The following is a 114,694-nucleotide window of genomic DNA, read 5'->3' on the forward strand; positions in this document are numbered from 1 at the left end:
TAATCTCTGGGAAATTCCTCTCCAGAAAGATGAACACGGGCCAGGGGACCATAGCAACTGGGAGACACATCGCCCGACTGACCCACCTGCCTCCCAAACAGTCTCCTGATCATCTGTTTTAATCGAGGGATAAATATCGGCTCTGGGACCCCGGGGAGAACTTCCCCCCCCCCCCCCCTCTCTGCTCTTCTTCCAATAGCGGCCGTGGGATCTTTGACGTCCCACCCGAGAGGGGCAGACGGGGGGGGCCTCGGTTTAACGTCTCATCCCGGAAGACGGCCCCTCCGACAGGGCTGCGGCTCCTGATCGCCACCCCGGCGACCACCTGGCCCACAAGGCTGGGCATCGAGCGAGGAGAGGGTCGGGCTGGCGAGGCCTGCCACAGTCGAATATCCTGCCCATTCAACACGCGTAGAAAGGTGGCGGGAGGGGTCATTTGGTTGGGGTAGTGGGGTCTCCCCTTCCTCCGCACAGTTCTGGTCTCCATATTCGACGTAAGGAGCTGCCCGAGAGAATTAAACTCGAGTATTCTCCACCAAAACTAATGCATTGGTTTCCGGCCAGCCATTATCGTCTGGGTTCGGGGTCAAGCTGTGAGAAAGGGGTCACGACCTTTCACCTCTGAATCGCTGAGCAGGAACGGCGGATTAAAAGCTGACCCGGTGAATTTTTCTCTGCTGCTCATCCTTTCAAAGTTCCTGACTCATGTCGAAGGAACGTTTTTTGACAGCAGGGGCTGGGCTAACAGCTCGAATGGGTGGCGGTGGCTGCCAGCTCCCTCGACGACTCCCACCAGAACCCAAATCAGAGACAGGCGGGAAAAAAAACCCAGGAACGCCAAGTCCTCATTCCACTGCTGGAGGAAAATACCGTCCGGGAGGATCGGAGAGAGTCGGAATCGGAGAGAGTAATCTCCCGCTGCAGGCCCCTCTCCATCCCGCTCCCCCACTCTCCATCCCGCTCCCCCCTCTCCATCCCACTCCGCCCCCTCCATCCCACTCCCCCCTCTCCATCCCGCTCCCCCCTCTCCATCCCGCTCCCCCCTCTCCATCCCGCTCCCCCCCTCTCCATCCCGCTCCCCCCCTCTCCATCCCGCTCCCCCCACTCTCCATCCCGCTCCCCCCCTCTCCATCCCGCTCCCCCCTCTCCATCCCTCTCCCCCCCTCTCCATCCCGCTCCCCCCCTCTCCATCCCGCTCCCCCCTCTCCATCCCGCTCCCCCACTCTCCATCCCTCTCCCCCCCTCTCCATCCCGCTCCCCCCTCTCCATCCCGCTTCCCCCCCTCTCCATCCCGCCCCCCACTCTCCATCCCGCTCCCCCCCTCTCCATCCCGCTCCCCCCTCTCCATCCCTCTCCCCCCCTCTCCATCCCGCTCCCCCACTCTCCATCCCGCTCCCCCCCTCTCCATCCCGCTCCCCCCTCTCCATCCCTCTCCCCCCCTCTCCATCCCGCTCCCCCCCTCTCCATCCCTCTCCCCCCCTCTCCATCCCGCCCCCCACTCTCCATCCCTCTCCCCCCCTCTCCATCCCTCTCCCCCCCTCTCCGCCCCTCTCCGCCCCTCTCCGCCCCTCTCCATCCCGCTCCCCCCCTCTCCATCCCGCCCCCCACTCTCCATCCCTCTCCCCCCCTCTCCATCCCTCTCCCCCCCTCTCCGTCCCTCTCCGCCCCTCTCCATCCCGCTCCCCCCCTCTCCATCCCGCTCCCCCCCTCTCCATCCCGCTCCCCCCCTCTCCATCCCGCTCCCCCCTCTCCATCCCTCTCCCCCCCTCTCCATCCCGCCCCCCACTCTCCATCCCTCTCCCCCCCTCTCCATCCCTCTCCGTCCCTCTCCGTCCCTCTCCGTCCCTCTCCGCCCCTCTCCATCCCTCTCCCCCCCTCTCCGTCCCTCTCCCCCCCTCTCCATCCCTCTCCCCCCCTCTCCATCCCGCTCCCCCCCTCTCCATCCCTCTCCCCCCCTCTCCATCCCACTCCCCCTCTCCATCCCTCTCCCCCCTCTCCATCCCGCTCCCCCCCTCTCCGTCCCTCTCCCCTCTCTCCATCCCGCTCCCCCCCTCTCCATCCCTCTCCCCCCCTCTCCATCCCTCTCCCCCCCTCTCCATCCCGCTCCCCCCTCTCCATCCCTCTCCCCTCTCTCCATCCCGCTCCCCCCCTCTCCATCCCGCTCCCCCCTCTCCATCCCGCTCCCCCCCTCTCCGTCCCTCTCCCCTCTCTCCATCCCGCTCCCCCCCTCTCCATCCCGCTCCCACCCCCTCCATCCCACTCCGCCCCCTCCGTCCCTCTCCCCCCTCTCCATCTCACTCCCCCCTCTCTCCATCCCGCTCCCCCCTCTCCATCCCGCTCCCACCCCCTCCATCCCACTCCGCCCCCTCCGTCCCTCTCCCCCCTCTCCATCTCACTCCCCCCTCTCTCCATCCCTCTCCCCCCCCTCCATCCCTCTCCCCTCTCTCCATCCCGCTCCCCCCTCTCCATCCCGCTCCCCCCTCTCTCCATCCCACTCCCCCGTCTCCATCCCGCTCCCCCCCTCTCCATCCCGCTCCCCCTCTCTCCATCCCGCTCCCCCCCCTCCATCCCTCTCCTCTCTCTCCATCCCTCTCCCCCCCCTCCATCCCTCTCCTCTCTCTCCATCCCTCTCCCCCCCCTCCATCCCTCTCCTCTCTCTCCATCCCTCTCCCCTCCCTCCATCCCTCTCCCCCCCTCTCCATCCCTCTCCTCTCTCTCCATCCCTCTCCCCCCCCTCCATCCCTCTCCCCCCGTCTCCATCCCTCTCCTCTCTCTCCATCCCTCTCCCCCCCTCCATCCCTCTCCCCCCCCTCCATCCCTCTCCTCTCTCTCCATCCCTCTCCCCTCCCTCCATCCCTCTCCCCCCCCTCTCCATCCCTCTCCTCTCTCTCCATCCCTCTCCCCCCCCTCCATCCCTCTCCCCCCCCTCCATCCCTCTCCTCTCTCTCCATCCCTCTCCCCTCCCTCCATCCCTCTCCCCCCCTCTCCATCCCTCTCCTCTCTCTCCATCCCTCTCCCCTCCCTCCATCCCTCTCCCCCCCTCTCCATCCCTCTCCTCTCTCTCCATCCCTCTCCCCTCTCTCCATCCCGCTCCCCCCCCTCCATCCCTCTCCCCCCGTCTCCATCCCTCTCCCCTCTCTCCATCCCGCTCCCCCCCCTCCATCCCTCTCCCCTCTCTCCATCCCGCTCCCCCCCCTCCATCCCTCTCCCCCCGTCTCCATCCCTCTCCCCTCTCTCCATCCCGCTCCCCCCCTCTCCATCCCTCTCCGCCCCTCTCCATCCCGCTCCCCCCCTCTCCATCCCTCTCCGCCCCCTCCATCCCTCTCCCCTCTCTCCATCCCGCTCCCCCCTCTCCATCCCTCTCCCCCCGTCTCCATCCCTCTCCTCTCTCCTCCCTCCATCCCTCTCCCCCCCTCCATCCCTCTCCCCCCCCTCCATCCCTCTCCTCTCTCTCCATCCCTCTCCCCCCCCCTCCATCCCTCTCCTCTCTCTCCATCCCTCTCCCCTCCCTCCATCCCTCTCCCCCCCTCTCCATCCCTCTCCTCTCTCTCCATCCCTCTCCCCTCTCTCCATCCCGCTCCCCCCCTCTCCATCCCTCTCCCCCCCTCTCCATCCCTCTCCGCCACCTCCATCCCTCTCCGCCCCTCTCCATCCCGCTCCCCCTCTCCATCCCTCTCCCCCCCCTCCATCCCTCTCCCCCCGTCTCCATCCCTCTCCCCTCTCTCCATCCCGCTCCCCCCCCTCCATCCCTCTCCCCTCTCTCCATCCCTCTCCGCCCCTCTCCATCCCGCTCCCCCCCTCTCCATCCCTCTCCGCCCCCTCCATCCCTCTACCCTCTCTCCATCCCGCTCCCCCCCCTCCATCCCTCTCCTCTCTCTCCATCCCTCTCCCCCCCCTCCATCCCTCTCCTCTCTCTCCATCCCTCTCCCCTCCCTCCATCCCTCTCCCCCCCCTCCATCCCTCTCCTCTCTCTCCATCCCTCTCCCCCCCTCCATCCCTCTCTCACCCTCTCTCCATCCCTCTCCCCTCCCTCCATCCCTCTCCCCCCCTCTCCATTCCTCTCCCCTCCCTCCATCCCTCTCCCCCCGTCTCCATCCCTCTCCCCTCTCTCCATCCCGCTCCCCCCCCTCCATCCCTCTCCCCCCGTCTCCATTCCTCTCCCCTCTCTCCATCCCGCTCCCCCCCCTCCATCCCTCTCCCCTCTCTCCATCCCGCTCCCCCCCTCTCCATCCCTCTCCCCCCCTCTCCATCCCTCTCCCCCCCCTCCATCCCTCTCCCCCCGTCTCCATCCCTCTCCGCCCCTCTCCATCCCTCTCCCCTCTCTCCATCCCGCTCCCCCCCTCTCCATCCCTCTCCGCCCCCTCCATCCCTCTCCCCACTCTCCATCCCTCTCCGCCCCCTCCATCCCTCTCCCCACTCTCCATCCCTCTCCGCCCCCTCCATCCCTCTCCCCCCTCTCCATCCCGCTCCCCCCCTCTCCATCCCGCTCCCCCCATCTCCATCCCTCTCCCCCCCTCTCCATCCCTCTCCGCCCCCTCCATCCCGCTCCCCCCTCTCCGTCCTGCTCCCCCACACCGCCCCCACTCCTGCCTCTCCATCCCGCTCCCCCACTCCACCCCCACTCTCCCACTACTCCCCCACTCCCCCCACTCCAACCCCCTCCCACTCCCCCACTCCCCCCTCTTCATCCCCCTCTCCCAATTTCCCCCACTCCCCCTCTCCATCCTGCTCCCTCACTCCACCCCCACTCCACCCCTACTCCCCCTACTCCCCCACTCCCCCCTCTCCAACCCCCTCTCCCAATTCCCCCCACTCTCCCACTCCCCCCAAGTCCCCCACTCCCCCACCACTCCGCCACTCCCTGCCTATTCTGCCACTCCCTCCCCCACTCCTCACTCCCCCCACTCCCCCACTTCCTCCCCCATTCCCTCCCCCCCCACACCGCCACTCCCTCCCCCACACCCCCCTCCATCCCGCTCCCACTCCACCCCACTCTGCCACTCCATCCCCACCCCTCCCCACTCCCCCCCCATTCCCCCTCTCCATCCCGCTTCCACGACTGCCCCACTCCTCCACTCCCTCCCACCCGCTTACCCCCCTACTCCCTCCCACTCCTCCCCACTCCGCCACTCCCTCTCCAATCCCTCCCAACTTTCCCACTCCATCGTGCTCCCACTACCGCCCCCACTCCACTTCCCCCTACTCCCTCCCTCACTCCTCCCAGTCCCTGATAAAAGGGGTCCCTGATGGTGAGACTCCCTCGATAAAAGGGGTCCCTGATGGTGAGACTCCCTCGATAAAAGGGGTCTCTGATGGTGAGACTCCCTCTATAAAAGGGGTCTCTGATGGTGAGACTCCCTCTATAAAAGGGGTCTCTGATGGTGAGACTCCCTCTATAAAAGGGGTCCCTGATGGTGAGACTCCCTCTATAAAAGGGGTCCCTGATGGTGAGACTCCCTCTATAAAAGGGGTCCCTGATGGTGAGACTCTCTCTATAAAAGGGGTCCCTGATGGTGAGACTCCCTCTATAAAAGGGGTCCCTGATGGTGAGACTCCCTCTATAAAAGGGGTCCCTGATGGTGAGACTCCCTCTATAAAAGGGGTCCCTGATGGTGAGACTCCCTCTATAAAAGGGGTCCCTGATGGTGAGACTCTCTCGATAAAAGGGGTCCCTGATGGTGAGACTCCCTCTATAAAAGGGGTCCCTGATGGTGAGACTCTCTCTATAAAAGGGGTCCCTGATGGTGAGACTCTCTCTATAAAAGGGGTCCCTGATGGTGAGACTCTATAAAAGGGGTCCCTGATGGTGAGACTCTCTCTATAAAAGGAGTCCCTGATGGTGAGACTCCCTCTATAAAAGGGGTCCCTGATGGTGAGACTCTCTCTATAAAAGGGGTCCCTGATGGTGAGACTCTCTCTATAAAAGGGGTCCCTGATGGTGAGACTCTCTCTATAAAAGGGGTCCCTGATGGTGAGACTCTCTCTATAAAAGGGGTCCCTGATGGTGAGACTCTCTCTATAAAAGGGGTCCCTGATGGTGAGACTCCCTCTATAAAAGGGGTCCCTGATGGTGAGACTCTATAAAAGGGGTCCCTGATGGTGAGACTCCCTCTATAAAAGGGGTCCCTGATGGTGAGACTCCCTCTATAAAAGGGGTCCCTGATGGTGAGACTCTCTCTATAAAAGGGGTCCCTGATGGTTAGACTCTATAAAAGGGGTCCCTGATGGTGAGACTCCCTCTATAAAAGGGGTCCCTGATGGTGAGACTCCCTCTATAAAAGGGGTCTCTGATGGTGAGACTCCCTCTATAAAAGGGGTCTCTGATGGTGAGACTCCCTCTATAAAAGGGGTCCCTGATGGTGAGACTCTCTCTATAAAAGGGGTCCCTGATGGTGAGACTCCCTCTATAAAAGGGGTCCCTGATGGTGAGACTCTCTCTATAAAAGGGGTCCCTGATGGTGAGACTCTCTCGATAAAAGGGGTCCCTGATGGTGAGACTCTCTCTATAAAAGGGGTCCCTGATGGTGAGACTCTATAAAAGGGGTCCCTGATGGTGAGACTCTATAAAAGGGGTCCCTGATGGTGAGACTCCCTCTATAAAAGGGGTCCCTGATGGTGAGACTCTCTCTATAAAAGGGGTCCCTGATGGTGAGACTCCCTCTATAAAAGGGGTCCCTGATGGTGAGACTCTCTCTATAAAAGGGGTCCCTGATGGTGAGACTCCCTCTATAAAAGGGGTCCCTGATGGTGAGACTCTCTCTATAAAAGGGGTCCCTGATGGTGAGACTCCCTCTATAAAAGGGGTCCCTGATGGTGAGACTCCCTCTATAAAAGGGGTCCCTGATGGTGAGACTCTCTCTATAAAAGGGGTCCCTGATGGTGAGACTCTCTCTATAAAAGGGGTCCCTGATGGTGAGACTCTATAAAAGGGGTCCCTGATGGTGAGACTCCCTCTATAAAAGGGGTCCCTGATGGTGAGACTCCCTCTATAAAAGGGGTCCCTGATGGTGAGACTCTCTCTATAAAAGGGGTCCCTGATGGTGAGACTCCCTCTATAAAAGGGGTCCCTGATGGTGAGACTCTCTCTATAAAAGGGGTCCCTGATGGTGAGACTCTCTCTATAAAAGGGGTCCCTGATGGTGAGACTCTCTCTATAAAAGGGGTCCCTGATGGTGAGACTCTCTCTATAAAAGGGGTCCCTGATGGTGAGACTCCCTCTATAAAAGGGGTCCCTGATGGTGAGACTCCCTCTATAAAAGGGGTCCCTGATGGTGAGACTCTCTCTATAAAAGGGGTCCCTGATGGTGAGACTCCCTCTATAAAAGGGGTCCCTGATGGTGATACTCCCTCTATAAAAGGGGTCCCTGATGGTGAGACTCTCTCTATAAAAGGGGTCCCTGATGGTGAGACTCCCTCTATAAAAGGGGTCCCTGATGGTGAGACTCTCTCTATAAAAGGGGTCCCTGATGGTGAGACTCCCTCTATAAAAGGGGTCCCTGATGGTGAGACTCCCTCTATAAAAGGGGTCCCTGATGGTGAGACTCCCTCTATAAAAGGGGTCCCTGATGGTGAGACTCCCTCTATAAAAGGGGTCCCTGATGGTGAGACTCCCTCTATAAAATGGGTCCCTGATGGTGAGACTCTCTCTATAAAAGGGGTCCCTGATGGTGAGACTCCCTCTATAAAAGGGGTCCCTGATGGTGAGACTCTCTCTATAAAAGGGGTCCCTGATGGTGAGACTCCCTCTATAAAAGGGGTCCCTGATGGTGAGACTCTCTCTATAAAAGGGGTCCCTGATGGTGAGACTCTCTCTATAAAAGGGGTCCCTGATGGTGAGACTCTCTCTATAAAAGGGGTCCCTGATGGTGAGACTCCCTCTATAAAAGGGGTCCCTGATGGTGAGACTCCCTCTATAAAAGGGGTCCCTGATGGTGAGACTCCCTCTATAAAAGGGGTCCCTGATGGTGAGACTCTCTCTATAAAAGGGGTCCCTGATGGTGAGACTCTCTCTATAAAAGGGGTCCCTGACGGTGAGACTCCCTCTATAAAAGGGGTCCCTGACGGTGAGACTCTCTCTATAAAAGGGGTCCCTGACGGTGAGACTCCCTCTATAAAAGGGGTCCCTGACGGTGAGACTCCCTCTATAAAAGGAGTCCCTGATGGTGAGAATCCCTCTATAAAAGGGGTCCCTGATGGTGAGACTCCCTCTATAAAAGGGGTCCCTGATGGTGAGACTCTCTCTATAAAAGGGGTCCCTGATGGTGAGACTCCCTCTATAAAAGGGGTCCCTGATGGTGATACTCCCTCTATAAAAGGGGTCCCTGATGGTGAGACTCTCTCTATAAAAGGGGTCCCTGATGGTGAGACTCCCTCTATAAAAGGGGTCCCTGATGGTGAGACTCTCTCTATAAAAGGGGTCCCTGATGGTGAGACTCCCTCTATAAAAGGGGTCCCTGATGGTGAGACTCCCTCTATAAAAGGGGTCCCTGATGGTGAGACTCCCTCTATAAAAGGGGTCCCTGATGGTGAGACTCCCTCTATAAAAGGGGTCCCTGATGGTGAGACTCCCTCTATAAAATGGGTCCCTGATGGTGAGACTCTCTCTATAAAAGGGGTCCCTGATGGTGAGACTCCCTCTATAAAAGGGGTCCCTGATGGTGAGACTCTCTCTATAAAAGGGGTCCCTGATGGTGAGACTCCCTCTATAAAAGGGGTCCCTGATGGTGAGACTCTCTCTATAAAAGGGGTCCCTGATGGTGAGACTCTCTCTATAAAAGGGGTCCCTGATGGTGAGACTCTCTCTATAAAAGGGGTCCCTGATGGTGAGACTCCCTCTATAAAAGGGGTCCCTGATGGTGAGACTCCCTCTATAAAAGGGGTCCCTGATGGTGAGACTCCCTCTATAAAAGGGGTCCCTGATGGTGAGACTCTCTCTATAAAAGGGGTCCCTGATGGTGAGACTCTCTCTATAAAAGGGGTCCCTGACGGTGAGACTCCCTCTATAAAAGGGGTCCCTGACGGTGAGACTCTCTCTATAAAAGGGGTCCCTGACGGTGAGACTCCCTCTATAAAAGGGGTCCCTGACGGTGAGACTCCCTCTATAAAAGGAGTCCCTGATGGTGAGACTCCCTCTATAAAAGGGGTCCCTGATGGTGAGACTCTCTCTATAAAAGGGGTCCCTGATGGTGAGACTCCCTCTATAAAAGGGGTCTCTGATGGTGTTTTCCAGTCATGTATTGAATGGTATTGTCACTGTATCTTGCAGTTCTAACTCTGTATCAATAAGTTAGATTAAATCTCCGTCAGGCTCCAGTAGGTCTGGTTTAAAATGCCCGTGTCTCTCTGTAACCCACGTGCTGTATTGATTGGTAATGGAGGTGGGCAGGAATTGTGCAGGGAGTGTGAGATTGTCTTACCCGTTCCTAGTCCTGGCGAGGATGGGACAGGCAGTTGTTAAAACATTAATGTTCATCCTGAGCAGGGCAAAGGCTAATGGACCATATAAATCAGTGGTTTAGGAGAGAATAGAGTGAGATAGAGAGAGAGAGAGAGAGTGAGATAGAGAGAGGGAGAGAAAGAGACACAGAGACTCACCCAGTCCGATATTACACTCACCCAGACCCATATCACACTCACCCGGTCCGATACCGAACTCACCCGGTCCGATACCGAACTCACCCGGTCCGATACCGAACTCACCCGGTCCGATACCGAACTCACCCGGTCCGATTCTGAACTCACCCGGTCCGATACTGAACTCACCCGGTCCGATACCGAACTCACCCGGTCCGATTCTGAAGTCACCCTGTCCGATACCGATACCAAACTCACCCGGTCCGACACCGAACTCACCCGGTCCGATACCGAACTAACCCAGTCCGATTCTGAACTCACCCGGTCCGATACCGAACTCACCCGGTCCGATACCGAACTCACCCGGTCCGATACCGAACTCACCCGGTCCGATACTCAACTCACCCGGTCTGATATTGAATTCACCCGGTCCGATATTGAACTCACCCAGTCCGATACCAAACTCACCCGGTCTGATATTGAATTCCCCCGGTCCGATATTGAACTCACCCGGACCGATACCGAACTCAGCCAGTCCGATATTGAACTCTCCCGGTCTGATATTGAACTCACCCGGTCCGATATTGAACTCACCCAGTCCGATACTTAACTCACCCGGTCTGATATTGAATTCACCCGGTCCGATATTGAACTCACCCAGTCCGATACCGAACTCACCTGGTCTGATATTGAATTCACCCAGTCCAATATTGAACTCACCCGGTCCGATACTGAACTCACCCAGTCCGATACTGAACTCACCCAGTCCGATATTGAACTCTCCCAGTCTGATATTGAACTCACCCGGTCCGATACTGAACTCACCCGGTCCGATACTGAACTCACCCAGTCCGATATTGAACTCTCCCAGTCTGATATTGAATTCACCCGGTCCGATACTGAACTCACCCGGTCCGATACTGAACTCACCCAGTCCGATATTGAACTCTCCCAGTCTGATATTGAACTCACCCGGTCCGATACTGAACTCACCCGGTCCGATACCGAACTCACCCAGTCCGATATTGAACTCACCCGGTCCGATACTGAACTCACCCAGTCCGATATTGAACTCTCCCAGTCTGATACCGAACTCACCCGGTCCGATACCGAACTCACCCGGTCCGATACGGAACTCACCCGGTCCGATACCGAACTCACCCGGTCCGATATTGAATTCACCCGGTCTGATACCGAACTCACCCGGTCTGATATTGAATTCACCCTGTCTGATACCGAACTCACCCGGTCTGATACCAAACTCACCCGGTCTGATACCGAACTCACCCGGTCCGATACCAAACTCACCCGGTCTGATACCGAACTCACCCGGTCCGATACCAAACTCACCCGGTCCGATACCGAACTCACCCGGTTCGATACCGAACTCACCCGGTCCGATACCGAACTCACCCGGTCCGATACCGAACTCACCCGGTCCGATACCGAACTCACCCGGTCCGAGACCGAACTCACCCTGTCCGATACCGAACTCACCCGGTCCGATACCGAACTCACCCTGTCCGATACCGAACTCACCCGGTCCGATACCGAACTCACCCGGTCCGATACTGAACTCACCCAATCCGATACCGAACTCACCCGGTCCGATACCGAACTCACCCGGTCCGATACTGAACTCACCCAATCCGATACCGAACTCACCCGGTCCGATACCGAACTCACCCGGTCCGATACCGAACTCACCCGGTCCGATACCGAACTCACCCTGTCCGATACCGAACTCACCCTGTCCGATACTGAACTCACCCGGTCCGATACTGAACTCACCCGGTCCGATACGGAACTCACCCGGTCCGATACCGAACTCACCAGGTCCGATACCGAACTCACCCGGTCCGATACCGAACTCACCCGGTCCGATACCGAACTCACCCGGTCCGATACCGAACTCACCCGGTCCGATACCGAACTCACCCGGTCCGATACCGAACTCACCGGGCCCTAGCCGACCTTAAAGCAATTTTCTGGCTGCCCCTTAACTCTCCCGGTCCATATTTTACATCCCTCGCTGCCGCACAGCAAGATCCCAGAATCAGCCCCGTGATAATGGCCTGGGCCTCTGTTTTTGGTGAAGTTGGTTGAGGGATAATAATCGGCCCCTGGACACCGGGGAGAACTTGGAGACATGAATAAAGGAGCAAAGTACACAAGCAGGAAATAACGTCGTTCGATTTTATTACTGAAAGTTAGCAAATATACAATATAAAGGCAAACTCGGTTTACAGAAAAGCAGTTCTGTGGAGTAACTTCATTTCATGGCCGCCAGCTCGGTGCTGTCACAAAATGGCTTCTCTCCAGCAACGTTCTTAACATCCCTCTCCGTAAATTACAGAAAGGAGCCAACAATATTTGAGGTCAGCGAATCAGTGGATGGATGATAGATATCAGACAATGGGGCGGAGCAGACTCCAGCCCCTCGGCAGTTTTGGCCAATGGCATCTCGCCTTACTAGATGACGACGTCCAACAGCGATGGCCAAGATGAAGCAATGGCGGACACTTCCATTGGACGGCCAATGGTGGGGCTGCGTCCTCATGACAACACGACATCACCAAACAGCGCCAATGACCGCAACGGCCCAGCGTAACAGGCCTCGCGCCAAGTGTCGAGATCGCGAGGGTCAGGGGTTTCACACCGTTCTGGGGGCCGGGAGAATGACATGTAGCTCAGTGTCTCCTGCTCGTTCATCGCTGCCCGTGTTCGTCGGAGTTAAGCTTTACCCCAGCAATCCAATGGGGATCGCAGCAAAGGGGAGTCACTGCGGAGTTACGGTCACACTTTGAACTGGAACTGGGGCAGTCTCACCATCAGGGACCCCTTTTATAGAGGGAGTCTCACGATCAGGGACCCCTTTTATAGAGAGAGTCTCACCATCAGGGACCCCTTTTATAGAGGGAGTCTCACCATCAGGGACCCCTTTTATAGAGGGAGTCTCACCATCAGGGACCCCTTTTATAGAGGGAGTCTCACCATCAGGGACCCCTTTTATAGAGAGAGTCTCACCATCAGGGACCCCTTTTATAGAGGGAGTCTCACCATCAGGGACCCCTTTTATAGAGGGAGTCTCACCATCAGGGACCCCTTTTATAGAGAGAGTCTCACCATCAGGGACCCCTTTTATAGAGGGAGTCTCACCATCAGAGACCCCTTTTATAGAGGGAGTCTCACCATCAGGGACCCCTTTTATAGAGGGAGTCTCACCATCAGGGACCCCTTTTATAGAGAGAGTCTCACCATTAGGGACCCCCTTTTATAGAGGGAGTCTCACCATCAGGGACCCCTTTTATAGAGGGAGTCTCACCATCAGGGACCCCTTTTATAGAGAGAGTCTCACCATCAGGGACCCCTTTATAGAGAGAGTCTCACCATCAGGGACCCCCTTTTATAGAGGGAGTCTCACCATCAGGGACCCCTTTTATAGAGGGAGTCTCACCATCAGGGACCCCTTTTATTGAGGCCAAACACTCCCAGGGCAGGTACAGGGTTAGATACAGAGTAAAGCTCCCTCCACACTGTCCCGTCAAACACTCCCAGGGCAGGTACAGGGTTAGATACAGAGTAAAGCTCCCTCTACACTGTCCCATCAAACACTCCCAGAGCAGGTACAGGGTTAGATACAGAGTAAAGCTCCCTCTACACTGTCCCATCAAACACTCCCAGGGCAGGTACAGGGTTAGATACAGAGTAAAGCTCCCTCTACACTGTCCCATCAAACACTCCCAGGGCAGGTACAGGGTTAGATACAGAGTAAAGCTCCCTCTACACTGTCCCCATCACACACTCCCAGGGCAGGTACAGGGTTAGATACAGAGTAAAGCTCCTCTACACTGTCCCATCAAACACTCCCAGGGCAGGTACAGGGTTAGATACAGAGTAAAGCTCCCTCTACACTGTCCCATCACACACTCCCAGGGCAGGATGGGAGTCGCTCAACCTGGGAACGGTTCAAATTGTCTGGGCCCTCCTGCAATGCATTGTGGGAACCATCCCTTCTGCCCGCGGGTTGAAACGGGCAGAGGGAGAGGCCACCAGGTGGCCTCAGCACCAATATAATTTTGCAAGATTATTTATTCTTCGGGATGCGGGCGTCGCTGGCAAGGCTGGCATTTACTGGCCTTCCCCTAGTTGCCCCTTGAGAAGGCGACAGTGGGCCCCCTTCTTGACCCCGCTGGCTAGCAGGTTTGATCCAATCGCCTGGCTTGCTCGTCCACTTTGGAGGGAGCCGCGCAGCACCCGCCCTTAGAGGGCAGTCAAGGCTGGCAGAGGGCAAGGTTCCACATGAAAGACTTTTACTGCAACTCAGAGCTGTGGGGGTTCAGGGGTGAAGCCCGGGAATGAACGAGAAGCTGATTGAAAAGGGCGGGAACGAACGAGTACTCATTTGGGGAGTTTACGTCAGAGCGGACATGGCGCACAGAGTGTGGCGAACTGGGCAGGGATCGCCAATCGTTCCTCATTCAAATCTTAGAGTGGATCTGGGAGTGGACCAGTAACCCAGAGCACCTGAGTCGTCCCCTTATGGTTCTTCCCCGGGGGGTGGGCATCGCTGGCAAGGCCGGCCTCTATTACCCGTCCCCTAGTTGCCCTGCGAAGGTGGTGCTGGGCCCGCTTCAGAGGGCAGTTAAGAGTCAACCACCTTGGCGTGGGACTGGAGTCACATATAGGCCGAGGCCAGGTTAGGACGGCAGGTTTGGGTGGATGGGGGAGGGGAGGTTCGGGTGGATGGGGGACGGGAGGTTCGGGTGGATGGGGGAGGGGAGGTTCGGGTAGGTGGGGGAGGGGAGGTTCGGGTGGATGGGGGAGGGGAGGTTCGGGTGGGTGGGGGAGGGGAGGTTGGGGTGGATGGGGGAGGGGAGGTTCGGGTGGGTGGGGGAGGGGAGGTTGGGGTGGATGGGGGAGGGGAGGTTCGGGTGGGTGGGGGAGGGGAGGTTGGGGTGGATGGGGGAGGGGAGGTTCGGGTGGGTGGGGGAGGGGAGGTTCGGGTGGATGGGGGAGGGGAGGTTCGGGTGGGTGGGGGAGGGGAGGTTCGGGTGGATGGGGGAGGGGAGGTTCGGGTGGGTGGGGGAGGGGAGGTTGGGGTGGATGGGGGAGGGGAGGTTCGGGTGGGTGGGGGAGGGGAGGTTCGGGTGGATGGGGGAGGGGAGGTTCGGGTGGATGGGGGAGGGGTGGGTGAATGGGGGATGGGTGGGTTGGGTGGATGGGGGAGGGGTGGGTTGGGTGGATGGGGGAGGGGTGGGTGAATGGGGGATGGGTGGGTGGATGGGGGGGTGGGTTGGGTGGATGGGGGAGGGGAGGTTCGGGTGGATGGGGGATGGGTGACACACTGTTCCCCCCCCGCCCCGCCTCCACCCTCACTGACGCCCCCTCAGGCTGGGAAGCAGATGGAGCAGCACTCCAGGCAGATCTCCAGGCAGTCGGCCGACTCGCAGCAGTCGCTCAGCACACCGCAGTCCAGGCTACAGGGGGAGCCCTCCTCAACCCCACTGCAGGCCTCTCCGACCCCCCAGCAGCAGCAGGCCTCACCCTCGGCTCCACATGAGGCACAATCCAACAGGAGGTCGCAGAAAGTGAGGAACTCGCAAAACAGGCAGGCAAGAATACAGTGGACACAGCAATCTACAGGAGGGGAGGGATATGGGGGGAGAGATACAGGAGGAGATACAGGGGAAGATATAGGAGGAGATACAGGGGGAGATACAGGGGGAGAAACAGTGGGAGATACAGCGGGAGATATAGGAGGAGATACAGGGGGAGATACAGAGGGAGCGGTACATGGGGAGAGATACATTGGGAGAAGCAGGGAGAGATACAGTGGGAGATACAGGGGAAGATATAGGGGGCGATACAGCAGGAGATACAGGGGGAGAAACAGGGGGAGATACAGCGGGAGATATAGGAGGAGATACAGGGGGAGATACAGAGGGAGCGGTAAATGGGGAGAGATACATTGGGAGAAACAGGGAGAGATACAGTGGGAGATACAGGGGAAGATATAGGGGGCGATACAGCAGGAGATACAGGGGGAGATACAGCGGGAGATATAGGAGGAGATACAGGGGGAGATACAGGGGGAGATACAGCAGGAGATACAGGGGAGATACAGCGGAAGATACAGGGGAGATACAGGGATAGATACAGGGGGAGAGGTACAGGGGGAGATACAAGGGGGAGATACAGGGGGAGAGGTACAGGGGGAGATACAAGGGGTGATAAAGAGGGAGAGGTACAGGGGGAGATAGAGAGGGAGAGATACATGGGCAGTGATACATGAGGCGATACAAGGGGAAATACAGTGGAAAAAACAGAAGGAGATAGATGGGGAGAGATACATGGGGAGATACAGGGGAAGATACACGGGGCAAGATACAGGGGGAGAGATACAAGGGAGAGATACAGGGGGAGACACAGGAGAGAGATACACGGGAAGTTACAGGGGAGATATAGGGGGAGATACATGGTGTGAGATACATGGGGAGATACAGTGGGGGAGATATAGAGGAGGATACAGGGGATGATAAATGGGGAGAGAAACAGAGGTAAGATGCAGGGGGAGAGATACAGGGGGAGAGATACAGGGGAGAGATAAAGGGGAGAGATACAGGAGGAAATACAGGGGGAGTTACAAGGGGACATACAGGGGGAGAAAGAGGGTGAGATAAAATGGGAGTAAGAGGGGAAGATACAGGGGAGATACAGGGGGAGATATATTGGAAGAGATACAGGAGGAGAAAGAGGGGGTGATTCAGAGGGAGAGATATGGGGAGAAGGAGGGGTGATACAGCGGGAGGGATACAGGGGGGAGAAATATAGGGAGAGAGATAAAGGGGGAGATGCAGGGGGAGATACAGGGTAAGAGATACAGCGGGAGAGATACAGGAGAGATAGACAGGGGGAGAGTGACAGGGGAGAGTGACAGGGGAGTGTGATGGGGAGAGAGAGATACACGGGAGGGAGAGAGAGGGACACAAGGGGAGGGAGAGTGAGATACAGGGGGATGGAAAGAGAGAGATACGGGGGGGGGGGAGAGAGAGAGATACAGGGGGAGAGGGAGAGGTATGGGTGGGAAAGAGAGATATGGGGGGAAAGAGACATGGGGGGGGTAGAGAGAAAGATACAGGAGGGGGAGAGAGAGATACGGGAGAGAGAGAGATACAGGACGGGGAGAGAGAGATACAGGAGGGGGAGAGAGAGATACGGGGGGAGAGAGAGATACAGGACGGGGAGAGAGATACAGAAGGGGGAGAGAGAAATACAGGAGGGGGAGAGAGAGAAAAGGGGGGAGAGATACAAGAGGGGGAGAGAGAGATACGGGGAGGGAGAGAGATACAGGAGGTGGAGAGAGAGATACAGGAGGGGGAGAGAGATACAGGAGGGGGAGAGAGATACAGGAGGGGGAGAGAGAGATACAGGAGGTGGAGAGAGAGATACAGGAGGGGGAGAGAGATACAGGAGGGGGAGAGAGAGATACGGGGGAGAGAGGGAGAGATACAGGAAGGGGAGAGAGAGAGATACAGGAGGGGGAGAGAGAGATACATGAGGGGAGAGAGAGATACAGGGGGGTGGGGGGTGGAGAGAGAGAGATACAGGAGGGGAGAGAGAGGAAAGAGGAGAGATAAAAACAGGTTAGATCATATTCACCCAAACTGAACAAAAACAACTGTGTGTCTCGGTGGGGAGATGCCCCTCTCTGTGTGTCTCGGTGGGGAGATGCCCCTCTCTGTGTGTCTCGGTGGGGAGATGCCCCTCTCTGTGTCTCGGTGGGGAGATGCCCCTCTCTGTGTGTCTCGGTGGGGAGATGCCCCTCTCTCTCTGTGTCTCGGTGGGGAGATGCCCCTCTCTGTGTGTCTCGGTGGGGAGATGCCCCTCTCTCTGTGTGTCTCGGTGGGGAGATGCCCCTCTCTCTGTGTGTCTCGGTGGGGAGATGCCCCTCTCTGTGTGTCTCGGTGGGGAGATGCCCCTCTCTGTGTGTCTCGGTGGGGAGATGCCCCTCTCAGTGTGTCTCGGTGGGGAGATGCCCCTCTCAGTGTGTCTCGGTGGGGAGATGCCCATCTCTTTGTGTCTCGGTGGGGAGATGCCCTGCTCTGTGTGTGTCTCGGTGGGGAGATGCCCCTCTCTGTGTGTCTCGGTGGGGAGATGCCCCTCTCTGTGTGTCTCGGTGGGGTGATGCCCCTCTCTGTGTCTCTCGGTGGGGAGATGCCCCTCTCTCTGTGTCTCGGTGGGGAGATGCCCCTCTCTCTGTGTGTCTCGGTGGGGAGATGCCCCTCTCTGTGTGTCTCGGTGGGGAGATGCCCCTCTCAGTGTGTCTCGGTGGGGAGATGCCCATCTCTTTGTGTCTCGGTGGGGAGATGCCCCTCTTTCTGTGTCTTGGTGGGGAGATGCCCCTCTCTGTGTGTCTCGGTGGGGAGATGCCCCTCTCTCTGTGTGTCTCGGTGGGGAGATGCCCCTCTCTGTGTGTCTCGGTGGGGAGATGACCCTCTCTGTGTGTCTCGGTGGGGAGATGCCCCTCTCTGTGTGTCTCGGTGGGGAGATGCCCCTCTCAGTGTGTCTCGGTGGGGAGATGCCCCTCTCTGTGTGTCTCGGTGGGGAGATGCCCCTCTCTCTGTGTGTCTCGGTGGGGAGATGCCCCTCTCTGTGTGTCTCGGTGGGGAGATGCCCCTCTCTGTGTGTCTCGGTGGGGAGATGCCCCTCTCTGTGTGTCTCGGTGGGGAGATGCCCCTCTCTCTGTGTGTCTCGGTGGGGAGATGCCCCTCTCTCTGTGTGTCTCGGTGGGGAGATGCCCCTCTCTGTGTGTCTCGGTGGGGAGATGCCCCTCTCTGTGTGTCTCGGTGGGGAGATGACCCTCTCTCTGTGTCTCGGTGGGGAGATGCCCCTCTCTCTGTGTGTCTCGGTGGGGAGATGCCCCTCTCTGTGTGTCTCGGTGGGGAGATGCCCCTCTCTGTGTGTCTCGGTGGGGAGATGCCCCTCTTTCTGTGTCTCGGTGGGGAGATGCCCCACTCTGTGTGTCTCGGTGGGGAGATGCCCCTCTCTGTGTGTCTCGGTGGGGAGATGCCCCACTCTGTGTGTCTCGGTGGGGAGATGCCCATCTCTCTGTGTGTCTCGGTGGGGAGATGCCCTGCTCTGTGTGTCTCGGTGGGGAGATGCCCCTCTCTGTGTGTCTCGGTGGGGAGATGCCCCTCTCTCTGTGTGTCTCGGTGGGGAGATGCCCCACTCTGTGTGTCTCGGTGGGGAGATGCCCCTCTCTCTGTGTGTCTCGGTGGGGAGATGCCCCTCTCTGTGTGTCTCGGTGGGGAGATGCCCCTCTCTGTGTGTCTCGGTGGGGAGATGCCCCTCTCTCTGTGTGTCTCGGTGGGGAGATGCCCCTCTCTGTGTGTCTCGGTGGGGAGATGCCCCTCTCTGTGTGTCTCGGTGGGGAGATGCCCCTCTCTGTATGTCTCGGTGGGGAGATGCCCCTCTCTCTGTGTGTCTCGGTGGGGAGATGCCCCTCTCTGTGTGTCTCGGTGGGGAGATGCCCCTCTCTGTGTGTCTCGGTGGGGAGATGCCCCTCTCTGTGTGTCTCGGTGGGGAGATGCCCCTCTCTGTGTGTCTCGGTGGGGAGATGCCCCTCTCTGTGTGTCTCGGTGGGGAGATGCCCCTCTCTGTGTGTCTCGGTGGGGAGATGCCCCTCTCTCTGTGTGTTTCGGTGGGGAGATGCCCCTCTCTGTGTGTCTCGGTGGGGAGATGCCCCTCTCTGTGTGTCTCGGTGGGGAGATGCCCCTCTCTGTGTGTCTCGGTGGGGAGATGCCCTGCTCTGTGTGTCTCGGTGGGGAGATGCCCCTCTCTGTGTGTCTCGGTGGGGAGATGCCCCTCTCTGTGTGTCTCGGTGGGGAGATGCCCCTCTCTGTGTGTCTCGGTGGGGAGATGCCCCTCTCTCTGTGTGTTTCGGTGGGGAGATGCCCCTCTCTGTGTGTCTCGGTGGGGAGATGCCCCTCTCTCTGTGTCTCGGTGGGGAGATGCCCCTCTCTGTATGTCTCGGTGGGGAGATGCCCCTCTCTGTGTGTCTCGGTGGGGAGATGCCCCTCTCTGTGTGTCTCGGTGGGGAGATGCCCCTCTCTGTGTGTCTCGGTGGGGAGATGCCCCTCTCTCTGTGTCTCGGTGGGGAGATGCCCCTCTCTGTGTGTCTCGGTGGGGAGATGCCCCTCTCTGTGTGTCTCGGTGGGGAGATGCCCCTCTCTCTGTGTGTCTCGGTGGGGAGATGCCCCTCTCTGTGTGTCTCCGTGGGGAGATGCCCCTCTCTCTGTGTGTCTCGGTGGGGAGATGCACCTCTCTGTGTGTCTCGGTGGGGAGATGCCCCTCTCTCTGTGTGTCTCGGTGGGGAGATGCCCCTCTCTGTGTGTCTCGGTGGGGAGATGCCCCTCTCTGTGTGTCTCGGTGGGGAGATGCCCCTCTCTCTGTGTGTCTCGGTGGGGAGATGCCCCTCTCTGTGTGTCTCGGTGGGGAGATGCCCCTCTCTCTGTGTGTCTCGGTGGGGAGATGCCCCTCTCTGTGTGTCTCGGTGGGGAGATGCCCCTCTCTGTGTGTCTCGGTGGGGAGATGCCCCTCTCTGTGTGTCTCGGTGGGGAGATGACCCTCTCTCTGTGTCTCGGTGGGGAGATGCCCCTCTCTGTGTGTCTCGGTGGGGAGATGCCCCTCTCTGTGTGTCTCGGTGGGGAGATGCCCCTCTCTCTGTGTGTCTCGGTGGGGAGATGCCCCTCTCTCTGTGTGTCTCGGTGGGGAGATGCCCCTCTCTGTGTGTCTCGGTGGGGAGATGCCCCTCTCTCTGTGTGTCTCGGTGGGGAGATGCCCCTCTCTGTGTGTCTCGGTGGGGAGATGCCCCTCTCTGTGTGTCTCGGTGGGGAGATGCCCCTCTCTGTGTGTCTCGGTGGGGAGATGACCCTCTCTCTGTGTCTCGGTGGGGAGATGCCCCTCTCTGTGTGTCTCGGTGGGGAGACGCCCCTCTCTGTGTGTCTCGGTGGGGAGATGCCCCTCTCTCTGTGTGTCTCGGTGGGGAGATGCCCCTCTCTGTGTGTCTCGGTGGGGAGATGCCCCTCTCTCTGTGTCTCGGTGGGGAGATGCCCCTCTCTCTCTGTGTCTCGGTGGGGAGATGCCCCTCTCTCTGTGTCTCGGTGGGGAGATGCCCCTCTCTCTGTGTGTCTCGGTGGGGAGATGCCCCTCTCTGTGTGTCTCGGTGGGGAGATGCCCCTCTCAGTGTGTCTCGGTGGGGAGACGCCCCTCTCTGTGTGTCTCGGTGGGGAGATGCCCCTCTCTGTGTGTCTCGGTGTGGAGATGCCCCTCTCTGTGTGTCTCGGTGGGGAGATGCCCCTCTCTGTGTGTCTCGGTGGGGAGATGCCCCTCTCTGTGTGTCTCGGTGTGGAGATGCCCCTCTCTGTGTGTCTCGGTGGGGAGATGCCCCTCTCTCTGTGTGTCTCGGTGGGGAGATGCCCCTCTCTGTGTGTCTCGGTGGGGAGATGCCCCTCTCTGTGTGTCTCGGTGTGGAGATGCCCCTCTCTGTGTGTCTCGGTGGGGAGATGCCCCTCTCTCTGTGTGTCTCGGTGGGGAGACGCCCCTCTCTGTGTGTCTCGGTGTCTCAGCCAATCCTTCTTCTCCTGGCCTCCGTCTCACTGAAAGTGGAGGGAGACAATGGTGTACATGTGTGTCCATGTATGGGCATGTACATGTGTGTGTGACTATATGTGTGCATGCATTAATGAACATGTATGTGTATGTATGAGTGTGCATGCATGTATGTGCAGGTATGTGTTACAGTGAGGGGTGTGGGATATATCAGAGTGTTACAGTGAGGGGTGTGGGATATATCAGAGTGTTACAGTGAGGGGTGTGGGATATATCAGAGTGTTACAGTGAGGGGTGTGGGATATATCAGAGTGTTACAGTGAGGGGTGTGGGATATATCAGAGTGTTACAGTGAGGGGTGTGGGATATATCAGAGTGTTACAGTGAGGGGTGTGGGATATATCAGAGTGTTACAGTGAGGGGTGTGGGATATATCAGAGTGTGACAGTGAGGGGTGTGGGATATATCAGAGTGTTACAGTGAGGGGTGTGGGATATATCAGAGTGTTACAGTGAGGGGTGTGGGATATATCAGAGTGTTACAGTGAGGGGTGTGGGATATATCAGAGTGTTCCAGTGAGGGGTGTCGGATATATCAGAGTGTTACAGTGAGGGGTGTGGGATATATCAGTGTGTTACAGTGAGGGGTGTGGGGTATATCAGAGTGTGACAGTGACGGGTGTGGGATATATCAGAGTGTTACAGTGAGGGGTGTGGGATATATCAGAGTGTTACAGTGAGGGGTGTGGGATATATCAGAGGGTTAAAGTGAGGGGTGTGGGATATATCAGAGTGTTACAGTGAGGGGTGTGAGATATATCAGAGTGTTAAATTGAGGGGTGTGGGATATATCAGAGTGTTACAGTGAGGGGTGTGAGATATATCAGAGTGTTACAGTGAGGGGTGTGGGATATATCAGAGTGTGACAGTGAGGGGTGTGGGATACATCAGAGTGTTACAGTGAGGGGTGTGGGGTATATCAGAGTGTTACAGTGAGGGGTGTGGGATATATCAGAGTGTTACAGTGAGGGGTGTGGGGTATATCAGAGTGTTACAGTGAGGGGTGTGGGGTATATCAGAGTGTTACAGTGAGGGGTGTGGGGTATATCGAGTGTTACAGTGAGGGGTGTGGGATACATCAGAGTGTGACAGTGAGGGGTGTGGGATATATCAGAGTGTTACAGTGAGGGGTGTGGGATATATCAGAGTGTTACAGTGAGGGGTGTGGGATATATCAGAGTGTTACAGTGAGGGGTGTGGGAGATATCAGAGTGTTACAGTGAGGGGTGTTGGGTATATCAGAGTGTTACAGTGAGGGGTGTGGGATATATCAGAGTGTTACAGTGAGGGGTGTGGGGTATATCAGAGTGTTACAGTGAGGGGTGTGGGATATATCAGAGTGTTACAGTGAGGGGTGTGGGGTATATCAGAGTGATACAGTGAGGGGTGTGGGATATATCAGAGTGTTAAAGTGAGGGGTGTGGGGTATAACAGAGTGTTACAGTGAGGGGTGTGGGATATATCAGAGTGTTACAGTGAGGGGTGTGGGGTATATCAGAGTGTTACAGTGAGGGGTGTGGGGTATATCAGAGTGTTACAGTGAGGGTTGTGGGATATATCAGAGTGTTACAGTGAGGGGTGTGGGTTATATCAGAGTGTTACAGTGAGGGGTGTGGGATATATCAGAGTGTTACAGTGAGGGGTGTGGGGTATATCAGAGTGTTACAGTGAGGGGTGTGGGATATATCAGAGTGTTACAGTGAGGGGTGTGGGGTATATCAGAGTGTTACAGTGAGGGGTGTGGGATATATCCGAGTGTTACAGTGAGGGGTGTGGGATATATCAGAGTGTTACAGTGAGGGGTGTGGGATATATCCGAGTGTTACAGTGAGGGGTGTGGGATATATCAGAGTGTTACAGTGAAGGGTGTGGGGTATATCAGAGTGTTACAGTGAGGGGTGTGGGGTATATCAGAGTGTTACAGTGAGGGGTGTGGGATATATCAGAGTGTTCCAGTGAGGGGTGTGAGATATATCAGAGTGTTACAGTGAGGGGTGTGGGGTATATCAGAGTGTTACAGTGAGGGGTGCGGGGTATATCAGAGTGTTACAGTGAGGGGTGTGGGGTATATCAGAGTGTTACAGTGAGGGGTGTGGGATATATCAGAGTGTTACAGTGAGGGGTGTGGGATATATCAGAGTGTTACAGTGAGGGGTGTGGGGTATATCAGAGTGTTGCAGTGAGGGGTGTGGGATATATCAGTGTGTTACAGTGAGGGGTGTGGGGTATATCAGAGTGTTACAGTGAGGGGTGTGGGATATATCAGAGTGTTACAGTGAGGGGTGTGGGATATATCAGAGTGTTACAGTGAGGGGTGTGGGATATATCAGAGTGTTACAGTGAGGGGTGTGGGGTATATCAGAGTGTTACAGTGAGGGGTGTGGGATAAATCAGAGTGTTACAGTGAGGGGTGTGGGGTATATCAGTGTGTCACAGTGAGGGGTGTGGGTTATATCAGTGTGTTACAGTGAGGGGTGTGGGATAAATCAGAGTGTTACAGTGAGGGGTGTGGGATATATCAGAGTGTTACAGTGAGGGGTGTGGGGTATATCAGAGTGTTACAGTGAGGGGTGTGGGATATATCAGAGTGTTACAGTGAGGGGTGTGGGATATATCAGAGTGTTACAGTGAGAGGTGTGGGGTATTTCAGAGTGTTACAGTGAGGGGTGTGGGGTATATCAGAGTGTTACAGTGAGGGGTGTGGGGTATATCAGAGTGTTACAGTGAGGGTTGTGGGATATATCAGAGTGTTACAGTGAGGGGTGTGGGGTATATCAGAGTGTTACAGTGAGGGTTGTGGGATATATCAGAGTGTTACAGTGAGGGGTGTGGGGTATATCAGAGTGTTACAGTGAGGGGTGTGGGATATATCAGAGTGTTACAGTGAGGGGTGTGGGATATATCAGAGTGTTACAGTGAGGGGTGTGGGATATATCAGAGTGTTACAGTGAGGGGTGTGGGATATATCAGAGTGTTACAGTGAGGGGTGTGGGATATATCAGAGTGTTACAGTGAGGGGTGTGGGATATATCAGAGTGTTACAGTGAGGGGTGTGGGGTATATCAGAGTGTTACAGTGAGGGGTGTGGGATATATCAGAGTGTTACAGTGAGGGGTGTGGGATATATCAGAGTGTTACAGTGAGGGGTGTGGGAAATATCAGAGTGTTACAGTGAGGGGTGTGGGATATATCAGAGTGTTACAGTGAGGGGTGTGGGAGAGATCAGAGTGTTGCAGTGAGGGGTGTGGGATATATCAGAGTGTTACAGTGAGGGGTGTGGGATTTTTCAGAGTGTTACAGTGAGGGGTGTGGGGTATATCAGTGTGTTACAGTGAGGGGTGTGGGATATATCAGGGTGTTACAGTGAGGGTTGTGGGATATATCAGAGTGTTACAGTGAGGGGTGTGGGGTATATCAGAGTGTTACAGTGAGGGGTGTGGGATATATCAGAGTGTTACAGTGAGGGGTGTGGGGTATATCAGAGTGTTACAGTGAGGGGTGTGGGATATATCAGAGTGTTACAGTGAGGGGTGTGGGGTATATCAGAGTGTTACAGTGAGGGGTGTGGGGTATATCAGACTGTTACAGTGAGGGGTGTGGGATATATCAGAGTGTTACAGTGAGGGGTGTGGGGTGTATCAGAGTGTTACAGTGAGGGGTGTGGGATATATCAGAGTGTTACAGTGAGGGGTGTGGGATATATCAGAGTGTTACAGTGAGGGGTGTGGGATATATCAGAGTGTTACAGTGAGGGGTGTGGGGTATATCAGACTGTTACAGTGAGGGGTGTGGGATATATCAGAGTGTTACAGTGAGGGGTGTGGGGTGTATCAGAGTGTTACAGTGAGGGGTGTGGGATATATCAGAGTGTTACAGTGAGGGGTGTGGGATATATCAGAGTGTTACAGTGAGGGGTGTGGGATATATCAGAGTGTTACAGTGAGGGGTGTGGGATATATCAGAGTGTTACAGTGAGGGGTGTGGGATATATCAGAGTGTTACAGTGAGGGGTGTGGGATATATCAGTGTGTTACAGTGAGGGGTGTCGGGTGTATCAGAGTGATAGAGTGAGGGGTGTGGGATATATCAGAGTGTTACAGTGAGGGGTGTGGGTTACATCAGAGTGTTACAGTGAGGGGTGTGGGATATATCAGAGTGTTACAGTGAGGGGTGTGGGGTATATCAGAGTGTTACAGTGAGTGGTGTGGGATATATCAGAGTGTTACAGTGAGGGGTGTGGGATATATCAGAGTGTTACAGTGAGGGGTGTGGGATATATCAGAGTGTTACAGTGAGGTGTGTGGGATATATCAGTGTGTTACTTTGAGGGGTGTGGGGTATATCAGAGTGTTACAGTGAGGGGTGTGGGGTATATCAGAGTGTTACAGTGAAGGGTGTGGGGTATATCAGTGTTACAGTGAGGGGTGTGGGATATATCAGAGTGTGACAGTGAGGGGTGTGGGGTATATCAGACTGTTACAGTGAGGGGTGTGGGGTATATCAGAGTGTTACAGTGAGGGGTGTGGGATATATCAGAGTGTTACAGTGAGGGGTGTGGGGTATATCAGAGTGTTACAGTGAGGGGGTGTGGGGTATATCAGAGTGTTACAGTGAGGGGTGTGGGATATATCAGAGTGTAACAGTGAGGGGTGTGGGATATATCAGAGTGTTACAGTGATGGGTGTGCGATATATCAGAGTGTTACAGTGAGGGGTGTGGGATATATCAGAGTGTTACAGTGAGGGGTGTGGGGTATATCAGAGTGTTACAGTGAGGGGTGTGGGGTATATCAGAGTGTTACAGTGAGGGGTGTGGGATATATCAGAGTGTTACAGTGAGGGGTGTGGGGTCTATCAGAGTGTTACAGTGAGGGGTGTGGGATATATCAGAGTGTGACAGTGAGGGGTGTTGGAATATCAGAGTGTTGCAGTGAGGGGTGTGGGATATATCAGAGTGTTACAGTGAGGGGTGTGGGGTATATCAGAGTGTTACAGTGAGGGGTGTGGGGTATATCAGAGTGTTACAGTGAGGGGTGTGGGATATATCAGAGTGTTACAGTGAGGGGTGTGGGATATATCAGAGTGTTACAGTGAGGGGTGTGGGATATATCAGAGTGTTACAGTGAGGGGTGTGGGATATATCAGAGAGTGTTCCAGTGAGGGGTGTGCGATCTATCAGAGTGTTACAGTGAGGGGTGTGGGGTATATCGGAGTGTTCCAGTGAGGGGTGTGGGATATATCAGAGTGTTACAGTGAGGGGTGTGGGATATATCAGAGTGTTACAGTGAGGGGTGTGCGATATATCAGAGTGTTACAGTGAGGGGTGTGGGGTATATCAGAATGTTACAGTGAGGGGTGTGGGATATATCAGAGTGTTACAGTGATGGGTGTGCGATATATCAGAGTGTTACAGTGAGGGGTGTGGGATATATCAGAGTGTTACAGTGAGGGGTGTGGGGTATATCAGAGTGTTACAGTGAGGGGTGTGGGGTATATCAGAGTGTTACAGTGAGGGGTGTGGGATATATCAGAGTGTTACAGTGAGGGGTGTGGGGTCTATCAGAGTGTTACAGTGAGGGGTGTGGGATATATCAGAGTGTGACAGTGAGGGGTGTTGGAATATCAGAGTGTTGCAGTGAGGGGTGTGGGATATATCAGAGTGTTACAGTGAGGGGTGTGGGGTATATCAGAGTGTTACAGTGAGGGGTGTGGGGTATATCAGAGTGTTACAGTGAGGGGTGTGGGATATATCAGAGTGTTACAGTGAGGGGTGTGGGATATATCAGAGTGTTACAGTGAGGGGTGTGGGATATATCAGAGTGTTACAGTGAGGGGTGTGGGATATATCAGAGAGTGTTCCAGTGAGGGGTGTGCGATCTATCAGAGTGTTACAGTGAGGGGTGTGGGGTATATCGGAGTGTTCCAGTGAGGGGTGTGGGATATATCAGAGTGTTACAGTGAGGGGTGTGGGATATATCAGAGTGTTACAGTGAGGGGTGTGCGATATATCAGAGTGTTACAGTGAGGGGTGTGGGGTATATCAGAATGTTACAGTGAGGGGTGTGGGATATATCAGAGTGTTACAGTGAGGGGTGTGGGGTATATCAGAGTGTTACAGTGAGGGGTGTGGGGTATATCAGAGTGTTACAGTGAGGGGTGTGGGATATATCAGAGTGTTGCAGTGAGGGGTGTGGGGATTCTCAGAGTGTTACAGTGAGGGTTGTGGGATATATCAGAGTGTTACAGTGAGGGGTGTGGGGTATATCAGAGTGTTCCAGTGAGGGGTGTGGGGTATATCAGAGTGTTACAGTGAGGGGTGTGGGGTATATCAGAGTGTTCCAGTGAGGGGTGTGGGGTATATCAGAGTGTTAAATTGAGGGGTGTGGGATATATCAGAGTGTTACAGTGAGGGGTGTGGGATATATCAGAGTGTTGCAGTGAGGGGTGTGGGGATTCTCAGAGTGTTACAGTGAGGGGTGTGGGATATATCAGAGTGTTACATTGAGGTGTGTGGGGTATATTAGAGTGTTACAGTGAGGGGTGTGGGGTATATCAGTGTGTTACAGTGAGGGGTGTGGGATATATCAGAGTGTTACAGTGAGGGGTGTGGGGTATATCAGAGTGTTACAGTGAGGGGTGTGGGGTATATCAGAGTGTTACAGTGAGGGGTGTGGGGTATATCAGAGTGTTACAGTGAGGGGTGTGGGATATATCAGAGTGTTACAGTGAGGGGTGTGGGATATATCAGTGTGTTACAGTGAGGGGTGTGGGATATATCAGAGTGTTACAGTGAGGGGTGTGGGGTATATCAGAGTGTTACAGTGAGGGGTGTGGGATATATCAGAGTGTTACAGTGAGGGGTGTGGGATATATCAGAGTGTTACAGTGAGGGGTGTGGGGTATATCAGAGTGTTACAGTGAGGGGTGTGGGATATATCAGAGTGTTACAGTGAGGGGTGTGGGATATATCAGAGTGTTACAGTGAGGGGTGTGGGATATATCAGAGTGTTACAGTGAGGGGTGTGGGGTATATCAGAGTGTTACAGTGAGGGGTGTGGGGTATATCAGAGTGTTACAGTGAGGGGTGTGGGATATATCAGAGTGTTACAGTGAGGGGTGTGGGATATATCAGAGTGTTACAGTGAGGGGTGTGGGATATATCAGAGTGTTACAGTGAGGGGTGTGGGGTATATCAGAGTGTTACAGTGAGGGGTGTGGGGTATATCAGAGTGTTACAGTGAGGGGTGTGGGATATATCAGAGTGTTACAGTGAGGGGTGTGGGATATATCAGAGTGTTACAGTGAGGGGTGTGGGATATATCAGAGTGTTACAGTGAGGGGCGTGGGATATATCAGAGTGTTACAGTGAGGGGTGTGGGATATATCAGAGTGTTACAGTGAGGGGTGTGGGATATATCAGAGAGTGTTCCAGTGAGGGGTGTGCGATCTATCAGAGTGTTACAGTGAGGGGTGTGGGATATATCAGAGTGTTACAGTGAGGGGTGTGGGGTATATCGGAGTGTTCCAGTGAGGGGTGTGGGATATATCAGAGTGTTACAGTGAGGGGTGTGGGATATATCAGAGTGTTACAGTGAGGGGTGTGCGATATATCAGAGTGTTACAGTGAGGGGTGTGGGGTATATCAGAGTGTTACAGTGAGGGGTGCGGGATATATCAGAGTGTTACAGTGAGGGGTGTGGGGTATATCAGAGTGTTACAGTGAGGGGTGTGGGATATATCAGAGTGTTACAGTGAGGGGTGTGGGGTCTATCAGAGTGTTACAGTGAGGGTTGTGGGATATATCAGAGTGTTACAGTGAGGGGTGTGGGATATATCAGAGTGTTACTGTGAGGGGTGTGAGGTATATCAGAGTGTTACAGTGAGGGGTGTGGGATATATCAGAGTGTTACAGTGAGGGGTGTGGGATATATCAGAGTGTTACAGTGAGGGGTGTGGGATATATCAGAGTGTTACAGTGAGGGGCGTGGGGTATATCAGAGTGTTACAGTGAGGGGTGTGGGATATATCAGAGTGTTACAGTGAGGGGCGTGGGATATATCAGAGTGTTACAGTGAGGGGTGTGGGATATATCAGAGTGTTACTGTGAGGGGTGTGAGGTATATCAGAGTGTTACAGTGAGGGGTGTGGGATATATCAGAGTGTTACAGTGAGGGGTGTGGGATTTTTCAGAGTGTTACAGTGAGGGGTGTGGGGTATATCACTGTGTTACAGTGAGGGGTGTGGGATATATCAGGGTGTTACAGTGAGGGGTGTGGGATATATCAGAGTGTTACAGTGTGGGGTATATCAGAGTGTTACAGTGAGGGGTGTGGGATATATCAGAGTGTTACAGTGAGGGGTGTGGGGTATATCAGAGTGTTACAGTGAGGGGTGTGGGATATATCAGAGTGTTACAGTGAGGGGTGTGGGGTATATCAGAGTGTTACAGTGAGGGGTGTGGGGTATATCAGACTGTTACAGTGAGGGGTGTGGGATATATCAGAGTGTTACAGTGAGGGGTGTGGGATATATCAGAGTGTTACAGTGAGGGGTGTGGGGTATATCAGAGTGCTACAGTGAGTGGTGTGGGATATATCAGAGTGTTACAGTGAGGGGTGTGGGGTGTATCAGAGTGTTACAGTGAGGGGTGTGGGAGATATCAGAGTGTTACAGTGAGGGGTGTGGGATATATCAGAGTGTTACAGTGAGGGGTGTGGGATATATCAGAGTGTTACAGTGAGGGGTGTGGGGTATAATAGAGTGTTACAGTGAGGGGTGTGGGATATATCAGTGTGTTACAGTGAGGGGTGTAGGGTGTATCAGAGTGATACAGTGAGGGGTGTGGGATATATCAGAGTGTTACAGTGAGGGGTGTGGGTTACATCAGAGTGTTACAGTGAGGGGTGTGGGATATATCAGAGTGTTACAGTGAGGGGTGTGGGATATATCAGAGTGTTACAGTGAGGGGTGTGGGGTATATCAGAGTGTTACAGTGAGTGGTGTGGGATATATCAGAGTGTTACAGTGAGGGGTGTGGGGTATATCAGAGTGTTACAGTGAGGGGTGTGGGATATATCAGAGTGTTACAGTGAGGTGTGTGGGATATATCAGTGTGTTACTTTGAGGGGTGTGGGGTATATCAGAGTGTTACAGTGAGGGGTGTGGGATATATCAGAGTGTTACAGTGAGGGGTGTGGGATATATCAGAGTGTTACAGTGAGGGGCGTGGGGTATATCAGAGTGTTACAGTGAGGGGCGTGGGGTATATCAGAGTGTTACAGTGAAGGGTGTGGGGTATATCAGTGTTACAGTGAGGGGTGTGGGATATATCAGAGTGTTACAGTGAGGGGTGTGGGGTATATCAGAGTGTTACAGTGAGGGGTGTGGGATATATCAGAGTGTGACAGTGAGGGGTGTGGGGTATATCAGACTGTTACAGTGAGGGGTGTGGGGTATATCAGAGTGTTACAGTGAGGGGTGTGGGGTATATCAGAGTGTTACAGTGAGGGGGTGTGGGATATATCAGAGTGTTACAGTGAGGGGTGTGGGATATATCAGAGTGTTACAGTGAGAGGTGTGGGATATATCAGAGTGTTACAGTGAGGGGTGTGGGATATATCAGAGTGTTACAGTGAGGGGTGTGGGGTATATCAGAGTGTTACAGTGAGGGGTGTGGAATATATCAGAGTGTTACAGTGAGGGGTGTGGGATATATCAGAGTGTTACAGTGAGGGGTGTGGGATATATCAGAGTGTTACAGTGAGGGGTGTGAGGTATATCAGAGTGTTACAGTGAGGGGTGTGGGATATATCAGAGTGTTACAGTGAGGGGTGTGGGATATATCAGAGTGTTACAGTGAGGGGTGTGGGATATATCAGAGTGTTACAGTGAGGGGTGTGGGATATATCAGAGTGTTACAGTGAGGGGTGTGAGGTATATCAGAGTGTTACAGTGAGGGGTGTGGGATATATCAGAGTGTTACAGTGAGGGGTGTGAGGTATATCAGAGTGTTACAGTGAGGGGTGTGGGATATATCAGAGTGTTACAGTGATGGGTGTGCGATATATCAGAGTGTTACAGTGAGGGGTGTGGGATATATCAGAGTGTTACAGTGAGGGGTGTGGGGTATATCAGAGTGTTACAGTGAGGGGTGTGGGGTATATCAGAGTGTTACAGTGAGGGTTGTGGGATATATCAGAGTGTTACAGTGAGGGGTGTGGGGTCTATCAGAGTGTTACAGTGAGGGGTGTGGGATATATCAGAGTGTGACAGTGAGGGGTGTGGGATATATCAGAGTGTTACAGTGAGGGGTGTGGGGTATTTCAGAGTGTTACAGTGAGGGGTGTGGGGTATATCAGAGTGTTGCAGTGAGGGGTGTGGGATATATCAGAGTGTTACAGTGAGGGGTGTGGGATATATCAGAGTGTTACAGTGAGGGGTGTGGGATATATCAGAGTGTTACAGTGAGGGGTGTGGGATATATCAGAGTGTTACAGTGAGGGGTGTGGGATATATCAGAGAGTGTTCCAGTGAGGGGTGTGCGATCTATCAGAGTGTTACAGTGAGGGGTGTGGGATATATCAGAGTGTTACAGTGAGGGGTGTGGGGTATATCAGAGTGTTACAGTGAGGGGTGTGGGGTATATCAGAGTGTTACAGTGAGGGATGTGGGGTATATCAGAGTGTTCCAGTGGGTGGTGTGGGATATATCAGAGTGTTACAGTGAGGGGTGTGGGATATATCAGAGTGTTACAGTGAGGGGTGTGGGGTATATCAGAGTGTTCCAGTGAGGGGTGTGGGATATATCAGAGTGTTACAGTGAGGGGTGTGGGGTATATCAGAGTGTTACAGTGAGGGGTGTGGGGTATATCAGAGTGTTACAGTGAGGGATGTGGGGTATATCAGAGTGTTACAGTGAGGGGTGTGGGATATATCAGAGTGTTACAGTGAGGGGTGTGCGATATATCAGAGTGTTACAGTGAGGGTGTGGGGTATATCAGAATGTTACAGTGAGGGGTGTGGGATATATCAGAGTGTTACAGTGAGGGGTGTGGGGTATATCAGAGTGTTACAGTGAGGGGTGTGGGGTATATCAGAGTGTTACAGTGAGGGATGTGGGGTATATCAGAGTGTTCCAGTGGGTGGTGTGGGATATATCAGAGTGTTACAGTGAGGGGTGTGGGGTATATCAGAGTGTTCCAGTGAGGGGTGTGGGGTATATCAGAGTGTTAAATTGAGGGGTGTGGGATATATCAGAGTGTTACAGTGAGGGGTGTGGGATATATCAGAGTGTTGCAGTGAGGGGTGTGGGGTTTCTCAGAGTGTTGCAGTGAGGGGTGTGGGATATATCAGAGTGTTACATTGAGGTGTGTGGGGTATATTAGAGTGTTACAGTGAGGGGTGTGGGGTATATCAGTGTGTTACAGTGAGGGGTGTGGGATATATCAGCGTGTTACAGTGAGGGGTGTGGGATATATCAGAGTGTTACAGTGAGGTGTGTGGGATATATCAGAGTGTTACAGTGAGGGGTGTGGGATATATCAGAGTGTTACAGTGAGGGGTGTGGGATATATCAGAGTGTTACAGTGAGGGGTGTGGGATATATCAGAGTGTTACAGTGAGGGGTGTGGGATATATCAGAGTGTTACAGTGAGGGGCGTGGGATATATCAGAGTGTTACAGTGAGGGGTGTGGGATATATCAGAGTGTTACAGTGAGGGGTGTGGGATATATCAGAGAGTGTTCCAGTGAGGGGTGTGCGATCTATCAGAGTGTTACAGTGAGGGGTGTGGGGTATATCGGAGTGTTCCAGTGAGGGGTGTGGGATATATCAGAGTGTTACAGTGAGGGGTGTGGGATATATCAGAGTGTTACAGTGAGGGGTGTGCGATATATCAGAGTGTTACAGTGAGGGGTGTGGGGTATATCAGAGTGTTACAGTGAGGGGTGCGGGATATATCAGAGTGTTACAGTGAGGGGTGTGGGGTATATCAGAGTGTTACAGTGAGGGGTGTGGGATATATCAGAGTGTTACAGTGAGGGGTGTGGGGTCTATCAGAGTGTTACAGTGAGGGTTGTTGGATATATCAGAGTGTTACAGTGAGGGGTGTGGGATATATCAGAGTGTTACTGTGAGGGGTGTGAGGTATATCAGAGTGTTACAGTGAGGGGTGTGGGATATATCAGAGTGTTACAGTGAGGGGTGTGGGATATATCAGAGTGTTACAGTGAGGGGTGTGGGATATATCAGAGTGTTACAGTGAGGGGCGTGGGGTATATCAGAGTGTTACAGTGAGGGGTGTGGGATATATCAGAGTGTTACAGTGAGGGGCGTGGGATATATCAGAGTGTTACAGTGAGGGGTGTGGGATATATCAGAGTGTTACTGTGAGGGGTGTGAGGTATATCAGAGTGTTACAGTGAGGGGTGTGGGATATATCAGAGTGTTACAGTGAGGGGTGTGGGATTTTTCAGAGTGTTACAGTGAGGGGTGTGGGGTATATCACTGTGTTACAGTGAGGGGTGTGGGATATATCAGGGTGTTACAGTGAGGGGTGTGGGATATATCAGAGTGTTACAGTGTGGGGTATATCAGAGTGTTACAGTGAGGGGTGTGGGATATATCAGAGTGTTACAGTGAGGGGTGTGGGGTATATCAGAGTGTTACAGTGAGGGGTGTGGGATATATCAGAGTGTTACAGTGAGGGGTGTGGGGTATATCAGAGTGTTACAGTGAGGGGTGTGGGGTATATCAGACTGTTACAGTGAGGGGTGTGGGATATATCAGAGTGTTACAGTGAGGGGTGTGGGATATATCAGAGTGTTACAGTGAGGGGTGTGGGGTATATCAGAGTGTTACAGTGAGTGGTGTGGGATATATCAGAGTGTTACAGTGAGGGGTGTGGGGTGTATCAGAGTGTTACAGTGAGGGGTGTGGGATATATCAGAGTGTTACAGTGAGGGGTGTGGGATATATCAGAGTGTTACAGTGAGGGGTGTGGGATATATCAGAGTGTTACAGTGAGGGGTGTGGGGTATAATAGAGTGTTACAGTGAGGGGTGTGGGATATATCAGTGTGTTACAGTGAGGGGTGTAGGGTGTATCAGAGTGATACAGTGAGGGGTGTGGGATATATCAGAGTGTTACAGTGAGGGGTGTGGGTTACATCAGAGTGTTACAGTGAGGGGTGTGGGATATATCAGAGTGTTACAGTGAGGGGTGTGGGATATATCAGAGTGTTACAGTGAGGGGTGTGGGGATATATCAGAGTGTTACAGTGAGGGGTGTGGGATATATCAGAGAGTTACAGTGAGGGGTGTGGGATATATCAGAGTGTTACAGTGAGGGGTGTGGGGTATATCAGAGTGTTACAGTGAGTGGTGTGGGATATATCAGAGTGTTACAGTGAGGGGTGTGGGGTATATCAGAGTGTTACAGTGAGGGGTGTGGGATATATCAGAGTGTTACAGTGAGGTGTGTGGGATATATCAGTGTGTTACTTTGAGGGGTGTGGGGTATATCAGAGTGTTACAGTGAGGGGTGTGGGATATATCAGAGTGTTACAGTGAGGGGTGTGGGATATATCAGAGTGTTACAGTGAGGGGTGTGGGGTATATCAGAGTGTTACAGTGAAGGGTGTGGGGTATATCAGTGTTACAGTGAGGGGTGTGGGATATATCAGAGTGTGACAGTGAGGGGCGTGGGGTATATCAGACTGTTACAGTGAGGGGTGTGGGGTATATCAGAGTGTTACAGTGAGGGGTGTGGGGTATATCAGAGTGTTACAGTGAGGGGGTGTGGGGTATATCAGAGTGTTACAGTGAGGGGTGTGGAATATATCAGAGTGTTACAGTGAGGGGTGTGGGATATATCAGAGTGTTACAGTGAGGGGTGTGGGATATATCAGAGTGTTACAGTGAGGGGTGTGAGGTATATCAGAGTGTTACAGTGAGGGGTGTGGGATATATCAGATTGTTACAGTGAGGGGTGTGGGATATATCAGAGTGTTACAGTGATGGGTGTGCGATATATCAGAGTGTTACAGTGAGGGGTGTGGGATATATCAGAGTGTTACAGTGAGGGGTGTGGGGTATATCAGAGTGTTACAGTGAGGGGTGTGGGGTATATCAGAGTGTTACAGTGAGGGGTGTGGGATATATCAGAGTGTTACAGTGAGGGGTGTGGGGTCTATCAGAGTGTTACAGTGAGGGGTGTGGGATATATCAGAGTGTGACAGTGAGGGGTGTTGGTATATCAGAGTGTTACAGTGAGGGGTGTGGGATATATCAGAGTGTTACAGTGAGGGGTGTGGGATATATCAGAGTGTTACAGTGAGGGGTGTGGGATATATCAGAGTGTTACAGTGAGGGGTGTGGGATATATCAGAGTGTTACAGTGAGGGGTGTGGGATATATCAGAGTGTTGCAGTGAGGGGTGTGGGATATATCAGAGTGTTACAGTGAGGGGTGTGGGATATATCAGAGAGTGTTCCAGTGAGGGGTGTGCGATCTATCAGAGTGTTACAGTGAGGGGTGTGGGGTATATCGGAGTGTTCCAGTGAGGGGTGTGGGATATATCAGAGTGTTACAGTGAGGGGTGTGGGATATATCAAAGTGTTACAGTGAGGGGTGTGCGATATATCAGAGTGTTACAGTGAGGGGTGTGGGGTATATCAGAGTGTTACAGTGAGGGGTGTGGGATATATCAGAGTGTTACAGTGAGGGGTGTGGGGTATATCAGAGTGTTACAGTGAGGGGTGTGGGGTATATCAGAGTGTTACAGGGAGGGATGTGGGGTATATCACAGTGTTCCAGTGGGTGGTGTGGGATATATCAGAGTGTTACAGTGAGGGGTGTGGGATATATCAGAGTGTTCCAGTGAGGGGTGTGGGGTATATCAGAGTGTTAAATTGAGGGGTGTGGGATATATCAGAGTGTTACAGTGAGGGGTGTGGGATATATCAGAGTGTTACAGTGAGGGGTGTGGGATATATCAGAGTGTTACAGTGAGGGGTGTGGGATATATCAGAGTGTTACAGTGAGGGGTGTGGGTTATATCAGAGTGTTACAGTGAGGGGTGTGGGTTATATCAGAGTGTTACAGTGAGGGGTGTGGGGTATATCAGAGTGTTACAGTGAGGGGTGTGGGATATATCAGAGTGTTACATTGAGGTGTGTGGGGTATATCAGAGTGTTACAGTGAGGGGTGTGGGGTATATCAGTGTGTTACAGTGAGGGGTGTGGGATATATCAGCGTGTTACAGTGAGGGGTGTGGGGTATATCAGTGTGTTACAGTGAGGGGTGTGGGATATATCAGCGTGTTGCAGTGAGGGGTGTGGGGTATATCAGAGTGTTACAGTGAGGGGTGTGGGATATATCAGAGTGTTACAGTGAGGGGTGTGGGGTATATCAGAGTGTTACAGTGAGGGGTGTGGGATATATCAGAGTGTTACAGTGAGGGGTGTGGGATATATCAGTGTGTTACAGTGAGGGGTGTGGGGTATATCAGAGTGTTACAGTGAGGGGTGTGGGGTATATCAGAGTGTTACAGTGAGGGGCGTGGGGTATATCAGAGTGTTACAGTGAGGGGTGTGGGATATATCAGAGTGTTACAGTGAGGGGTGTGGGATATATCAGAGTGTTACAGTGACGGGTGTGGGATATATCAGAGTGTTACAGTGAGGGGTGTGGGATATATCAGAGTGTTACAGTGAGGGGTGTGGGATATATCAGAGTGTTACAGTGAGGGGTGTGGGATATATCAGAGTGTTACTGTGAGGGGTGTGAGGTATATCAGAGTGTTACAGTGAGGGGTGTGGGATATATCAGAGTGTTACAGTGAGGGGTGTGGGATATATCAGAGTGTTACAGTGAGGGGTGTGGGATATATCAGAGTGTTACAGTGAGGGGCGTGGGGTATATCAGAGTGTTACAGTGAGGGGTGTGGGATATATCAGAGTGTTACAGTGAGGGGCGTGGGATATATCAGAGTGTTACAGTGAGGGGTGTGGGATATATCAGAGTGTTACAGTGAGGGGTGTGGGATATATCAGAGTGTTACAGTGAGGGGTGTGGGATATATCAGAGTGTTACAGTGAGGGGTGTGGGATATATCAGAGTGTTACTGTGAGGGGTGTGGGATATATCAGAGTGTTACAGTGAGGGGTGTGGGATATATCAGAGTGTTACAGTGAGGGGTGTGGGATATATCAGAGTGTTACAGTGAGGGGTGTGGGGTATATCAGAGTGTTACAGTGAGGGGTGTGGGGTATATCAGAGTGTTACAGTGAGGGGTGTGGGATATATCAGAGTGTTACAGTGAGGGGTGTGGGGTATATCAGAGTGTTACAGTGAGGGGTGTGGGGTATATCAGAGTGTTACAGTGAGGGGTGTGGGGTATATCAGAGTGTTACAGTGAGGGGTGTGGGATACATCAGAGTGTTACAGTGAGGGGTGTGGGATATATCAGAGTGTTACAGTGAGGGGTGTGGGATATATCAGAGTGTTACAGTGAGGGGCGTGGGGTATATCAGAGTGTTACAGTCAGGGGTGTGGGATATATCAGAGTGTTACAGTGAGGGGCGTGGGATATATCAGAGTGTTACAGTGAGGGGTGTGGGATATATCAGAGTGTTACAGTGAGGGGTGTGGGATATATCAGAGTGTTACAGTGAGGGGTGTGGGATATATCAGAGTGTTACAGTGAGGGGTGTGGGATATATCAGAGTGTTACTGTGAGGGGTGTGGGATATATCAGAGTGTTACAGTGAGGGGTGTGGGATATATCAGAGTGTTACAGTGAGGGGTGTGGGATATATCAGAGTGTTACAGTGAGGGGTGTGGGGTATATCAGAGTGTTACAGTGAGGGGTGTGGGGTATATCAGAGTGTTACAGTGAGGGGTGTGGGATATATCAGAGTGTTACAGTGAGGGGTGTGGGGTATATCAGAGTGTTACAGTGAGGGGTGTGGGGTATATCAGAGTGTTACAGTGAGGGGTGTGGGGTATATCAGAGTGTTACAGTGAGGGGTGTGGGATACATCAGAGTGTTACAGTGAGGGGTGTGGGATATATCAGAGTGTTACAGTGAGGGGTGTGGGATACATCAGAGTATTACAGTGAGGGGTGTGGGATATATCAGAGTGTTACAGTGAGGGGTGTGGGATATATCAGAGTGTTACAGTGAGGGGTGAGGGGTATATCAGAGTGTTACAGTGAGGGGTGTGGGGTATATCAGAGTGTTACAGTGAGGGGTGTGGGGTATATCAGAGTGTTACAGTGAGGGGTGTGGGATACATCAGAGTGTTACAGTGAGGGGTGTGGGATATATCAGAGTGTTACAGTGAGGGGTGTGGGATATATCAGAGTGTTACAGTGAGGGGTGTGGGTTATATCAGAGTGTTACAGTGAGGGGTTTGGGGTATATCAGAGTGTTACAGTGAGGGGTGTGGAGTATATCAGAGTGTTACAGTGAGGGGTGTGGGATATATCAGAGTGTTACAGTGAGGGGTGTGGGATACATCAGAGCGTTACAGTGAGGGGTGTGGAGTATATCAGAGTGTTACAGTGAGGGGTGTGGGATATATCAGAGTGTTACACTGAGGGGTGTGGGATATATCAGAGTGTTACAGTGAGGGGTGTGGGGTATATCAGAGTGTTACAGTGAGGGGTGTGGGGTATATCAGAGTGTTACAGTGAGGGGTGTGGGGTATATCAGAGTGTTACAGTGAGGGGTGTGGGATATATCAGAGTGTGATAGTGAGGGGTGTGGGATATATCAGAGTGTTACAGTGAGGGGTGTGGGATATATCAGAGTGTTACAGTGAGGGGTGTGGGATATATCAGAGTGTTACAGTGAGGGGTGTGGGATATATCAGAGTGTTACAGTGAGGGGTGTGGGGTATATCAGAGTGTTACAGTGAGGGGTGTGGGATATATCAGAGTGTTACAGTGAGGGGTGTGGGGTGTATCAGAGTGATACAGTGAGGGGTGTGGTGTATATCAGAGTGTTACAGTGAGGGGTGTGGGATATATCAGAGTGTTACAGTGAGGGGTGTGGGGTATATCAGAGTGTTACAGTGAGGGGTGTGGGTTATATCAGAGTGTTACAGTGAGGGGTGTGGGATATATCAGAGTGTTACAGTGAGGGGTGTGGGGTATATCAGAGTGTTACAGTGAGGGGTGTGGGGTATATCAGAGTATTACAGTGAGGGGTGTGGGATATATCAGAGTGTTACAGTGAGGGGTGTGGGATATATCAGAGTGTTACAGTGAAGGGTGTGAGGTATATCAGAGTGTTACAGTGAGGGGTGTGGGATATATCAGAGTGTTACAGTGAGGGGTGTGGGATATATCAGAGTGTTACAGTGAGGGGTGTGGGGTATATCAGAGTGTTACAGTGAGGGGTGTGGGATATATCAGAGTGTTACAGTGAGTGGTGTGGGATATATCAGAGTGTTACTGTGAGGGGTGTGGGGTATATCAGAGTATTACAGTGAGGTGTGTGGGATATATCAGAGTGTTACAGTGAGGGGTGTGGGATATATCAGAGTGTTACAGTGAGGGGTGTGGGATATATCAGAGTGTTACAGTGACGGGTGTGGGATCTTTCAGTGTGTTACAGTGAGGGGTGTGGGATATATCGGAGTGTTGCAGTGAGGGGTGTGGGGTATATCAGAGTGTTACAGCGAGGGGTGTGGGATATAACAGAGTGTTACAGTGAGGGGTGTGGAATATATCAGAATGTTACAGTGAGGGGTGTGGGATATATCAGAGTGTTACAGTGAGGGGTGTGGGATATATCAGAGTGTTACAGTGAGGGGTGTGGGGTATATCAGAGTGTTACAGCGAGGGGTGTGGGATATAACAGAGTGTTACAGTGAGGGGTGTGGGATATATCAGAGTGTTACAGTGAGGGGTGTGGGATATATCAGAGTGTTACAGTGAGTGGTGTGGGATATATCAGAGTGTTACAGTGTGGGGTGTGGGATATATCAGAGTGTTACAGTGAGGGGTGTGGGATATATCAGAGTGTTACAGTGAGGGGTGTGGGATATATCAGAGTGTTACAGTGAGGGGCGTGGGGTATATCAGAGTGTTACAGTGAGGGGTGTGGGGGATATCAGAGTGTTACAGTGAGGGGTGTGGGGGATATCAGAGTGTTACAGTGAGGGGTGTGGGATATATCAGAGTGTTACAGTGAGGGGTGTGGGATATATCAGAGTGTTACAGTGAGGGGTGTGGGATATATCAGAGTGTTACAGTGAGGGGTGTGGGGTATATCAGAGTGTTACAGTGAGTGGTGTGGGATATATCAGAGTGTTACAGTGAGGGGTGTGGGATATATCAGAGTGTTACAGTGAGGGGTGTGGGATATATCAGAGTGTTACAGTGAGGGGTGTGGGATATATCAGAGTGTTACAGTGAGTGGTGTGGGATATATCAGAGTGTTACAGTGTGGGGTGTGGGATATATCAGAGTGTTACAGTGAGGGGCGTGGGGTATATCAGAGTGTTACAGTGAGGGGTGTGGGGGATATCAGAGTGTTACAGTGAGGGGTGTGGGGGATATCAGAGTGTTACAGTGAGGGGTGTGGGATATATCAGAGTGTTACAGTGAGGGGTGTGGGATATATCAGAGTGTTACAGTGAGGGGTGTGGGATATATCAGAGTGTTACAGTGAGGGGTGTGGGGTATATCAGAGTGTTACAGTGAGGGGCGTGGGGTATATCAGAGTGTTACAGTGAGGGGTGTGGGGGATATCAGAGTGTTACAGTGAGGGGGGTGGGATATATCAGAGTGTTACAGTGAGGGGTGTGGGGTGTATCAGAGTGTTACAGTGAGGGGTGCGGGGTATATCAGAGTGTTACAGTGAGGGGTGTGGGGTATATCAGAATGTTACAGTGAGGGGGTGTGGGTTATATCAGAGTGTTACAGTGAGGTGTGTGGGATATATCAGAGTGTTACAGTGAGGGGTGTGAGGTATATCAGAGTGTTACAGTGAGGGGTGTGGGATATATCAGAGTGTTACAGTGATGGGTGTGGGATATATCAGAGTGTTACAGTGAGGGGTGTGGGATATATCAGAGTGTTACAGTGAGGGGTGTGGGGTATATCAGAGTGTTACAGTGATGGGTGTGGGATATATCAGAGTGTTACAGTGAGGGGTGTGGGATATATCAGAGTGTTACAGTGAGGGGTGTGGGATATATCAGAGTGTTACAGTGAGGGGTGTGGGGTATATCAGAGTGTTACAGTGAGGGGTGTGGGGTATATCAGAGTGTTACAGTGAGGGGTGTGGGATATATCAGAGTGTTACAGTGAGGGGTGTGGGGTATATCAGAGTGTTACAGTGAGGGGTGTGCGATATATCAGAGTGTTACAGTGAGGGGTGTGGGGTCTATCAGAGTGTTACAGTGAGGGGTGTGGGATATATCAGAGTGTTACAGTGAGGGGTGTGGGTTATATCAGAGTGTTACATTGAGGGGTGTGGGATATATCAGAGTGTTACAGTGAGGGGTGTGGGGTATATCAGAGTGTTACAGTGAGGGGTGTGGGATATATCAGAGTGTTACAGTGAGGGGTGTGGGATATATCAGAGTGTTACAGTGAGGGGTGTGGGATATATCAGAGTGTTACAGTGAGGGGTGTGGGGTATATCAGAGTGTTGCAGTGAGGGGTGTGGGATATATCAGAGTGTTACAGTGAGGGGTGTGGGGTATATCAGAGTGTTACAGTGAGGGGTGTGGGATATATCAGAGTGTTACAGTGAGGGGTGTGGGGTATATCAGAGTGTTACAGTGAGGGGTGTGGGGTATATCAGAGTGTTACAGTGAGGGGTGTGGGATATATCAGAGTGTTACAGTGAGGGGTGTGGGGTATATCAGAGTGTTACAGTGAGGGGTGTGGGATATATCAGAGTGTTACAGTGAGGGGTATGGGGTATATCAGAGTGTTACAGTGAGGGGTGTGGGATATATCAGAGTGTTACAGTGAGGGGTATGGGGTATATCAGAGTGTTACAGTGAGGGGTGTGGGATATATCAGAGTGTTACAGTGAGAGGTGTGGGATATATCAGAGTGTTACAGTGAGGGGTGTGGGATATATCAGAGTGTTACAGTGAGGGCTATGGGATATATCAGAGTGTTACAGTGAGGGGTGTGGGGTATATCAGAGTGTTACAGTGAGGGGTGTGGGATATATCAGAGTGTTACAGTGAGGGGTGTGGGATATATCAGAGTGTTACAGTGAGGGGTGTGGGATATATCAGAGTGTTGCAGTGAGGGGTGTGGGATATATCAGAGTGTTACAGTGAGTGGTGTCGGATATATCAGAGAGTGTTCCAGTGAGGGGTGTGCGATATATCAGAGTGTTACAGTGAGGGGTGTGGGATATATCAGTGTGTTACAGTGAGGGGTGTGGGATATATCGGAGTGTTCCAGTGAGGGGTGTGGGATATATCAGAGTGTTACAGTGAGGGGTGTGGGATATATCAGTGTGTTACAGTGAGGGGTGTGGGATATATCGGAGTGTTACAGTGAGGGGTGTGGGATATATCAGAGTGTTACAGTGAGGGGTGTGGGATATATCAGAGTGTTCCAGTGAGGGGTGTGGGATATATCAGAGTGTTACAGTGAGGGGTGTGGGATATATCAGAGTGTTCCAGTGAGGGGTGTGGGATATATCAGAGTGTTACAGTGAGGGGTGTGGGATATATCAGAGTGTTACAGTGAGGGGTGTGGGATATATCAGAGTGTTACAGTGAGGGGTGTGGGATATATCGGAGTGTTCCAGTGAGGGGTGTGGGATATATCAGAGTGTTACAGTGAGGGGTGTGGGATATATCAGAGTGTTACAGTGAGGGGTGTGCGATATATCAGAGTGTTACAGTGAGGGGTGTGGGGTATATCAGAGTGTTACAGTGAGGGGTGTGGGATATATCAGAGTGTTACAGTGAGGGGTGTGGGGTATATCAGAGTGTTACAGTGAGGGGTGTGGGGTATATCAGAGTGTTACAGTGAGGGATGTGGGGTATATCAGAGTGTTCCAGTGGGGGGTGTGGGATATATCAGAGTGTTACAGTGAGGGGTGTGGGATATATCAGAGTGTTACAGTGAGGGGTGTGGGATATATCAGAGTGTTCCAGTGAGGGGTGTGGGGTATATCAGAGTGTTAAATTGAGGGGTGTGGGATATATCAGAGTGTTACAGTGAGGTGTGTGGGGTATATCAGAGTGTTACAGTGAGGGGTGTGGGGTATATCAGTGTGTTACAGTGAGGGGTGTGGGAAATATCAGAGTGTTACAGTGAGGGGTGTGGGATATATCAGCGTGTTACAGTGAGGGGTGTGGGATATATCAGAGTGTTACAGTGAGGTGTGTGGGATATATCAGAGTGTTACAGTGAGGGGTGTGGGATATATCAGAGTGTTACAGTGAGGGGTGTGGGGTATATCAGAGTGTTACAGTGAGGGGTGTGGGGTATATCAGAGTTTTACAGTGAGGGGTGTGGGATATATCAGAGTGTTACAGTGAGGGGTGTGGGATATATCAGAGTGTTACAGTGAGGGGTGTGGGATATATCAGAGTGTTACAGTGAGGGGTGTGGGATATATCAGAGTGTTCCAGTGAGGAGTGTGGGATATATCAGAGTGTTACAGTGAGGGGTGTGGGGTATATCAGAGTGTTACAGTGAGGGGTGTAGGGTGTATCAGAGTGTTACAGTGAGGGGTGTGGGGTATATCAGAGTGTTACAGTGAGGGGTGTGGGATATATCAGAGTGTTACAGTGAGGGGTGTGGGATATATCAGAGTGTTACAGTGAGGGGTGTGGGATATATCCGAGTGTTACAGTGAGGGGTGTGGGGTATATCAGAGTGTTACAGTGAGGGGTGTGGGATATATCAGAGTGTTACAGTGAGGGGTGTGGGATATATCAGAGTGTTACAGTGAGGGGTGTGGGGTATATCAGAGTGTTACAGTGAGGGGTGTGGGATATATCAGAGTGTTACATTGAGGGGTGTGGGATATATCAGAGTGTTCCAGTGAGGGGTGTGGGGTATATCAGAGTGTTGGAGTGAGGGGTGTGGGATATATCAGAGTGTTACAGTGAGGGGTGTGGGATATATCAGAGTGTTACAGTGAGGGGTGTGGGGTATATCAGAGTGTTACAGTGAGGGGTGTGGGATATATCAGAGTGTTACAGTGAGGGGTGTGGGATATATCAGAGTGTTACAGTGAGGGGTGTGGGATATATCAGAGAGTTACAGTGAGGGGTGTGGGATATATCAGTGTGTTACAGTGAGGGGTGTGGGGTATATCAGAGTGTTACAGTGAGGGGTGTGGGATATATCAGAGTGTTACAGTGAGGGGTGTGGGATATATCAGAGTGTTACAGTGTGGGGTGTGGGATATATCAGAGTGTTACAGTGAGGGGTGTGGGATATATCAGAGTGTTACAGTGAGGGGTGTGGGATATATCAGAGTGTTACAGTGAGGGGTGTGGGATATATCAGAGTGTTACAGTGAGGGGTGTGGGATATATCAGAGAGTGTTACAGGCATGATGGGCCGAAGGGCCTGTTTTTGCGCCCTACAATTCTACAACCACGTCCTTTGCTCCACCTCTCGCTGGTCTTTCTCCCTCCCCCCTCTCTCCCCGCTCCCCGCTGTTAGTTAGTCAGTCGGAGCAGTTACTCAGTGATAGCAGAGCTCGGAGATCTCCAGGGCCAGGTCTAGACACTCGCTGGTCTGCTGGCATGCGTCGAACACGGAGTAGTCGGCCTGGCAGCCGCACCGGCAGTCGCACACCCTGTCCCGCTGGTGGGCGCCCCAGGCCTGGCACGGCAGGCACAGGCAGCAGCAGAGCCAGTCCAGGCACAGGGCGGGGAGCAGCTGGCAGCAGTCGGAGAACTGGCAGAAGAGGCAGCTGAGCAGCAGCGTGGCACAGACGTCTGAGGGAGAGGCAGGGAGGAGGACAGGAGAGGAGGAATGGAGAAGCAGAGCAGAGAGAGAGAGAGAGAGAGCAGTTAGTGCAGTTAAAGCCCACCTCAGCCAGTCCGGTGGCACGCCCTCAGTCCCACCGACCCACCTTCTCCCCATATCCCTCAGTCCCACCGACCCACCTTCTCCCCATATCCCTCAGTCCCACCGACCCACCTTCTCCCCATATCCCTCAGTCCCACCTACTCACCTTCTCCCCATATCCCTCAATCCCACCGACCCACCTTCTCCCCATATCCCTCAATCCCACCTACTCACCTTCTCCCCATATCCCTCAGTCCCACCTACCCACCTTCTCCCCATATCCCTCAAATCCCACCTACTCAACTTCTCCCCATATCCCTCAGTCCCACCTACCCACCTTCTCCCCATATCCCTCAAATCCCACCTACTCACCTTCTCCCCATATCCCTCAGTCCCACCTACCCACCTTCTCCCCATATCCCTCAGTCCCACCGACCCACCTTCTCCCCATATCCCTCAATCCCACCTACTCACCTTCTCCCCATATCCCTCAGTCCCACCTACTCACCTTCTCCCCATATCCCTCAATCCCACCGACCCACCTTCTCCCCATATCCCTCAATCCCACCGACTCACCTTCTCCCCATATCCCTCAGTCCCACCGACCCACCTTCTCCCCATATCCCTCAAATCCCACCTACTCACCTTCTCCCCATATCCCTCAGTCCCACCTACCCACCTTCTCCCCATATCCCTCAAATCCCACCTACTCACCTTCTCCCCATATCCCTCAGTCCCACCTACCCACCTTCTCCCCATATCCCTCAGTCCCACCTACCCACCTTCTCTCCATATCCCTCAATCCCACCCCCACCTTCTCCCCATATCCCTCAAATCCCACCGACTCACCTTCTCCCCATATCCCTCAGTCCCACCTACCCACCTTCTCCCCATATCCCTCAATCCCACCGACCCACCTTCTCCCCATATCCCTCAATCCCACCTACTCACCTTCTCCCCATATCCCTCAATCCCACCGACCCACCTTCTCCCCATATCCCTCAATCCCACCTACCCACCTTTCTCCCATATCCCTCAATCCCACCTACTCACCTTCTCCCCATATCCCTCAATCCCACCGACCCACCTTCTCCCCGTATCCCTCAATCCCACCTACCCACCTTCTCCCCATATCCCTCAATCCCACCGACCCACCTTCTCCCCATATCCCTCAATCCCACCTACCCACCTTCTCCCCATATCCCTCAATCCCACCGACCCACCTTCTCCCCATATCCCTCAATCTCACCGACCCACCTTCTCCCCGTATCCCTCAATCCCACCGACCCACCTTCTCCCCATATCCCTCAATCTCACCGACCCACCTTCTCCCCATATCCCTCAAATCCCACCTTCTCCCCATATCCCTCAAATCCAACCTACCCACCTTCTCCCCATATCCCTCAATCCCACCTACTCATCTTCTCCTCATATCCCTCAGTCCCACCTACTCACCTTCTCCCCATATCCCTCAAATCCCACCTTCTCCCCATATCCCTCAATCCCACCTACTCACCTTCTTCCCATATCCCTCAGTCCCACCTACTCACCTTCTCCCCATATCCCTCAATCCCACCGACCCACCTTCTCCCCATATCCCTCAATCCCACCTACCCACCTTCTCCCCATATCCCTCAAATCCCACCTACCCACCTTCTCCCCATATCCCTGAATCCCACCTACTCACCTTCTTCCCATATCCCTCAGTCCCACCTACTCACCTTCTTCCCATATCCCTCAATCCCACCTACTCACCTTCTCCCCATATCCCTCAATCCCACCTACTCACCTTCTCCCCGTATCCCTCAATCCCACCGACCCACCTTCTCCCCATATCCCTCAATCCCACCTACCCACCTTCTCCCCATATCCCTCAAGTCCCACCTACCCACCTTCTCCCCATATCCCTCAATCCCACCTACCCACCTTCTCCCCATATCCCTCAAATCCCACCTACTCACCTTCTTCCCATATCCCTCAGTCCCACCTACTCACCTTCTTCCCATATCCCTCAATCCCACCTACTCACCTTCTTCCCATATCCCTCAATCCCACCTACTCACCTTCTTCACATATCCCTCAATCCCACCTACTCACCTTCTCCCCATATCCCTCAATCCCACCTACTCACCTTCTCCCCATATCCCTCAATCCCACCTTCTCCCCATATCCCGCAATCCCACCGACCCACCTTCTCCCCATATCCCTCAATCCCACCTACCCACCTTCTCCCCATATCCCTCAATCGCACCTTCTCCCCATATCCCTCAATCCCACCGACCCACCTTCTCCCCATATCCCTCAAATCCCGCCTTCTCCCCATATCCCTCAATCCCACCTACCCACCTTCTCCCCATATCCCTCAATCCCACCTTCTCCCCATATCCCTCAATCCCACCGACCCACCTTCTCCCCATATCCCTCAAATCCCGCCTTCTCCCCATATCCCTCAATCCCACCGACCCACCTTCTCCCCATATCCCTCAATCCCACCTTCTCCCCATATCCCGCAATCCCACCGACCCACCTTCTCCCCATATCCCTCAATCCCACCTTCTCCCCATATCCCTCAATCCCACCCACCCACCTTCTCCCCATATCCCTCAATCCCACCTTCTCCCCATATCCCGCAATCCCACCGACCCACCTTCTCCCCATATCCCTCAATCCCACCTTCTCCCCATAGCCCTCAATCCCACCCACCCACCTTCTCCCCATATCCCTCAATCCCACCTTCTCCCCATATCCCGCAATCCCACCGACCCACCTTCTCCCCATATCCCTCAATCCCACCTTCTCCCCATATCCCTCAATCCCACCGACCCACCTTCTCACCATATCCCTCAAATCCCGCCTTCTCCCCATATCCCTCAATCCCACCCACCCACCATCTCCCCATATCCCTCAATCCCACCTTCTCCCCATATCCCTCAATCCCACCTACCCACCTTCTCCCCATATCCCTCAATCCCACCGACCCACCTTCTCCCCATATCCCTCAATCCCACCCACCCACCTTCTCCCCATACCCTTCAATCCCACCTACCCACCTTCTCCCCGTATCCCTCAATCCCACCGACCCACCTTCTCCCCATTATCCCTCAAATCCCACCTTCTCCCCATAATCCCTCAAATCCCACCTTCTCCCCATATCCCACAATCCCACCAACCCGCCTTCTCCGCATATCCCTCAATCCCACCGACCCACCTTCTCCCCATATCCCTCAATCCCACCTACCCACCTTCTCCCCGTATCCCTCAATCCCACCTACCCACCTTCTCCCCGTATCCCTCAATCCCACCTACCCACCTTCTCCCCGTATCCCTCAATCCCACCTACCCACCTTCTCCCCATATCCCTCAATCCCACCGACCCGCCTTCTCCCCATATCCCTCAATCCCACCGACCCACCTTCTCCCCGTATCCCTCAATCCCACCGACCCACCTTCTCCCCATAATCCCTCAAATCCCACCTTCTCCCCATAATCCCTCAAATCCCACCTTCTCCCCATATCCCTCAATCCCACCGACCCACCTTCTCCCCATAATCCCTCAAAACCCACCTTCTCCCCATATCCCTCAATCCCACCGACCCACCTTCTCCCCATAATCCCTCAAATCCCACCTTCTCCCCATACCCTTCAATCCCACCTACCCACCTTCTCCCCATATCCCTCAATCCCACCCACCCACCTTCTCCCCATATCCCTCAATCCCACCGACCCACCTTCTCCCCATATCCCTCAATCCCACCGACCCACCTTCTCCCCATATCTCTCAATCCCATCTACCCACCTTCTCACCATATCCCTCAATCCCACCTACCCACCTTCTCCCCATATCCCTCAATCCCACCGACCCACCTTCTCCCCCTAATCCCTCAAATCCCACCTTCTCCCCGTATCCCTCAATCCCACCTCCCCATATCCCTCAATCCCACCCACCCACCTTCTCCCCATATCCCTCAATCCCACCGACCCACCTTCTCCCCGTATCCCTCAATCCCACCTACCCACCTTCTCCCCGTATCCCTCAATCCCACCGACCCACCTTCTCCCCATATCCCTCAATCCCACCGACCCACCTTCTCCCCATATCCCTCAATCCCACCTACCCACCTTCTCCCCCGTATCCCTCAATCCCACCTACCCACCTTCTCCCCGTATCCCTCAATCCCACCGACCCACCTTCTCCCCGAATCCCCCAATCCCACCTACCCACCTTCTCCCCCGTATCCCTCAATCCCACCTACCCACCTTCTCCCCCGTATCCCTCAATCCCACCTACCCACCTTCTCCCCATATCCCTCAATCCCACCTACCCACCTTCTCCCCATATCCCTCAATCCCACCTACCCACCTTCTCCCCATATTCCTCAATCCCACCCACCCACCTTCTCCCCCGTATCCCTCAATCCTACCTACCCACCTTCTCCCCATATCCCTCAATCCCACCTACCCACCTTCTCCCCATATCCCTCAATCCCACCGACCCACCTTCTCCCCGTATCCCTCAATCCCACCGACCCACCTTCTCCCCGTATCCCTCAATCCCACCTACCCAACTTCTCCCCATATCCCTCAATCCCACCCACCTACTTCTCCCCATATCCCTCAATCCCACCCACCCACCTTCTCCCCATAATCCCTCAAATCCCACCTTCTCCCCGTATCCCTCAATCCCACCTACCCACCTTCTCCCCATATCCCTCAATCCCACCGACCCACCTTCTCCCCGTATCCCTCAATCCCACCTACCCGCCTTCTCCCCATATCCCTCAATCCCACCGACCCACCTTCTCCCCGTATCCCTCAATCCCACCAACCCACCTTCTCCCCATATCCCTCAATCCCACCTACCCACCTTCTCCCCATATCCCTCAATCCCACCGACCCACCTTCTCCCCGTATCCCTCAATCCCACCCGCCCACCTTCTCCCCATATCGCTCAATCCCACCTTCTCCCCATATCCCTCAATCCCACCTACCCACCTTCTCCCCGTATCCCTCAATCCCACCCACCCACCTTCTCCCCATATCCCTCAATCCCACCGACCCACCTTCTCCCCATATCCCTCAATCCCACCTTCTCCCCGTATCCCTCAATCCCACCGACCCACCTTCTCCCCAAATCCCCCAATCCCACCTACCCACCTTCTCCCCATATTCCTCAATCCCACCTACCCACCTTCTCCCCATATTCCTCAATCCCACCGACCCACCTTCTCCCCATATCCCTCAATCCCACCTACCCACCTTCTCCCCATATCCCTCAATCCCACCGACCCACCTTCTCCCCATATCCCTCAATCCCACCTACCCACCTTCTCCCCATATTCCTCAATCCCACCGACCCACCTTCTCCCCATATCCCTCAATCCCACCTACCCACCTTCTCCCCATATCCCTCAATCCCACCGACCCACCTTCTCCCCAAATCCCCCAATCCCACCTACCCACCTTCTCCCCCGTATCCCTCAATCCCACCCACCCACCTTCTCCTCATATCCCTCAATCCCACCTTCTCCCCATACTCCTCAATCCCACCGACCCACCTTCTCTCCATATCCCTCAATCCCACCGACCCACCTTCTCCCCGTATCCCCCAATCTCACCGACCCACCTTCTCCCCCGTATCCCTCAATCCCACCTACCCACCTTCTCCCCATATCCCTCAATCCCACTGACCCACCTTCTCCCCATATCCCTCAATCCCACCTCCCCATATCCCTCAATCCCACCTACCCACCTTCTCCCCATATCCCTCAATCCCACCTCCCCGTATCCCTCAATCCCACCTACCCACCTTCTCCCCATATCCCTCAATCCCACCTACCCACCTTCTCCCCATATCCCTCAATCCCACCTACCCACCTTCTCCCCATATCCCTCAATCCCACCGACCCACCTTATCCCCATATCCCTCAATCCCACCTACCCACCTTCTCCCCATATCCCTCAATCCCACCTTCTCCCCATATCCCTCAATCCCACCTGCCCACCTTCTCCCCATATCCCTCAATCGCACCTGCCCACCTTCTCCCCAGATCCCTCAATCCCACCGACCCACCTTCTCCCCATATCCCGCAATCCCACCTGCCCACCTTCTCCCCATATCCCTCAATCCCACCTGCCCACCTTCTCCCCATATCCCTCAATCCCACGTGCCCACCTTCTCCCCATATCCCTCAATCCCACCCGCCCACCTTCTCCCCATATCCCTCAATCCCACCTGCCCACCTTCTCCCCATATCCCTCAATCCCACCTGCCCACCTTCTCCCCATATCCCTCAATCCCACTGACCCACCTTCTCCCCATATCCCTCAATCCCACCTGCCCACCTTCTCCCCATATCCCTCAATCCCACTGACCCACCTTCTCCCCATATCCCTCAATCCCACCTGCCCACCTTCTCCCCATATCCCTCAATCCCACCTGCCCACCTTCTCCCCATATCTCTCAATCCCACCCACCCACCTTCTCCCCATATCCCTCAATCCTCCTTCTCTCTCTCTCTCTTCAGAATCCCATCAATTTGCCCTTTGACCTCATTTACACCGCCCACTTCATTGCCTCTTGCCCATTAACTTTCCCTTTGGGTGAGAACGTTCTCCAGAACATCCCTTCCCGCTCCCAATCCCCTCATTTTCACCCTGCGACCCCCGCCCCCCCCCTCCAACTCCCCACTGCGAGATTTGAACAATCCACCCCAGATCAGATTTACCCAACCCCCCTCCCAATCCCGAAAACTTCGGTTCGATCCCCTCGGTCTCCTCTCCCGGGGAAAACAGACCCCACCTGTTTCACCTCTGCTCCAATTGAAATCCCGGGATATTCCTTGGCTCCCCCTGTCAAGGCACAGACACCCTTCCTGTGATTCTGTGTCCCATCTTCTTACTCAGTAACCTCTCCCTCCAAGTCCATGGTTGACTATTTGGGCCTCTAGCGAGAGGTGAGAGAGGCCTCATCCATTTCCCTGCTCCTTGACATTTTGACAACCCAGGAAATTACAGAAATATAGCACCTTTAACGTAGTAAAATGTCCCAGGGTTCTTCCCAGGAGCGTAAATCAGACAAAATTTGACACCGAGGCACATAAGGAGATGTTAGGACAGGTGACCAAAAGCTCGGTCAAAGAGGGAGGTTTTAAGGAGCGTCTTAAAGGAGGAGAGAGAGAGGCGGAGAGGTTTAGGGAGGGAATTCCAGAGCTTAGGGCCGAGGCGGCTGAAGGCACGGCCGCCAATGGTGGAGCGATGGAAATCGGCGGGGATGCGCAAGAGGCCAGAATTGGAGGAGCGCAGAGATCTCGGAGGGTTGTCAGGGCTGGAGGAGGTCACAGAGAGAGTGAGGGGGGGGCGAGGGCCATGGAGGGATTTGAACACGAGGATGAGAATTTTAAAATCGAGGCGTTGCAGGACCGGGAGCCGATGTAGGTCAGCGAGCACATCGGGGTGATGGGTGAACGGGACTCGGTGCGAGTTAGGATACGGGGAGGGGGGGCGGGCAGAGTTTTGGATGAGCTGGAGTTTACGCAGGGTGAAAGGTGGGAGGCCGGACAGGGGAGCATTGGAATAGGAGAGTCTGGAGGGGACAGAGGCACAGATGAGGGTTTCAGCAACAGATAAGTGCGGAGATGGGCCACCTCACAGCTATAGGCCCGAGGCCTACATTGAACCAGTCTCCAAATCCAGCTGCACGCTCCCAGAATCCAGTGCTCTGGGGTAACCATGCAGAGGGAGCCTGGGAGATGTGCTTTGAGCTCTCTGTTGGGCGAGAGCCAACCAGATGACATAAGCCCCCAAATAAACCTTGGTTTCCTGGCAACTAAACCTTCCTGTCCAGGCCCAGGCCCCAGGCTTCCTCCCGCGCAGATGTGCGCCTGGCTCAGGAGACGAAACGAGCTTGTTTCTGTTCAAAAACAGCGTATCTCCAACAGGTATTGAGAGAAAACAGGGTTAGAGGCAGGGGGGGGGGGGGGTGAGGGCCGAAACTCTAAATACTTTAAACAAGCTGCCTGCATAGTTTCCACGGTCCATCAGAGGTGGGTCAAAGGTCGGCCTTATTCCAAGTGCAAAACAATTGTGAGAACTTCAATCTTGTTATGCCTCATTTGCCTCTGTCTCAAACTCATGCATTTTTGGTTTGAGTGGCTGAGTATTGACTGTCATATCAAAGACCCCGCTTTGAGAGAGAGGGGACTGAGAGATCCCAGTCAGTGTACAGATATCTCCCTGAGAGAGAGGGACTGAGAGATCCCAGTCAGTGTACAGATATCTCCCTGAGAGAGAGGGACTGAGAGATCCCAGTCAGTGTACAGATATCTCCCTGAGAGAGAGGGACTGAGAGACACCAGTCAGTGTACAGATATCTCCCTGAGAGAGAGGGGACTGAGAGACACCAGTCAGTGTACAGATATCTCCCTGAGAGAGAGGGACTGAGAGACACCAGTCAGTGTACAGATATCTCCCTGAGAGAGAGGGACTGAGAGACACCAGTCAGTGTACAGATATCTCCCTGAGAGAGAGGGACTGAGAGACACCAGTCAGTGTACAGATATCTCCCTGAGAGAGAGGGACTGAGAGACACCAGTCAGTGTACAGATATCTCCCTGAGAGAGAGGGACTGAGAGACCCCAGTCAGTGTACAGATATCTCCCTGAGAGAGAGGGACTGAGAGACACCAGTCAGTGTACAGATATCTCCCTGAGAGAGAGGGACTAAGAGACACCAGTCCGTGTACAGATATCTCCCTGAGAGAGAGGGACTGAGAGACAGCAGTCAGTGTACAGATATCTCCCTGAGGGAGAGGGACTGAGAGACACCAGTCAGTGTACAGATATCTCCCTGAGGGAGAGGGACTGAGAGACACCAGTCAGTGTACAGATATCTCCCTGAGGGAGAGGGACTGAGAGACACCAGTCAGTGTACAGATATCTCCCTGAGAGAGAGGGGACTGAGAGACACCAGTCAGTGTACAGATATCTCCCTGAGAGAGAGGGGACTGAGAGACACCAGTCAGTGTACAGATATCTCCCTGAGGGAGAGGGAGTGAGAGACACCAGTCAGTGTACAGATATCTCCCTGAGAGAGAGGGGACTGAGAGACACCAGTCAGTGTACAGATATCTCCCTGAGAGAGAGGGACTGAGAGACACCAGTCAGTGTACAGATATCTCCCTGAGAGAGAGGGACTGAGAGACACCAGTCAGTGTACAGATATCTCCCTGAGAGAGAGGGACTGAGAGACACCAGTCAGTGTACAGATATCTCCCTGAGAGAGAGGGACTGAGAGACACCAGTCAGTGTACAGATATCTCCCTGAGAGAGAGGGACTGAGAGACACCAGTCCGTGTACAGATATCTCCCTGAGAGAGAGGGACTGAGAGACACCAGTCAGTGTACAGATATCTCCCTGAGAGAGAGGGGACTGAGAGATACCAGTCAGTGTACAGATATCTCCCTGAGAGAGAGGGACTGAGAGACACCAGTCAGTGTACAGATATCTCCCTGAGAGAGAGGGACTGAGAGACACCAGTCAGTGTACAGATATCTCCCTGAGAGAGAGGGGACTGAGAGACACCAGTCAGTGTACAGATATCTCCCTGAGGGAGAGAGGGACTGAGAGACACCAGTCAGTGTACAGATATCTCCCTGAGAGAGAGGGACTGAGAGACACCAGTCAGTGTACAGATATCTCCCTGAGGGAGAGGGGACTGAGAGACACCAGTCCGTGTACAGATATCTCCCTGAGAGAGAGGGACTGAGAGACACCAGTCAGTGTACAGATATCTCCCTGAGAGAGAGGGACTGAGAGACACCAGTCAGTGTACAGATATCTCCCTGAGGGAGAGGGACTGAGAGACACCAGTCAGTGTACAGATATCTCCCTGAGAGAGAGGGACTGAGAGACACCAGTCAGTGTACAGATATCTCCCTGAGAGAGAGGGACTGAGAGACACCAGTCAGTGTACAGATATCTCCCTGAGAGAGAGGGACTGAGAGACACCAGTCAGTGTACAGATATCTCCCTGAGAGAGAGGGGACTGAGAGACACCAGTCCGTGTACAGATATGTCCCTGAGAGAGAGGGACTGAGAGACACCAGTCAGTGTACAGATATCTCCCTGAGAGAGAGGGACTGAGAGACACCAGTCCGTGTACAGATATCTCCCTGAGAAAGGGGACTGAGAGACACCAGTCAGTGTACAGATATCTCCCTGAGAGAGAGGGACTGAGAGACACCAGTCAGTGTACAGATATCTCCCTGAGAGAGAGGGACTGAGAGACACCAGTCCGTGTACAGATATCCATTCTGGCGTCTTTAACGTCCACCAGAAAGGCACTAAGGGCCTCGGTTTAAAGTCTCATCTGAAAGACGGCACCTCCGACTGTCGCAGACAATACAGCACAGAAGGAGGCCGTTCTGCCCATTGTGCCTGGGCTAGCTCTTCGTGGGAGCTCTCGTCTCTTGTCCAATTTCCCTGTAACTTTCCTGATTCTTTCCTTCCAAACCTCCGTCCATTCCTTTGAGATGTTACAGCCTCTGCCTCAGTCGCCCCTTGTGTTAAAGGCCATTCGGCCCATTGTGCCTGTACTGCCGCTGAGGAAAGATCTATCCAATTCGTCCTACTTTCCCTTTAGCCCTGCAAATTTTTCCCCTTCAAGTATTTATCCAATTCCCTTTCGAAAGTTATTCCCTTTCAGGCAGTGAATTCCAGATCAGAACAACTCGCTGCGTAAAAAATATCTCCTCATCTCCCCCTCTGGTTCTTTTCCCGATTATCTTAAATCCGTGTCCTTTGGTCACCGACCCTCCTGCCCACTGGAAACGGTTTCTCCTTATTTACTCCATCAAAACCCTTCCTGATTTTGAACCCCTCGATCAAATCTCCCCTTAACCTTCTCTGCTCTGAGGAGAACAATCCCAGATTCTCCAGTCTCTCCACACAACTGGAGTCCCTCATCCCTGGAACCATTCTGGCAAATCTCCTCCGCACCCTCTCCGAGGCCTTCACATCCTTCCTAAAGTGCGGTGCCCAGAATTGGTCACAATAGTCCAGCTGAGGCCTAACCAGTGTTTTATAAAGGTTTAGCATAACTCCCTTGCTTTTGGACGTGATTTTAAATGGGACAAACATGGGTTGGCAGCGAGCCGGGGACAGTAAAAAATGTTTAAATCTAAAACCCGCCCCCCAAGTCGCCCACTTCCGGTTTTAAAGGAGGCGGGACGAGGGGCAGGCGATTGACCAGCTCTTCGGAGGCGGGTCGGTCAGTGAATGCTTTCTAGGAGGCTGCGGGCCTCCATTTTTAACGTTTTTTTGTTTGCTTTTAACCCCTGGGGACCGGGATTCTGGAGCCTTCTCCCTCACGCCATGTGAGAGGAGGCGAGAAGGCTCAGAACTGCAGGTCCGTGCCTTAAAAGCACAGCCAGAGGAGCGGGAGTGACCTCCCCAGGCTCAACGGGCCTAGCTGCAGCGGACCCCGCCCCCTCCCCTACGATCTCCGACCCCCGAATTGACCCCTGACCCCCTGAACCCCCTAATGACTGAGCCCCCCGATGACCAACCCACCCTGGATTCGGAGTCAGGATCGAGCCCCACCTCCCGGAGACCGCAACTCCGGACCATAAAACCCTCCCGCCCTGTGGGACTAACCCCCCGCCCTCCCCCTGCTATCGGCTGGGACAGAGATGGCCACGGCCATGGGGGGAGGGTCCACAACGTGGCCTGTCAGGCTGTTAATCTGCCTGCGGATCCTTCTGCTACTCCACACCGCACTCTGTCCCTCCACAACCTAAAGCATTTTCCCATCGAGACTCCCCCTCGCTAACTCTCCCAAAACGTCCGACTTCCCATTTCTTGGCGTCAAACCGTGCCCGTATTCTCTTGCTCATGGCCCCTAATTTGACAACGTCGGCAAATTTACCTTGTACTTGTGTCCAGATCACTTTGATTTTGGAAGAGAAGGGAGTTCCCTCGGGGGGGGGGGTGGGGCGGTGGACGGGTTGGTGGGTGACGGGCCATCAATAATAGAGAGTCACAAACAAATCCAATCGGGGAATTCAGGAGAAACTTCTTTACCCGCCATTTAACACTACTCTCTGTCATCAGCCGCTTACCCCATCCTCCAGCCGGGCAAATTTCATCTGGTGAGCCTTAATTTTTCATTTTGCAAGAAGCCTCTCATGTGGCACTTTATCAAGAGCCTTCTGTCTGACATCCGCCATTACCGCGCTCCCCCGGCGCTGCTCTGGGAGGGGCCGGCCTTAGATTATGGGCCCATGGAGCAGGGGGCTCGAGACCCAGCGCCGTCCCGGGTTGGAAGTCCCCGTCGGCCGACGGTCGAGGCAAAGTGATGGGGCGGGGGGCCGCGGTAACTCACCGTCGCTGGCAGCGGCCGGGATCTGGGAGGCTGCCGACTTGTAGCTGCCGCCGGTGCAGACAGACGGGGTCGAGCTCAGACGCATCTTCTCCGGCCGGGCGCCCGGCGACTTGCAGACGGGCGGCGGAGGTGGAAGCGACCCGGGCACGCTCTGGACGCAGCTCGACGGGGTGCCTCCGTTGACGTACAGGGAGGCCGCTCGCTTGGATCCCTTGTTGGTAGGGCCTGGGACTGGGCCGGGGCCGGAGCCTGGGTCTCCTGGCTGAGGTAGGGAGGTGACTGCACATCAGAGGAGAAGGAAGAGAAGAAAAAACACGGAGGGAGAGGTGGTGAGTAGAACATCAAGTGTGAGCATCAAACAGTCCCAGGGCAGGTACAGGGTTAGATACAGAGTAAAGCTCCCTCTACACTGTCCCATCAAACACTCCCAGGGCAGGTACAGGGTTAGATACAGAGTAAAGCTCCCTCTACACTGTCCCATCAAACACTCCCAGGGCAGGTACAGGGTTAGATACAGAGTAAAGCTCCCTCTACACTGTCCCATCAAACACTCCCAGGGCAGGTACAGGGTTAGATACAGAGTAAAGCTCCCTCTACACTGTCCCATCAAACACTCCCAGGGCAGGTACAGGGTTAGATACAGAGTAAAGCTCCCTCTACACTGTCCCATCAAACAATCCCAGGGCAGGTACAGGGTTAGATACAGAGCAAAGCTCCCTCTACACTGTCCCATCAAACACTCCCAGGGCAGGTACAGGGTTAGATACAGAGTAAAGCTCCCTCTACACTGTCCCATCAAACACTCCCAGGGCAGGTACAGGGTTAGATACAGAGTAAAGCTCCCTCTACACTGTCCCATCAAACACTCCCAGGGCAGGTACAGGGTTAGATACAGAGTAAAGCTCCCTCGACACTGTCCCATCAAACACTGAAGGTTGTGGGGTAGATCAGAGTGTTACAGTGAGGGGTGTGGGATATATCAGAGTGTTACAGTGAGGGGTGTGGGATATATCAGAGTGTTACAGTGAGGGGTGTGGTGTATATCAGAGTGTTACAGTGAGGGGTGTGGTGTATATCAGAGTGTTACAGTGAGGGGTGTGGTGTATATCAGAGTGTTACAGTGAGGGGTGTGGTGTATATCAGAGTGTTACAGTGAGGGGTGTGGTGTATATCAGAGTGTTACAGTGAGGGGTGTGGTGTATATCAGAGTGTTACAGTGAGGGGTGTGGTGTATATCAGAGTGTTACAGTGAGGGGTGTGGTGTATATCAGAGTGTTACAGTGAGGGGTGTGGTGTATATCAGAGTGTTACAGTGAGGGGTGTGGTGTATATCAGAGTGTTACAGTGAGGGGTGTGGTGTATATCAGAGTGTTACAGTGAGGGGTGTGGTGTATATCAGAGTGTTACAGTGAGGGGTGTGGTGTATATCAGAGTGTTACAGTGAGGGGTGTGGGATATATCAGAGTGTTACAGTGAGGGGTGTGGGATACATCAGAGTGTTACAGTGAGGGGTGTGTTATATATCAGAGTGTTACAGTGAGGGGTGTGGTGTATATCAGAGTGTTACAGTGAGGGGTGTGGGATATATCAGAGTGTTACAGTGAGGGGTGTGGTGTATATCAGAGTGTTACAGTGAGGGGTGTGGGATATATCAGAGTGTTACAGTGAGGGGTGTGGGATATATCAGAGTGTTACAGTGAGGGGTGTGGAGTATATCAGAGTGTTACAGTGAGGGGTGTGGGATATATCAGAGTGTTACAGTGAGGGGCGTGGGATATATCAGAATGTTACAGTGAGGGGTGTGGTGTATATCAGAGTGTTACAGTGAGGGGTGTGGGATATATCAGAGTGTTACAGTGAGGGGTGTGGGATATATCAGAGTGTTACAGTGAGGGGTGTGGGGTATATCAGAGTGTTACAGTGAGGGGTGTGGGATATATCAGAGTGTTACAGTGAGGGGTGTGGGATATATCAGAGTGTTACAGTGAGGGGTGTGGGATATATCAGAGTGTTACAGTGAGGGGTGTGGGATATATCAGAGTGTTACAGTGAGGGTGTGGAGTATATCAGAGTGTTACAGTGAGGGGTGTGGGATATATCAGAGTGTTACAGTGAGGGGTGTGGGATATATCAGAGTGTTACAGTGAGGGGTGTGGGATATATCAGAGTGTTACAGTGAGGGGTGTGGGGTATATCAGAGTGTTACAGTGAGGGGTGTGGGATATATCAGAGTGTTACAGTGAGGGGTGTGGGATATATCAGAGTGTTACAGTGAGGGGTGTGGTGTATATCAGAGTGTTACAGTGAGGGGTGTGGTGTATATCAGAGTGTTACAGTGAGGGGTGTGGTGTATATCAGAGTGTTACAGTGAGGGGTGTGGGATATATCAGAGTGTTACAGTGAGGGGTGTGGGATATATCAGAGTGTTACAGTGAGGGGTGTGGAGTATATCAGAGTGTTACAGTGAGGGGTGTGGGATATATCAGAGTGTTACAGTGAGGGGCGTGGGATATATCAGAATGTTACAGTGAGGGGTGTGGTGTATATCAGAGTGTTACAGTGAGGGGTGTGGGATATATCAGAGTGTTACAGTGAGGGGTGTGGGATATATCAGAGTGTTACAGTGAGGGGTGTGGGGTATATCAGAGTGTTACAGTGAGGGGTGTGGGATATATCAGAGTGTTACAGTGAGGGGTGTGGGATATATCAGAGTGTTACAGTGAGGGGTGTGGGATATATCAGAGTGTTACAGTGAGGGGTGTGGGATATATCAGAGTGTTACAGTGAGGGTGTGGAGTATATCAGAGTGTTACAGTGAGGGGTGTGGGATATATCAGAGTGTTACAGTGAGGGGTGTGGGATATATCAGAGTGTTACAGTGAGGGGTGTGGGATATATCAGAGTGTTACAGTGAGGGGTGTGGGGTATATCAGAGTGTTACAGTGAGGGGTGTGGGATATATCAGAGTGTTACAGTGAGGGGTGTGGGATATATCAGAGTGTTACAGTGAGGGGTGTGGGATATATCAGAGTGTTACAGTGAGGGGTGTGGGGTATATCAGAGTGTTGCAGTGAGGGGTGTGGGGTATATCAGAGTGTTACAGTGAGGGGTGTGGGGTATATCAGAGTGTTACAGTGAGGGGTGTGGGATATATCAGAGTGTTACAGTGAGGGGTGTGGGGTATATCAGAGTGTTACAGTGAGGGGTGTGGGGTATATCAGAGTGTTACAGTGAGGGGTGTGGGATATATCAGAGTGTTACAGTGAGGGGTGTGGGATATATCAGAGTGTTACAGTGAGGGGTGTGGGGTATATCAGAGTGTTACAGTGAGGGGTGTGGGATATATCAGAGTGTTACAGTGAGGGGTGTGGGATATATCAGAGTGTTACAGTGAGGGGTGTGGGATATATCAGAGTGTTACAGTGAGGGGTGTGGGGTATATCAGAGTGTTACAGTGAGGGGTGTGGGATATATCAGAGTGTTACAGTGAGGGGTGTGGGATATATCAGAGTGTTACAGTGAGGGGTGTGGGATATATCAGAGTGTTACAGTGAGGGGTGTGGGGTATATCAGAGTGTTGCAGTGAGGGGTGTGGGGTATATCAGAGTGTTACAGTGAGGGGTGTGGGATATATCAGAGTGTTACAGTGAGGGGTGTGGGGTATATCAGAGTGTTACAGTGAGGGGTGTGGGGTATATCAGAGTGTTACAGTGAGGGGTGTGGGGTATATCCGTGTTACAGTGAGGGGTGTGGGATATATCAGAGTGTTACAGTGAGGGGTGTGGGATATATCAGAGTGTTGCAGTGAGGGGTGTGGGATATATCAGAGTGTTACAGTGAGGGGTGTGGGGTATATCAGAGTGTTACAGTGAGGGGTGTGGGGTATATCAGAGTGTTGCAGTGAGGGGTGTGGGGTATATCAGAGTGTTGCAGTGAGGGGTGTGGGGTATATCAGAGTGTTACAGTGAGGGGTGTGGGATATATCAGAGTGTTACAGTGAGGGATGTGGGATATATCAGAGTGTTACAGTGAGGGGTGTGGGATATATCAGAGTATTACACTGAGGGGTGTGGGGTATATCAGAGTGTTACAGTGAGGGGTGTGGGGTATATCAGAGTGTTACAGTGAGGGGTGTGGGATATATCAGAGTGTTACAGTGAGGGGTGTGGGATATATCAGAGTGTTACAGTGAGGGGTGTGGGATATATCAGAGTGTTACAGTGAGGGGCGTGGGATATATCAGAGTGTTACAGTGAGGGGTGTGGGATATATCAGAGTGTTACAGTGAGGGGTGTGGGATATATCAGTGTTACAGTGAGGGGTGTGGGGTATATCAGAGTGTTACAGTGAGGGGTGTGGGATATATCAGAGTGTTACAGTGAGGGGTGTGGGGTATATCAGAGTGTTACAGTGAGGGGTGTGGGGTGTATCAGAGTGTTACAGTGAGGGGTGTGGGATATATCAGAGTGTTGCAGTGAGGGGTGTGGGGTATATCAGAGTGTTACAGTGAGGGGTGTGGGATATATCAGAGTGTTGCAGTGAGGGGTGTGAGGTATATCAGAGTGTTACAGTGAGGGGTGAGGGGTATATCAGAGTGTTACAGTGAGGGGTGTGGGATATATCAGAGTGTTACAGTGAGGGGTGTGGGATATATCAGAGTGTTACAGTGAGGGGTGAGGGATATATCAGAGTGTTACAGTGAGGGGTGTGGGGTATATCAGAGTGTTACAGTGAGGGGTGTGGGATATATCAGAGTGTTACAGTGAGGGGTGTGGGATATATCAGAGTGTTACAGTGAGGGGTGTGGGATATATCAGAGTGTTACAGTGAGGGGTGTGGGATATATCAGAGTGTTACAGTGAGGGGTGTGGGGTATATCAGAGTGTTACAGTGAGGGGTGTGGGATATATCAGAGTGTTACAGTGAGGGGTGTGGGGTATATCAGAGTGTTACAGTGAGGGGTGTGGGGTATATCAGAGTGTTACAGTGAGGGGTGTGGGATATATCAGAGTGTTACAGTGAGGGGTGTGGGATATATCAGAGTGTTACAGTGAGGGGTGTGGGGTATATCAGAGTGTTACAGTGAGGGGTGTGGGATATATCAGAGTGTTACAGTGAGGGGTGTGGGATATATCAGAGTGTTACAGTGAGGGGTGTGGGGTATATCAGAGTGTTACAGTGAGGGGTGTGGGGTATATCAGAGTGTTACAGTGAGGGGTGTGGGGTATATCAGAGTGTTACAGTGAGGGGTGTGGGATATATCAGAGTGTTACAGTGAGGGGTGTGGGCTGTATCAGAGTGTTACAGTGAGGGGTGTGGGATATATCAGAGTGTTACAGTGAGGGGTGTGGGATATATCAGAGTGTTACAGTGAGGGGTGTGGGATATATCAGAGTGTTACAGTGAGGGGTGTGGGATATATCAGAGTGTTACAGTGAGGGGTGTGGGATATATCAGAGTGTTACAGTGAGGGGTGTGGGATATATCGGAGTGTTACAGTGAGGGGTGTGGGGTATATCAGAGTGTTACAGTGAGGGGTGTGGGATATATCAGAGTGTTACAGTGAGGGGGTGGGATATATCAGAGTGTTACAGTGAGGGGTGTGGGATATATCAGAGTGTTACAGTGAGGGGTGTGGGATATATCAGAGTGTTACAGTGAGGGGTGTGGGATATATCAGAGTGTTACAGTGAGGGGTGTGGGATATATCAGAGTGTTACAGTGAGGGGTGTGGAATATATCAGAGTGTTACAGTGAGGGGTGTGGGATATATCAGAGTGTTACAGTGAGGGGTGTGGGATATATCAGAGTGTTACAGTGAGGGGTGTGGGATATATCAGTGTGTTACAGTGAGGGGTGTGGGGTATATCAGAGTGTTACAGTGAGGGGTGTGGGATATATCAGAGTGTTACAGTGAGGGGTGTGGGATATATCAGAGTGTTACAGTGAGGGGTGTGGGGTATATCAGAGTGTTCCAGTGAGGAGTGTGGGATATATCAGAGTGTTACAGTGAGGGGTGTGGGGTATATCAGAGTGTTACAGTGAGGGGTGTGGGATATATCAGAGTGTTACAGTGAGGGGTGTGGGATATATCAGAGTGTTACAGTGAGGGGTGTGGGATATATCAGAGTGTTACAGTGAGGGGTGTGGGATATATCAGAGTGTTACAGTGAGGGGTGTGGGGTATATCAGAGTGTTACAGTGAGGGGTGTGGGATATATCAGAGTGTTACAGTGAGGGGTGTGGGATATATCAGAGTGTTACAGTGAGGGGTGTGGGATATATCAGAGTGTTACAGTGAGGGGTGTGGGGTATATCAGAGTGTTACAGTGAGGGGTGTGGGATATATCAGAGTGTTACAGTGAGGGGTGTGGGATATATCAGAGTGTTACAGTGAGGGGTGTGGGGTATATCAGAGTGTTACAGTGAGGGGTGTGGAGTATATCAGAGTGTTACAGTGAGGGGTGTGGGATATATCAGAGTGTTACAGTGAGGGGTGTGGAGTATATCAGAGTGTTACAGTGAGGGGTGTGGGATATATCAGAGTGTTACAGTGAGGGCTGTGGGATATATCAGAGTGTTACAGTGAGGGGTGTGGGATATATCAGAGTGTTACAGTGAGGGGTGTGGGATATATCAGAGTGTTACAGTGAGGGGTGTGGAGTATATCAGAGTGTTACAGTGAGGGGTGTGGGATATATCAGAGTGTTACAGTGAGGGCTGTGGGATATATCAGAGTGTTACAGTGAGGGGTGTGGGATATATCAGAGTGTTTACAGTGAGGGGTGTGGGATATATCAGAGTGTTACAGAGAGAGATGTGGGGTATATCAGAGTGTTACAGTGAGGGGTGTGGGATATATCAGAGTGTTACAGTGAGGGGTGTGGGATATATCAGAGTGTTACAGTGAGGGGTGTGGGATATATCAGAGTGTTACAGTGAGGGGTGTGGGATATATCAGAGTGTTACAGTGAGGGGTGTGGGGTATATCAGAGTGTTACAGTGAGGGGTGTGGGATATATCAGAGTGTTACAGTGAGGGGTGTGGGATATATCAGTGTGTTACAGTGAGGGGTGTGGGATATATCAGAGTGTTACAGTGAGGGGTGTGGGGTATATCAGAGTGTTACAGTGAGGGGTGTGGGATATATCAGAGTGTTACAGTGAGGGGTGTGGGATATATCAGAGTGTTACAGTGAGGGCTGTGGGATATATCAGAGTGTTACAGTGAGGGGTGTGGGATATATCAGAGTGTTTACAGTGAGGGGTGTGGGATATATCAGAGTGTTACAGAGAGAGATGTGGGGTATATCAGAGTGTTACAGTGAGGGGTGTGGGGTATATCAGAGTGTTACAGTGAGGGGTGTGGGATATATCAGAGTGTTTACAGTGAGGGGTGTGGGATATATCAGAGTGTTACAGTGAGGGGTGTGGGGTATATCAGAGTGTTACAGTGAGGGGTGTGGGGTATATCAGAGTGTTACAGAGAGAGATGTGGGATATATCAGAGTGTTACAGAGAGAGATGTGGGGTAAATCAGAGTGTTACAGTGAGGGGTGTGGGATATATCAGAGTGTTACAGTGAGGGGTGTGGGGTATATCAGAGTGTTACAGTGAGGGGTGTGGGGTATATCAGAGTGTTACAGTGAGGGGTGTGGGATATATCAGAGTGTTACAGTGAGGGGTGTGGGATATATCAGAGTGTTACAGTGAGGGGTGTGGGATATATCAGAGTGTTACAGTGAGGGGTGTGGGATATATCAGAGTGTTACAGTGAGGGGTGTGGGATATATCAGAGTGTTACAGTGAGGGGTGTGGGATATATCAGAGTGTTACAGTGAGGGGTGTGGGATATATCAGAGTGTTACAGTGAGGGGTGTGGGGTATATCAGAGTGTTACAGTGAGGGGTGTGGGATATATCAGAGTGTTACAGTGAGTGCCCCGACACTCCCCCGGTGCCTGTACTGAGGGAGCGCCGCCCTGTCGGAGGGGCCGTCTTTCGGGATGAGACGTTAAACCGAGGCCCCCGTCTGCCCTCTCAGACGGGACGTAAAAGAAGAGCAGAGGGGGGAAGAGTTCTCCCCGGGGTCCTGGGGCCGATATTTATCCCTCGACCAACACTCACCCCAAAAATAAAATGGGTTAGCCTTGTGATTCCTTGCACTGGGATCTTGCTGTGTGACTCGGTCACCAAACCAGCAGTGATTGTGTTCCAATGTACTTTGCGGGATGTGAAAGGTTTCGACAGGATAAGGTGCAGTTTAATTGGAAGTCCGTCTTCCTGCACTCAGTGCTGATTGATCTGGTCACAGCCCCGTCTGGCAATTCCTTCCCCTCCCAACCTCTGCATGTCAGGCTTAATGGAACGGAAGAGACAGACAGAGGCTGACTGCCAGCACTCGTCCATTTAGCATCAATCTTCCTTAAAGCCCGGACTGAAGGCTCTGACTGATTCTCCCTCTCCCTCTCTCTCTCACACACTCTCCCTGGTTTCTCTTTCTCACTGATTTCCTGTTTCCCTCTTACACATGGAATCGTCTCTGTCTCAGTGTCTCTCACACACCCTCCTCTCCCTCTTTCACACATTCTCTCTCTCTCTCTCTTTCACACATTCTCTCTCTCTCTTTCACACATTCTCTCTCTCTCTCTCTCTTTCACACATTCTCTCTCTCTTTCACACATTCTCTCTCTCTCTTTCACACATTCTCTCTCTCTCTTTCACACAGTCTCTATCTCTCTTTCACACATTCTCTATCTCTCTCTTTCACACAGTCTCTATCTCTCTCTCTTTTACACATTCTCTCTCTCTCTTTTACACATTCTCTATCTCTCTCTCTCTCTTTCACACTTTCTGTCTCTCTCACACATTTTCTATCTCTCTCTCTCACATTCTCTCTCTCTCTTTCACACATTCTCTCTATCTCTCTCTCTCTCTTTCACACATTCTCTTTTTTTAAATTTGTTCATGGGATGTGGGCGTCGCTGGCGAGGCCGGCATTTATTGCCCATCCCTAATTGCCCTTGAGAAGGTGGTGGTGAGCCGCCTTCTTGAACCGCTGCAGTCCGTGTGGTGACGGTTCTCCCACAGTGCTGTTAGGAAGGGAGTTCCAGGATTTTGACCCAGTGACGATGAAGGAACGGCCGATATATTTCCAAGTCGGGATGGTGTGTGACTTGGAGGGGATCGTGCAGGTGGTGTTGTTCCCATGTGCCTGCTGCTCTTGTCCTTCTAGGTGGTAGAGGTCGCGGGTTTGGGAGGTGCTGTCGAAGAAGCCTTGGCGAGTTGCTGCAGTGCATCCTGTGGATGGTACACACTGCAGCCACTGTGCGCCGGTGGTGAAGGGAGTGAATGTTTAGGGTGGTGGATGGGGTGCCAATCAAGCGGGCTGCTTTATCTTGGATGGTGTCGAGCTTCTTGAGTGTTGTTGGAGCTGCACTCATCCAGGCAAGTGGAGAGTATTCCATCACACTCCTGACTTGTGCCTTGTAGATGGTGGAAAGGCTTTGGGGAGTCAGGAGGTGAGTCACTCGCTGCAGAATACCCAGCCTCTGACCTGCTCTTGTAGCCACAAGAGCTCTGTATCTTTCTCTCTGTCTCTCTCTATCTCTTTCACACATTCTCTATCTCTCTCTGCCTCTCTTTCACAAAAGAGCTGAATTCCAGAGGTGAGGCGAGAGTGACTGCCCTTGACATCAAGGCAGCATTTGACCGAGTGTGGCACCAAGGAGCCCGAGTAAAATTGAAGTCAATGGGAATCGGGGAAAACTCTCCAGTGGCTGGAGTCATACCTAGCACAAAGGAAGATGGTTGTGGTTGTTGGAGGCCAATCATCTCAGCCCCAGGGCATTGCTGCAGGCGTTCCTCAGGGCAGTGTCCTAGGCCCAACCATCTTCAGCTGCTTCATCAATGACCTTCCCTCCATCATAAGGTCAGAAATGGGGATGTTCGCTGATGATTGCACAGTGTTCAGTTCCATTCGCAACCCCTCAGATAATGAAGCAGTCCATGCCCGCATGCAGCAAGACCTGGACAACATCCAGGCTTGGGCTCATAAGTGGCAAGTAACATTCGCGCCAGACAAGTGCCAGGCAATGACCATCTCCAACAAGAGAGAGTCTAACCACCTCCCCTTGACATTCAACGGCATTACCATCGCCGAATCCCCCACCATCAACATCCTGGGGGTCACCATTGACCAGAAACTTAACTGGACCAGCCACATAAATACTGTGGCTACAAGAGCAGGTCAGAGGCTGGGTGTTCTGCGGCGAGTGACTCACCTCCTGACTCCCCAAAGCCTTTCCACCATCTACAAGGCACAAGTCAGGAGTGTGATGGAATACTCTCCACTTGCCTGGATGAGTGCAGCTCCAACAACACTCAAGAAGCTCGACACCGTCCAGGACAAAGCAGCCCGCTTGATTGGCACCCCATCCACCACCCTAAACATTCACTCCCTTCACCACCGGCGCACTGTGGCTGCAGTGTGGACCATCCACAGGATGCACTGCAGCAACTCGCCAAGGCTTCTTCGACAGCACCTCCCAAACCCGCGACCTCTACCACCTAGAAGGACAAGAGCAGCAGGCACATGGGAACAACACCACCTGCACGTTCCCCTCCGAGTCACACACCATCCCGACTTGGAAATATATCGCCGTTCCTTCATCGTCGCTGGGTCAAAATCCTGGAACTCCCTCCCTAACAGCACTGTGGGAGAACCTTCACCACACGGACTGCAGCGGTTCAAGAAGGCGGCTCACCACCACCTTCTCAAGGGGCGATTAGGGATGGGCAATAAATGCCGGCCTCGCTATTTCTCTCTCTCTCTTTCACACATTCTATCTCTCTCTCTGTCTCTCTTTTACACATTCTCTATCTCTCTCTCTCTTTCACACATTCTCTCTCTCTCTTTAACACATTCTATCTCTCTCTGTCTCTCTTTTACACATTCTCTATCTCTCTCTCTCTCTCTTTCACATATCCTCTGTCTATCTTTCACACATTCTCTCTCTCTCTCTCTTTCACACATTCTCTCTCTCTCTCTTTCACACATTCTCTCTCTCTCTCTCTCTCTTTCACACATTCACTCTCTCTCTCTTTCACACATTATCTCTCTCTCTCTCTTTCACACATTCTCTCTCTCACTCTCTTTCACACATTCTCTATCTCTCTCTCTCTCTTTCACACATTCTCTATCTCTCTCTCTTTCACACATTATCTCTCTCTCTCTCTTTCACACATTCTCTCTCTCACTCTCTTTCACACATTCTCTATCTCTCTCTCTCTCTTTCACACATTCTCTATCTCTCTCTCTTTCACACATTCTCTCTCTCTCTCTTTCACACATTCTCTCTCTCTCTCTTTCACACATTCTCTCTCTCTTTCACACATTCTCTCTCTTTTTCACACATTCTCTCTCTCTGTCTCTTTCACACATTCTCTCTCTCTCTTTCACACATTCTCTCTCTCTCTTTCACACATTCTCTCTCTATCTCTCTCTCTTTCACACGTTCTCTCTCTCTCTCTCTTTCACATATCCTCTATCTCTCTCTCTTTCACGCATTCTTATCCCTCTCTCTCTCTTTCACACATTCTCTCTCTCTCTTTCACACATTCTCTATCTCTTTCACACATTCTCTCTCTCTCTCGCAAATCGTCCGGCTCAGCTGCGAAGCCCCACATGGTGGAATTCCCCTGCCTGACGCCCACTGTCAGAGTTGAGGTAACCTGGGTGAGGGGTCTTCAGTCCTTGACTCCTCAAACCCACACAGAGCGGGACGATCCCAGGCGAGATTTACTCTCGGAAAGGGGGCCCGGACGGTTGCAAGAATGCAGGACGGGGGCGGGGGAGCGAGGGGGGCTGTACTTTTACCTAGCTGTGTCACCGAAGTTTGTCCTTCTTGACTCGGGAGCAGCCGAGAACTCTCGTTGGTGCTGAACTCGTCTCCGGCGAGGGAGCGCTGTCTGTTGGATGGGTGGCCATCTCCGCCCCTGTCTTTTGGGGAAAGAGAGGAGAGAACGGAGAGCAAATCAACAGGTTCCTTGTCATTCTCGGTTCCCCTAACGGATAGGGCAAATCGCATCCCCCGATTCCCATCACTCCGCCATTGGCGGCCGTGCCTTCAGCTGCCTCGGCCCTGAGCTCTGGAATTCCCTCCCTAAACCTCTCCGCCTCTCTCTCCTCCTTTAAGACGCTCCTTAAAACCTCCCTCTTTGACCAAGCTTTTGGTCACCTGTCCTAATATCTCCAGATGTGGCTCGGTGTGAAATTTTGTCGGATTTACTTAATCTCTCCTCATACGACAATCCCGCCATCTCAGGAATCTGGTGAACCTTTGTTGCACTCCCTCTGTGGCAAGTCTATCCTTTCTTAGGTAAGGAGACCAAAATTGTACACAATACTCCAGGTGCAGTGGTTCAAGAAGGCGGCTCACCGCCACCTTCTCAAGGAGCAGCTAGGGAACGAGCGATAAATGCCAGCCTTGCCAGCGATGCCCGCATCCCGAGAATGAATGATTTGTTTTTTAAAAAGTCTCTTTGTTCCTCCTGAACCTCCTACACCTCCCACATATCACGTCTCAAATTACTCAGATACTGTATCCCAAATTGGATCATGTGGAGCAGAATATCCAGCATAGACCAGTTGGGCTGAATGGCCTGTTCCTCGATGTAACTCTATGGATTATTTGCAGATAATAAAGGTACGGGGAGTGAGGGGGAGAGTGGGATTAGACTGGGTGGGATATTAAAGGGGACGGGGAGTGAGGGGAGAGTGGGTTTAGACTGGGTGGGATATTAAAGGGTACGGGGAGTGAGGGGAGAGTGGGATTAGACTGGGTGGGATATTAAAGGGTACGGGGAGTGAGGGGGAGAGTGGGATTAGACTGGGTGGGATATTAAAGGGGACGGGGAGTGAGGGGGAGAGTGGGATTAGACTGGGTGGGATATTAAAGGGGACGGGGAGTGAGGGGGAGAGTGGGATTAGACTGGGTGGGATATTAAAGGGGACGGGGAGTGAGGGGGAGAGTGGGATTAGACTGGGTGGGATATTAAAGGGTACGGGGAGTGAGGGGGAGAGTGGGATTAGACTGGGTGGGATATTAAAGGGTACGGGGAGTGAGGGGAGAGTGGGATTAGACTGGGTGGGATATTAAAGGGGACGGGGAGTGAGGGGGAGAGTGGGATTAGACTGGGTGGGATATTAAAGGGTATGGGGAGTGAGGGGGAGAGTGGGATTAGACTGGGTGGGATATTAAAGGGTACGGGGAGCGAGGGGGAGAGTGGGATTAGACTGGGTGGGATATTAAAGGGTACGGGGAGGTGAGGGGGAGAGTGGGATTAGGCTGGGTGGGATATTAAAGGGGACGGGGAGTGAGGGGGAGAGTGGGATTAGACTGGGTGGGATATTAAAGGGGACGGGGAGTGAGGGGAGAGTGGGATTAGACTGGGTGGGATATTAAAGGGTACGGGGAGTGAGGGGAGAGTGGGATTAGACTGGGTGGGATATTAAAGGGTACGTGGAGTGAGGGGAGAGTGGGATTAGACTGGGTGGGATATTAAAGGGTACGGGGAGTGAGGGGAGAGTGGGATTAGACTGGGTGGGATATTAAAGGGTACGGGGAGTGAGGGGAGAGTGGGATTAGACTGGATGGGATATTAAAGGGGACGGGGAGTGAGGGGGAGAGTGGGATTAGACTGGGTGGGATATTAAAGGGGACGGGGAGTGAGGAGGAGAGTGGGATTAGACTGGGTGGGATATTAAAGGGTACGGGGAGTGAGGGGAGAGTGGGATTAGACTGGGTGGGATATTAAAGGGGACGGGGAGTGAGGGGGAGAGTGGGATTAGACTGGGTGGGATATTAAAGGGGACGGGGAGTGAGGGGGAGAGTGGGATTAGACTGGGTGGGATATTAAAGGGTACGGGGAGTGAGGGGGAGAGTGGGATTAGACTGGGTGGGATATTAAAGGGGACGGGGAGTGAGGGGGAGAGTGGGATTAGACTGGGTGGGATATTAAAGGGGACGGGGAGTGAGGGGGAGAGTGGGATTAGACTGGGTGGGATATTAAAGGGGACGGGGAGTGAGGGGGAGAGGGGGATTAGACTGGGTGGGATATTAAAGGGTACGTGGAGTGAGGGGGAGAGTGGGATTAGACTGGGTGGGATATTAAAGGGGACGGGGAGTGAGGGGGAGAGTGGGATTAGACTGGGTGGGATATTAAAGGGGACGGGGAGTGAGGGGGAGAGTGGGATTAGACTGGGTGGGATATTAAAGGGGACGGGGAGTGAGGGGGAGAGTGGGATTAGACTGGGTGGGATATTAAAGGGTGTGGGGAGTGAGGGGGAGAGTGGGATTAGACTGGGTGGGATATTAAAGGGTACGGGGAGTGAGGGAGAGAGTGGGATTAGACTGGGTGGGATATTAAAGGGTACGGGGAGTGAGGGGGAGAGTGGGATTAGACTGGGTGGGATATTAAAGGGGACGGGGAGTGAGGGGGAGAGAGGGATTAGACTGGGTGGGATATTAAAGGGGACAGGGAGTGAGGGGGAGAGTGGGATTAGACTGGGTGGGATATTAAAGGGTACGGGGAGCGAGGGAGAGAGTGGGATTAGACTGGGTGGGATATTAAAGGGGACGGGGAGCGAGGGGGAGAGTGGGATTAGACTGGGTGGGATATTAAAGGGTACGGGGAGTGAGGGGGAGAGTGGGATTAGACTGGGTGGGATATTAAAGGGGACGGGGAGTGAGGGGGAGAGTGGGATTAGACTGGGTGGGATATTAAAGGGTACGGGGAGTGAGGGAGAGTGGGATTAGACTGGGTGGGATATTAAAGGGGACGGGGAGTGAGGGGAGAGTGGGATTAGACTGGGTGGGATATTAAAGGGTACGGGGAGTGAGGGGGAGAGTGGGATTAGACTGGGTGGGATATTAAAGGGGACGGGGAGTGAGGGGGAGAGTGGGATTAGACTGGGTGGGATATTAAAGGGTACGTGGAGTGAGGGGGAGAGTCGGATTAGACTGGGTGGGATATTAAAGGGGACGGGGAGTGAGGGGGAGAGTGGGATTAGACTGGGTGGGATATTAAAGGGGACGGGGAGTGAGGGGGAGAGTGGGATTAGACTGGGTGGGATATTAAAGGGGACGGGGAGTGAGGGGGAGAGTGGGATTAGACTGGGTGGGATATTAAAGGGTGTGGGGAGTGAGGGGGAGAGTGGGATTAGACTGGGTGGGATATTAAAGGGTACGGGGAGTGAGGGAGAGAGTGGGATTAGACTGGGTGGGATATTAAAGGGTACGGGGAGTGAGGGGGAGAGTGGGATTAGACTGGGTGGGATATTAAAGGGGACGGGGAGTGAGGGGGAGAGTGGGATTAGACTGGGTGGGATATTAAAGGGTACGGGGAGCGAGGGAGAGAGTGGGATTAGACTGGGTGGGATATTAAAGGGGACGGGGAGCGAGGGGGAGAGTGGGATTAGACTGGGTGGGATATTAAAGGGTACGGGGAGTGAGGGGGAGAGTGGGATTAGACTGGGTGGGATATTAAAGGGGACGGGGAGTGAGGGGAGAGTGGGATTAGACTGGGTGGGATATTAAAGGGTACGGGGAGTGAGGGGGAGAGTGGGATTAGACTGGGTGGGATATTAAAGGGGACGGGGAGTGAGGGGGAGAGTGGGATTAGACTGGGTGGGATATTAAAGGGGACGGGGAGTGAGGGGGAGAGTGGGATTAGACTGGGTGGGATATTAAAGGGGACGGGGAGCGAGGGGGAGAGTGGGATTAGACTGGGTGGGATATTAAAGGGTACGGGGAGTGAGGGGGAGAGTGGGATTAGACTGGGTGGGATATTAAAGGGTACGGGGAGTGAGGGGGAGAGTGGGATTAGACTGGGTGGGATATTAAAGGGGACGGGGAGTGAGGGGGAGAGTGGGATTAGACTGGGTGGGATATTAAAGGGTACGGGGAGAGAGGGAGAGAGTGGGATTAGACTGGGTGGGATATTAAAGGGGACGGGGAGTGAGGGGGAGAGTGGGATTAGACTGGGTGGGATATTAAAGGGTACGGGGAGAGAGGGGGAGAGTGGGATTAGACTGGGTGGGATATTAAAGGGTACGGGGAGTGAGGGAGAGAGTGGGATTAGACTGGGTGGGATATTAAAGGGGACGGGGAGTGAGGGGGAGAGTGGGATTAGACTGGGTGGGATATTAAAGGGTACGGGGAGTGAGGGAGAGAGTGGGATTAGACTGGGTGGGATATTAAAGGGGACGGGGAGCGAGGGGGAGAGTGGGATTAGACTGGGTGGGATATTAAAGGGGACGGGGAGTGAGGGGGAGAGTGGGATTAGACTGGGTGGGATATTAAAGGGTACGGGGAGTGAGGGGGAGAGTGGGATTAGACTGGGTGGGATATTAAAGGGGACGGGGAGCGAGGGGGAGAGTGGGATTAGACTGGGTGGGATATTAAAGGGTACGGGGAGTGAGGGGGAGAGTGGGATTAGACTGGGTGGGATATTAAAGGGTACGGGGAGTGAGGGGGAGAGTGGGATTAGACTGGGTGGGATATTAAAGGGTACGGGGAGTGAGGGGGAGAGTGGGATTAGACTGGGTGGGATATTAAAGGGGACGGGGAGTGAGGGAGAGAGTGGGATTAGACTGGGTGGGATATTAAAGGGGACGGGGAGTGAGGGGGAGAGTGGGATTAGACTGGGTGGGATATTAAAGGGGACAGGGAGTGAGGGGGAGAGTGGGATTAGACTGGGTGGGATATTAAAGGGGACGGGGAGTGAGGGGGAGAGTGGGATTAGACTGGGTGGGATATTAAAGGGGACGGGGTGTGAGGGGGAGAGTGGGATTAGACTGGGTGGGATATTAAAGGGTACGGGGAGTGAGGGGGAGAGTGGGATTACACTGGGTGGGATATTAAAGGGGACGGGGAGTGAGGGGGAGAGTGGGATTAGACTGGGTGGGATATTAAAGGGGACGGGGAGTGAGGGGGAGAGTGGGATTAGACTGGGTGGGATATTAAAGGGTACGGGGAGTGAGGGGGAGAGTGGGATTAGACTGGGTGGGATATTAAAGGGGACGGGGAGCGAGGGGGAGAGTGGGATTAGACTGGGTGGGATATTAAAGGGGACGGGGAGTGAGGGGGAGAGTGGGATTAGACTGGGTGGGATATTAAAGGGGACGGGGAGTGAGGGAGAGAGTGGGATTAGACTGGGTGGGATATTAAAGGGTACGGGGAGTGAGGGGGAGAGTGGGATTAGACTGGGTGGGATATTAAAGGGGACGGGGAGTGAGGGGGAGAGTGGGATTAGACTGGGTGGGATATTAAAGGGGACGGGGAGTGAGGGGGAGAGTGGGATTAGACTGGGTGGGATATTAAAGGGGACGGGGAGCGAGGGGGAGAGTGGGATTAGACTGGGTGGGATATTAAAGGGGACGGGGAGTGAGGGGGAGAGTGGGATTAGACTGGGTGGGATATTAAAGGGTACGGGGAGTGAGGGGGAGAGTGGGATTAGACTGGGTGGGATATTAAAGGGGACGGGGAGTGAGGGGGAGAGTGGGATTAGACTGGGTGGGATATTAAAGGGGACGGGGAGTGAGGGGGAGAGTGGGATTAGAATGGGTGGGATATTAAAGGGTACGGGGAGTGAGGGAGAGAGTGGGATTAGACTGGGTGGGATATTAAAGGGGACGGGGAGTGAGGGGGAGAGTGGGATTAGACTGGGTGGGATATTAAAGGGTACGGGGAGTGAGAGGGAGAGTGGGATTAGACTGGGTGGGATATTAAAGGGTACGGGGAGTGAGGGGGAGAGTGGGATTAGACTGGGTGGAATATTAAAGGGGACGGGGAGTGAGGGGGAGAGTGGGATTAGACTGGGTGGGATATTAAAGGGTACGGGGAGTGAGGGGGAGAGTGGGATTAGACTGGGTGGGATATTAAAGGGTATGGGGAGTGAGGGGGAGAGTGGGATTAGACTGGGTGGGATATTAAAGGGGACGGGGAGTGAGGGGGAGAGTGGGATTAGACTGGGTGGGATATTAAAGGGTACGGGGAGTGAGAGGGAGAGTGGGATTAGACTGGGTGGGATATTAAAGGGGACGGGGAGTGAGGGGGGAGAGTGGGATTAGACTGGGTGTGATATTAAAGGGGACCGGGAGTGAGGGGGAGAGTGGGATTAGACTGGGTGGGATATTAAAGGGGACGGGGAGTGAGGGGGAGAGTGGGATTAGACTGGGTGTGATATTAAAGGGTACGTGGAGTGAGGGGAGAGTGGGATTAGACTGGGTGGGATATTAAAGGGTACGGGGAGTGAGGGGGAGAGTGGGATTAGACTGGGTGGGATATTAAAGGGTACGGGGAGTGAGGGGGAGAGTGGGATTAGACTGGGTGGGATATTAAAGGGGACGGGGAGTGAGGGGGAGAGTGGGATTAGACTGGGTGGGATATTAAAGGGTACGGGGAGTGAGGGGGAGAGTGGGATTAGACTGGGTGGGATATTAAAGGGGACGGGGAGTGAGGGGAGAGTGGGATTAGACTGGGTGGGATATTAAAGGGGACGGGGAGTGAGGGGGAGAGTGGGATTAGACTGGGTGGGATATTAAAGGGGACGGGGAGTGAGGGGGAGAGTGGGATTAGACTGGGTGGGATATTAAAGGGGACGGGGAGTGAGGGGGAGAGTGGGATTAGACTGGGTGGGATATTAAAGGGTACGGGGAGTGAGGGGGAGAGTGGGATTAGACTGGGTGGGATATTAAAGGGTACGGGGAGTGAGGGAGAGAGTGGGATTAGACTGGGTGGGATATTAAAGGGTACGGGGAGCGAGGGGGAGAGTGGGATTAGACTGGGTGGGATATTAAAGGGTACGGGGAGTGAGGGGGAGAGTGGGATTAGACTGGGTGGGATATTAAAGGGGACGGGGAGTGAGGGGGAGAGTGGGATTAGACTGGGTGAGATATTAAAGGGTACGGGGAGTGAGGGAGAGAGTGGGATTAGACTGGGTGGGATATTAAAGGGGACGGGGAGTGAGGGGGAGAGTGGGATTAGACTGGGTGGGATATTAAAGGGTACGGGGAGTGAGGGAGAGAGTGGGATTAGACTGGGTGGGATATTAAAGGGGACGGGGAGCGAGGGGGAGAGTGGGATTAGACTGGGTGGGATATTAAAGGGGACGGGGAGTGAGGGGGAGAGTGGGATTAGACTGGGTGGGATATTAAAGGGTACGGGGAGTGAGGGGGAGAGTGGGATTAGAATGGGTGGGATATTAAAGGGTACGGGGAGTGAGGGAGAGAGTGGGATTAGACTGGGTGGGATATTAAAGGGGACGGGGAGTGAGGGGGAGAGTGGGATTAGACTGGGTGGGATATTAAAGGGTACGGGGAGTGAGAGGGAGAGTGGGATTAGACTGGGTGGGATATTAAAGGGTACGGGGAGTGAGGGGGAGAGTGGGATTCGACTGGGTGGAATATTAAAGGGGACGGGGAGTGAGGGGGAGAGTGGGATTAGACTGGGTGGGATATTAAAGGGTACGGGGAGTGAGGGAGAGAGTGGGATTAGACTGGGTGGGATATTAAAGGGTACGGGGAGTGAGAGGGAGAGTGGGATTAGACTGGGTGGGATATTAAAGGGTACGGGGAGTGAGGGAGAGAGTGGGATTAGACTGGGTGGGATATTAAAGGGGACGGGGAGTGAGGGGGAGAGTGGGATTAGACTGGGTGGGATATTAAAGGGGACGGGGAGTGAGGGGGAGAGTGGGATTAGACTGGGTGGGATATTAAAGGGGACGGGGAGTGAGGGGGAGAGTGGGATTAGACTGGGTGGGATATTAAAGGGGACGGGGAGTGAGGGGGAGAGTGGGATTAGACTGGGTGGGATATTAAAGGGTACGGGGAGTGAGGGGGAGAGTGGGATTAGACTGGGTGGGATATTAAAGGGGACGGGGAGCGAGGGGGAGAGTGGGATTAGACTGGGTGGGATATTAAAGGGGACGGGGAGTGAGGGGGAGAGTGGGATTAGACTGGGTGGGATATTAAAGGGGACGGGGAGTGAGGGGGAGAGTGGGATTAGACTGGGTGGGATATTAAAGGGGACGGGGAGTGAGGGGGAGAGTGGGATTAGACTGGGTGGGATATTAAAGGGGACGGGGAGTGAGGGGGAGAGTGGGATTAGACTGGGTGGGATATTAAAGGGGACGGGGAGTGAGGGGGAGAGTGGGATTAGACTGGGTGGGATATTAAAGGGGACAGGGAATGAGGGGGAGAGTGGGATTAGACTGGGTGGGATATTAAAGGGTACGGGGAGTGAGGGGGAGAGTGGGATTAGACTGGGTGGGATATTAAAGGGGACGGGGAGCGAGGGGGAGAGTGGGATTAGACTGGGTGGGATATTAAAGGGTACGGGGAGTGAGGGGGAGAGTGGGATTAGACTGGGTGGGATATTAAAGGGTACGGGGAGTGAGGGAGAGAGTGGGATTAGACTGGGTGGGATATTAAAGGGGACGGGGAGTGAGGGGGAGAGTGGGATTAGACTGGGTGGGATATTAAAGGGGACGGGGAGTGAGGGGGAGAGTGGGATTAGACTGGGTGGGATATTAAAGGGGACGGGGAGTGAGGGAGAGAGTGGGATTAGACTGGGTGGGATATTAAAGGGGACGGGGAGCGAGGGGGAGAGTGGGATTAGACTGGGTGGGATATTAAAGGGTACGGGGAGTGAGGGGGAGAGTGGGATTAGACTGGGTGGGATATTAAAGGGGACGGGGAGTGAGGGGGAGAGTGGGATTAGACTGGGTGGGATATTAAAGGGGACGGGGAGTGAGGGGAGAGTGGGATTAGACTGGGTGGGATATTAAAGGGGACGGGGAGTGAGGGGAGAGTGGGATTAGACTGGGTGGGATATTAAATGGTACGGGGAGTGAGGGGGAGAGTGGGATTAGACTGGGTGGGATATTAAAGGGGACGGGGAGTGAGGGGGAGAGTGGGATTAGACTGGGTGGGATATTAAAGGGTACGGGGAGTGAGGGGGAGAGTGGGATTACACTGGGTGGGATATTAAAGGGGACGGGGAGTGAGGGGGAGAGTGGGATTAGACTGGGTGGGATATTAAAGGGGACGGGGAGTGAGGGGGAGAGTGGGATTAGACTGGGTGGGATATTAAAGGGTACGGGGAGTGAGGGAGAGAGTGGGATTAGACTGGGTGGGATATTAAAGGGGACGGGGAGTGAGGGGGAGAGTGGGATTAGACTGGGTGGGATATTAAAGGGGACGGGGAGTGAGGGGGAGAGTGGGATTAGACTGGGTGGGATATTAAAGGGGACGGGGAGTGAGGGAGAGAGTGGGATTAGACTGGGTGGGATATTAAAGGGGACGGGGAGCGAGGGGGAGAGTGGGATTAGACTGGGTGGGATATTAAAGGGTACGGGGAGTGAGGGGGAGAGTGGGATTAGACTGGGTGGGATATTAAAGGGGACGGGGAGTGAGGGGGAGAGTGGGATTAGACTGGGTGGGATATTAAAGGGGACGGGGAGTGAGGGGAGAGTGGGATTAGACTGGGTGGGATATTAAAGGGGACGGGGAGTGAGGGGAGAGTGGGATTAGACTGGGTGGGATATTAAATGGTACGGGGAGTGAGGGGGAGAGTGGGATTAGACTGGGTGGGATATTAAAGGGGACGGGGAGTGAGGGGGAGAGTGGGATTAGACTGGGTGGGATATTAAAGGGTACGGGGAGTGAGGGGGAGAGTGGGATTACACTGGGTGGGATATTAAAGGGGACGGGGAGTGAGGGGGAGAGTGGGATTAGACTGGGTGGGATATTAAAGGGGACGGGGAGTGAGGGGGAGAGTGGGATTAGACTGGGTGGGATATTAAAGGGTACGGGGAGTGAGGGGGAGAGTGGGATTAGACTGGGTGGGATATTAAAGGGGACGGGGAGTGAGGGGGAGAGTGGGATTAGACTGGGTGGGATATTAAAGGGTACGGGGAGTGAGGGGGAGAGTGGGATTAGACTGGGTGGGATATTAAAGGGGACGGGGAGTGAGGGGGAGAGTGGGATTAGACTGGGTGGGATATTAAAGGGGACGGGGAGTGAGGGGGAGAGTGGGATTAGACTGGGTGGGATATTAAAGGGTACGGGGTGCGAAGGGGAGAGTGGGATTAGACTGGGTGGGATATTAAAGGGTACGGGGAGTGAGGGGGAGAGTGGGATTAGACTGGGTGGGATATTAAAGGGTACGGGGAGTGAGGGAGAGAGTGGGATTAGACTGGGTGGGATATTAAAGGGTACGGGGAGTGAGGGAGAGAGTGGAATTAGACTGGGTGGGATATTAAAGGGGACGGGGAGTGAACAGGAGAGTGGGATTAGACTGGGTGGGATATTAAAGGGTACGGGGAGTGAGGGAGAGAGTGGGATTAGACTGGGTGGGATATTAAAGGGTACGGGGAGCGAGGGGGAGAGTGGGATTAGACTGGGTGGGATATTAAAGGGTACGGGGAGTGAGGGAGAGAGTGGGATTAGACTGGGTGGGATATTAAAGGGTACAGGGAGTGAGGGGGAGAGTGGGATTAGACTGGGTGGGATATTAAAGGGGACGGGGAGCGAGGGGGAGAGTGGGATTAGACTGGGTGGGATATTAAAGGGGACGGGGAGTGAGGGGGAGAGTGGGATTAGACTGGGTGGGATATTAAAGGGTACAGGGAGTGAGGGAGAGAGTGGGATTAGACTGGGTGGGATATTAAAGGGTACGGGGAGTGAGGGGGAGAGTGGGATTAGACTGGGTGGGATATTAAAGGGGACAGGGAGTGAGGGGGAGAGTGGGATTAGACTGGGTGGGATATTAAAGGGGACGGGGAGTGAGGGGGAGAGTGGGATTAGACTGGGTGGGATATTAAAGGGTACGGGGAGTGAGGGGGAGAGTGGGATTAGACTGGGTGGGATATTAAAGGGGACAGGGAGTGAGGGGGAGAGTGGGATTAGACTGGGTGGGATATTAAAGGGGACGGGGAGTGAGGGGGAGAGTGGGATTAGACTGGGTGGGATATTAAAGGGGACGGGGAGTGAGGGGGAGAGTGGGATTAGACTGGGTGGGATATTAAAGGGTACGGGGAGTGAGGGGGAGAGTGGGATTAGACTGGGTGGGATATTAAAGGGGACGGGGAGTGAGGGGCAGAGTGGGATTAGACTGGGTGGGATATTAAAGGGGACGGGGAGTAAGGGGGAGAGTGGGATTAGACTGGGTGGGATATTAAAGGGTACGGGGAGTGAGGGGGAGAGTGGGATTAGACTGGGTGGGATATTAAAGGGGACGGGGAGTGAGGGGGAGAGTGGGATTAGACTGGGTGGGATATTAAAGGGGACGGGGAGTGAGGGGGAGAGTGGGATTAGACTGGGTGGGATATTAAAGGGGACGGGGAGTGAGGGGGAGAGTGGGATTAGACTGGGTGGGATATTAAAGGGGACGGGGAGTGAGGGGGAGAGTGGGATTAGACTGGGTGGGATATTAAAGGGGACGGGGAGTGAGGGGGAGAGTGGGATTAGACTGGGTGGAATATTAAAGGGGACGGGGAGTGAGGGGGAGAGTGGGATTCGACTGGGTGGAATATTAAAGGGGACGGGGAGTGAGGGGGAGAGTTGAAGAAATCTTCGAACCTTCAGTCCACTCCCCCCAACTTCCTTTGCCCTCTCCCCCCACCCCTCCCTCGCCTTGTCTGCTCGAGCTGTTATCCTGGAAGTCGCCCTAGCTCGGGATCCATTGGGATTCTCCATCTGCCGCCGACCAGGTTTTGCCATTGCAGAGAAGAAGGCGCCAAGACGACACTCACCATCGCGCGCGCCGTCCCCCTCAGAGTCGGGTTGGGATTTCAGTCCCGGGGAGAGGACGAGGCCGATCTCAAGCTCCGACATCTGGGGGCTGCTTAATGGACGTGGAAGGGAATCAGCCCAGCGGAGCAGCCGAGTGGAACAGCCAGCGCCCTGTGAACAGAAAGAGGGAGCGGGAGATCCAGGACGGTCCGTAAAAGGACCGCATCTTTCACTGACGATCCACTTGTGTATTTCCTTTCGCCTCCAGTAACCATGCCAACCGTCTCTCTCCCTCCCCTGGCTGAATATTCCCAGGAGCGTTAACATTATTTTATTACTTTCGAGGCACACTGGGAGCCCAGGATTGGCAACTCTGACTTTCTTTCCACAGCCTCAGGCCCCTCCATTTTATACCTCCTCCGTCACGCCGTCTCCGTCACGCCTTCCCCCTCACGCCTTCCCCGTCACGTATTCTCCGTCACGCCTTCCCCGTCACACCTTCTCCGTCACGCTTTCTCCGTCACGTATTCTCCGTCACACCTTCCCCGTCACGTATTCTCCGTCACACCTTCTCCGTCACGCCTTCCCCATCACGCCTTCTCGGACACGCATTCTCCGTCACGCCTTCCCCGTCACGCCTTCCCCGTCCCACCGTCTCCGTCACACCTTCCCCGTCACACCATCTCCGTCACACCTTCCCCGTCACGCCATCTCCGTCACACCTTCCCCGTCACGCCGTCTCCGTCACGCCGTCTCCGTCACGCCTTCTCCGTCACGCCTTCTCCGTCACACCGTCTCCGTCACGCTTTCTCCGTCACACCGTCTCCTTCACGCCTTCTCTGTCACACCGTCTCCGTCACGCCTGCTCCGTCACGCCTTCTCCGTCACACCTTCCCCGTCACACCGTCTCCGTCACACATCTCCATCACGCCGCCTCGGTCACACCTTCCCCGTCACACCGTCTCCGTCACGCTTTCTCCATCACACCATCTCCTTCACGCCTGCTCTGTCACACCATCTCCGTCACGCCTTCTCCGTCACACCGTCTCCGTCACGCTGTCTCCGTCACGCCGTCTCCGTCACGCCTCCTCCGTCACACCTTCCCCGTCACGCCTTCCCCATCACACCTTCCCCTTCACACCATCTCCTTCACACCATCTCTGTCACGCCTTCCCCGTCACACCTTCTCCGTCACGCCTTCCCCGTCATGCCTTCGCCGTCATGCCTTCCCCGTCACACCTTCTCCGTCATGACTTCCCCGTCATGCCTCCTCCGTCACGCCGTCTCCGTCACGCCTTCCCCGTCACGCCTGCTCCGTCATGCCTTCTCCGTCACGCTTTCTCCGTCACGCCGTCTCCGTCACGCCTTCTCCATCACACCTTCCCCGTCACACCTCCTCGGTCATGCCTTACCCGTCACGCCGTCTCCGTCACACCTTCTCCGTCACACCTTCCCCGTCACACCTCCTCGGTCATGCCTTACCCGTCACGCCTTCTCCGTCATGCCTCTTCCGTCACGCTTTCTCCGTCATGCCTTCTCCGTCACGCCTTCTCCATCACACCGTCCCGGTCACGCCTCCTCTGTCACATATTCCCCATCACGCTTTCTCCGTCTCGCCTTCTCCGTCACACCTTCCCCGTCACGCCGTCTCCGTCACGCCTTCTCCGTCACGCCTGCTCCGTCACGCCTGCTCCGTCACGCCTGCTCCATCACACCTTCCCCGTTACACCGTCTCCGTCACACATCTCCATCACGCCGCCTCGGTCACACCTTCCCCGTCACACCGTCTCCGTCACACATCTCCATCACGCCGCCTCGGTCACGCCTTCTCCGTCACACCGTCTCCGTAACGCCTCTTCCGTCACACCTTCCCCGTCATGCCTTCTCTGTCACGCCTCCTCCATCACGGCTTCCCTGTCACATTTTCTCTGTCACGCCTTCTCCGTCATGCCTCCTCCGTCACACCTTCCCCGTCACGCCTTCCCCGTCACGCCTTCCCCATCACGCCTTCCCCTTCACACCATCTCCGTCACGCCTCCTCCATCACACGTTCTCCATCACGGCTTCCCCGTCACGCCTCCTCCATCACACGTTCTCCGTCACGCCTTCCCCGTCACGCCTTCCCCATCACGCCTTCCCCATCACGCCTTCCCCTTCACACCATCTCCGTCACACCTCCTCCGTCATGCCTTCTCCGTCACGCCATCTCCGTCACGCCTTCCCCGTGACGCCTGCTCCGTCACGCCTTCTCCGTCACGCCGTCTCCGTCACGCCTACTCCGTCACACCTTCCCCATCACACCTCCTCGGTCACGCCTTACCCGTCACGCCTTCTCCGTCATGCCTTCTCCATCACACCGTCCCGGTCACGCCTCCTCTGTCACGTATTCCCCATCACGCTTTCTCCGTCTCGCCTTCTCCGTCACACCTTCCCCGTCACGCCTTCTGTGTCACGCCTTCCCCGTCACGCCATCTCCGTCACGCCTTCTCCGTCACGCCTTCTCCGTCACACCTTCCCCATCACGCTTTCTCCGTCACGCTTTCTCCGTCACGCCTTCTCCGTCAAACCTTCCCCGTCACGCCTTCCCCGTCACGCCTTCCCCGTCACACCATCCCCATCACGCCTTCCCCGTCACGCCCCCTCCGTCACACCATCCCATTCACGCCTTCCCCGTCACGCCCCCTCCGTCAAACCATCCCCATCACGCCTTCCCCGTCACGCCTTCCCCGTCACGCCCCCTCCGTCATAGTTTTCCGTCAAACTTTCTCCATCCAACGTTTCTGGTCACACTCTCGCTGTCACATTTTTTCCATGACACCTGCTCAGTTACACTTTGCCGATAATCTCCCCATTATTATAAAACAACACATCATCCCCAGTCTCCACACTGTCCCATCAAACACTCCCAGGGCTGGTACAGGGTTAGATACAGAGTAAAGCTCCCTCTACACTGTCCCATCAAACACTCCCAGGGCAGGTACAGGGTTAGATACAGAGTAAAGCTCCCTCTACACTGTCCCATCAAACACTCCCAGGGCTGGTACAGGGTTAGATACAGAGTGAAGCTCCCTCTACACTGTCCCATCAAACACTCCCAGGGCTGGTACAGGGTTAGATACAGAGTGAAGCTCCCTCTACACTGTCCCATCAAACACTCCCAGGGCAGGTACAGGGTTAGATACAGAGTAAAGCTCCCTCTACACTGTCCCATCAAACACTCCCAGGGCTGGTACAGGGTTAGATACAGAGTGAAGCTCCCTCTACACTGTCCCATCAAACACTCCCAGGGCAGGTACAGGGTGAGATACAGAGTGAAGCTCCCTCTACACTGTCCCATCAAACACTCCCAGGGCAGGTACAGGGTTAGATACAGAGTAAAGCTCCCTCTACACTGTCCCATCAAACACTCCCAGGGCAGGTACAGGGTTAGATACAGAGTAAAGCTCCCTCTACACTGTCCCATCAAACACTCCCAGGGCTGGTACAGGGTTAGATACAGAGTAAAGCTCCCTCTACACTGTCCCATCAAACACTCCCAGGGCAGGTACAGGGTTAGATACAGAGTAAAGCTCCCTCTACACTGTCCCATCAAACACTCCCAGGGCAGGTACAGGGTTAGATACAGAGTAAAGCTCCCTCTACACTGTCCCATCAAACACTCCCAGGGCAGGTACAGGGTTAGATACAGAGTAAAGCTCCCTCTACACTGTCCCGTCAAACACTCCCAGGGCAGGCACAGGGTTAGATACAGAGTAAAGCTCCCTCTACACTGTTCCATCAAACACTCCCAGGGCAGGTACAGGGTTAGATACAGAGTAAAGTTCCCTCTACACTGTCCCATCAAACACTCCCAGGGCAGGTACAGGGTTAGATACAGAGTAAAGCTCCCTCTACACTGTCCCATCAAACACTCCCAGGGCAGGTACAAGGTTAGATACAGAGTAAAGCTCCCTCTACACTGTCCCATCAAACACTCCCAGGGCAGGTAAAAGAGAGGGGGAGAGTGGGATTAGTTTGGGGATTGATACAGGGCTATGGGGAGAGAGCAGGGCAGTGGGATTAGTTTGGGGATTGATACAGGGCTATGGGGAGAGAGCGGGGCAGTGGGATTAGTTTGGGATTGATACAGGGCTATGGGGAGAGAGCGGGGCAGTGGGATTAGTTTGGGGATTGATACAGGGCTATGGGGAGAGAGTGGGGCAGTGGGATTAGCTTGGGATTGATACACGGCTATGGGGAGAGAATGGGGCAGTGGGATTAGTTTGGGGATTGATACAGGACTATGGGGAGAGAGTGGGGCAGTGGGATTAGTTTGGGGATTGATACAGGGCTATGGGGAGAGAGTGGGGCAGTGGGATTAGTTTGGGGATTGATACAGGGCTATGGGGAGAGAGCAGGGCAGTGGGATTAGTTTGGGGATTGATACAGGGCTATGGGGAGAGAGCGGGGCAGTGGGATTAGTTTGGGATTGATACAGGGCTATGGGGAGAGAGCGGGGCAGTGGGATTAGTTTGGGGATTGATACAGGGCTATGGGGAGAGAGTGGGGCAGTGGGATTAGCTTGGGATTGATACACGGCTATGGGGAGAGAATGGGGCAGTGGGATTAGTTTGGGGATTGATACAGGACTATGGGGAGAGAGTGGGGCAGTGGGATTAGTTTGGGGATTGATACAGGGCTATGGGGAGAGAGCGGGGCAGTGGGATTAGTTTGGGGATTGATACAGGGCTATGGGGAGAGAGTGGGGCAGTGGGATTAGTTTGGGGATTGATACAGGGCTATGGGGAGAGAGTGGGGCAGTGGGATTAGTTTGGGGATTGATAGAGGGCTCTGGGGAGAGAGGGGGGCAGTGGGATTAGTTTGGGGATTGATACAGGGCTATGGGGAGAGAGTGGGGCAGTGGGATTAGTTTGGGGATTGATACAGGGCTATGGGGAGAGAGTGGGGCAGTGGGATTAGTTTGGGGATTGATACAGGGCTATGGGGAGAGAGTGGGGCAGTGGGATTAGTTGAAACACACACAACAGGAAAATCGGTCTCCTTCGGTGGCACCAGTTTTCAATTTGGTTCATGACTGGAGTTTCTCAGACACCGCTCTGAGTCAGCCCAGCATCGTTCTGGGCCATCACTGATATCGTGAATTAAATGCAGATATTTTCCTTCTGATGGTCTTTTGTCCTTAATAGATTGCCTTTCAAACCTTCCTGCATGTTAATACTCTGCGCAAATACTGACACACTCCCGGGGACCCCCTGTAAATACTGACACACTCCCGGGGACCCCCTGTAAATACTGACACACTCCCGGGGACCCCCTGTAAATACTGACACACTCCCCGGGGACCCCCTGTAAATACTGACACACTCCCCGGGGACCCCCTGTAAATACTGACACATTCCCCGGGGACCCCCTGTAAATACTGACACACTCCCCGGGGACCCCCTGTAAATACCGACACACTCCCCGGGGACCCCCTGTAAATACTGACACACTCCCCGGGGACCCCCTGTAAATACTGACACACTCCCCGGGGACCCCCTGTAAATACTGACACACTCCCGGGGACCCCCTGTAAATACTGACACACTCCCGGGGACCCCCTGTAAATACTGACACACTCCCCGGGGACCCCCTGTAAATACTGACACACTCCCCGGGGACCCCCTTTTAATATCTCTCCCTCTGTGTGATCTGTAGCTTCTATCTGCCCTGCCCTGGACAGGTTGAACCCCAAAGGGTCTCACAAATTCCCTTACGGACTGCCCCCCACCCTCTCCCCCAGGTCTGTGGACCCCACCCCACCTGATAACCAAACAGTCAAATCATTGAACCTTTTAATGAGAATTTGCAGCTCGCTGAAGAAGCATTCCTCCCAGATGCTGTTAAAGCCGTGCCAATATATATTCTGTGGTCTGTGTGTAGCATTCCCCAGGGGAAGTTTCATTCCAGGTTTGCCAACTTTGCAAATGTTCAAAGTAAAATACATCCGATGTCATCATGCAAAGAATTTAATTGTTTCAGCAGCAGGAAAACCACATGGAAAATGCCACGGACAATTCACCTCTCTCTCTCTCCCCCTCTCTGTTACTCCCTCTCTCCCCTCTCTCTCTCTCCCCCTCTCTGTTACTCCCTCTCTCTCTCTCCCCCTCTCTGTTACTCCCTCTCTCCCCTCTCTCTCTCTCCCCCTCTCTGTTACTCCCTCTCTCTCTCCCCCCCCCTCTCTGTTACTCCCTCTCTCCCCTCTCTCTCTCTCCCCCTCTCTGTTACTCCCTCTCTCTCTCTCTCTCTCTCCCCCTCTATGTTACTCCCTCTCTCTCTCTCCCCCCTCTCTGTTACTCCCTCTCTCCCCTCTCTCTCTCTCCCCCTCTCTGTTACTCTCTCTCTCTCTCCCTCTCTATCTCTCCCCCTCTCTGTCTCTCTCTCTCTCTCAGTCTCTCTGAATCTCTCTGTCTCTCTCTGTCACTGTCTCTGTCTCTCCCTCTCTGTCCCTCAGTCTCTCTCTCTCTCCCTCTCTGTCTCTCTCTCTCTCTCTGTCTCTCCCTCTCAGTCTCTCTCAGTCTCTCCCTCTCTTTGTCTGTCTCTCTCTCTGTCTCTTTCTCTCTGTCTGACTCTCTCTCTGCCTCTATCTCCATCTCTCTCTGCCTCTAACTCTCTATCGCTCTCTCTATCTCTCTGTCCTTCTCTCTCTCTCAGTCTCTCTCTCTCTGTCTCCCTCTCTCTGTCTCTCTCTCAGTCTCTCTATCTCTCTCTCTGTCTCTGTCTCTATCTCTCTCTCTCTACCTGTCCCTGTCTCTCTCTCCCTCTCTCTCTCTCTCTCCCTCTCTCTATCTCTCTCTCTCTACCTGTCCCTGTCTCCAAGTTCTGTATCTTGCTTCCCATTTCCATAAAAACAGACACCAGGAAACGGCCATGAAAAGCTTGTCGAACGAAATAACATTCTTTAAAATAAATTCTCCGCAAATACCCTCACCTTTCACTCCCGGAGCTGCAGAGCTCTGTGCACATGAAAAAAGAAATCCTTCCTTTCTTTTTTGGTTTGTCTGGTTGTGTCTGTTCACTTTTTCTTCGGAGAAATGTTTTGCTCGGTGCCTTCTTGTCTGTGCGAGTTACGAACGGAGAGATGGTTAGTCCCTTGTGTGTGTGTGTGTCTCTCTCTCTCTCTGTCTCTCTGTCTCTCTCTCCTGTGTGTGTGCCTCTCTTTCTCTCTCTCTCTCTGTCCCCCTCTGTCTCTCTGCTGCCTCTCTCCCTGTCGGTCTCTCTCTCGCTCTGTCTTTCTCCTTTCTCTCTGACTGTGTCTCCCACTCTGTCTCTCTCCTATGTGTGTGTGTCTCTCTCTCTCTCTCTATCTGAGTGTGTGTGTGTCTCTTCCACTCTGTCTCTCTCCTGTCTGTGTGTCTCTCTCTGTCGCTCTCTCTCTCTGTCTCTGTGTCCCCCTCTCTCTCTCTCTCTCTGTCCCCCTCTCCCTCCTGTCTCTCTCTGTCGCTCCTGTCTCTCTCTCTGTCTCTGTCTCTCTGTTCCCCCTCTCTCTCTCTTTATCTCTCTTTGTCGCTCTCTCTCTCTGTCTCTCTCTGCCTCTCTCTCTTTCTCTGCCTCTCTGTCCCCCTCTCTCTCTCTTTATCTCTCTCTGTCCTCCTCGCTCTCCTGTCTCTCTCTGCCTCTCTCTCTGTCCCCCTCTCTCTCTCTCTCTCTGTCCCCCTCCCTCTCTCTCTATCCCCCTCTGCCTCTCTCTCTATCCCCCTCTCTCTCTCTCTGTCTCTCTCTCTCTATCCCCCTCTATCTCTCTTTCCCTGTCTCTCTCTCTCTCTCTCTCTCTCCCTCTCCTGCCTGTGTAGATTAGAGCTGGACCAGGCTCCCTGCCCAGGTTCAGCTGAAGTGAGGCAGCATGGACAGCATCCAGACTGTGGGAAGGAAGCAGGAGGAGGTGAGCTCTCGCTGAGCCAGCCTCACCCTCCTCTCAGATCAGCTTGTGTCTGGGGCTGTCCTGGTGCTTTGTATTCTGGAGGGCGAGAGGCGGGAGGGGGAGAGAGATAGACAGAGAGGGAGCGCTTTTAAATGGGCTGGCTTAACTCCAGTCAACATTAAAGGAACTTTTTTCTACTCCTTGTCGTAAGCCAGTGTTTACCCAGCGCAAATCGTCTCCCCGACGTTACAACAGGGACCACACTTCAAAAAAAAAAGTACTTCATTGGCCGTGAAGGGCTGAGAGACGTCCTGAGGTGGAGAAAGGGGGCTGGAGAAACGGGAGATCGTTCTCTCCAAGAGGATCAATGACGTATTGACAGCAGTTGGCCAGAGGAGGGCAGGGCTGAGCAGAGTGCGGCGTCTCGGTGCTGGGCACGGTGCGGCGTCTCGGGGCTGGGCGCGGTGCGGCGTCTCGGGGCTGGGCACGGTGCGGCGTCTCGGGGCTGGGCGCGGTGCAGCGTCTCGGGGCTGGGCGGGGTGCGGCGTCTCGGTGCTGGGCGCGGTGCGGCGTCTCGGGGCTGAGCAGAGTGCGGCGTCTCGGGGCTGGGCGCGGTGCGGCGTCTCGGGGCTGGGCGCGGTGCGGCGTCTCGGGGCTGGGCACGGTGCGGCGTCTCGGGGCTGAGCAGAGTGCGGCGTCTCGGGGCTGGGCGCGGTGCGGCGTCTCGGGGCTGAGCAGAGTGCGGCGTCTCGGGGCTGGGCACGGTGCGGCGTCTCGGGGCTGAGCAGAGTGCGGCGTCTCGGGGCTGGGCACGGTGCGGCGTCTCGGGGCTGGGCGCGGTGCGGCGTCTCGGGGCTGGGCACGGTGAGGCGTCTCGGGGCTGAGCAGAGTGCGGCGTCTCGGGGCTGGGCACGGTGCGGCGTCTCGGGGCTGGGCGCGGTGCGGCGTCTCGGGGCTGGGCACGGTGCGGCGTCTCGGGGCTGGGCGCGGTGCAGCGTCTCGGGGCTGGGCGGGGTGCGGCGTCTCGGTGCTGGGCGCGGTGCGGCGTCTCGGGGCTGAGCAGAGTGCGGCGTCTCGGGGCTGGGCGCGGTGCGGCGTCTCGGGGCTGGGCGCGGTGCGGCGTCTCGGGGCTGGGCACGGTGCGGCGTCTCGGGGCTGAGCAGAGTGCGGCGTCTCGGGGCTGGGCGCGGTGCGGCGTCTCGGTGCTGGGCGCGGTGCGGCGTCTCGGGGCTGAGCACTGTGCGGCGTCTCGGGGCTGGGCGCGGTGAGGCGTCTCCGGGCTGAGCAGACTGCGGCGTCTCGGGGCTGAGCAGAGTGCGGCGTCTCGGGGCTGGGCACGGTGCGGCGTCTCCGGGCTGAGCACAGTGCGGCGTCTCGGGGCTGGGCACGGTGTGGCGTCTCGGGGCTGAGCAGAGTGCGGCGTCTCGGGGCTGGGCGGGGTGAGGCGTCTCGGGGCTGAGCAGAGTGCGGCGTCTCGGGACTGGGCGCGGTGAGGCGTCTCGGGGCTGAGCAGAGTGCGGCGTCTCGGGGCTGGGTGCGGTGCGGCGACTCGGTGCTGGGCGCGGTGCGGCGTCTCGGTGCTGGGCACGGTGCGGCGTCTCGGGGCTGAGCAGAGTGCGGCGTCTCGGGGCTGGGCGCGGTGCGGCGTCTCGGGGCTGGGCACGGTGCGGCGTCTCGGGGCTGAGCACAGTGCGGCGTCTCGGGGCTGGGCGCGGTGAGGCGTCTCCGGGCTGAGCAGAGTGCGGCGTCTCGGGGCTGGGCACGGTGCGGCGTCTCCGGGCTGAGCACAGTGCGGCGTCTCGGGGCTGGGCACGGTGCGGCGTCTCGGTGCTGAGCAGAGTGCGGCGTCTCGGGACTGGGCGCGGTGAGGCGTCTCGGGGCTGAGCAGAGTGCGGCGTCTCGGGGCTGGGCGCGGTGAGGCGTCTCGGGACTGGGCGGGGTGAGACGTCTCGGGCCTGGGCGGGGTGAGACGTCTCGGGGCTGGGCGAGGTGAGACGTCTCGGGCCTGGGCGGGGTGAGGCGTCTCGGGGCTGGGCGGGGTGAGACGTCTCGGGGCTGGGCGCGGTGCGGCGTCTCGGGACTGGGCGGGGTGAGGCGTCTCGGGGCTGGGCGGGGTGAGACGTCTCGGGGCTGGGCGAGGTGAGACGTCTCGGGGCTGGGCGAGGTGAGACGTCTCGGGACTGGGCGGGGTGAGGCGTCTCGGAGCTGGGCGGGGTGAGACGTCTCGGGGCTGGGCGAGGTGAGACGTCTCGGGGCTGGGCGAGGTGAGACGTCTCGGGGCTGGGCGAGGTGAGACGTCTCGGGACTGGGCGGGGTGAGACGTCTCGGGGCTGGGCGGCGTGAGGCGTCTCGGGACTGGGCGGGGTGAGACGTCTCGGGGCTGGGCGGGGTGAGACGTCTCGGGGCTGGGCGCGGTGCGGCGTCTCGGGGCTGGGCGGGGTGAGGCGTCTCGGGACTGGGCGGGGTGAGACGTCTCGGGGCTGGGCGCGGTGCGGCATCTCGGGGCTGGGCGGGGAGAGGCGTCTCGGGACTGGGCGGGGTGAGACGTCTCGGGGCTGGGCGCGGTGCGGCGTCTCGGGGCTGGGCGGGGTGAGGCGTCTCGGGGCTGGGCGCGGTGCGGCGTCTCGGGGCTGGGCGGGGTGAGGCGTCTCGGGGCTGGGCGGGGTGAGGCGTCTCGGGACTGGGCGGGGTGAGACGTCTCGGGGCTGGGCGGGGTGCGGCGTCTCGGGACTGGGCGGGGTGAGACGTCTCGGGCCTGGGCGGGGTGAGGCGTCTCGGGCCTGGGCGGGGTGAGGCGTCTCGGGACTGGGCGGGGTGAGACGTCTCGGGACTGGGCGGGGTGAGACGTCTCGGGCCTGGGCGGGGTGAGACGTCTCGGGGCTGGGCGCGGTGCGGCGTCTCGGGGCTGGGCGGGTGAGGCGTCTCGGGACTGGGCGGGGGTGAGACGTCTCGGGGCTGGGCGGGGTGAGGCGTCTCGGGACTGGGCGCGGTGCGTCGTCTCGGGGCTGAGCACTGTGCGGCGTCTCGGGACTGGGCGGGGTGAGACGTCTCGGGGCAGGGCGGGGTGAGGCGTCTCGGGACTGGGCGCGGTGCGGCGTCTCGGGGCTGGGCGGGTGAGGCGTCTCGGGGCAGGGCGGGGTGAGGTGTCTCGGGACTGGGCGCGGTGCGGCGTCTCGGGGCTGGGCGGGGTGAGGCGTCTCGGGGCTGGGCGCGGTGAGGCGTCTCGGGACTGGGCGGGGTGAGGCGTCTCGGGACTGGGCGCGGTGCGGCGTCTCGGGCTGGGCGGGGTGAGGCGTCTCGGGGCTGGGCGCAGTGAGGCGTCTCGGGACTGGGCGGGGTGAGGCGTCTCGGGACTGGGCGGGGTGAGGCGTCTCGGGACTGGGCGCGGTGTGCGGCGTCTCGGGGCTGGCTGGGCGCGGTGCGGCGTCTCGGGGCTGGGCGGGGTGAGGCGTCTCGAGACTGGGCGGGGTGAGACGTCTCGGGGCTGGGCGCGGTGAGGCGTCTCGGGACTGGGCGGGGTGAGACGTCTCGGGGCTGGGCCGGGTGAGGCGTCTCGGGGCTGGGCGGGTGAGACGTCTCGGGGCTGGGCGCGGTGCGGCGTCTCGGGGCTGGGCGCGGTGCGGCGTCTCGGGGCTGGGCGCGGTGCGGCGTCTCGGGCTGGGCGCGGTGAGGCGTCTCAGGCTGGGCGCGGTGCGGCGTCTCGGGGCTGGGCGGGGTGTGGCCTCTCGGGGGCTGGGCGGGGTGAGACGTCTCGGGACTGGGCGGGGTGAGACGTCTCGGGGCTGGGCGGGGTGAGACGTCTCGGGACTGGGCGGGGTGAGACGTCTCGGGACTGGGCACGGTGAGGCGTCTCGGGACTGGGCGCGGTGAGGCGTCTCGGGGCTGGGCGGGGTGAGACGTCTCGGGACTGGGCAGGTGAGGCGTCTCGGGACTGGGCGGGTGAGGCGTCGCGGGTACTGGGCGGGGTGAGACGTCTCGGGCTGGGCGCGGTGCGGCGTCTCGGGGCTGGGCGGGGTGAGACGTCTCGGGACTGGGCGGGGTGAGACGTCTCGGGGCTGGGCGGGGTGAGACGTCTCGGGGCTGGGCGGGGTGAGACGTCTCGGGACTGGGCGGGGTGAGACGTCTCGGGGCTGGGCGGGGTGAGACGTCTCGGGAATGGGCGCGGTGAGGCGTCTCGGGACTGGGCGCGGTGAGGCGTCTCGGGGCTGGGCGGGGTGAGACGTCTCGGGACTGGGCGGGTGAGGCGTCGCGGGACTGGGCGGGGTGAGACGTCTAGGGACTGGGCGGGGTGAGACGTCTCGGGACTGGGCGGGGTGAGACGTCTCGGGACTGGGCGGGGTGAGACGTCTCGGGACTGGGCGGGGTGAGATGTCTCGGGGCTGGGCGGGTGAGGCGTCGTGGGACTGGGCGGGGTGAGACGTCTCGGGACTGGGCGGGGTGAGGCGTCTCCGGGCTGAGCACAGTGCGGTGTCTCGGGGCTGGGCGCGGTGCGGCGTCTCGGGGCTGGGCGCGGTGCGGCGTCTCGGGGCTGGGCGGGTGAGGCGTCTCGGGGCAGGGCGGGGTGAGGTGTCTCGGGACTGGGCGCGGTGCGGCGTCTCGGGGCTGGGCGGGGTGAGGCGTCTCGGGGCTGGGCGCGGTGAGGCGTCTCGGGACTGGGCGGGGTGAGGCGTCTCGGGACTGGGCGCGGTGCGGCGTCTCGGGGCTGGGCGGGGTGAGGCGTCTCGGGGCTGGGCGCAGTGAGGCGTCTCGGGACTGGGCGGGGTGAGGCGTCTCGGGACTGGGCGGGGTGAGGCGTCTCGGGACTGGGCGCGGTGCGGCGTCTCGGGGCTGGGCGCGGTGCGGCGTCTCGGGGCTGGGCGGGGTGAGGCGTCTCGAGACTGGGCGGGGTGAGACGTCTCGGGGCTGGGCGCGGTGAGGCGTCTCGGGACTGGGTGGGGTGAGACGTCTCGGGGCTGGGCGGGGTGAGGCGTCTCGGGGCTGGGCGGGGTGAGACGTCTCGGGGCTGGGCGCGGTGCGGCGTCTCGGGGCTGGGCGCGGTGCGGCGTCTCGGGGCTGGGCGCGGTGCGGCGTCTCGGGGCTGGGCGCGGTGAGGCGTCTCGGGCTGGGCGCGGTGCGGCGTCTCGGGGCTGGGCGGGGTGTGGCCTCTCGGGGCTGGGCGGGGTGAGACGTCTCGGGACTGGGCGGGGTGAGACGTCTCGGGGCTGGGCGGGGTGAGACGTCTCGGGACTGGGCGGGGTGAGACGTCTCGGGGCTGGGCGGGGTGAGACGTCTCGGGACTGGGCACGGTGAGGCGTCTCGGGACTGGGCGCGGTGAGGCGTCTCGGGGCTGGGCGGGGTGAGACGTCTCGGGACTGGGCAGGTGAGGCGTCTCGGGACTGGGCGGGTGAGGCGTCGCGGGTACTGGGCGGGGTGAGACGTCTCGGGCTGGGCGCGGTGCGGCGTCTCGGGGCTGGGCGGGGTGAGACGTCTCGGGACTGGGCGGGGTGAGACGTCTCGGGGCTGGGCGGGGTGAGACGTCTCGGGGCTGGGCGGGGTGAGACGTCTCGGGACTGGGCGGGGTGAGACGTCTCGGGGCTGGGCGGGGTGAGACGTCTCGGGAATGGGCGCGGTGAGGCGTCTCGGGACTGGGCGCGGTGAGGCGTCTCGGGGCTGGGCGGGGTGAGACGTCTCAGGACTGGGCGGGTGAGGCGTCGCGGGACTGGGCGGGGTGAGACGTCTCGGGACTGGGCGGGGTGAGACGTCTCGGGACTGGGCGGGGTGAGACGTCTCGGGACTGGGCGGGGTGAGACGTCTCGGGACTGGGCGGGGTGAGATGTCTCGGGGCTGGGCGGGTGAGGCGTCATGGGACTGGGCGGGGTGAGACGTCTCGGGACTGGGCGGGGTGAGGCGTCTCCGGGCTGAGCACAGTGCGGTGTCTCGGGGCTGGGCGCGGTGCGGCGTCTCGGGGCTGGGCGCGGTGCGGCGTCTCGGGGCTGGGCGCGGTGCGGCGTCTCGGGACTGGGCGCGGTGAGGCGTCTCGGGGCTGGGCGCGGTGAGACGTCTCGGGACTGGGCGGGGTGAGACGTCTCGGGACTGGGCGGGGTGAGACGTCTCGGGACTGGGCGGGGTGAGGCGTCTCGGGGCTGGGCGGGGTGAGGCGTCTCGGTGGCTGGGCGGGGTGTGGCGTCTCGGGGCTGGGTGGGGTGAGACGTCTCGGGACTGGGCGGGGTGAGACGTCTCGGGACTGGGCGGGGTGAGACGTCTCCGGACTGGGCGGGGTGAGGCGTCTCGGGACTGGGCGGGGTGAGACGTCTCGGGGCTGGGCGGGGTGAGGCGTCTCGGGCCTGGGCGGGGTGAGGCGTCTCGGGACTGGGCGGGGTGAGACGTCTCGGGACTGGGCGGGGTGAGACGTCTCGGGCCTGGGCGGGGTGTGACGTCTCGGGGCTGGGCGCGGTGCGGCGTCTCGGGGCTGGGCGGGTGAGGCGTCTCGGGACTGGGCGGGGTGAGACGTCTCGGGGCTGGGCGGGGTGAGGCGTCTCGGGACTGGGCGCGGTGCGTCGTCTCGGGGCTGAGCACTGTGCGGCGTCTCGGGACTGGGCGGGGTGAGGCGTCTCGGGGCTGGGCGCGGTGCGGCGTCTCGGGACTGGGCGGGGTGAGACGTCTCGGGGCAGGGCGGGGTGAGGCGTCTCGGGACTGGGCGCGGTGCGGCGTCTCGGGGCTGGGCGGGGTGAGGCGTCTCGGGACTGGGCGCGGTGCGGCGTCTCGGGGCTGGGCGGGGTGAGGCGTCTCGGGGCTGGGCGCGGTGAGGCGTCTCGGGACTGGGCGGGGTGAGGCGTCTCGGGGCTGAGCACAGTGCGGCGTCTCGGGGCTGGGCGCGGTGAGGCGTCTCCGGGCTGAGCAGAGTGCGGCGTCTCGGGGCTGAGCAGAGTGCGGCGTCTCAGGGCTGGGCACGGTGCGGCATCTCCGGGCTGAGCACAGTGCGGCGTCTCGGGGCTGGGCACGGTGCGGCGTCTCGGGGCTGAGCAGAGTGCGGCGTCTCGGGACTGGGCGCGGTGAGGCGTCTCGGGGCTGAGCAGAGTGCGGCGTCTCGGGGCTGGGCGCGGTGCGGCGTCTCGGGGCTGGGCGGGGTGAGACGTCTCGGGGCTGGGCGCGGTGAGGCGTCTCGGGACTGGGCGGGGTGAGACGTCTCGGGCCTGGGCGGGGTGAGGCGTCTCGGGGCTGGGCGAGGTGAGACGTCTCGGGGCTGGGCGGGGTGAGACGTCTCGGGGCTGGGCGCGGTGCGGCGTCTCGGGACTGGGCGGGGTGAGGCGTCTCGGGGCTGGGCGGGGTGAGACGTCTCGGGGCTGGGCGAGGTGAGACGTCACGGGGCTGGGCGAGGTGAGACGTCTCGGGACTGGGCGGGGTGAGGCGTCTCGGAGCTGGGCGGGGTGAGACGTCTCGGGGCTGGGCGAGGTGAGACGTCTCGGGGCTGGGCGAGGTGAGACGTCTCGGGGCTGGGCGAGGTGAGACGTCTCGGGACTGGGCGGGGTGAGACGTCTCGGGGCTGGGCGGCGTGAGGCGTCTCGGGACTGGGCGGGGTGAGGCGTCTCGGGGCTGGGCGCGGTGCGGCGTCTCGGGACTGGGCGGGGTGAGACGTCTCGGGGCAGGGCGGGGTGAGGCGTCTCGGGACTGGGCGCGGTGCGGCGTCTCGGGGCTGGGCGGGGTGAGGCGTCTCGGGGCTGGGCGCGGTGAGGCGTCTCGGGACTGGGCGGGGTGAGGCGTCTCGGGACTGGGCGCGGTGCGGCGTCTCGGGGCTGGGCAGGGTGAGGCGTCTCGGGGCTGGGCGCAGTGAGGCGTCTCGGGACTGGGCGGGGTGAGGCGTCTCGGGACTGGGCGCGGTGCGGCGTCTCGGGGCTGGGCGCGGTGCGGCGTCTCGGGGCTGGGCGGGGTGAGGCGTCTCGAGACTGGGCGGGGTGAGACGTCTCGGGACTGGGCGGGGTGAGATGTCTCGGGGCTGGGCGGGTGAGGCGTCGTGGGACTGGGCGGGGTGAGACGTCTCGGGACTGGGCGGGGTGAGGCGTCTCCGGGCTGAGCACAGTGCGGTGTCTCGGGGCTGGGCGCGGTGCGGCGTCTCCGGGCTGGGCGCGGTGCGGCGTCTCGGGGCTGGGCGCGGTGCGGCGTCTCGGGACTGGGCGCGGTGAGGCGTCTCGGGGCTGGGCGCGGTGAGACGTCTCGGGACTGGGCGGGGTGAGACGTCTCGGGACTGGGCGGGGTGAGACGTCTCGGGACTGGGCGGGGTGAGGCGTCTCGGGGCTGGGCGGGGTGAGGCGTCTCGGTGGCTGGGCGGGGTGTGGCGTCTCGGGGCTGGGTGGGGTGAGACGTCTCGGGACTGGGCGGGGTGAGACGTCTCGGGACTGGGCGGGGTGAGACGTCTCAGGACTGGGCGGGGTGAGGCGTCTCGGGACTGGGCGGGGTGAGACGTCTCGGGGCTGGGCGGGGTGAGGCGTCTCGGGCCTGGGCGGGGTGAGGCGTCTCGGGACTGGGCGGGGTGAGACGTCTCGGGACTGGGCGGGGTGAGACGTCTCGGGCCTGGGCGGGGTGTGACGTCTCGGGGCTGGGCGCGGTGCGGCGTCTCGGGGCTGGGCGGGTGAGGCGTCTCGGGACTGGGCGGGGTGAGACGTCTCGGGGCTGGGCGGGGTGAGGCGTCTCGGGACTGGGCGCGGTGCGTCGTCTCGGGGCTGAGCACTGTGCGGCGTCTCGGGACTGGGCGGGGTGAGGCGTCTCGGGGCTGGGCGCGGTGCGGCGTCTCGGGACTGGGCGGGGTGAGACGTCTCGGGGCAGGGCGGGGTGAGGCGTCTCGGGACTGGGCGCGGTGCGGCGTCTCGGGGCTGGGCGGGGTGAGGCGTCTCGGGACTGGGCGCGGTGCGGCGTCTCGGGGCTGGGCGGGGTGAGGCGTCTCGGGGCTGGGCGCGGTGAGGCGTCTCGGGACTGGGCGGGGTGAGGCGTCTCGGGGCTGAGCACAGTGCGGCGTCTCGGGGCTGGGCGCGGTGAGGCGTCTCCGGGCTGAGCAGAGTGCGGCGTCTCGGGGCTGAGCAGAGTGCGGCGTCTCAGGGCTGGGCACGGTGCGGCATCTCCGGGCTGAGCACAGTGCGGCGTCTCGGGGCTGGGCACGGTGCGGCGTCTCGGGGCTGAGCAGGGTGAGGCGTCTCGGGGCTGGGCGCAGTGAGGCGTCTCGGGACTGGGCGGGGTGAGGCGTCTCGGGACTGGGCGCGGTGCGGCGTCTCGGGGCTGGGCGCGGTGCGGCGTCTCGGGGCTGGGCGGGGTGAGGCGTCTCGAGACTGGGCGGGGTGAGACGTCTCGGGACTGGGCGGGGTGAGATGTCTCGGGGCTGGGCGGGTGAGGCGTCGTGGGACTGGGCGGGGTGAGACGTCTCGGGACTGGGCGGGGTGAGGCGTCTCCGGGCTGAGCACAGTGCGGTGTCTCGGGGCTGGGCGCGGTGCGGCGTCTCCGGGCTGGGCGCGGTGCGGCGTCTCGGGGCTGGGCGCGGTGCGGCGTCTCGGGACTGGGCGCGGTGAGGCGTCTCGGGGCTGGGCGCGGTGAGACGTCTCGGGACTGGGCGGGGTGAGACGTCTCGGGACTGGGCGGGGTGAGACGTCTCGGGACTGGGCGGGGTGAGGCGTCTCGGGGCTGGGCGGGGTGAGGCGTCTCGGTGGCTGGGCGGGGTGTGGCGTCTCGGGGCTGGGTGGGGTGAGACGTCTCGGGACTGGGCGGGGTGAGACGTCTCGGGACTGGGCGGGGTGAGACGTCTCAGGACTGGGCGGGGTGAGGCGTCTCGGGACTGGGCGGGGTGAGACGTCTCGGGGCTGGGCGGGGTGAGGCGTCTCGGGCCTGGGCGGGGTGAGGCGTCTCGGGACTGGGCGGGGTGAGACGTCTCGGGACTGGGCGGGGTGAGACGTCTCGGGCCTGGGCGGGGTGTGACGTCTCGGGGCTGGGCGCGGTGCGGCGTCTCGGGGCTGGGCGGGTGAGGCGTCTCGGGACTGGGCGGGGTGAGACGTCTCGGGGCTGGGCGGGGTGAGGCGTCTCGGGACTGGGCGCGGTGCGTCGTCTCGGGGCTGAGCACTGTGCGGCGTCTCGGGACTGGGCGGGGTGAGGCGTCTCGGGGCTGGGCGCGGTGCGGCGTCTCGGGACTGGGCGGGGTGAGACGTCTCGGGGCAGGGCGGGGTGAGGCGTCTCGGGACTGGGCGCGGTGCGGCGTCTCGGGGCTGGGCGGGGTGAGGCGTCTCGGGACTGGGCGCGGTGCGGCGTCTCGGGGCTGGGCGGGGTGAGGCGTCTCGGGGCTGGGCGCGGTGAGGCGTCTCGGGACTGGGCGGGGTGAGGCGTCTCGGGGCTGAGCACAGTGCGGCGTCTCGGGGCTGGGCGCGGTGAGGCGTCTCCGGGCTGAGCAGAGTGCGGCGTCTCGGGGCTGAGCAGAGTGCGGCGTCTCAGGGCTGGGCACGGTGCGGCATCTCCGGGCTGAGCACAGTGCGGCGTCTCGGGGCTGGGCACGGTGCGGCGTCTCGGGGCTGAGCAGAGTGCGGCGTCTCGGGACTGGGCGCGGTGAGGCGTCTCGGGGCTGAGCAGAGTGCGGCGTCTCGGGGCTGGGCGCGGTGCGGCGTCTCGGGGCTGGGCGGGGTGAGACGTCTCGGGGCTGGGCGCGGTGAGGCGTCTCGGGACTGGGCGGGGTGAGACGTCTCGGGCCTGGGCGGGGTGAGGCGTCTCGGGGCTGGGCGAGGTGAGACGTCTCGGGGCTGGGCGGGGTGAGACGTCTCGGGGCTGGGCGAGGTGAGACGTCTCGGGCCTGGGCGGGGTGAGGCGTCTCGGGGCTGGGCGGGGTGAGACGTCTCGGGGCTGGGCGCGGTGCGGCGTCTCGGGACTGGGCGGGGTGAGGCGTCTCGGGGCTGGGCGGGGTGAGACGTCTCGGGGCTGGGCGAGGTGAGACGTCACGGGGCTGGGCGAGGTGAGACGTCTCGGGACTGGGCGGGGTGAGGCGTCTCGGAGCTGGGCGGGGTGAGACGTCTCGGGGCTGGGCGAGGTGAGACGTCTCGGGGCTGGGCGAGGTGAGACGTCTCGGGGCTGGGCGAGGTGAGACGTCTCGGGACTGGGCGGGGTGAGACGTCTCGGGGCTGGGCGGCGTGAGGCGTCTCGGGACTGGGCGGGGTGAGGCGTCTCGGGGCTGGGCGCGGTGCGGCGTCTCGGGACTGGGCGGGGTGAGACGTCTCGGGGCAGGGCGGGGTGAGGCGTCTCGGGACTGGGCGCGGTGCGGCGTCTCGGGGCTGGGCGGGGTGAGGCGTCTCGGGGCTGGGCGCGGTGAGGCGTCTCGGGACTGGGCGGGGTGAGGCGTCTCGGGACTGGGCGCGGTGCGGCGTCTCGGGGCTGGGCGGGGTGAGGCGTCTCGGGGCTGGGCGCAGTGAGGCGTCTCGGGACTGGGCGGGGTGAGGCGTCTCGGGACTGGGCGCGGTGCGGCGTCTCGGGGCTGGGCGCGGTGCGGCGTCTCGGGGCTGGGCGGGGTGAGGCGTCTCGAGACTGGGCGGGGTGAGACGTCTCGGGGCTGGGCGCGGTGAGGCGTCTCGGGACTGGGCGGGGTGAGACGTCTCGGGGCTGGGCGGGGTGAGGCGTCTCGGGGCTGGGCGGGGTGAGACGTCTCGGGGCTGGGCGCGGTGCGGCGTCTCGGGGCTGGGCGCGGTGCGGCGTCTCGGGGCTGGGCGCGGTGCGGCGTCTCGGGGCTGGGCGCGGTGAGGCGTCTCGGGCTGGGCGCGGTGCAGCGTCTCGGGGCTGGGCGGGGTGTGGCCTCTCGGGGCTGGGCGGGGTGAGACGTCTCGGGGCTGGGCGGGGTGAGACGTCTCGGGACTGGGCGGGGTGAGACGTCTCGGGACTGGGCGGGGTGAGGCGTCTCGGGACTGGGCGCGGTGCGGCGTCTCGGGGCTGGGCGGGGTGAGGCGTCTCGGGGCTGGGCGCAATGAGGCGTCTCGGGACTGGGCGGGGTGATGCGTCTCGGGACTGGGCGCGGTGCGGCTTCTCGGGGCTGGGCGCGGTGCGGCGTCTCGGGGCTGGGCGGGGTGAGGCGTCTCGAGACTGGGCGGGGTGAGACGTCTCGGGGCTGGGCGCGGTGAGGCGTCTCGGGACTGGGCGGGGTGAGACGTCTCGGGGCTGGGCGGGGTGAGGCGTCTCGGGGCTGGGCGGGGTGAGACGTCTCGGGGCTGGGCGCGGTGCGGCGTCTCGGGGCTGGGCGCGGTGCGGCGTCTCGGGGCTGGGCGCGGTGCGGCGTCTCGGGGCTGGGTGCGGTGCGGCGTCTCGGGGCTGGGCGCGGTGAGGCGTCTCGGGCTGGGCGCGGTGCGGCGTCTCGGGGCTGGGCGGGGTGTGGCCTCTCGGGCTGGGCGGGGTGAGACGTCTCGGGACTGGGCGGGGTGAGACGTCTCGGGGCTGGGCGGGGTGAGACGTCTCGGGACTGGGCGGGGTGAGACGTCTCGGGGCTGGGCGGGGTGAGACGTCTCGGGACTGGGCACGGTGAGGCGTCTCGGGACTGGGCGCGGTGAGGCGTCTCGGGGCTGGGCGGGGTGAGACGTCTCGGGACTGGGCGGGTGAGGCGTCTCGGGGCTGGGCGGGGTGAGACGTCTCGGGACTGGGCGGGTGAGGCGTCGCGGGTACTGGGCGGGGTGAGACGTCTCGGGCTGGGCGCGGTGCGGCGTCTCGGGGCTGGGCGGGGTGAGACGTCTCGGGACTGGGCGGGGTGAGACGTCTCGGGGCTGGGCGGGGTGAGGCGTCTCGGGACTGGGCGCGGTGCGGCGTCTCGGGACTGGGCGGGGTGAGGCGTCTCGGGACTGGGCGCGGTGCGGCGTCTCGGGGCTGGGCGCGGTGCAGCGTCTCGGGGCTGGGCGGGGTGAGGCGTCTCGAGACTGGGCGGGGTGAGACGTCTCGGGGCTGGGCGCGGTGAGGCGTCTCGGGACTGGGCGGGGTGAGACGTCTCGGGGCTGGGCGGGGTGAGGCGTCTCGGGGCTGGGCGGGGTGAGACGTCTCGGGGCTGGGCGCGGTGCGGCGTCTCGGGGCTGGGCGCGGTGCGGCGTCTCGGGGCTGGGCGCGGTGCGGCGTCTCGGGGCTGGGCGCGGTGCGGCGTCTCGGGGCTGGGCGCGGTGAGGCGTCTCGGGCTGGGCGCGGTGCAGCGTCTCGGGGCTGGGCGGGGTGTGGCCTCTCGGGGCTGGGCGGGGTGAGACGTCTCGGGGCTGGGCGGGGTGAGACGTCTCGGGACTGGGCGGGGTGAGACGTCTCGGGGCTGGGCGGGGTGAGACGTCTCGGGGCTGGGCGCGGTGCGGCGTCTCGGGGTTGGGCGCGGTGCGGCGTCTCGGGGCTGGGCGCGGTGCGGCGTCTCGGGGCTGGGCGCGGTGCGGCGTCTCGGGGCTGGGCGCGGTGAGGCGTCTCGGGCTGGGCGCGGTGCAGCGTCTCGGGGCAGGGCGGGGTGTGGCCTCTCGGGGCTGGGCGGGGTGAGACGTCTCGGGGCTGGGCGGGGTGAGACGTCTCGGGACTGGGCGGGGTGAGACGTCTCGGGACTGGGCGGGGTGAGGCGTCTCGGGACTGGGCGCGGTGCGGCGTCTCGGGGCTGGGCGGGGTGAGGCGTCTCGGGGCTGGGCGCAATGAGGCGTCTCGGGACTGGGCGGGGTGAGGCGTCTCGGGACTGGGCGCGGTGCGGCTTCTCGGGGCTGGGCGCGGTGCGGCGTCTCGGGGCTGGGCGGGGTGAGGCGTCTCGAGACTGGGCGGGGTGAGACGTCTCGGGGCTGGGCGCGGTGAGGCGTCTCGGGACTGGGCGGGGTGAGACGTCTCGGGGCTGGGCGGGGTGAGGCGTCTCGGGGCTGGGCGGGGTGAGACGTCTCGGGGCTGGGCGCGGTGCGGCGTCTCGGGGCTGGGCGCGGTGCGGCGTCTCGGGGCTGGGCGCGGTGCGGCGTCTCGGGGCTGGGTGCGGTGCGGCGTCTCGGGGCTGGGCGCGGTGAGGCGTCTCGGGCTGGGCGCGGTGCGGCGTCTCGGGGCTGGGCGGGGTGTGGCCTCTCGGGGCTGGGCGGGGTGAGACGTCTCGGGACTGGGCGGGGTGAGACGTCTCGGGGCTGGGCGGGGTGAGACGTCTCGGGACTGGGCGGGGTGAGACGTCTCGGGGCTGGGCGGGGTGAGACGTCTCGGGGCTGGGCGGGGTGAGGCGTCTCGGGACTGGGCGCGGTGCGGCGTCTCGGGACTGGGCGGGGTGAGGCGTCTCGGGACTGGGCGCGGTGCGGCGTCTCGGGGCTGGGCGCGGTGCGGCGTCTCGGGGCTGGGCGGGGTGAGGCGTCTCGAGACTGGGCGGGGTGAGACGTCTCGGGGCTGGGCGCGGTGAGGCGTCTCGGGACTGGGCGGGGTGAGACGTCTCGGGGCTGGGCGGGGTGAGGCGTCTCGGGGCTGGGCGGGGTGAGACGTCTCGGGGCTGGGCGCGGTGCGGCGTCTCGGGGCTGGGCGCGGTGCGGCGTCTCGGGGCTGGGCGCGGTGCGGCGTCTCGGGGCTGGGCGCGGTGCGGCGTCTCGGGGCTGGGCGCGGTGAGGCGTCTCGGGCTGGGCGCGGTGCAGCGTCTCGGGGCTGGGCGGGGTGTGGCCTCTCGGGGCTGGGCGGGGTGAGACGTCTCGGGGCTGGGCGGGGTGAGACGTCTCGGGACTGGGCGGGGTGAGACGTCTCGGGAGTCGGCTGGGTGAGGCGTCTCGGGACTGGGCGCGGTGCGGCGTCTCGGGGCTGGGCGGGGTGAGGCGTCTCGGGGCTGGGCGCAATGAGGCGTCTCGGGACTGGGCGGGGTGAGGCGTCTCGAGACTGGGCGGGGTGAGACGTCTCGGGGCTGGGCGCGGTGAGGCGTCTCGGGACTGGGCGGGGTGAGACGTCTCGGGGCTGGGCGGGGTGAGGCGTCTCGGGGCTGGGCGGGGTGAGACGTCTCGGGGCTGGGCGCGGTGCGGCGTCTCGGGGCTGGGCGCGGTGCGGCGTCTCGGGGCTGGGCGCGGTGCGGCGTCTCGGGGCTGGGCGCGGTGCGGCGTCTCGGGGCTGGGCGCGGTGAGGCGTCTCGGGCTGGGCGCGGTGCAGCGTCTCGGGGCTGGGCGGGGTGTGGCCTCTCGGGGCTGGGCGGGGTGAGACGTCTCGGGGCTGGGCGGGGTGAGACGTCTCGGGACTGGGCGGGGTGAGACGTCTCGGGACTGGGCGGGGTGAGGCGTCTCGGGACTGGGCGCGGTGCGGCGTCTCGGGGCTGGGCGGGGTGAGGCGTCTCGGGGCTGGGCGCAATGAGGCGTCTCGGGACTGGGCGGGGTGAGGCGTCTCGGGACTGGGCGCGGTGCGGCTTCTCGGGGCTGGGCGCGGTGCGGCGTCTCGGGGCTGGGCGGGGTGAGGCGTCTCGAAACTGGGCGGGGTGAGACGTCTCGGGGCTGGGCGCGGTGAGGTGTCTCGGGACTGGGCGGGGTGAGACGTCTCGGGGCTGGGCGGGGTGAGGCGTCTCGGGGCTGGGCGGGGTGAGACGTCTCGGGGCTGGGCGCGGTGCGGCGTCTCGGGGCTGGGCGCGGTGCGGCGTCTCGGGGCTGGGCGCGGTGCGGCGTCTCGGGGCTGGGTGCGGTGTGGCGTCTCGGGGCTGGGCGCGGTGAGGCGTCTCGGGCTGGGCGCGGTGCGGCGTCTCGGGGCTGGGCGGGGTGCGGCCTCTCGGGGCTGGGCGGGGTGAGACGTCTCGGGACTGGGCGGGGTGAGACGTCTCGGGGCTGGGCGGGGTGAGACGTCTCGGGACTGGGCGGGGTGAGACGTCTCGGGGCTGGGCGGGGTGAGGCGTCTCGGGGCTGGGCGGGGTGAGGCGTCTCGGGACTGGGCGCGGTGCGGCGTCTCGGGACTGGGCGGGGTGAGGCGTCTCGGGACTGGGCGCGGTGCGGCGTCTCGGGGCTGGGCGCGGTGCGGCGTCTCGGGGCTGGGCGGGGTGAGGCGTCTCGAGACTGGGCGGGGTGAGACGTCTCGGGGCTGGGCGCGGTGAGGCGTCTCGGGACTGGGCGGGGTGAGACGTCTCGGGGCTGGGCGGGGTGAGGCGTCTCGGGGCTGGGCGGGGTGAGACGTCTCGGGGCTGGGCGCGGTGCGGCGTCTCGGGGCTGGGCGCGGTGCGGCGTCTCGGGGCTGGGCGCGGTGCGGCGTCTCGGGGCTGGGCGCGGTGCGGCGTCTCGGGGCTGGGCGCGGTGAGGCGTCTCGGGCTGGGCGCGGTGCAGCGTCTCGGGGCTGGGCGGGGTGTGGCCTCTCGGGGCTGGGCGGGGTGAGACGTCTCGGGGCTGGGCGGGGTGAGACGTCTCGGGACTGGGCGGGGTGAGACGTCTCGGGAGTGGGCTGGGTGAGGCGTCTCGGGACTGGGCGCGGTGCGGCGTCTCGGGGCTGGGCGGGGTGAGGCGTCTCGGGGCTGGGCGCAATGAGGCGTCTCGGGACTGGGCGGGGTGAGGCGTCTCGAGACTGGGCGGGGTGAGACGTCTCGGGGCTGGGCGCGGTGAGGCGTCTCGGGACTGGGCGGAGTGAGACGTCTCGGGGCTGGGCGGGGTGAGGCGTCTCGGGGCTGGGCGGGGTGAGACGTCTCGGGGCTGGGCGCGGTGCGGCGTCTCGGGGCTGGGCGCGGTGCGGCGTCTCGGGGCTGGGCGCGGTGCGGCGTCTCGGGGCTGGGCGCGGTGCGGCGTCTCGGGGCTGGGCGCGGTGAGGCGTCTCGGGCTGGGCGCGGTGCAGCGTCTCGGGGCTGGGCGGGGTGTGGCCTCTCGGGGCTGGGCGGGGTGAGACGTCTCGGGGCTGGGCGGGGTGAGACGTCTCGGGACTGGGCGGGGTGAGACGTCTCGGGACTGGGCGGGGTGAGGCGTCTCGGGACTGGGCGCGGTGCGGCGTCTCGGGGCTGGGCGGGGTGAGGCGTCTCGGGGCTGGGCGCAATGAGGCGTCTCGGGACTGGGCGGGGTGAGGCGTCTCGGGACTGGGCGCGGTGCGGCTTCTCGGGGCTGGGCGCGGTGCGGCGTCTCGGGGCTGGGCGGGGTGAGGCGTCTCGAAACTGGGCGGGGTGAGACGTCTCGGGGCTGGGCGCGGTGAGGTGTCTCGGGACTGGGCGGGGTGAGACGTCTCGGGGCTGGGCGGGGTGAGGCGTCTCGGGGCTGGGCGGGGTGAGACGTCTCGGGGCTGGGCGCGGTGCGGCGTCTCGGGGCTGGGCGCGGTGCGGCGTCTCGGGGCTGGGTGCGGTGCGGCGTCTCGGGGCTGGGCGCGGTGAGGCGTCTCGGGCTGGGCGCGGTGCGGCGTCTCGGGGCTGGGCGGGGTGTGGCCTCTCGGGGCTGGGCGGGGTGAGACGTCTCGGGACTGGGCGGGGTGAGACGTCTCGGGGCTGGGCGGGGTGAGACGTCTCGGGACTGGGCGGGGTGAGACGTCTCGGGGCTGGGCGGGGTGAGACGTCTCGGGGCTGGGCGGGGTGAGGCGTCTCGGGACTGGGCGCGGTGCGGCGTCTCGGGACTGGGCGGGGTGAGGCGTCTCGGGACTGGGCGCGGTGCGGCGTCTCGGGGCTGGGCGCGGTGCGGCGTCTCGGGGCTGGGCGGGGTGAGGCGTCTCGAGACTGGGCGGGGTGAGACGTCTCGGGGCTGGGCGCGGTGAGGCGTCTCGGGACTGGGCGGGGTGAGACGTCTCGGGGCTGGGCGGGGTGAGGCGTCTCGGGGCTGGGCGGGGTGAGACGTCTCGGGGCTGGGCGCGGTGCGGCGTCTCGGGGCTGGGCGCGGTGCGGCGTCTCGGGGCTGGGCGCGGTGCGGCGTCTCGGGGCTGGGCGCGGTGCGGCGTCTCGGGGCTGGGCGCGGTGAGGCGTCTCGGGCTGGGCGCGGTGCAGCGTCTCGGGGCTGGGCGGGGTGTGGCCTCTCGGGGCTGGGCGGGGTGAGACGTCTCGGGGCTGGGCGGGGTGAGACGTCTCGGGACTGGGCGGGGTGAGACGTCTCGGGAGTGGGCTGGGTGAGGCGTCTCGGGACTGGGCGCGGTGCGGCGTCTCGGGGCTGGGCGGGGTGAGGCGTCTCGGGGCTGGGCGCAATGAGGCGTCTCGGGACTGGGCGGGGTGAGGCGTCTCGGGACTGGGCGCGTGCGGCTTCTCGGGGCTGGGCGCGGTGCGGCGTCTCGGGGCTGGGCGGGGTGAGGCGTCTCGAGACTGGGCGGGGTGAGACGTCTCGGGGCTGGGCGCGGTGAGGCGTCTCGGGACTGGGCGGGGTGAGACGTCTCGGGGCTGGGCGGGGTGAGGCGTCTCGGGGCTGGGCGGGGTGAGACGTCTCGGGGCTGGGCGCGGTGCGGCGTCTCGGGGCTGGGCGCGGTGCGGCGTCTCGGGGCTGGGCGCGGTGCGGCGTCTCGGGGCTGGGTGCGGTGCGGCGTCTCGGGGCTGGGCGCGGTGAGGCGTCTCGGGCTGGGCGCGGTGCGGCGTCTCGGGGCTGGGCGGGGTGTGGCCTCTCGGGGCTGGGCGGGGTGAGACGTCTCGGGACTGGGCGGGGTGAGACGTCTCGGGGCTGGGCGGGGTGAGACGTCTCGGGACTGGGCGGGGTGAGACGTCTCGGGGCTGGGCGGGGTGAGACGTCTCGGGACTGGGCACCGTGAGGCGTCTCGGGACTGGGCGCGATGAGGCGTCTCGGGGCTGGGCGGGGTGAGACGTCTCGGGACTGGGCGGGTGAGGCGTCTCGGGGCTGGGCGGGGTGAGACGTCTCGGGACTGGGCGGGTGAGGCGTCGCGGGTACTGGGCGGGGTGAGACGTCTCGGGCTGGGCGCGGTGCGGCGTCTCGGGGCTGGGCGGGGTGAGACGTCTCGGGACTGGGCGGGGTGAGACGTCTCGGGGCTGGGCGGGGTGAGACGTCTCGGGACTGGGCGGGGTGAGACGTCTCGGGGCTGGGCGGGGTGAGACGTCTCGGGAATGGGCGCGGTGAGGCGTCTCGGGACTGGGCGCGGTGAGGCGTCTCGGGGCTGGGCGGGGTGAGACGTCTCGGGACTGGGCGGGTGAGGCGTCGCGGGACTGGGCGGGGTGAGACGTCTCGGGACTGGGCGGGGTGAGACGTCTCGGGACTGGGCGGGGTGAGACGTCTCGGGACTGGGCGGGGTGAGACGTCTCGGGACTGGGCGGGGTGAGACGTCTCGGGACTGGGTGAGGTGAGGCGTCGTGGGACTGGGCGGGGTGAGACGTCTCGGGACTGGGCGGGGTGAGGCGTCTCCGGGCTGAGCACAGTGCGGTGTCTCGGGGCTGGGCGCGATGCGGCGTCTCGGGGCTGGGCGGGGTGAGGCGTCTCGAAACTGGGCGGGGTGAGACGTCTCGGGGCTGGGCGCGGTGAGGTGTCTCGGGACTGGGCGGGGTGAGACGTCTCGGGGCTGGGCGGGGTGAGGCGTCTCGGGGCTGGGCGGGGTGAGACGTCTCGGGGCTGGGCGCGGTGCGGCGTCTCGGGGCTGGGCGCGGTGCGGCGTCTCGGGGCTGGGCGCGGTGCGGCGTCTCGGGGCTGGGTGCGGTGCGGCGTCTCGGGGCTGGGCGCGGTGAGGCGTCTCGGGCTGGGCGCGGTGCGGCGTCTCGGGGCTGGGCGGGGTGTGGCCTCTCGGGGCTGGGCGGGGTGAGACGTCTCGGGACTGGGCGGGGTGAGACGTCTCGGGGCTGGGCGGGGTGAGACGTCTCGGGACTGGGCGGGGTGAGACGTCTCGGGGCTGGGCGGGGTGAGACGTCTCGGGGCTGGGCGGGGTGAGGCGTCTCGGGACTGGGCGCGGTGCGGCGTCTCGGGACTGGGCGGGGTGAGGCGTCTCGGGACTGGGCGCGGTGCGGCGTCTCGGGGCTGGGCGCGGTGCGGCGTCTCGGGGCTGGGCGGGGTGAGGCGTCTCGAGACTGGGCGGGGTGAGACGTCTCGGGGCTGGGCGCGGTGAGGCGTCTCGGGACTGGGCGGGGTGAGACGTCTCGGGGCTGGGCGGGGTGAGGCGTCTCGGGGCTGGGCGGGGTGAGACGTCTCGGGGCTGGGCGCGGTGCGGCGTCTCGGGGCTGGGCGCGGTGCGGCGTCTCGGGGCTGGGCGCGGTGCGGCGTCTCGGGGCTGGGCGCGGTGCGGCGTCTCGGGGCTGGGCGCGGTGAGGCGTCTCGGGCTGGGCGCGGTGCAGCGTCTCGGGGCTGGGCGGGGTGTGGCCTCTCGGGGCTGGGCGGGGTGAGACGTCTCGGGGCTGGGCGGGGTGAGACGTCTCGGGACTGGGCGGGGTGAGACGTCTCGGGAGTGGGCTGGGTGAGGCGTCTCGGGACTGGGCGCGGTGCGGCGTCTCGGGGCTGGGCGGGGTGAGGCGTCTCGGGGCTGGGCGCAATGAGGCGTCTCGGGACTGGGCGGGGTGAGGCGTCTCGGGACTGGGCGCGTGCGGCTTCTCGGGGCTGGGCGCGGTGCGGCGTCTCGGGGCTGGGCGGGGTGAGGCGTCTCGAGACTGGGCGGGGTGAGACGTCTCGGGGCTGGGCGCGGTGAGGCGTCTCGGGACTGGGCGGGGTGAGACGTCTCGGGGCTGGGCGGGGTGAGGCGTCTCGGGGCTGGGCGGGGTGAGACGTCTCGGGGCTGGGCGCGGTGCGGCGTCTCGGGGCTGGGCGCGGTGCGGCGTCTCGGGGCTGGGCGCGGTGCGGCGTCTCGGGGCTGGGTGCGGTGCGGCGTCTCGGGGCTGGGCGCGGTGAGGCGTCTCGGGCTGGGCGCGGTGCGGCGTCTCGGGGCTGGGCGGGGTGTGGCCTCTCGGGGCTGGGCGGGGTGAGACGTCTCGGGACTGGGCGGGGTGAGACGTCTCGGGGCTGGGCGGGGTGAGACGTCTCGGGACTGGGCGGGGTGAGACGTCTCGGGGCTGGGCGGGGTGAGACGTCTCGGGACTGGGCACCGTGAGGCGTCTCGGGACTGGGCGCGATGAGGCGTCTCGGGGCTGGGCGGGGTGAGACGTCTCGGGACTGGGCGGGTGAGGCGTCTCGGGGCTGGGCGGGGTGAGACGTCTCGGGACTGGGCGGGTGAGGCGTCGCGGGTACTGGGCGGGGTGAGACGTCTCGGGCTGGGCGCGGTGCGGCGTCTCGGGGCTGGGCGGGGTGAGACGTCTCGGGACTGGGCGGGGTGAGACGTCTCGGGGCTGGGCGGGGTGAGACGTCTCGGGACTGGGCGGGGTGAGACGTCTCGGGGCTGGGCGGGGTGAGACGTCTCGGGAATGGGCGCGGTGAGGCGTCTCGGGACTGGGCGCGGTGAGGCGTCTCGGGGCTGGGCGGGGTGAGACGTCTCGGGACTGGGCGGGTGAGGCGTCGCGGGACTGGGCGGGGTGAGACGTCTCGGGACTGGGCGGGGTGAGACGTCTCGGGACTGGGCGGGGTGAGACGTCTCGGGACTGGGCGGGGTGAGACGTCTCGGGACTGGGCGGGGTGAGACGTCTCGGGACTGGGTGGGGTGAGGCGTCGTGGGACTGGGCGGGGTGAGACGTCTCGGGACTGGGCGGGGTGAGGCGTCTCCGGGCTGAGCACAGTGCGGTGTCTCGGGGCTGGGCGCGATGCGGCGTCTCGGGGCTGGGCGCGGTGCGGCGTCTCGGGGCTGGGCGCGGTGCGGCGTCTCGGGACTGGGCGCGGTGAGGCGTCTCGGGGCTGGGCGCGGTGAGACGTCTCGGGACTGGGCGGGGTGAGACGTCTCGGGACTGGGCGGGGTGAGACGTCTCGGGACTGGGCGGGGTGAGGCGTCTCGGGGCTGGGCGGGGTGAGGCGTCTCGGTGGCTGGGCGGGGTGTGGCGTCTCGGGGCTGGGTGGGGTGAGACGTCTCGGGACTGGGCGGGGTGAGACGTCTCGGGACTGGGCGGGATGAGGCGTCTCGGGACTGGGCGGGGTGAGACGTCTCGGGGCTGGGCGGGGTGAGGCGTCTCGGGCCTGGGCGGGGTGAGGCGTCTCGGGGCTGGGCGGGGTGAGACGTCTCGGGACTGGGCGGGGTGAGACGTCTCGGGACTGGGCGCGGTGCGTCGTCTCGGGGCTGAGCACTGTGCGGCGTCTCGGGACTGGGCGGGGTGAGGCGTCTCGGGACTGGGCGGGGTGAGGCGTCTCGGGGCTGGGCGGGGTGAGGCGTCTCGGGGCTGGGCGCGGTGCGGCGTCTCGGGACTGGGCGGGGTGAGACGTCTCGGGGCAGGGCGGGGTGAGGCGTCTCGGGACTGGGCGGGGTGAGACGTCTCGGGACTGGGCGGGGTGAGACGTCTCGGGACTGGGCGGGGTGAGGCGTCTCGGGGCTGGGCGGGGTGAGGCGTCTCGGGGCTGGGCGGGGTGAGGCGTCTCGGGGCTGGGCGCGGTGCGGCGTCTCGTGACTGGGCGGGGTGAGACGTCTCGGGGCAGGGCGGGGTGAGGCGTCTCGGGGCTGGGCGGGTGAGGCGTCTCGGGGCAGGGCGGGGTGAGGCGTCTCGGGACTGGGCGCGGTGCGGCGTCTCGGGGCTGGGCGGGGTGAGGCGTCTCGGGGCTGGGCGCGGTGAGGCGTCTCGGGACTGGGCGGGGTGAGGCGTCTCGGGACTGGGCGCGGTGCGGCGTCTCGGGGCTGGGCGGGGTGAGGCGTCTCGGGGCTGGGCGCGGTGAGGCGTCTCGGGACTGGGCGGGGTGAGGCGTCTCGGGACTGGGCGCGGTGCGGCGTCTCGGAGCTGGGCGCGGTGCGACGTCTCGGGGCTGGGCGGGGTGAGGCGTCTCGGGGCTGAGCACAGTGCGGCGTCTCGGGGCTGGGCGCGGTGAGGCGTCTCCGGGCTGAGCAGAGTGCGGCGTCTCGGGGCTGAGCAGAGTGCGGCATCTCGGGGCTGGGCACGGTGCGGCATCTCCGGGCTGAGCACAGTGCGGCGTCTCGGGGCTGGGCACGGTGCGGCGTCTCGGGGCTGAGCAGAGTGCGGCGTCTCGGGACTGGGCGCGGTGAGGCGTCTCGGGGCTGAGCAGAGTGCGGCGTCTCGGGGCTGGGCGCGGTGCGGCGTCTCGGGGCTGGGCGGGGTGAGACGTCTCGGGGCTGGGCGCGGTGAGGCGTCTCGGGACTGGGCGGGGTGAGACGTCTCGGGGCTGGGCGCGGTGAGGCGTCTCGGGACTGGGCGGGGTGAGACGTCTCGGGGCTGGGCGGGGTGAGGCGTCTCGGGGCTGGGCGGGGTGAGACGTCTCGGGGCTGGGCGCGGTGCGGCGTCTCGGGGCTGGGCGCGGTGCGGCGTCTCGGGGCTGGGCGCGGTGCGGCGTATCGGGGCTGGGTGCGGTGCGGCGTCTCGGGGCTGGGCGCGGTGAGGCGTCTCGGGCTGGGCGCGGTGCGGCGTCTCGGGGCTGGGCGGGGTGTGGCCTCTCGGGGCTGGGCGGGGTGAGACGTCTCGGGACTGGGCGGGGTGAGACGTCTCGGGGCTGGGCGGGGTGAGACGTCTCGGGACTGGGCGGGGTGAGACGTCTCGGGGCTGGGCGGGGTGAGACGTCTCGGGACTGGGCACGGTGAGGCGTCTCGGGACTGGGCGCGGTGAGGCGTCTCGGGGCTGGGCAGGCGTCTCGGGGCTGGGCGGGGTGAGACGTCTCGGGACTGGGCGGGTGAGGCGTCTCGGGGCTGGGCGGGGTGAGACGTCTCGGGACTGGGCGGGTGAGGCGTCGCGGGTACTGGGCGGGGTGAGACGTCTCGGGCTGGGCGCGGGTGCGGCGTCTCGGGGCTGGGCGGGGTGAGACGTCTCGGGACTGGGCGGGGTGAGACGTCTCGGGGCTGGGCGGGGTGAGACGTCTCGGGACTGGGCGGGGTGAGACGTCTCGGGGCTGGGCGGGGTGAGACGTCTCGGGAATGGGCGCGGTGAGGCGTCTCGGGACTGGGCGCGGTGAGAGGCGTCTCGGGGCTGGGGCGGGGGTGAGGACGTCTCGGGACTGGGCGGGTGAGGCGTCGCGGGACTGGGCGGGGTGAGACGTCTCGGGACTGGGCGGGGGTGAGACGTCTCGGGACTGGGCGGGGGTGAGACGTCTCGGGACTGGGCGGGGTGAGACGTCTCGGGACTGGGCGGGGTGAGACGTCTCGGGACTGGGTGGGGTGAGGCGTCGTGGGACTGGGCGGGGTGAGACGTCTCGGGACTGGGCGGGGTGAGGCGTCTCCGGGCTGAGCACAGTGCGGTGTCTCGGGGCTGGGCGCGGTGCGGCGTCTCGGGGCTGGGCGCGGGTGCGGCGTCTCGGGGCTGGGCGCGGTGCGGCGTCTCGGGACTGGGGCGCGGTGAGGCGTCTCGGGGCTGGGCGCGGTGAGACGTCTCGGGAACTGGGCGGGGTGAGACGTCTCGGGACTGGGCGGGGTGAGACGTCTCGGGACTGGGCGGGGTGAGGCGTCTCGGGGCTGGGCGGGGTGAGGCGTCTCGGTGGCTGGGCGGGGTGTGGCGTCTCGGGGCTGGGTGGGGTGAGACGTCTCGGGACTGGGCGGGGTGAGACGTCTCGGGACTGGGCGGGATGAGGCGTCTCGGGACTGGGCGGGGTGAGACGTCTCGGGGCTGGGCGGGGTGAGGCGTCTCGGGCCTGGGCGGGGTGAGGCGTCTCGGGGCTGGGCGGGGGTGAGACGTCTCGGGACTGGGCGGGGTGAGACGTCTCGGGACTGGGCGCGGTGCGTCGTCTCGGGGCTGAGCACTGTGCGGCGTCTCGGGACTGGGCGGGGTGAGGCGTCTCGGGACTGGGCGGGGTGAGGCGTCTCGGGGCTGGGCGGGGTGAGGCGTCTCGGGGCTGGGCGCGGTGCGGCGTCTCGGGACTGGGCGGGGTGAGACGTCTCGGGGCAGGGCGGGGTGAGGCGTCTCGGGACTGGGCGGGGTGAGACGTCTCGGGACTGGGCGGGGTGAGACGTCTCGGGACTGGGCGGGGTGAGGCGTCTCGGGGCTGGGCGGGGTGAGGCGTCTCGGGGCTGGGCGGGGGTGAGGCGTCTCGGGGCTGGGCGCGGTGCGGCGTCTCGTGACTGGGCGGGGTGAGACGTCTCGGGGCAGGGCGGGGTGAGACGTCTCGGGGCTGGGCGGGTGAGGCGTCTCGGGGCAGGGGCGGGGTGAGGCGTCTCGGGACTGGGCGCGGTGCGGCGTCTCGGGGCTGGGCGGGGTGAGGCGTCTCGGGGCTGGGCGCGGTGAGGCGTCTCGGGGACTGGGCGGGGGTGAGGCGTCTCGGGACTGGGCGCGGTGCGGCGTCTCGGGGCTGGGCGGGGGTGAGGCGTCTCGGGGCTGGGCGCGGTGAGGCGTCTCGGGACTGGGCGGGGTGAGGCGTCTCGGGACTGGGCGCGGTGCGGCGTCTCGGAGCTGGGCGCGGTGCGACGTCTCGGGGCTGGGCGGGGTGAGGCGTCTCGGGGCTGAGCACAGTGCGGCGTCTCGGGGCTGGGCGCGGTGAGGCGTCTCCGGGCTGAGCAGAGTGCGGGCGTCTCGGGGCTGAA

The 114,694-nt window shown here is 58.5% G+C and overlaps 1 protein-coding gene across 2 annotated transcripts; it reads right to left on the reverse strand.

The window, feature by feature from the left end:
• Positions 1-14,843: 14,843 nt before the first annotated feature.
• Positions 14,844-89,121, reverse strand: LOC137318211 (myoD family inhibitor-like). 2 transcript variants are annotated; one of them, XM_067981156.1, is made up of 6 exons: positions 88,409-89,121; positions 81,459-81,609; positions 69,520-69,642; positions 57,644-57,922; positions 44,935-45,191; positions 15,127-15,213 (listed from the first exon to the last, which is right to left on the reverse strand). In XM_067981156.1, the coding sequence occupies exons 2-5, from the start codon at positions 81,538-81,540 to the stop codon at positions 44,935-44,937; spliced, it is 741 nt and encodes a 246-aa protein (XP_067837257.1). In that variant the 5' UTR covers positions 81,541-81,609; positions 88,409-89,121; the 3' UTR covers positions 15,127-15,213. The 2 variants fall into 2 exon arrangements, with proteins under 2 accessions (XP_067837256.1, XP_067837257.1); XM_067981155.1 differs by lacking the exon at positions 44,935-45,191 and having other exon boundaries at positions 14,844-15,213.
• Positions 89,122-114,694: the final 25,573 nt, after the last annotated feature.

This window comes from Heptranchias perlo, unplaced genomic scaffold, assembly GCF_035084215.1.
Source record: "Heptranchias perlo isolate sHepPer1 unplaced genomic scaffold, sHepPer1.hap1 HAP1_SCAFFOLD_662, whole genome shotgun sequence".
NCBI lineage: Eukaryota > Metazoa > Chordata > Chondrichthyes > Hexanchiformes > Hexanchidae > Heptranchias > Heptranchias perlo.

Excerpts from the sequence above, each read along its gene's own strand:
- LOC137318211 (XM_067981156.1), bottom strand. The coding sequence starts at position 81,540 with ATGTCGGAGCTTGAGATCGGCCTCGTCCTCTCCCCGGGACTGAAATCC. Across the intron at positions 57,923-69,519 it reads AACTTCGGTGACACAGCTAG|TCACCTCCCTACCTCAGCCA; the intron begins GTAAAAGTACAG and ends TCTGATGTGCAG. Across the intron at positions 45,192-57,643 it reads CCCGGCCGCTGCCAGCGACG|ACGTCTGTGCCACGCTGCTG; the intron begins GTGAGTTACCGC and ends CCTCTCCCTCAG.